The sequence below is a fragment of the Marmota flaviventris genome, chromosome 14 (genome assembly GCF_047511675.1).
Source record: "Marmota flaviventris isolate mMarFla1 chromosome 14, mMarFla1.hap1, whole genome shotgun sequence".
NCBI lineage: Eukaryota > Metazoa > Chordata > Mammalia > Rodentia > Sciuridae > Marmota > Marmota flaviventris.
In genome coordinates this window covers 7,784,485-7,928,663 of record NC_092511.1, presented here as the reverse complement: position 1 = coordinate 7,928,663, position 144,179 = coordinate 7,784,485, and the positions used below count along the sequence as shown (strand labels likewise).

General features: G+C 49.2%; 1 protein-coding gene across 8 annotated transcripts; it reads right to left on the bottom strand.

Moving 5' to 3' along the window:
- Positions 1 to 71,911: 71,911 nt before the first annotated feature.
- On the bottom strand, positions 71,912 to 130,986 carry Lpin1 (lipin 1). Of its 8 annotated transcripts, none has more exons than XM_071601350.1 (21): positions 130,926 to 130,986; positions 119,819 to 120,019; positions 119,101 to 119,196; positions 117,651 to 117,958; positions 116,067 to 116,192; positions 113,957 to 114,064; positions 110,247 to 110,376; positions 107,840 to 108,143; positions 106,994 to 107,087; positions 106,231 to 106,421; positions 104,228 to 104,321; positions 103,310 to 103,379; positions 99,780 to 99,872; positions 96,298 to 96,377; positions 91,387 to 91,513; positions 89,865 to 90,013; positions 89,348 to 89,434; positions 82,925 to 83,077; positions 77,831 to 77,945; positions 76,981 to 77,084; positions 71,912 to 74,400 (listed from the first exon to the last, which is right to left on the bottom strand). In XM_071601350.1, the coding sequence occupies exons 2-21, from the start codon at positions 120,008 to 120,010 to the stop codon at positions 74,241 to 74,243; spliced, it is 2,781 nt and encodes a 926-aa protein (XP_071457451.1). In that variant the 5' UTR covers positions 120,011 to 120,019; positions 130,926 to 130,986; the 3' UTR covers positions 71,912 to 74,240. The 8 variants fall into 8 exon arrangements, 7 of the variants coding, with proteins under 7 accessions (XP_071457451.1, XP_027793587.2, XP_071457449.1 ...); XM_027937786.2 differs by lacking the exon at positions 130,926 to 130,986 and adding an exon at positions 130,159 to 130,880; XM_071601348.1 differs by lacking the exon at positions 130,926 to 130,986 and adding an exon at positions 130,497 to 130,880.
- Between the last annotated feature and the right edge of the window lie 13,193 nt (positions 130,987 to 144,179).

The following is a 144,179-nucleotide window of genomic DNA, read 5'->3' as shown; positions in this document are numbered from 1 at the left end:
ATTCCCGAGATACTCAAGTCATCTTTCCTATTTTAGGGGGTAAAGTACTTAGCATTTCTTTAGTAGTTGTAATCTCTTTAACAGTCATCCTTCCTTAGCCCCAGTTTTACTTGCACTTTTCTGGCCAAACTTGAAGTTTTAAAATCTTCCTGCTTAGATTTCTGTCCCTTATTATCACAGTAAACTTGACTAAACATGCCATCAATATCCACTTCACCACATGAATACTGTACTGTCTTACAATTTCCTCTGCCAGATTAATTGGTACTTCACCTCACAGAAAGTCTCAGGACTTGGGGAAAATGTAGAACATAATATGAATGGTCTCTAAACAATAGATTAGGTCTCTAATCCAATAGAGTCGTCCTCATCTGAAACCTTATGAGCCCAGTCTTTACTGTCCACAGTCCTATCTGCATTATGGTCCTGAGCTCCCACCAGAATGATCCATTAAGCTCTGATTACAACCTTCTAAAGTTTTTCCAGCTTTTATTCTGAAGTTTACAAATTTTCTCCTGCCAAAAAACAGCTCCAAAGATTTCTGAATAACATGATCAGGTTAATCACAGTAATGACCCCCCATTTCTCAGTATCAATTCCCATTTTAATCTGTTTTTTTGTTCCTATAACAAAAAGACCTGACAAGAACATTATAGAAAAGTTTTTTGTCTCAGTTTGAGGTCCCAGTTTATAGATCACCAACTCCATGGCTCTGGTCCCAAGGTAAGGGCCCATTGGGGGAAAACTGCTCATGACATAGCCATCAAGAAGCAGAGAAACTCCTCTCATCAGGGACAAAGTATAAACCCCAAAAGCCTGTACCCAATGGCCCACCTTCTTCTCCAGTCACACTCTGACTACAGTTACTGCTCAGTTAATCCACATCAGTGGATTAATCTGCTAATTAGGTTACAACTTTCACAATTAAATCATTTTACCTCTAAACATTTTTGCATTGTCTCATATGTGAGCTTTTGTAGGACACCTCATATCTAAACTATAATACCAAGAAATACAGGAACATAAGGGTCCAATTATTTGAAAAGAAATTAAAAATCTTCTAATCTCCCAATTCCCTATTTTCAAAGTACAGATCACCTGGTGGGGTGTGATTAGCCCTTTTTTTTTTTCTTTTGCAATAAAAAAATTCAATAGCAGAAATACATGAAGAACAACTATTAGTCTGAAATTTTCAGTTTTACATTATATGTGGATATGCAAACACAAGTGTGAGCACATGTGTGTATATGTGGCTTAAATGTGTGCATGTCCTGAGACATGGCTATGACAGAAGATACATTCCTTACTGTAGGTCAAGTTCAAAAATTCTAAAATCTATGTATCCAATTGATTCTTTTTGCAGACAGAGCTCTGAAGGATTAATGGTTCAAAACCTTGCAAAGATAGTAAGTAAAACTTTGCATCAGCCACCTGAGTTGGAATCTTGGCAATTAACTCAGTTCCTTTCAATCTCAGTGTCTAATTTGTAAAAGGAAGAAAATAATAGAGTCCCAAAGTTTGTTTCAAACATTTATAAATGAGTATATATAAAATGTTCAGCTCAGGGCTTGGCCCTGACTAAAACTTGCCTGCTTCAGGGTGTACCCATTTCCTCCAGGTGACATCAGTATGCCTCACTGTTTTCCATCTTCTCTTGCATCTCCAGTTAGCCAAGGACTAGGAAAAACCTCGGTGGCTGTAATAATCACCTTTTCCATTACAAATACCTGAGATAACTAACTTAAAAAGAGAAAAGGGATATTTTGGCTCACTGTTTTGGAGGGTTTGGTCCCTGTTGCTTTGGGCCTGTGGCAGCACATCATAGCAGGAGCACATGACAGAACTGCTCACCTTGTGGACAGAAGCAAAAGAGAAAGACACTGGAGTCCTGCAGTCCTCTTCAAGTGCGTAACCTAAAGATTTCCCACCAGGCCCCACCTCTTAAAGTTTCTGCCACCTTCCAATGGCACCAAGCCGAGGACAAGCCTCTGTCACATGGAGCTTTTAGGGACAATCCAGATGCAGACTATACCAGTGACCAACACTAAGCCTGGGGAAGAACAGCTTCTCATTCAGTCCACACACTGATCTCCAAAATGGACTTCAGACCCTGGGGGAGGAGGAGAGATGAAGAACAAAAAGGCCATGTTCCCCATCCTGTGCTACTTTCAAATAAAAATGCTAAGGAGATGCTTAGTGATGAGTCCCTCGTGACTCCTGGATCTTTCTTCTAAAATACTTGCTTCCTCCGAGATTTTTTTTTTTTAATTTCATGCCTAAATGAACAAACTGAGGCAGAACACAAATGCTGATGAATCTTAGAGCAATGAGGTTCAGGGGTGGCTAAAACATAGAAAATGTGGGATTATACAAGATATTAGATTGAAAGTATCATGTTCTTAAAGAGACGTATACAGCAAGCTAAGGGTGTGGAGCATTATGGCACAATGACACCACAGAGGCAAGAATGCCGAGTCCTTCACTATGTCACCTCAATCAACACTCAAGACAGGCAGGAGGTAAGTGTCTCTGGCTATCCTCGGTTTTCAAGTAGAAAAGCCAAGGACAAATAGTCTGAGAAACCCTTATTAAATGGGGAAGCTGGGACTCCCAACCCCAGCTCCAGGGTCGATATTCTTCTGGTACCAGCGCCTCATGGGGTCAGAGGGGACACGAGAAGCTATTATTAAACAGGACACTGACACGAAGACCAGCGTTCTCTCTCTTTCTGTGCACAGTGAAGAGTGGACCAGCACCAGGGAAACAAGTCAGGGGACCCGAGGGAGGCTGGTGGCCAAGACAACCGTTCAGGCAGACGGGAAGCAGCCAGGGAAATGGGCTCAGCGCTGCAGGCAGGTGAAGGCTTTGCACAAATCTAAGTGCGCAGCCGATACAAACTGGCCATCACTTCAATGTGAGGCCAGAGGGTCAAAGGCCAAGCATGGCTTTGGGGCTTCCAGCTTGGGCAATCACGAGGGAGAAAGAAAACTGCCTGCAACCCAGAGCGCAGCAGGAGCAGGTCTGGGGCCAGAGCAGGAGTCCTTGGGCCTCACTGCAGCCTGCAGGAGCAGCCCTGGAAGACCAAGAGAATTCCCATACAAAGAGGCACCGAGCAGTGTGCCAGGCTGTGAGCCTCACTATGGCACTCGAGTGACCGAGGGCAAGTGAGTGAGTGGACGTCAAACACTGCCCGACTTGTAGCGGGAAGTCAGTGGGGAGGCCTGAGCTCTTGGGATGATTATATAATCAAGGAAATAAACAGGCAGAGGCAGACAGCTCGCCCAGTCGCCTGCTACTCCCACCTTGGATTCCCCATATTTTAGGAGCTGCTTTCACCCTCTTAGGAAAAAAGAAATCCTAGAAGACTCCGGGGATTCCTCCCCAGTGGCTCCCAAGGTCAGCCCCGTAGCTTCATCCTCTGATCTTGCCTTGCTCTGCCGAGTAGCACAAGGGCCCAGTACTCGGGTTTGGAACTGACTCCTTTGGGGACTAAATGGCATGGCATTGCCTTCCAGAGGTCAACCTGTCTCCCTCCTGTCAGTGGGAAGGCCATGAGCTCCGGGACCCCCATCAGGACCGGCTGAAGCAAAGGGTCAGAGGTGGAGAATACCCGTGGGTTGAGAACCCTCTGCCAAGTCCTCTTTCCACGTGTCTCATCATCTCCACAGGCACCTCAAGATGGACAGGAAGTTAAGAATCCAAGGCCAAGGCTGATTCAACTGTTCTTGCCACTCAAGAAGCAGGTGAGTCGTTTTGCTGGGTTCTAACCCAGGTCCTCTGACTGCAAAACCCCTCCCTCTGGGTCACTTCTTGGGGCCACCATCACATGGCTGGTCTGTCTGCAGTGTCAAAACCAGGCTCAAGAGTCTGATTAACTAACTCATCCTAAAATGCTATGTCTGCAATTCCAGGCCTTCCCACCCACTAACGAGGAGAAAGCTGAGGATCCTAAGCGTCCTCCAGCTTCAATGTTGAATGGCAGAGCTAGGGAGCACTGTCGCTTATACGGAGGTCCTCCCACCAGGGCCTAAGGTTCTCCATATGCCAGGCACTGCAGTGACGTAAGTGAAAATAGCTTCCAAATTTAAATAAAATGAGGACATAGAGCAGTATGTAAAGAAATGTAACCACCAAGAGTCAACAATCCATCTAGATAAAAATAACTTTAAATATTGACTACACTTAACATAGCTTGACCCCAGCAGGGACTTCCCTAAATCCTCCTTAGTGCCAGAGGCCCTCTGGCTATAGCCTCGCTCCAGGCCTTTCTCAGTTCTTAGCAGGCACTCCATTTCTGCACTCTTAAGTGCGAGCCAGCAGTCTGGGCTTCAGGGCTCCGGTGTGCTTGGTGTTTCTTCCTTGTTCTCTCAGGGGATGCTCCCATCTGCCCATTTCTTAAAGAGAGCAGTGGATTTTTCTGGCTGTGGACATTTCCAGAATTCCGACTCCAGCACTAGAAGATGCGCTTGCTTCAGGGAAGCCCTCCCTCCAGGACAACTGGAAAAGCCAGACGATTCTTCCAAGTGTTTGAAGGTGTTGAAAGGCAACCAAGGGACAGAAAGCCTAAAGAGAACAGAAGCCAGAGGGAGACTGACCTTCGGCGCCTTGGGTTCTTGACCAGAAGGCTAGACGTGAGCAGCTGTGAACCCGAACAGACTTGGCCAGGCTGGAGCAGAAAGGGCCCTGGAACGACTCAGGCTTTCCGTGGGAACCTCAGAGAGGTAACATCCTCGAAATAGGGTAGCCACACTCCAACACCCACCCACACCCCTGTTTCATCAAGACTAAAGGAGTTGGTCCAACAGCAAAATATAAAAATACAAAGTTTGCAATGCACTGCCTCAGCAGGAAGGGTTCATGCAGAAGTTAAAAGCCACATCCTAAAACTGAACAGGGAAAATTTAACAAATGCATTCTTAACTTTGTAAAAAGGGGTTAACTCCTAAAAACAGCAAAAGTGGCAAATTCTAGGAGCTATAAGATGAGCACATGAGGGTAGAACATAGAAGCTTTGAGAAACTCACAACCAACCAGGACTCCCGGTGACCCACTCGTTTCTGAGATTCACCAAGATACAGAGTCTCCGTCACAGGCCCTGCTCCCCACTTGCAGTAAGGGTGGAAAAATCATTGGTCTGACTTAAGATGGTTCCCCATTTTCAAAAGTCCTTCATAAAAAATGTGGGTCTCTTTTTAGTTTTGTGGCCTTTTCCTCATACCTTCAGGACAAGATGATTACGAGACAGACGCACTTTGGGAACCATCCATTCCTCCACAGATTCATCTCCCTTTCCTTCCTGTTACTCATGGCCACCAAAAACATCCCCAGGCCTCCCCTTCTAACATAGGACCCCAGTGACTGTTCCCACGGTTCTCAGAAAACTGGTCCAAATGGAAACGCCGTGTGAGGAGCTGGTGGCCCAGGGAAATATGGGCATAATTAGCAAGAGAGGACATCCAGTGCTCAGCCACTTCCGCACTGTCAGCAGCAGGAGCCGCTGGTGAAAAGCTGCTGCAGTGGCCGCCCCGCCACACACACACACACACCCGGCTGCTCTGACGTCAGCGGAGCTCTGGATGCACACAAGCTGGCAGGATTTGGCCTCTGTGGTTTCATAACAATGTGATTCTTCCCACTGGGGAGTACACAGCTCCGCGACTGGACCCCTGGACAGGAGGCTCTCTCCATCTGAAGACCCTCCGGCAGGCAGTCACAAGCAGGCTATGGCTCCAGCCAGTGCCCCGTCTCTCAGGTGGTTCTGTCTGAAGGAGCCCTAGGAGCCAGAAACCTGTGCTCAGGCTCAGCAGAGCCCACAAACCCTGGCACACATCTGGAGCAGGAAGCCATGATCAGGAGGAGGTCTCCAGGGAAAATCCAATTCCAGCTCTGACTGTGGGGCGCTAAGCCACCAGGGTCTCACCCCCAGGAAGCAGACCTTCCTGACAGTGAAGCAGCCAATTCTCGTTCTATTCATCACTGGGCTTGGGGTCAGCAGAGACGTCAGTGAAGTCAAGAAGCTGCCCACGGTGCAGCCAAAGACTCACTCAGGGACTTTGCAGAGAGGGGTCCCAGTCTCCCAGGTCCCTGAAGCCTCCAGTTTCCCTTCACACCGACCTCCTGGTCTGTTTACTTGTTTCTACTGCTGACCAGGTGGGGAGCCCTTGGAGGCCAGAGGAACATATTACCTCTGTATCTGCAGCACCCAGGGCCTTGGCTAGCATGCCACACGCAGGAAGGAGCAGAAAATCAAACACAAGAAATGCCATGACCGGGGCAAGGTCTCTGGCCTGGCAGTCCTCCATGCCACTCTCTTCCTCTCCAGAAGGTACAGTGCTTTCCTTACCAGAGGAAAGCCATGTCCCAAGGGTCTTGTGCATGGGTCTTCCTCTTCCCCGAGGCCCCCCAATGAAGACCTACAGATTATGGACCTGTAGAGTATGGAACTGCCTCTCTCCCCCACATCCCCAAACGGTGAGGGCCCTGAGGTGTCGCTCTTGATCTGAAAGGTGCCCAAATGTGCATGTCATTTTATAATGGAGACAGCTCCATTCTGGCCAAACCAGGCCCCTAAATCAAGGCAGCACATGCCATTTGAGTGCAGATATCTGGCTTCGGTGATCCCTCAGGAATTTTCTAGAAAGAGTCCTCCTATGCTAGGCTTGCACTAATGCTGTCTTTCGTTCTCTGTATTATGGTACTTTGATGTGGGGTCTTGCTGACCCTGGGGGGACTGTCCCACCCAGAGTTAGCCCATTTCTAGAGGCGGCAACAGCTCACCTGTGAGCACTTTCCACATGCAACCAACCAATCCAGAGCCCAGACCGAGCCACCTCCTCAACTAGACACCCATGCTCTGGGCCACTATCCACCTATCCTAAACACTCCAGGGCCAGGCCCAGACGATGAAGGCCAGCCCCTGTCCTGGGAGCCTGCTGATATTCTCTAAACCAGCCAGCCCTGAGACTAATTGCTCTGCCTCACCAGTTTCTTCCCACAGAAACCACAGTAAAGACTCCTGCCCCGAGTTCACCCTCCCTCGGACTCCAGTTCAACCTAATAATTTCTATTCCTGAAAATTCCTGTCTATTCGATTCCCACTTGCCTGAAGCTCATGTCTTATTTGTGATTTCCTCTCTAACCAAATAACCTCTCCCTGCCATGCCCTTCAGAGGCACCTCAGGGACACCTGCACCTGTCCTTCATAACGTTCACCTCTGATGGAACTTTGCATTTATATATGAGGATGTCCGCTTAATTTCTCTCCTTCCAATACACTGAAATTCCATCTGGGCCCTTTTCTCAACAGAATGCTGCTTAAATAATTTATTATACACATACTTGATGAAATCAGGGAAAAGTCATCCTAGAAAAAAGAAAGGAAAGGCTTCTTAGAAGGAAAATTACCTTGTATTGTTAAGAATGAAGAATAGAGGAAACAATACTGCTATGGTCTCTATTTGTGTGCCCCAAAATTTCATGTCAAAATCTAAGTCCCAAAGTGATGACGTTAGGAGCTGGGGCCTTTGGAAGGTGATTAGGTGGGAAAAATGGTGTCCTTTTATAGTTTCCTTGTAAAAGAAGCCATGGAGAAACCCCTGGTTCATTCATTCCATCATGTAATGATACAGAACAAAAATGTGCTGTCTATCACTCAGAAAGCAGGTCCTCATCAGATGCTGAATCTGCCTTTACCTTGGGATTTCCAGCCTCAAAAAAATGGGTAAGAAAAAAATCCTGTTACTTTAAGCTATTCAGCTTATGGTATTTTTTATAACCAAGTAGATTAAGACATACAACATGATCCCATTTTACAAATAAGTATTATACCTATGTACAGAAAATTCTGGAAGAATAGATGGCTACCTATTGTCAGTGTAAATGCTGGGATAGTGTAACTGGAAGAGGTCATGTTATCAACAAGCCTGTTGCAAAAGCAGTCGTAAAATTGATTTGGAGAAATAAGAGACCCAGAATAGCCAAAGTGATCCTTAGCAAGGAAAGTGAAGCAGCACAATGCCAGACCTTAAACTATACTACAGAGCTGCACTAACAGAAACAGCATGGTATTGGCACCAAAACAGACATGAAGAGCAACGGAACAGAAGACAGACAAACCCACATAACTACAGTTATCTCACACCTAACAAAGGTGCCAAAAACAGATTGGTGAAAAGATAGCCTCCCCAACAAATGGTGTTGGGAAAATTGGAAACCCATATGTATCAGAATGAAGTTTGACCCCTATCTCTCACCCTGCACAAAAATCCACTCAAAGAAGATCAAGGACTTCAGCACTAGAACAGAGACCCTGAGCCTAATAGAAGAAAAAGTAGGTCCAAATCCTCACCAGGTCAGTTTAGGAACTGACCTCCTCAACAAGACTCCTAAAGTGCAAGAAGTAAAATCAAGAATCAATAAATGAGATGGAATGAAACCAAAAAGCTTCACAGTAAGGGAAACAATAATGTGAAGAGAGACCCTACAGAATGGGAGAAAATCTTTACCACCCAAATGTAGCCCTAGTCTCCAGGATATAAAGAATTCAAAAAAATTAACACCAAAAAAAAAAAATGAATAACAATCACTGCATGGGCTAAGGATCTGAACAGACTTCACAGAAGAAAAAATACAATCATCAACAAATTTATGAAAAAAAATGTCCAACATTTCTAACAATTAGAGAAATGCAAATCAAAACTACTCTAAGATTTCATCTCACCCCAGTCTGAATGGCAGTTATCAAGAATATAATGAACAAATGTTGGCAAGGATGTGGGGGGAAAAGGCACACTCATACATTGCTGGTGGGAATGCAAATTGGGCAACCATTATGGAAAGTGGTATGGAGATTCCTCAGAAAACTTTTAATGGAACCACAATTTGACCCAGCTATCCCACTTCTTGATTTATACCCAAAGGACTTAAAATCAGCATATTATAGTGATGCAACCACATCACTGTTTATAAGCAGCTCAATTCACAATAGCTAAACTATGAAACCAAGTGCCCTTCATCAGATGAATGGATTTAAAAAGATGTAATATATATATTTGTATACCCACACACACACACAATAGAGTATTATTCAACCTTAAAGAAGAATGAGATTATGGCATTTGCCAGTAAATGGATGAAGCTGGAGAATATCACGCTAAGCAAAATAAGCCAATCCAAAAAAAAACAAAGGCTAATTGTTTTGTCTGATATGCGGATGCTAATTCACACTGGGGGATACCACCCCCCCAGGGAAGAATAGTTACTTTAGATTAGGTAGAGGAGAGTGAAGGGAGGGAGGGGATAGGGTATGGGGGTAGGAAGGAGAGTAGAATAAATCAGACATTACCCTATGTACACAGAACTTTACGACCAGTGGGATTCTACATCATGTATAACCAAAAGAATGAGAAATTATACTCCATTATATATGATGTATCAAAGTGCATTTTAAAATTTTTTAACTTTTTAAAAAAGAAAATACAATTAAACTTAAAAGAATCATGCAGAATGCAATGAAAAGCAGAGATCTGTTAGCTGAAGGAGACACCTGTACCTCTACACAGTGAAGTGGTCCCATCATTTAATAAGATCAGGAGAGGACTTTAATTTCTACCATTGAAAAGCAATGGGAGTTAACAATGGGAAGATTTGTAGATTTAAGGCTTCTCTTTTTAACTGAGCATCTACTGAATGCCAATACTGACTAGATAGATGTGTTCCAAGGTGCCTTCATATTAATAAACATACCCAGATTAAAGTGTTAAAAAAAAAAAACAGATGTTTTTTCTAACCGAGAGAGAAAAGCAGTAATAATTGTAGATGTCCAGAGCTGTGGCAAGGGCTTTGTTTTCCATCTTTGGTTCCTTGCAATGCAGTATTCATCCCATAGATGGGTGCCTGCCCCCCTCCGGCCGCCTCCATCAGGGACCTGGCCGGAAACACCGCAGCCCGCCCTAGCTCTGCTCCTTTCCTGCAAAGCCATCTTGTGGTGCTGGAGGTGACTTTTCCCACCAACAGCCACACCCAGCTTGGGCCTGCTGCTTCTGGTGGCATCTGCATCCATGGAGGCTCAAGGACACACAGGACTGCTCTACTGTCACACCCTGGGTCTCCCACGCCAGCTGGAGGGGAGCAGGGAGTCTGTTCCTCCCTTGCTTCACAGAAGCCCAGGAAGTGCAGCACCAGCTACTTACACTGGGGACAGGAGACTTTCCTCCCATGTGATTTCCCTCCCCACCTCCCCTGTGTTGCCTGCAGGATGTGGACAAGGAGATGCTGCAGGAAACTGCGCCCTGCATGGTGGCGCAGGAGAGGGGCTTTGATGATTTTATGGGTTATTTTGTCAAAAATCCCACCTTGGGCCTGCTGCTTCTGGTGGGACGCCAACACACAGCCCTTGCAGGAGTGACTAGGAGCTCCCCTCGGCCCCAGGGGAGCAGTTCAAGAACGTGGCTTGGTCTGCAAATGGTTCTGCTCCTTTCCAAAAATAGAGGCGACAGCCCAACCATAAAGAGGTTTAAGAGAGGCCCTGGGGCTGCCGGACTTCCCTCCTGCACCCAGCTCCTTGGGCAGCAATTACCAGTTTTAACTAGAAGAAATCCTCCTGACATTTCCCGGAACTTGACCGGGTACAGTGATCTGCCCCGGCAGTGGGTCACCCCTGCCCTTGCCTGAGGCCCCAAATAAGAAAAAGCTGGGTTGAGGCTCCAGTCTGGAAAAAGTGCTGCCAACCCCTGAAAACCCAAGATGCAGGGTTAGGCTCCTTCCAGGGGCTGCTTGTCCGCTCCTCAGCCACCTCTGCAAAGTTCCATCACGGCCTTGATGTCCGTGTGTGGACAGTTTCCAATCAGCAGCGCTACCGTCCAGGACACTGAAGCGCACACAGGATGCTAAATGCTTCATGTATCAACTGAATAAAATTTAGTCTTTACAAAGAAGCCCCTTTTACAGCTACAGAAACGGAGTTCCCAAGGGGTTAAGAGGGTGGCCCCAGTTAAAAGTGACAGAACTGGAGGACGCAGTCCATCTGTCCCACTTGGTTAAATTTACCTTAGTTTTCCCTTCACCGCAGATAATGCATTTATTTCTCTCTCCACATGGGGAAGGGTGCCTCATTGCTATTTCCACCCCTGCTTTAAGAGCAGGTGTAGGTGTGACCCCCAGCTTCAGTGGGGGGGGGTCACTTCCTACTTGCCTTTTAACTCAGTCGGCACAGACACTGGTTGTTCAAGATGCAGACAAGACTGACGGTCACAAACAGCAATGTGTATTCTGGCTTCCTTTAAAGACAAGACACCTGGTTGGGGAAGGCACCTTTGAAGGGCAGAGAATGAAGAGGTCAAGTAGCAGGGACAGCTCCCTGGAGAGGCTGGGTGGGTCCCACTCTCAGCTCCCAGAGGGGGCACCGGTGACGTTTTTTGTGCTCTTTATTTCCAAGAATTCTGTTTTGCAAACTAACATGGGAACAAGGTCACGCTGTCACCTCCTGAAATAGGTTTCTTCTTTTTTGACTTTATTGATCTTTTCAATGTCCTCCAGGGTTTAGTGAAATGCACACAGTATTGAAAATTGTGCGCCACTTTTTGACATAAATGAGGCATTGTTTTCATTAAGAACCTTTTATTCAGCACTTCCCATAAGCCAAGCACTGTGCTGGGTTCCAAGGATGAGAACAAAATACAAGTCAGGGACTTGTGGGAACCCAACAGCTAATGGGGAAGAAAGAAAGAGCAAGGACCCAAGAGACAGGGAGTCAGGGCTAAGCTGCCTGACCCCACAGGCCCCAGGGGCAGGAGTGCTGTCGGGGGCCACTGTCTCTAACCCGGCTTCACAGATATATGGAGCTCCTCTCTGTCTAGACCCCATACTTGACACATAAATTGGCTCACTGACACATAATGCTTAATAACTGGAAACCAGGAAAAAGCCAATGATTTAGACCAGTAAGTTATTTATGGTTCATCTATTCAAAAAGGGATGTTTTTCTATTAAGAATTAATGTTTATCCGATTCACAATAGCCAAACCATGGAACCAGCCCAGGTGTCCACTAAGAGATGGATGGATAAAGAAAAGATATAAACACAATGGAGTTTTCAGTCATGAAGAAAAATGAAATTATGTCCTTTGTAGGGAAATGGATGGAACTTGAGAACATTATGTTGAATGAAATAAGCCAAACTCAGAAGGTCAAGGGTTGTATGTTTTCTCTCGTGTGTGGAAGATAGAGTAAAAAAGAGCAGAACAGTGTAGAGAGGGTCTCCTAAAAATCAAAGGGAGATGGAAAGAGTAAGAGGAGGGGGAGGGGAGGAGGGAGAGGGCTGGGAATGATGTTGGCCCAGTTATACTGTGTGCATGTCCGTAACTGCTCTCTCACCCTGTGGCCCCACCCCAGCCGGCGGGGAGTGAGGAGTCTGTGTTCCTCCTCTGCTTTGCAGAAGGCCCGGGAAGTGCAGCACCAGCTACGTACACTGGGGACAGGAGATTTTCCTCCCCTTGTGATTTCCCCGTGTGAATTCCACCATTATGTACAACTATAATGTACCAATCAAAATATGGAAAAAAGAAGTGGTGCTATATGCATACATGCACACATAATTATATGTAATTATATATTAGGATAGCATAAAATATATTCTAATATGTATTTTTGATATAAAGTATATTTAATAAAATATATTTATAAAATATATAAAATATGGAAAAAAGAATTGGTGCTTATATATGCATGGATTATGTGCATATGTATGATATTGTAGTATATACATATATTATACATATGTAATGAACATTAGGAAAAAACATAATATTGATATGTGTATACATATATGTATATATACACACATACCTATATATGTGTATGTATATACACGCATGTGCATACACAAAGCATGTATGCACACACGTGCACACGTGTGTGCACATATGAGCATACATGTACACACACATGTGCACGCGCACACACACACACACCAGGAGAATAAGCTTGTGCTTTCAGGTTAAATGAAAAATTGAGATATTCTATGCTGAAAACAAGACTAGAAGGCGATAACCAGGTAAGTGCTGACTTTAAAAAAAGGTCCTTGGTTTGCAGGTGGCGGGTCACGGGTGCCAGTGGCTGTGGTGACGTGCTCCAGCTGTGGCTTTTCCAGCTGCAACACCTTGTTGCCGTCTCTGGAGGAGAATAAGGAGTAGGTGCGTACCCTCGGCCTTCCCAGCGTCACCGCAACAACTTCAAGGTGCCGCCCGCAGTTTGAATGAGGAAACAGGCAAGGTTATTTTTTATTTATATTTTTCAGAGTTTCTCTAGTGGTGCAAAAAACATGTTTGCAGAGCTCATCTCTCCAGGGAGCAGCCTTTGGCAAGCGAGGCCCTCAGCTGCGGCTCCTCCCCGAGCAATGGCGTAGGCCTTCTCCTGCACAGTGGACTCAGCCAATTAGTGTTTGGTTTCACGTTTTGTTCACCAAGTGTAATGCTAGGAGCCAGGATGAGCTGGAGAACCAAGTCCACTCCTGTAGGTACCAGGAGGATAGCAACCTTGGAATGACAGAGAAGACCCTATTTGAACAGAAACAGGGCCACCGTGCAGTCAATCATGCTGCAGCCTCTGGAACCCTGGGCAACCATCAGACATGCACAACAGAAAAAAAAATCTTTCTTGAGTTGTATAGATATTTTCATCATGAAAGTGGAATGCAGCACTGGCCTTTAGGAAGCACGGTGTCATTGGGTTTTGAGGTCATTTATTCTAATACTTGGTTTTCCCATCTACAAATGGGGGCGTTAGTCCCACTGGTAACCACTGCACAGTTGTGAGAAATGCACAAGATCACGTGTGAAGGAGAACAGCACCCAAGGGACAGCAGTTCTCGTCTGCCCCTGAGCTCACTCCACTGCCCTAGGAGGAGAAGGACGGTCCAGGGGAATGTCCACCACCAGGAAAGGGACTAGTGACGAAAGAGAAGCTCGTGGGCTCACAATAGCTTAACAATAGCAATGTTTCCCATCTACCAAGGCTCAAAACCACACATTTATGTCTTCGTCAAAACCTCCAACAGCTTTGCCCCCAGTACATAGTTATCCCACAGCAAGGAAAGCAGCGACACTATTTTAGAAAGTCAGACTTACTCTGCATCCAGACCAGCAGCCCAGACAACAGGACATGATCTCAGAGATGAGAAAACCCAGGATTTCCCGCTGCAATCAGGAGAGCCCCTTCGTGCTCTCAGCCTCCGCCAGGAGATAAACAGTCTAATTGGAAGAGGTGGCCAATGGCCAAGTGCCCGCCACACAGCACACACACAATATGCATCTCACCTGGATCCACAGTCCACACTCCAATTCCAGAAAACAGCAGTGCTAATTCCTTAAAGCACAAAGTGACAAACAGGTCTTGAGGCCAAGAGCTTCAGCCTATCCTGCAGCCAGGACTCTGCTGCAAGGGCTCTGCTCAGCAGCATTTCTGGCACCAAGAAGAGGAAACTCAGCTGGCGCCTTGGCAGAAGTGATGCAGACATTTCTGCCGCCAGACGCCATCAACAAGTGCCCTCCTGTGACCCAATGCCCACATCCCATGGATCCTCTCTCCTACTCTGCCCAGAGTTCAGGCAGCAGGTTGATATGCTCTTCATGATTTTTAAAACCCTTTCTGTATTTTTAGTCATTTTTATTCTATCCCAGAATCAGAAGGCCCTGGGGATCGTTTTCTTACAGTGATGAAGAACAAGCCAGCTGCGGGGGTTCAATGGATGTGTCAACGCAGCTGGACGGGTGCCCAGGTGTTTGGTCAAGCACCAGTCTAGATGTTTGTGTACAGGTATTCGTTTAGATGAGATTAACATTTAAATCAGGAGACTTTGAGTAAGCAGGTCACCCCTTTGCCTTTTTAGTGTGAACAGAACTCTCAATTCCATTTAGAACTCTTCCAATCAGACAGAGGTTTCCCAACGAGGGAAGGGACCCTGCCTCCAGACCCCAGCCAAGAACTCCTGCCCGGTTCCCAACTGCAGCGCCAGCCTGACCTGCGTCAGCAGATCTTGATCTCGATCTTGGACTTAACCGTTCCCACAATCCTGTCAGCCAATTTCTTACGATTAGATACATGATAGATGACAGAGACCTACCAGTTCCGTTTCTCAGAGCCTCAGAGAAGCACAGATTCTTCCTCTACAAGGGGGTCCATCTCCATAATTAACGCCTCCCGTAAAGACCCCAGGTAGGTCTGAGGCTGGGCCCACAGGGCTAAAATGCCCCCAGCTCCTCCCGCACCACCCCCCTCAGCAGTGGGGGGCTGAAGGCTGCAGCTTTATCCTCACAAGCAAGTTGGGAATGAGAGGCAAGGAATCCGCCCTGACAAGAGTCACGGGGCAGGCCAGACAGCCCAAGCTAAAGAATGGACTTTGCTGTCCCCTGTGGAACTGCGAGGCCACTCAGAAGATCTGTGCTGGATGCGAGTGAGGGTAAGGACCTAGACTGGGAGGGAGAATGGAGTGAGGGAGGGTGCCCCAGAGCAGCCGTCTCCAACAGGAAGGAGGCCAAAGCATCCTGCTCCGACTGGGACACAGATTCAGAACGTGTAGGACGGCACCCAGAAGTCGCCTTCAACTGCGCACCCCAGGTGGTTCTGGTACACGGCCTGTGACCCTCAGAGAGGCCATTTTGTGGGGAAGGCCGATAGCTAGTTAACGCACCCATTGGGGGAATGATCCCCTCACCCTGCTCCAGCCTGGAACCCACTGGAGAAGAGAACCCAGCGGGCACCCTAAGCCAGCTAGCCCAGGTCCATCTCTGACCCACCCAGCATTCAACGGAGGGGAAGGGGAAGGGGATGAGGACAGACAGGGTCTTTGTTACTCCTCCTCCCGGGGAGGGTTGGCTTAGCTTGGCACTTTGCAGAGGGCAGATCCAATTCCAGCCGGGGCCATTAGTCAAAGGTTAATTTGAGATGGAGCTAGCCTTGAGCCGATGTTCATTCCCTGTTCTCAGTCAGCAGAGCCCTGGTAAAGAAAATGCCACGTAGTCAACATGGCGAGTTCTACCTGGAGATTGGGCATATAGATTGCAAGTTGCTCCTTACTCCATCCAATGCTGTCACCTTCTCAGTGGCAGCAGGACTGACCCCTCCTTCTGTGGGCCTTCAGTGTCTGGCCCCGTCCTTCAATTTCATGTTAACGAGCCATCACCCCCTTCCCCTTCCTGACCCCCAGCCCTGCTGACTGCTCACAGCCTGCGCAGCCTCCTCTGTGAGGGGCATTGGCCCGGCATCTTAATTCCTCCTTCCTTTATCCTCCGTGGCCTGACCGGAGACTGAGCACTCCCCCCACCATCTTTCTCCATCAGTCATTTTAACTACTCCGCAGTTGATCGTAAGTGTCCTCCGTTCTGTTCATCATCGAGGTGCCCAGGGCTTCCTGTACAGCACATAAACCCCACCACACTGGAGAATGAGGGCATGTAAGCCTTCCAATTTCTAACCTTGATCTACAACAGGAAAGCTAAAAATCACAAAGGTCAGAGCTGGTGGGGGGAGACAGAGAACATGACAGAATGATTCTATGCAGCTTTATTTTTGCCAAGATAATAAGACAGTGCTTCTGTCTATCTGTCTGGGGGAAGAAAGGTCAGAGGGGCACGAGGGCAGGGAAGCCAGACCCCTACAAAGCTCTGCCCTTGATAGCAAGGAGTTGTCACCGGGTGTTACTAACACAAAATGACAAGGGGTCGGGGCTGTGTTGGGGGGGAGGAAATTAGCATCTTAGAGTTCCCTACCAGAGCCAAGCCAAACTCAGTTGTGCGTTCCGTGACACTCTTCCTGTCCTCAGCATCCTAGTGACTGTGTCCCCACTGTCACCAGATGTCTGAGAGGTAGAGCGGTGGGGGACTTGTGTGTGACACCACTGCTACAGAACCCAACATGAGGAGACACTTGGCCTTTGTTATAGTACAGACTAAACACCGCCTCTGGGGGACTGTGACATAAGTGCCCCCAGTGAATCCCACTCTGCAATGCAAACTCATGTGGTCCCCTCCCACACCATTGGCTCAAGGGTGGCCACATGTCCTCCTCTGGCCAACAGGACTCAGTAAACATGACAGTCGACTGCACAGGCTTGTTGGGGCTACTGCCTTGGAACACTGCTCCCATCTCGCCAGACCATGGACCATCCCCTGCAGAGGCCACACTCAGAACAACTCAGCCAGCAGCCACAATGAGAATGAGGTCACCCTGAGCCATCTCATGTCAGGAGAGCAGCCAAATGACATGAGTGGCCCTAAACCAGACTAGCTACCCCAGGCCAAATGACAGCATGTGAGCAAGTAAATGGTTCTTACTCAAAGCTACTAAGTTGAAAGGAACTGTTAGACAGTGGTAGATATTATATGGCACTTCTAATTGCAAAAGAATGTGAAATATCAGAAAATAATATGCTTTATAAAATCCAGCATTCATGCATGGTTTAAATCTCATCAAGAATTAGCAATATAGAATCTCCTAAATCTGGTTAAGTATCTGCCAAATACCCACAGCAAGCAAAAATAAAATGTTAAACTGTAACAAGTGACACCATCAATGCGGAGCAATGCCTGCTCTGGTGACTTCCATTAAACTTAGTATTGGAAATCCTTGGTGATCCACAAGGCCAGAAAATAAATAAAACACATAAGATAACATGTAGGTAAAGTGGGGGGAAAAAAACTATACCTGTCTTACAGATAATGTATGGTCTGTCCTCTACTCCCCAGAATATGCGAATGCTATTTTACATGGTAAAATGGACTTTGCCAATGTAATTATTTAAAGGATTTTGAGTTGGGGACATTATCCTCAACTCATGATTGAGATGGGGGCTATGTAGGTGGACCCAAGGTAACCAGAGGGATCCTAACAGAGGGAGGTAGATCAGCAAAGGAGGAAAAGATATGATGGGAGAAGCAAGATGCTAGAGTGGTGTGAGGAGGGTCATGAGCCAAGGAAAGCAGGAAGCTTCTAGAAGCTAGAAATAGTAAAAATATAGATTCTTCTCTAGAGCTCCAGGAAAAAAAAAAAAAAAAAAAAACAGCCTTGCCAACACTTTGACTTCAGCCTGGTGATGCCGATTTCATATCGTCTCTGACACTGTACGTCTCTGACACTGTAAGAGAATGAACTTGTGCTGCTTCAACCAAGCTTATAATTTGTTATAGTAACCATAGGAAACCAACACAGTGCCTGAATACGCATTCCAAAAAATAATTTAGATGCTAAGGCTCAATAGAATGATAAACAGGTGTGTTGGATACAAATCAAAGCATTTAAAAAAAATCAACAGCATCTGTCTGAGCCTTCAACAACCTAATAAACATAACTGAAGAGCTCATGTGTGTAAGTGCCTATTTCTCCCTCTAGACTGAGTCCTAGAAGGCCCAGTCAGCCTCTGATTCATCAGTCTCCCGACACACACCATACAAGACCCCAGCAATGATAAATGTCTGTTAAATATTAATGATTAAAAAAACAGCATCCTGAAATAAACTGTAGTGTTCAATAGGAACTATGGGAAGAGATAACAAAACCTGTTTACACTGGCATAAAACAATATACCATCTAACAAGTGACTTCAGGATTTATTAAATGAATTAAATCTCTAGCCACAGTGAAGTGACTTTTGCAGCCATGAAAAAGTGCAGAATAACCCAACAAAAGATGCACATGATCTTTATTAAGATAATTGTAAAATATATTGAAGGACATAAATGAGTGTCTTCATAAATGGAGAACTAGTCTGTGCTTGTTGTAAAAATCATTATCATAAAGGTGGCCTTTTCCCTAAATTCTCGTATAGTCACTGCATGAATCCCAACAAGGGGATTTGTCGTTAGTGGAAATTGATAAGCTGCTTCTAAATCCAAAAGGAAGAGGGAGCAGCAGAGGGTTAGATCAGCAGGCCTGAGCTGCTCAAACCCTGCGCATGCCCAGGAAAGCCTCGTCTTCAGGACTGGAACATCCTTGGAGATTCTTGCTGAGTCTGAGGAATATTCCTCCCAATAAGAGTGTTTTCGTATGTCTGAAGCCTCTGCCGCGCTGAATCCGTGGGTCTGACCAGGTGGGTTTATCTGGATACTGTGATTTATGGTGGATGCCATGATGCTTGCTTTTCTTGGCTCAGGGGAGTAGTATCCAGATTCTGAGGGGCTGAGGTCACCACCCAGGCACAGCATGACTATGGAAGTCACCCCAGACACCAGGTAGGTGAACCACGCATGTGACCACCACCGTTGCTGGGAATTAAATGTCCCTGCAATTCCATGGGAGGGGACATCTGGAAGCATCTTCCCGACTTCCCCTACACTTCTCCCCACACCCTCTCCTTTTGCCCATTTTGACCCGTATCCTTTCCCAACAGTAATTGTAACTGTGTGATAACTGCTTCGGGATCCTCCAAGTCCTTCTAGAAAACCATGAAGCCTGAGGGTGGTCTTGGGGACTCCTGACCCTAAGAGGAAAGCACTAGGAACACATGAGTGTTTCTTTTTAAGAAACACTTAAAGTTTCTTTTTAAGAAAATCAGCCAGGTAAAATAATGGGTCATTGCCCTTATCAGATTAAGGCTTATTATAAAACTAGAGGAAAATCAGGTGACCTTGGCACAGGTAGGTGGACAATGAACTGGAAGACAGACCCTGGCAGACTTCCCCCCACATCGAACGTGCCCGAGCCTCTGCTCCCCTTTCAGGTCGATCCTTCTTTTCAAAGCGCCAACCCTGCCGATGGTTCCAAGTTTTGATAATAGTTCCAAGTTTTATCCCCATGGCATTTGTTTTATATTTTTTTCCAGTTTCCCAGGAAAAAATAATTGCTTCCTACAAACATTCTCTCATCTCAGCTCTGGTCACAGTGAAGTGACTTTTACAGCTTCTTCTGTTTCTCCCTCTAGACTGAATCCTAGAAGGCCCAGTCAGCCTCTGATTCCCGTCTCCTGACACCACAGGAAGAAGACGTTAAATAAATGTCTGTTAAATATTAATGATGATTTAATTAAAAAAAAAAACAGAGCATCCTGAAATGAACAGTAGTGTTCACTAGGAACCATGGGAAAAGATAACAAAACCTGTTTACACTGGCATAAAAATATACCATCCAACAGGTGACTTCAGGATTTCTCTCTCGCTCTGTCAGACAGACACACACACACACACACAGATGAAGTTACGACCTGGCTAATAATTATAGCATAGGGTACATGCAGAGCTTGACAATTTGCTGTAATTGCTGGAAAAGTGTCTCAAAATGAATACATTTTTTTCAAAACCATGCTTAATAGAATTGGTGAACTAAAAACATGCCTTGAAAGTTAAGCTCCATGGAAATGGGTGGTTTCATCGAGTCACAGATTGATATAACACTTCCATTCATGTTGAAATGTATCCTCTGCCTCCAAAGAGTTCTCAGCTTGACTATTTTGAAGACCCCTGCTTCATATCTAAACACCTAAAACCCCACAAAGTCTTGTACCTTAATCATAAGAACATTCGTTTTAAAAAGATGAAAGGAGACTTTCCCCTTTGCAGTATTTATAAATAAAATATCTGCTAATCAAAGGATGAGTGGCAGTGCTATCAGAAAACTTGAAACCCTCAAATAACCTCCTGACTTCTGTCTCATCTCAAGAGTCCCCCCACCCCCGCACCATGCAACACAGAGGACACTAGGGACATGTTGCTCTGTATCACCTGAAACATGGCTGGTCCAGCTAAGGAGTTGGACTTTTATTTAATTTTAATTAATAATTAAATGTGAATAGGTACACAGAGAGTTCATATCAACCATATGAGACAAGATAGAAATATTTGATATCAGCAATCTCATGAAAGATCTACTGGCTAGAGCTAACTTACATTCTAGATTGCCCAAATTCAATAAATACCAGTGAGATTAACAAAAAATGGCCAATGTGTGGTTTATCAAAATATAAACTGTGATGTCGATGTTTGTAAAGATAGAAGGTGGCCCGTCTTCAATGAGACAGATGTACAAATAGTTAAAATAGTGGATCACTCTTACTGCAGGTATGAAAAAAAAAAAAAATCACATGAGAAACGAATCGTATCTAGTGGATCAAGGGAAACTTCAACAGAAATTATATTTAAGCCAATTCCTAGAGGAAAAACAAAATTATAGCCACGTGTAACAGATCATGGGGTCTGGTGAGGCCAAGGATGCAGAACATGAGAAGAGCACATGACGGTCAGCGGGAGGCCTGTGGACCATGTCCTGGAGCTTGGTCTGTCCTTGAGCGAAAGGGGGATTGTAGTGGGTTTCTAACAGAAAGGCACCGTGGCTGGCTGTGCGTTCTAGAAAGGTCACTCTGGCTGTCAAGGGAAAAAGGGAGAGTGTGGGAGTAGATTAGAGATAGGGAGGCCAGGGAGGAGACAGTGGCCATGCTGAGCAAGAGAGGAGACAGGCGAGGGGGAAGCCAGGATGCGAGAGCCGTTAGTGAAAATGGATTAGTATTTGTTTTTTTTTAAAAGGACTCTTTTGGGGAAATACAGCAGGTGGGAGACGTGTGGCTGTTCCGACATCCTCACACCATATGTTGCAAGAGAAGGTGTTGCTGCAGGTTTTCTGATGAGCTCACTAAAGCTCAGGAAACCACTCCAAAATGCCGGGCATGCAGCAACCTGCGAAGAGGGAGGGACACAGAACCACAGCAGACACCAGCTGGGGCAGAAAGCACGGAGCAGGGGCCCCTGGGCAGGAGGACCCACAGACACGCTCCCAAGGACACACAGAGCACCCTGGGAAGAGTCCAGTTCTGGGGTTACACAGGGCCCATCCAGGGGTCCAGCCAGAGCCAAGCCCTTGATCGAATCCCTGGACTCTTGAAACTGATCTCTTCCTCTGCAGAATGGGCCACTCCACTCCCCTCGCAAGGCTTCTCTGAGGATGAGCATCAACCCTAAGCCAGCGGAGGCCATTACCTTCCCCAGGCCCTCTCCCTCTGGGTGGCCAATACTCAAGTCCTGGGGGAAGAACTCATGGTACCTCGGTACAATCCACTCCCAGGTCACAGCTTTCTTTCATCCCCTGGCCACACCATCTTTGATAAGATCTAAGTGCCCTAGAGGTTTAGGAGAAGCCCGGGCACCCCTCAGTGGTGCCCCATGGAGGCGCAGAGCCCAGTTGTCCAGGAGTGAGCGGTGGGCCGCAGAGCTGGAGCACAGCCTCCCGTGACCCAGGCGAAGGAACAGCCCAGTGTCCCATCCACCTCCGCTCTAAGGCAGAGTGGTGTGGCGGAGGAGGAAGCCGATACAGACACTAATCCACCCCACAGTGCAGAGAAAGGGGGCCCAAGGTTGAGAACACTGCCGGAGTTGAGGGGCTACACAGGAGAGCTAAACAGAAACTAGCAGATTTTTTAGGTGGGAATTTTTAAGTTGATAAGCTCTTTCTTTTATAATAGCTTTAGAGCTATAGAATTATTGTAAATAGAGATATACACCATATGCCCAACACTCAATTTTCCCTAACTTTATAGGAAATATACAATACTTTATGAGACATTTTTCCCCTTAATTAAACAACCATGATACAGCATTCTTAGCTAAAGTTCATATTTTTTAAAAAAAATTGGTGCATTATAGATCCACTGATTTATATATATGGCTCTCTGATCATCAGGGAACAGTCACATGTAAGTTCCCTCTATTTCTTTTTTTTCTTTTTGGCACTAGGGATTGAAGCCAGGGCTACTTTCCCACTGAGCTACATTCCCAGCCCTTTTTATTTAATTTTGAGACAGGGTCTCACTTTGTTGCTGAGAGTCTTGCTGAATTGCTGAGGCTGGCCTCAAACTTACTATCCTCCTGCCTCAGCCCCCAAGTTGCTGGGAAGTTTCCTCTGTGGGTACTGCGAGGTGGCCACCATGTGGGAAGGACATCTTTAACAGCTCACTACCAAGAGTGAACTTTCAGATGCCTTCATTCCCCAGAGTCCTTAATGGCCTCTCCCTTTGGCCCCACTTGCATATCCACTTCTGTGTGAGGACCCATGTCAGCCTCAAGCAAGTGCCACTCTCGATTCCATCTGTCCCTAGGCCTCATTGAGCAGCCTTGTCTGGATACGTGGCCACAAGCCCAACGCCATTCTTACAGTAATTGAGGGGGTCTGTTCTCTGCTGGGGAAACTGAGCAAAAGAGCATATTGAAGATTTCACATTTTAAACTTTGCGAGATGGACTTTTGCTCACTCTCCATGTCTTATGTAAACTTAAGAAGGTCCTCTAGAACTTCTTGTTAAAAGGAATAAAAACAACCGTCATTTTTTTAAAAGCAGTTTCTATGTGGCTCTTTTTGTGTACCTGACCCTTACATCAATCCTGCATGGTAGGCTGTCATGGACCAAGTTGTGTCCCCCACAGTTCTAACCCCACATACATCAGAATGTGGTTGTACTTGGAGACAGATCCTTCAAAGAGGCGATCAAGTTAAAATGAGACCCATCAGGCAGACCCTTCCTACCTGACTGGTGTTCTTTGAAGGGACCAGGGAACGTGGAAGTACCAGCAGCGAAAGGGGGATTGTACCCGATGAAGGGGCAGCAAGAGGTCAGCCACCTACAAAGCAAGGAGAGGCGCCTCCGAGGAAACCAGCTCTGCCTGCACTTTGACCTCGGATTTCCAGCCTCTGAACTACGAGAAAATTATTTCTGTTGCCTAATCCACCTATTCTGTATGTTTTGTTATGGAGACTAGCCTTGGAAAACTAGCACCTAGTTCAATCTAAAAATTCCAGTTTTTCAAATGAGAAAACACCCTAACACTTACCCAAATCACACTTGAGCTTGAACATGGACTTTCTGCACAAACTCATGCTTGTAATATCACCCGGTACAGTTTTTCCCTTTTGGAAAGCAAGTTAGGCTTGAGGTGTATTTTATGAAGTTGTAATTTTTAAAACAAAGTTTGCATGAAGGTATTGATTGTGTCTGAAGTCATTTCCAATTCCACCTTCCATCTCAAAGCACCCTAATGCCTAGGCTAGATTGAAACTTGTTCCCAAGCACAACACCAGTCATGCCTCAAACCAAACCGTAGCTGGTAGAGGTAATGCTACTGCCTTCACTCTCCTATGACAAAGATAAAAAGGAAAGACTTGGAGCCCTTCTACCTACCATCCACAATCCACTACACTAATAACTAACTTGTTCCCATATGTTCAGAGAAATCTGGGGTTCTGAGTGGGGGTAGATACTAAAGGGGTTGGGATAAGGGTAGATGGAGTGCAAAGTTGGATCAGGCCACTTTTATTAATAGGCAACCATTGAACAGAGATCCTGGCTTTAATGCTATACCTCAAGGGATCAGAAAGGACAGAAGAGGGCTGTTGCCTGAAACATGGACCAAAAATGGCCTACACTAAGTGATGTTAAAATGCCATAACTACTTGGGTGTACTCTATAAGAGGATACCCAGAGACTCCCGAGTCTACTAATGGTAGAGTGGATTTATCACTGGACACACGCTGACCTGTGCCCAGAAGGGTCCAGAGAATATACCTTTCAGTCTGAGAAACGAGCTTGTGAGGGGAGCCCCACCACCACGCTTGAAGAGTTCTGTGGTTGCTCTTCTCTGTAGCTCAGAAATTATGGTAGGAATTATGGCCACTGTCTGAGATCTCTAAATGAAATCCAGAAAACTGGATTCCAGAGTGACAGAATCAAGTAGCAGGTGGCACCAGATCACCAAAGTCTTAATTGCCAAAGACTCAGGGAGACCTATGGTATTGGCTAATTGATCACTGTGTCATTCAACGAGAAATAGAAGGGCATTCTACTAAAGTCTCATCTGTGTAATTGGAAAAGTTCTAGTTGGAATGAGAAGTCTAATGTGAATCACCAAAAACAGAGCCCCAATCCCTCCATAAATTCCCAGACTTGAGCCAGTGTACAGACCGGGAACCCTCCCAATGGAGGGGAGGCCAGTTTCCCTGGGAAGGACCCTGCTACACTGACAAAAGTCCATACAGCTCATCTCTTCCAGGCTTCCCCAAAGGCACCTGCCCTTTCACCAGATTCTGTACAGGAGGAAACAAAATAACCTGATTGGGGGACCATTGGGCACCATCTGAACTGGCCCCAATCCCAAGAGACATAAAACTTCACTGTGGGCCAGAGAGAGTGGGAGCTTGTGGGGGTCAGCTGATCAGTGAGGCTTTCCTCGAGTCCACCACAGACGGGTCTGAGAGTCCCTGAGCCGTCTGTCACCACCTTCCCAAGTCCAGGAAGCAGACTCCTCTCGGGCCAATTTCAAACATTTCCTCCAACCTGCCTCTAAATCACTCCAAACTTTCTTTATTGCCATAAGATCTTCTGAGTCATTTTTAAGCTATAGAGAATCTGATTTCAAAAAGTTTTTTTTGAAAACCCTAGGCTAAAAACAATGGGTTATACAAAGTAGTTTAAAAGACCATGACATCGGAGACTCATTGGTGCAGTTTGGTAAACTCTGAGAGGGTGCCTGCTCCAAACTCACTGATCCAGGGAAGCCCATCATTTTCCAGGCATAAGGGGACCAATGTCCTTGTCAGGCAATTCCGGCTCTTCCAGGGCATCAGGAATCAGCAACTCCTGAGACAGAAATGATGTCCCCTTCCTCTCCATTCCAGAGTTCCCCCAGGGCCCCTCTTCTGAGCTCTGCTTTACTTGAAAGGACACAATTCTGTCATATGCTCGAGTCCATCTGGACCACCAGTGACCAGTCACCAGGATCACCCACCCATTGTGCAGCCACATTGTGTCACCAGGGTATCCACTCTTTAATGCATCTTGTGAACATGAGGATTTCTTGGGCCTGCATTTCCTGTCTATCACATTGCGATTCATGTTGGCTCCTCTCCTCTCCTTCGTTGCCAGTTACTCCTGTCAGCTATCACAGAATGCCAGAGGCTGGGTGAACCATACACAGAAGAAGTTCCTTTTGCTCACAGTCTGGAGGCTGGAAAGTCCAAGAAAGAGCTCTGACATGTGAGGGTTTCACACTGCGTTGTGACCTGGTGGAAGGGCATCAAGCTCACAACTGGACAGAGAAAGTCAGGCAAACGTGTCCCGCGGCACTAGGGTTGGCACCCAGGGCCTCACAAGTGCGAGGCAAGCTCTCCCCAGCCAAGGTACAAACTCATCCTTTTATCAGGGGTCTCCCAAGACAAGAGCCTCAATCCGCTCATGAGGGTGGGACCCTGGTGGCCTAATCACATCACCAATCACTTAAACTGTTGCCGTGATAATTAAATTTCAAGATGAGTTTGGAGGGAATTCCAGCCTCAGCAGCTCTGAATTGACTACAGCCTGCCGGGAAGCCAAGGCCCAAACCCCATCATGTCGCCCCGCACACCCTTGTTCCCAGTCTAGACCAGGCCCATGGGTGGGTGCTGGAGGGCGCAGAGCTCCCGAGGCCAGGGAGCTCCACGGGTCACACCGCCTCAGCTAAAGAGCCTGCACCACAGTGCTCCTCCCGGGGGAGCCCCAGAGAGCAGGAGGCAGTGTGTGGGGCAAGAGGACGACGCAGGCCAGGCCTCGGGTGTCATTCTTGGGACAAGGGTAAGGACCGGAGGGGCAGGCAGAGGCTCTCATTCCTAGAAACGCATCGAGGCTGCTTTGGGCCCCAGGGCCTCCCGGGGCCTTTCTGGTTCCATACCCCCAAGCCCCTTCTCAGTCCCAGGCCTCGGGAGGTCTTCATCTAATTCTCTTTCCAAAACCGGCACCACCCATGATGTGCCCTGAGAGGCCTCTTCCCCCACGGTCACCACCCCTACCCAGCTGCACACCCCAAAAGTTCTTCCCAGATCCGTGGCTCCCTGTTGCCTCTAAAGAGGTACCTGCAGGTCCCTGGCCTTTGAAGTGTCCTACAGCTGGTGTCAACAGAAGCAGGACATGGGCCCTGGACCCAAGAGTGAGGGGTCCCGTGGTTCTCACGGTGGCCACTGTCCAAGTCCCAGCTGCCCCTGCTGTGCAAGGCCACGCACACTCTTCCAACACCCGGCCCTTAGTTCTCCTTCCCAGGAGGGGTTTCCCAGCCCCCTTCAGCCCCGACTGGGAAGACCCCAGAGGGGACACACGGCAAGGTCGAGTGAGGGCGATCCCCAGTACACACCATGGCATCTGGCAGCCCAGGGGACTCCAGTGGCACAGGTGGGCCCAGGTGGAGACACAGACCACCACCAAGGCTCCTGGAAGTTCAAGACTCAGGCTTCTGGGAAAGTTCAGAGACTCAGCCATGGGACAAGAGGGCCTCGGCCAAAGGAACGGAGCAGAAGGTCACTGGGCAGATAACTCATCCCGCCGCTCACCTGGCAGACACGCCCTGAGCACTTCCCTACGCCAGGCTCGGCCTGAGGACCCAGAGGAAGACTGCGCTTAGTCCTTCACCTCCAGAGACGCTCACTCCCAAGAAGTCAGGTTATTGCAAAACAGAAATTGTAAAGTCAATGTCAGATTCCCCCTCCCCAACCCTAATCCCACCCCTCCCCTGTTAAAAGGCTGGCAAACAGGCATTCAGAAATCTGAGACCAAAACCCTCGAGCACAAGAAGCACGCTTTGCAGGCTGCACTGCCACAGCCACGGCTGATGAGCACAGTGGTCACAGAGTGACCTGTGACCCACGTCAGGCTGTGGGGGAGCCAAGGGAGCCTCAGGAAGCAGCAGAGGGATGCTCCAGATGGGCCAGCAGGTGTGCTGACTGGGGCTGGGTGGCTCCCCTCCATACCCTAGGCCTGGGGTCTGGGCACAGGGCAGGACTCCATCTGCAGATGGGGCCAGGGCCTGGCTATGACCAGAGCGTGGACAGGGCTAACTCAGACTCTGTGCTCCGAGGCCCAGGGAAACCCACAAGGAAGTCACTGACAATTCAGTCTCCAGTACCAGCCAGAGAATGGACCAGAAAAGAACAGGAGGGACCCCGGGTCCCACTGGGGGCAGCAGCAGCAAGGCCAGGAACATTATGTGGGGCTCCTTCCTCCAGAGGTGGACAAGAGTTGACCCCACAATCCACACTCCCCTCCCTCATGCTTCCTAGAAAGCCTCCTACCAAGGGATTCAGAGGGATCTCCAGGGAAAGCAGCCCCCTAAGCAGGGCCTGTGCCCTGGAGGGTGGTCCATCCTTCCCTAGGAGGAAAACCAGCCAGAGCCAATGAATGGCGGCAGCCTAGGGAGCGAGCTGGCCCTGGGTGGAGTCTGGTCTGGTCTACTCCGGCTTCTCAGCTGGGCACCAGGGCATATCATCCCTTCTGCCCTTCAGTAAGATGAACACAACAAGTTCTGCCCTGAGTTTTTGTAAGAATGAAGCAAGGTCATGTCCATGAAATGCTCGGCCCTGGGCCTGTCACCTTGTAATGACGATGGGAACATCCACTGCTGTGTGCCCAGATGTGTCCCGATTCACAGCAGCCCCATGAGAGAGATGACAGGATCCCATTTTTATGGGGAGAGAAAGGAAAGCACAGGTAGGTGAAGCACGCCGTCTCCATAGCCAAGGCCATGAAACACAGGACAGGACGCAGCTGGGATTTGAACCCAGGCAGCCCGACTCCCATATGTCTGCAGCCCATAGAGTAGCAGAAACAGTGGCGGTGCCTGTCATTTTGCCTACATGGAAAGTTGATTGTAAGGACCAGGAATGAAACATGGAAATCATTGTCACAGTTGACAGTACTTAATATATAATAAATTATTAGCAATATTATCATTCTAATTGAAACCAGTAAGAGGTATGTATATAACCAACCCTTTACAGGTTCTTGCATCAGTTATCTATTGCCATGATAATGCTGTGTAACAAATACCCACAAGTCTACAGTGGCGTGCAGCCAGAAATGTTTGCTCAGCTCATACTTCTGAGGGATCACAGGGTCCAGGTCACACCCATGTTGCCAGGCCTTTCCCGAGTGGAGTTGGTTAGCTGTTGGCCCATCCAGGATGGCCTCCATCGGCACATCCAAAGCAACTCAGCTCTGCTGGTCCTCCTAAGCAGACTAGCCTAGGCAGGTCCTCAGGGTGATGGTCGAGGGCAAGACAGCAAGCCCCACTGAGCAAGGACTCGAGTTTCTTTGGCCTCTTATTTGCTAACTTACAAAAGCCAACCACCTGACCAAGCCAAATGCCAGTGAGAAGATCCTGCACAGTTCCAGAGAACGGAGTGGGTAAGGGTGGGGTAGAGTGAAAACTCACCCCCCGTCACAAAAGCAAAAGCTCATCTGACCACCACGGGGCAATTGCCAGACCCGCACAGAACCCATCCAGGAGACCTTCCGTCACATTCATGCCAAAGTCCCTGCCCTCCCCGTGCTGCTCAGCACCATGAGTCCCTGTGAAGTCCACTGGAATGTGCCAGAAACCACGGCAGGCACTGGGAATAGGACCCCAAATGAGAAAGAGGCTCCTGCTGCAGAGAAGCAAATGTCCCAGGGCAAGGCACGTGCACAGCCCATAATGCAATTTCAGATGAAGAGACTCCTATGAAAAAAATTAGCCAGAATCGTTTCATAGAAATATGGGGGGCTGGGGATGTGGCTCAAGCGGTAGCGCACTCGCCTGGCATGCGTGCGGCCCGGGTTCGATCCTCAGCACCACATACAAACAAAGACATTGTGTCTGCCGAAAACTAAAAAATATTTAAAAATTCTTTAAAAAAAAAAAAAGAAATATGGGGGTGGTCTGTAAAGGACACTGACCTTCGAGATTCACGCCTGTATCCTCAGAACCCAACAGCAAACACGCTTCAATAGATGTTGAAAGAAGGCTGGCTGGATGGCTAGATGGATGGCCAGGGGTGGGTGTGTGTGTGTACACGGACAGACAAGTGGAAGAGGGTGATGGATGGACAGACAGATGGGCCTGGGACCTACCCGCTCTTCCTGCCATTGACTCCTCACCACACTTACTCTCTGTGGCCCATGGGAGTCAGCAAAGTCCCAGAAAGAAGACCCAGTTCCCTCGCCACATCTGGAGAGCCAGCCCCAAGACCCCAGCCCGGGCTCTCCTCCACAGCAGCAGCTGTGTGGCTGGTGAGGGACTGCCTGGCCTTTGAGCCCCCTGCTCAGTGTTGAGAAGATGTCCACAGAGCAGACGCTGCCCCTGTCCCTTTGGGGAAGTCCAGCCTTGCTTCTCACCCTTTCGAATACCTTTCGGTGTGGGGGTGGGAGAGGGGTGTGAAGGAGCCGAGCAGGATGCCGGATCTGGTCCTCCACCTCCCAGAGTCCCTGAGCTCCATCAGCAGATTCATCATTTTAACATTTGGGCTTCTTGCTATCATTTACGATAACTAGATGCTTCATGTGTGATTAACTTCACTGTAACTCACAGCACTTGTCTTATTTTCCCTCCCTTTATAACATTGGAGCCTGAGCCCAGGGCCTGGTGAATGCCAGGCCAATGCTCCACGGCCATCCTGCACTCCAGCCTGCAGTAGCTTCATCCCCTTTACTGAGAAGCTAAGGGACTGTGTATAGAAGGCAGAGCTGCCACTCGGAGCCTGGTGGGAAGGAAACCAAAAGCTCTCGTTTGTCCAACAGACATGGACTGAAACCCACATTCAACCCTCAGTTGGCCCTGGGGCCCGGACACGCCGAGGCAAAGGCGAGGGTAGAGGCCAGCAGCACCCTCAGACCACAACGCTCAGACAGGTTCGTGCAGGGCCGTGAGTAAAACCAGATACTTGTTGCTTGTATCTTCCTTTTATAAAATTCCTATAGAAGTGACCAAAAAAAAAAAAAAGCGGATTTCAAGCCTGAACAAAGTCATTAAGATGACCAACCTCCCCAATCATGGGCGCCTACAAATACAGAAATCCTAAACCACCCCTCCCCGAGAGCACACAGAGGCCCGTCAAACAAGGCTCCCGATGTAGAGCCAGGTGCTTCCCCAGGTTCGGCTCACCAGGGTCTCTTGGACAGTAGAAGGTAAAATTTGAGGCAGATGTGAGGTAGGAGGCAGCGAGCCGGAGGAAGGGTATTTGAGCCATTTTCTGGGGCAACTGTACTATGGGAAGTTATTTTTAATTCGTTCCATATGAATCGTGAAAAAACATGAAACATTCAGGGGGTTTATCATGCTAGATGAGATGAATACTGTGTGCTTATGCAATAAAAATGGAAAATATGTACTTAGTCCAAAAGCTTCATTTAAAAAAGTTAACATAAGGAAATGATTTCCTGAAGAGGCTTGCAGTCTGAGACGAAAGACCAACTCAGCCATCTTAAGGATCCAGATCAGATTTATCACTGTGCTTATCTCTCTTGACTAGAACAAGGCATAAGGCACAAGCATCCAAGCAGCAAGATTAAATTCTACAGAACCCAAGAATGTGCTTGACGGTGATGTGTCCCCAAATCTTGCTAGGTCCAGGTCCTACAGTTCCACCTGTCCTGCTTCCATGTACTAGCTGTGCGACCCTGGGCAAGCTGCTGAGTCTCTCTGAACTTCAGTGTTCCCATTACCATAATAACTAACCCCCAGAGTAGGTGAGAAGATCAAATGTAATAACAGAGCTTGTTTGGCAAACTACAACCTATTTGCAGATGCTAGTTCTGTTGCTTTCATAGACTGAAGAGCAGACACAAAATATGTGAGACCCACCAAGAGCTCAGCAATGTGCTAGACACTAAGAAACGAACAGGAAAAGCAGGAAATGTGGTCCCTGCCTCCAAGGTTTCAGACAAAGAAGAAACGAAGATAGAATGTTGCGAGATAACAAATGAGCAAGTTAGTATTTGTACGGGACCAGCTGCTAATAACCAGGAGATCCTCATGGGATTCAGGCACACCTATGTGGCGAATGGAAACTGATCAGGCAGGAAGAGCAGGTCCCCAGGAGATGGGAGCAGGTCCCCAGGAGACCACATCTCAGACACCAGTTTGGCAATGTCAACAAAAGCTTAACGGAGGTCTGGTCCTGGTCACCCCCCGTCACCACACATCTCTGCAAATATGGCCCTGGTTCAGGCAAGCCGAGAAATCAGATGTTAGGCTGGAGAAAGCCTGGTCTATAGATGGCCCTGGAGGTCACTGCCATAGGCCCAGGGTCATCATCTGCAGAAAGGCCACTAAAGGTCCTGGCTCCCTCATTCCCTCACCCAGGAGGACCTAAGAGGGGCCATGCAGTCGTGGAAAGAAGGGAGCTGAGCAACACCTCCAGGGAGAACAGCGGTGCAGCCATGGAGAAATGGACAGACCAGGGTGGACAGGAGACAGGGAGAAAACGCACCCCAGCAGCACCTCCTGTGCCCCGGCACTGCGGTATGTGCTCTGCGACACGTGGCCTCAGGGAACTCTCTCAACCCGAGTTGAAACTCACGTTCCCATTTCACAGATGAGAAACTGAGGCCCACAGCAGGTGCCAGGCTGGCACAAGATCCACACCAAGTATGTGGGGGTGGGGCGCAGATTCACCCTCCAGTCTTTCAGATCCCTGAGCCTACACTGGTTGTGGTATAAAGTGTGTGGAGCTGGAACAAGACCCTGAGCTGTGTCAGAGATGGCCCCAGGGCCACGGTGAGCACCCTCTGCTTCCCGCCTTCCCCCTGGCTGGGAGAGGAAGGGGCTTGTGGTGGAGACCGACTTGGCCCAGACCTTGGGCAGGTGCCCCGCCCCTTCTCTCCCAGAGTTGCTCATGGGGCTCCGCCGGTTGGTCCCTTTGCACTGTTTGTTGGACCCACAGCCCAGACCCATGGATGGCTCTGTACCGCCAAGTGTCTGGTGTGGCAGCCGCTGCTCAGACACCCTGGGAAAGACCAGTCCCCATCATAAAGGGACTGGAATTAGAGGAAGTGCAGGGGGCACAGTTGAGGGTATCGGTATGGGCTGAACTCTGTCCCCCAAATTCACCTTTTAGTCCCAGTGCTCTCATCTGGAAACAGTGATGAGTCACGGAGATGAGGTCCTACTGCAGGGGGGTGGGCCTTAATCCAATAGGACCAGTGTCGTCATAAAAAGGGACATTTTGAGAGAGACGGGCACACGGGGAGAAGCCATGTGAAGATAAAAACAGACGAGGACCATGTTCCCACAAGCCAAGGAACACGGAAGATTTCTAACAAACCAGCAGGAGAAGAGTCCTGGGGTCGATCCTCCCTCACAGCCTCCGATGGAACCGGCCCTGCCGGACCTGCGTCTTGGACTCGCAGCCTCCAGGATCCGGGACGATGCTGCTCTGCATTCGAGGCCTCCAGTCGGTGGTACTCTGCTCTGCAGCCCAGGCTCTCACCCAGGGCCTCCGAAATCCCCACAGCCTGCCCCAGGCCTCAAAGGGTGACAACACCGATTTCAGATGGAGGAGGGTGTGGAAGAAGCCGAGGCAGGAAGACCTTCCCAGTGCAGTGCCGGCTTCTGGGAGTAGTTGACTGCCGAGAGCAGGCCTGGCAGTGCGGGCCCTCCCCGAACTCGGTGGCAGGCACACCACTGATTTCTGCTATGATTAAAAGCAGCTTTCTGTCTTGAACAGGCCCATTTTTTAAAAAACTAAAAAGACCTCACTTACGCGTTGCTTTTGTTGGTGTTTGTACAAAATATTTTGTTTCCCTACGTAATCAGCATCACCTAAACAAGGCCTGTGTCGGAGATGCACAGGAGAGGCCGTGGCGGACCCGAGTCAAGGGAAGGCCTTTCTGCCAGGAGTCCTCACTGGCAAAGTGGCTCTTACCTTAGGGACATCCTTCCCAGGACCCTATGGGGAGAGAGCCCCCGTACCCCCAGCCCACAGGCCGGAGGACCTGAATAGGCTGCTCCTCTGCTCAGATGCAGGCCAAGCAAGACCTACTTGTACCTCACTCAGATTAACCAGATTTAAGGGGACGTCCACTGTGAAGGTCATCGGGGTGTGGGACAAGACGGGCTCCACACCCACATGGGGCTCCCTTGTGAGGGGGCGCTGGGCCTCCGGCCAGGCCAGGCAGGGTCAGCCTTCTGGGAACAGAACTCCCTTCCAGACACCCTGAGGAAGAATTCAGGATTCCCTGAGGATCCTCACCTGCTTCCTCCTCTCACGGACTGTGTGACACAGGACAGGCCCCCCCCCCAACTCTGTGGGCCTCAGTTACATCACACAATTCAGCTTAACTACTTCACTGGGATGAAGGCAGAGCACTGGGCAGATCAACTGAGAGTCCTCCCTGCTCCAAAATGTCCTGCTCATTTTGAAAGGCAAGCGTTGGGATTCATCATCAAAACGGCGTGAGTTTGGGAATCAATGGCGTAAACTCCCTTGAACCTCCTTCCCCCCCTTCTCCTTTGTTCCTTCCCTCCCTCTTTTGGCTGCAAAGCTAACTCTCCATCCAGGAAGTGGGAAGGACAGAAGGAAGTCCATCTTGCCCTGGCCCAAAGTTCTGGACAGAACCCTCCATGGCCTGGCCCTCTCCTTTCACCCTTGGAACCCTGAAGGGGCTCCGGCTGCCATTTTACACAGTCGTGAACTACAGGGCGACATTTCAGCCAACGGTGGCCTGCATAGGTGATATCAGCCTGTAGGTGACAACAGAGCTGGAAAGTCCCTGCCGCCTGGCAGGCCCACTGTGCCTTTCTATGTGTAGTATGTTCAGATGCACAAACACCACTGAGGACACCACTGTCTACTTTCAGTACAGCAGCATGTTGCCCAGGTCTGGGGCCCAGAAACAAGAGCTGCACCCATAGCCCTAGGTGTGTAGGTCTTCCATTAGGTTCGTGCAAAGACACTCTGCTGTTGGCACAATGACGAGATCACATTTCTCACAATGTGTCCCCATGGTCGAGTGGTGCATGGCTATATTTGGGAGGTGAAGCAATGGGAGCCCCGTATCTTGATCTCCAAGTATGCCCATCTTCTTCCCCAGACTGACACCTCGTCACAGTACCGAGCTAGTCCTCCAGGTCTCAAATCCACCCACTCTGCCTCCCAGGGCTCTGGCTCCAGCTCCACTCTGCTCCCCTTACTCCATTCTCTTACCCTTCAGCTCCCTCCTCCTCCTGCCCTACCCCTGTGGCCTCTACTCCCAACACCGGCCCTCCAGCCTCCCCCCCTCCACAAGTCCCCAGTGTCCTCGATATGGTTCCACCCAGTGGCCTTTCCCACTCAGCATATCCACACAGCCCACAAGTCCCCAACTGCAAAGTTACCTGGGGCCTTGGTCACCAGACGCCCCCCCACCCCGCCCTGCTTGCTCCTTGGTCACCAGACCCCCCCACCCCTCCCTGCTCGATCCTCCTCTGCCTCACCCACTCTGCAGTAGAATGTGAGGAGAGTGACATGAACTTCAGGGTCCTGGGTTCACCCCTGCTCAGTACTTCCAAGTTCCACCTGTGATTCTCTATGTGCCTGCACCTTCTGTCATTTCCCCATAACTGCTGCCCTTGGAAAGGCCACACTGTGGAGGCCACAAAGCCAACCCAGGAAGATGCACGTTATTTTGTGGATTCATCACAACATGCCTACAAGGGAAAATGAAAAATCAGGTCATCTTGCTGCCGTAAGACTGCTGATCCAAATGCAAAATTCAGGTGCCAGAGTCATCGTGCTTACAGATAGATGCCAAGAAAAAGGCTTAGCCCTAATTTGGGCTAAATCTTCCCCAGCTTAAAAGAAACAAAAAAAAAAGTTCCCTTTTTAAGGGTCTAGACTGTTCACAGTGTCTTACAGGGAAGGTTAATAATTTCAATGAGAGAACCCAGAGAAGGTTTAGGGTTAACACAAAGGTACGACATCTTGAAAAGAAGATTCTCGGTCCCAAGAGTCAAGGATGCTGAGGTCCACCTGCTGGCTCTGACAGTTCTGGAATTTAAAAATGCCCACTTTTCTTTCTCTCAAATCCTAAGGAAAAAAATTAAAATAACCAGGAACACTTTTTGAACTTAAAACTTATCATAGTCTGAAAAAAAAAAAAAAAAAAAAAACACCTAACCAGAAGGAAGAGAGGAGAAGACAGGTGGTGTTTATCGTATACCACAATTAAAAGACAGAGCATCACATCCGGAAAAGTTAACCTCAGATTAATAAAGGAGAAACACTCCCTCATGAAAACCCACTGTCCTGAATCTGACCTTGATCACACTCTGTCCACACAGGGAGAGTCAGGAAAGTCCCCTCTAGAATTGAAAGAGCTCAACCCACGTCCTCAGCTTCTGCCCCATGGTTCCTGCGGACAGGGCTGCTCGAGAGGTGACCACGCACTGCACACGCAGAGTCGGTGCCTCGTGCACAGCACCTGGAACTCATTCTGCCATCTGAGGCACACGGAGCTCCTGGCTGAGGCCACTGTGCATGCATTCCTCTGCAGTGCACTGAGAGGGGCCGTGTGGACGGTGGTATTGGACATGGAGTGGGTAAGGAGCAGTAGCCCTCCAGCCTCCGACAGTCACAGCCAGGACTGACTTTTCACGGCGTGATAAAGAAAACGTCCCGGTATCCACGTTTCTACCTGACAACAGAATCTGTCTTCTGCTCTGATGCCCTAGGAACGGAGTCTTCCCACCAGGGCATTCACAGCGCTGCTCCTCCGCACAGAGCAGGGGCACCAGCACAGAGTGGCAGAGGGAGCGGAGAACAGGGAGAAGCCACGCAGGACTCACAGGGACAGCAGGCGGCCAGGAAGCCTTCCCCGCGGTGCAGCGAAAACGACCACACCTGAGGAAAGTGGAGTGAGACAGCTGCCACCACACCCTGTGGCAGGAGGGGCACTCAGGACATGGCACAGGCCAGCCCTGCTCCCAGGTGACAGCATTGCCTTAGGAGGGGCTCCCAGGCCTGAGCGCTGCACAGCCATCTGTTGGGAGCAGATGCCTGGTTGCACCCAGCCCTGCAATGTGGGATCTGGGGGTCCCTGTCATTTCACCAACACAAAACTCGACTCTCCTGGCTTCTGACCACTGCGGCCAACCCCTCAGTCTCTTTCCTCCTCCTCCTTTTCACATCAGTCTTTGACCTTGAAGAGACCTCCAGGTCCTCCTAGACCCCTCCATTTTCCCATATCCTAAATTATGATTGTCCACAGAAACAGAATCAAGGTGGGAAAGAAAGGGGGAGGGAGAGATTAGAAGGAACTGGCTCCTACGGTTATGGATGATAACAAGTCCCAATATCTGCAGCCAACAGACTAGAGATGGTAAGTTCCAGTCCAAATCCTAAGGTCTGAGACCAGGCAAGCCTATGGTGGAAGTCCTAGTCCACGGGCAGGGGAAAACTGATGGACCAGTTCCCACCCCAGAAGGTGAGGTTCCCACTTACTCGGCCTTCTGTGTTCTTTCCAGGCCTTTAATCAGCTGGATGGTGACCCCCCCACATCAGGAGGGCCATCTGCTTTCCGTAGTCCACCAACCCAATGTTAATCTCACCCAGAAATACAGGCACTTCAGAGTAATATTTGACCAAATATCTGGGCACCCTGTGCCTAGTCAAGTTGACAGATAAAACCAAACTCCGCAGCCCCCACGGTTGACCATCAGAACCACAGTGACAGCTTCTGCCATCTCTGCCCAGAAAAGCCCTATATCTGCCCGTCTGTACCCAAGTAGGTAAGCAATTGTGAGGGAAAAAAAGACTCCTCAGATCTACAACTACAAATTCATCTCCCCATTGCCACCTAAATTCTCAATACCAAACTGCAAATCCATCGCTGACCTTACTCCCCCACCATGTCCCCATTATTCCACGTTTACCACTTTTCTCTAACCCCCAGTACACCCCCCTCATGACCATACTCCCTCATGCCTCCCTGAGAGGGGCATAAACCAAACATACCACACCCGTCATTCTCCCCAGTTCCTAACTCTTGCTCCCCCCTGCACTCCTGATATCCACTATTATCACTTTCCCTCCCTCCTCCTCACCCTCAAACCTCAACTATAGCATGCTCAATTCTTTCCTATCCTGTGACAGATAACTTAATGCCTATATCCAAAGGCAGGCTAGTCCCAATTCCCAGATCCTGGGAATATGTCATCTTTTGGGGCCGAAGGTCTTTGCAGATGTGATTAAGGATCTTGAGCTGCGGAGGTTTTGTTCTGTATGATGCAGGTGGTCCAGTGTGACCACAAGGATCCTCATGAGGAGGAGGCAGGAAGGTCAGAACCAGAGAAAACGTGAGCACGGTAGCAGAGGTGTCATGACCAGAAGATGCAAGGGAGACACCAGGAGCTGCGGAACACAGGCACCCCCAAACATGACCAAGGAAAGGAACTGGACTCTTCTGAGACCTCTGGGAGGAAGGCAGCCGCGCCAGCATCTCCATGTCTATAAGCAAATACACACGTGTTGTTTTGTACTAGGTTTGTGGTCATTTGCTCCATCAACCGTAGGAAACTCATATCTTAAAATTATCTCCTGTAACCCAAGTCCTTGAGCCTCCCATCCAATCCCCTTCTTATTCACATTTCTAAAATTACTCGTCTGAACTCATTTATATCTTTACCCTCCAGTTACCCAACCTAATGCTTCCTGTCCCCTCCCAAGGGACACAGCCCTTATAACTTATTGCTAATAACTTATTGCCAAATGCAATGGAAAGCCACTAGTCATGTCTTATTAAATGTGTTCAATGGGTTCCTTGACGGGGGGTTGGCTCCCACCCACAGACTCACATCTGAAATCTCCAGCTCCAGGTCAGACCGCTCCCCATAGCGCCAAACTATCATGGCCCTTTCCAGCTGCACATTTCCACAGAGGAACCCAATAGTCATTCAAAAACAAAACCTACTGCCACTGCTACCCTCACGGCCCCCCAGGAAAGACTTCTGCTTGTCCGTCTCACGTTGAATCACATCTAAGATGGGGCCACGTGTGTCAGACCCAGCTTCCTCCCTCTTCAGTGCCTTCCCTCCCCCAGTCCCTCTGTCTGTCCCATAAATTGCTGGTCTTACATCCCAACCCTCCCGTAAATCCATACTTCTCTCTCCATTCTCTGAGGCTGCTGTTTTGTTGGAAGTCACTATTTCTAGCCTGGAATTTCCTCTTAACTCATCCACTTGTATTGATCTGTCGCCTCCACAGAAACCAGGGTGATTCATCTCAACCACAAATCTCACCGCTTACTGCCTGGATTACACTTTCAGCAGCTCCCTGAATAGGACAGAGCCGTGTGGCTCGGAAGGCCCTTGGCATCTTGATGCCACCTGCCCCTCCAGCCCCTGCCCCGAGCTTGAGGTGGCAGAGCTGCACACACCACGCCATTCCTTCCTCCCGCGTCTTTGGCACTTGTTGGTCCCCGTCCCTCCAACCTTCTTCTCACAGGGACTTGTCCTTCAAGACTCAACCTGAGCCTCCATCACCTCCTACAGGAAACGTTCCTAGGTCCTCCTGCGCCTCACTTAGGTTGCTTCCTTCAGGCTCCCAGGATGGGTCTGCAGCCCCTAGAGCAGCGCTCGGTGCCGAGTAGGCAGCTCCCCTACCATCTGTGGAGTGGGTCAGTGAACGCACGATGTCATCACAGTAACAAGTGCAACAGGACGCTCTGGGAGAGTAGTGTAGCACCCCTTCACCTCCTGGAGCCGTGCTGATTTGGGGTGGCCTACAGGAAGGAGCAACATCATGTGCTAGGCAGATAAGCAGTCAGTTCTACCACCATGTCATTTACACAGTCACACAGAACCCCTTGCTTGCTTTAATACTCAGTTGTCACCAGCTTGAAATTCTTCATTTTTGAACATGGAAACAATGCTGTCATAGTCTACTTTCTGCTGCTATTACAAACTACCCAAGACCAGGTAATTTATAAAGAATAGAGATATATTTAGCTCACTAAATGCCAATGCCATGCTCTTGGACTTCTATCCCCTGGAAGTGAGAGCTAAATATGTCTATTCTTTAATAGCATGGCAGGGGCATGTTGACACACAGCAAGTGCTATAGTTCAGGTTTCCCTTTGACTCCGTTGCTCTGGGTCCAAGATGAGGTAGAACATCATGGGGGAAGAGCTCAGTGAAGGAAAGCTGCTGAGCTCCCAGTGGGGTCAGAAAGCAGGGGGGGGGGGGGGGGAAGAGGCCACAGGAATATGTACCCTTCTAGGACATGCCCCTAATGACCCACTCCCTCCAGCCGCACCCCACCGACCTCCAGTTACCGCCCAGTCATTCAAACTAGGATGGAGGGATTAGGTTACACACCTCACAGTCCAATCGCTTTACCTCTTAACATCCTTGCATTAGCACAGGAGCTTTGGGGTGGACACTTCACATCCAAACCATAACACGTTCAATGGCCTCACCTCCAGATACCATTCCCTGTGAACCTCCTATGCATGAACTTTAGGGACATATTCAAACCAAGACAGTGGTATTTGCACTTTGCACTGGGACCCACAACTTGGGAATTCAGCCTTGCAGATGGAACTAGCTGCTCCAAAGACAGAACATGCAACGAGCTCATTTGAAGACCTGAGAGTAGCTGCAATGAGTTTGAGCCACACTCAACCCAGTAAGAATGACTGTCTTTCTGCCCCCACGCATGTTGATCTACTTATAAATGTTTAGAGTTTGGGAGGAAAACACCAAATCCACATTTCCAAGCCTTTTTCCGCTCAGTACCCAAATGTGCCCGTTATGGAGCAAATCGAATCCATCTACTTCAGCTTCCTTTACACTTTGGTCATCAGAATGGCTCCTCCCTCCCCACAGGGCCACTTTATGTCCAAGAAGTTCTTTCAGCTCTCTCGAAGCTTTGGGGCTTAAAGAAGAGGGTTTTGCAAAACCTTGACTCAAGAAAACTGGTTTTAAACCTCAAAGATTCTGGTTATAATTTGCAATTCTAAATCCTGCTGTTCAAGGTGATGCTCCAGATTGGTTCAGTTCTGCAAGTCACCTCACTGTCCCTGTGGCAGGGACAGTCCCTTGAGGAGCGTCTTTTCCTCCCAAGGAGATGATAGTTCCTTGGCCATCCATTGAGAGCTGGAAGCTCTGAGGAAATCACATTCATCAGCTGCTTAAACAGGAAGTAAGCTGCTCACTCACTCCGCAGCACTGAGAATCACAAATCCGAAGGACTGGAAAGGATAACTGATCATCTGCAGTAATAACTACCATCTATACAGCACTTCACACTTGATAAATCACTTTCACGCTCATTTTCTTATCAAATCCCTGCAGCTATTTTGTAAGAGATGTGCTGTTAACATCGCTCTACAGTCTCTTGCTAAGGCAAAGGAGGCTCAGAGAGGCTATGTGCTCACACAGCTGACCATGGCAATGCCAGGACTCAGACTCATGCCCTGGACACCCCAGCCAGGGTGCCGATCCCATCCCCCCTCACCACGTCTCAGGGAGAAATGAGACTAACAGCATCCAAACCCTCACCAGTCCCGCTGCGGTCATGCACAGGAGGGGCGACAGAGCCACAGTGCTCACCTCCCAGTTGGTGTCCTTCCTGCTCCTCAGTGCCCTGTTCTCTATAGTGAAAGAGCAGGAGAGGGAAGCTTCTCTACTTGTGCTGTTCCTTCTTCCAACACTGCACCACCGGCTCAGCCTCCCACCAGAGCTGCTCACTTTTACCATTTGCTCATTCAGCTCCTCAGAGCAACCTGGAACTGACATTCTGCAGCCCCCTTTCCTAAAGGGAATCAGGCTCAGGGAAGAAAAATCCCAGCCCCCAGGACAAATGGTCAGTAGCTAACAGGACCAAACCTTAAACCCAAGTTTTCTGTCACCAAGTCTACAGAGCTTTCTCTGAAGTCACATTGATGGCATTTGGTTCCAATCCCATGAGGACAACCAGAGGCAGAAAACAGGGAAAGAAAAAATAGCTGTAAATGCCTGTGACTGGCCTACGTTACTGTGATTCGCCCAGCTTCATCTAGATTGTTGGGAACTGCAGGAAAATCTCATGCATGATGAGCAAGACATGGGAGGAGGCGCAGGGGCCGAGCTAGAGCAAAATCGGAGTAGTATGTGTTCCGAGGCATGTAGAAGGTACACCGCTTTATCTCCTTCAAGTATATGCAAACTAAGCTATAAATTAGTAGTAATCAGTACCCATGAGGTGAATTAATTAAAAAGTTATAATTCACAAGAGTCCTGCATTACTCGATAATGTATCAACAAAGCTTATGAGAATTAATTACTTGGCCCAGATGTTGGAGGAATGCTTAATTTCTGGAGCGGAGCTCTTGGTTTGTAATATCCACCAGTTTTATGCAGCATTAAAATAAAGCAGTACTATTGTGACTTTATTAAATTATTACTATAACATCAGCTACCATCAGCATGAGTGGATATTTGTTGCTTTGCTGTGGTGAGCATTTTATATTCCCCATTTCCTTCAGCCCTCACATTAACTATTTAACAGACATAATTATTATCATTTCACATGTGCTTTTTTTTTAAAAAAAATAGGCTTGGTGATTGAAATAGCCAAAGTCACAATTAAATATATAAACTTGTCTCTGTGGAATTCTGCAGTGAAGGCCCTGGTTTCAAACCAAACCCTTGATAGTTCAGATTTCCTCAAATTTGAGCTGAGAATTCATACCAGTGTAAATCATTTGGCTTTCCAGATACATGGTTTTGTATTTGCTTTAAAACTTGATACACTTGAATCTAAAATCTGCATGTACACAATCCATTCATCTATCTCTATGCTATATATTAATTAGTAACTTATCAATTCTACTTTAATCAAAACCAAAATAAAATCTTTCTACATGGTGTATGACTATAGAGCCAAATTCCAGTCATTGTTTTGAGGTTAAGGGAACAGAATGAGAAAAATACAAATTCCCTAAATCTCACTGTAGGCAACTTCAGAAAAAAAAGTAGTGAGAAAATTCAGACTTTTATAATTGAGATTTTCTGAGATATATTTAAACTTTTAATAGCATGGTTTTTCCCTATAATAAACATGTTTTTTTTTTCCTTTTGTAATAGGAAAGTGAACTTAATTATTAAAACTATGAAGATAGTTTGGCTGGGTATAGAATTTTTGAATCATAGCCCTTACTCTCCCAGGCTGTATAAACATTATTCTGTTGATTGCTTTTATTCAGTGTTGTAGGAAGATGTCTGAAGGATCCCTCCTATTTTTTTTTTGTTACTGTACTACCTTCCCCCCCCCCCCCGAGTATTTTAGAATTGTTTTTGCTGTTCTTGGAATTAAATATTTTCATCATAGTATGTCAAGATATTTGTTCATTGTGATATTTTTTCTGATAAGATTCATAATAGATTAATCATTTACTTGTTTCAGAAAAATTTTTTTCTGCACTCTTATGAATATTGTTGCTGATTTGTTCTTTAGATCCAGTAGTTGCTCATTTTCCAATCCATGTTTACATTATCTTTTCTGTTTATTTTTTCTGTCACGTTTTTCCCCCACACATATTTCACTTATTTATTCCTATACCATTTAGTTCTGTACAACTCTTAATTTATACTCAGCTATTATTTGTTCCCTTACAATTTCTGAAATCTGCTTCATCCCAATAAGACTAATGCCATTTCAATCAAAATGCAATGTAATATCTAAGACAAAAATATCTAAAGTCTATCTGTAAGAATGAATTTATTAGGAATTAGAAAATAGGGAGCATGATACAGTACAAATAAAAGATGGTCCATGCAATAAAAACCAATTAAAGTGAATTTTAAAACCCATTGTGTTTGGATAGTACTTTCCTAGCACAGTGAGAAAACATGTACTTCAAAATGCTGAACAGAGAAGAAAAGTGCCATTGATATGAAAGCCACCATCAGCATGGTGACCATGATTAACAAGACCACTGCCCACCATCACCACTGCCACCTGGGCACTAGTAGCAGCTATTCTTAGACATTCCAATTGCCACTAAACGCAAGGGCTCTCAAGGTGCCTTCATCATTTCACAGGTGAGGAAACAGTCTCAATGAGGCAAATTCTTTATAAAGGGTGATCATCAAGTAAAGGCAGAGCACCAGCTGAAGTCCAGTTCAGGCTGGCTCCAAGGCTGATGCCGAGTTCAGAGTGCCCCACTCGCTCCCCAATTCTTCCTGCTTGTTACCAGTCCAGTGTTGCCATGAACACCAAATATACCGTGTTAACAAGTAGAGGGCATGGTGGCACACACCTGTAATCCCAGGGACTTGGGAGGCTGAGGCAGGAGGATCGCAAGTTCAAACCTAGCCTCAGCAACTAAGCAAGGCCCTAAGCAACTTAGCAAGACTCTGTCTCAAAAAATTAAAAGGCCTAGGGATGTGGCGCAGTGGTTAAGCACCCCTGGGCTCAATCCCTGGTACAAAAAAAAAAAAAGAAAAATAGAGGGAGTTGAGCAGTCCCTGTCCCCGTGGTTTAATATGTACATCCTCTCCTGCGTGAGGCTGTCGTGTTATTTCAGTGGCTTCTGCCCTCCTTGAGACACATAAGACCAGATGGCATGATGAGAATCAGTCTGGCTTCTCAGCTCACTGTGGCCCTGGAAGGTGGCTCCAGGACCCTGGCCCTGCCTGAAAGTCCTCCCCACAGAACCCCAGGAAGGCGAAATGCCTCCTTGCAGAGCGTGGCTCATTTGAACAATGGCCGGCACCCCTGGCTCGCCCTGACGGCAAGGCTTCCTCGCAGTGCGCGAAGGCCCTCAGTAACTTGCCCCCCACTCAGCACTTTCTCCAGCTCTGGTCCTTTCAGCTGAGCCTGCAATGTGAAATGTGTAGTTTGTAAATTAATTCTGTGAAGATTCACTCTTGTCAGCTAACTTTTCTCACTGCAATAAGCCAAGAAGTCACTTACAAGCAACTGAATTTTCCACTTTCGTGTCCTCCAGAGTCTTTAAGATGGTGTTCCAAAACCCCTATTCAGCAAAACGTACTGGATATATACAGGGAATCTCAAAAACGTTCCTTTAACATTAATGAGAAAAGTTATAACCTCTGCGTGGCCCTGGATAGGAAAACGGGCTGGGCGTATCATCTGGGGTGAGGAAGGAGGCCCGGGAGGAGGAACCTGCAGCTAGAGCTCAGCTCCAAACAGTCCCTCATTTTCAGTCTCACTCTGGTACCCAGCCTCAGTTCAGCAGCCATCTGTGCCATTAGCAGTGTTGTGCCAGGCTCAGGGGGATTGTCACTAGAGGGAAGACCTTAGAAGAATAAGGCACAGTCTCTGTCCTCCCAGAGTTCACAGTTAAAGAAAAGGACACATGACCCAGCTTGGAGCAGGACAGACGTCGACGAGAGGGGAGGGTGTCCTGGGAGCTGCCCAGGCTGCAGATCTGACTGCATCCCGATTTGCTCCATAAATTCAGACGAGCCTTTTACACTCTCTAAGCTTCAACTTATTTAATTTAAAAAAAAAAAAAAGATAAGTAGAACCAGATTTTAACCAAGACTTGTTCAGACCTCTCGCCGAGTTAATAGCAAAATGTGCAGGAGAAATTCAAGAGTCCTTGCTGGGTAGTGTGGGGAGAGCTAGCAGGGTGGTGGCCTTGAGTGGTCCCCGAGGAGCAGCCACGGTGTTGAGAGGTGGGGGGTGAAGCACAGGAGACCCTTGCCCACCACTTCTGCTGCTGCAGCAGAGCAGGGGAAGGACAGTAGAGGGAAAGAGGCAGGAGGAGGGAAAAAGAGGAAAGAAAGAGGGGGAAGGAGAGAAGCGAAGCTATGGAATGCCCACCTGCCCTCCCCCAGATGAGGAGCAGACACAACGTGGCGTATGGCTACAGGGAGCAGCGGCCATACAGAAGGATGAGGTCCTGTCATCTGTAGCAAAAACAAACAGAAAATGGATGGAACTGGAGGTAGAGGTCATCACAGTAAGTAAAGTCAGTCTGACCCATAAAGACAAGTACTAGAAGTTCTCTCTCATAGGCAGAAGTTTAAAAAAATAGTAGAATAATAGTTACTAGAGATTGGGAATGGTGAGGGCGGGTGGGCAAGAGTGCTTGGATTTGCTGAGTGCATGCTGTGTGGGGAATATCACACCAAACTGCACAATATAGCTAATAGAAACATTTTAAAGGAAAAGGAGCAAAAATAACAGCACCTAATAATAACAACATCCACGTTAACAGAGCAGTCCAAGTAGGGGTCAACGTCTTGACCCCTTTGCAGACTGAGTTGGTGACACCCCTTCCCCTGCAGGAGCTGAGAAGCCAGGGCTGAGCTGAGGCCCAGTGGACAGTGAGCCTCACCTCACACCATAGGTGGCGAGCCCAGCCTGCTGCCCAGTGTCCAGGTGTCCCAGGGCCCCAACTTGTGACTTGGGGAGTCAGCTGGTACGTGGCTGCCTGCTCCCCAAAGCCATCAAGGGGAACCCTGCTTGCTCTTCCCCGACACCTGAGGGAGGTTCTCTCCTTGACCAGGTTCCTGCCAGGCTCCTGGGGCCGTCCTCCACTGGACTTCAGCCTTGGCCGAGAATCGAGCAAACACAAACTCGTTTCCAACTCCCCGGGCACATCCCTGGGAAGACTCCAGACCCTTGAAATAATCAAGGCCGAGGAAACCCAAGGCTCGCCCTCTGCTCCAGCTCCCCTGCAGACGGGCAGGGGCCCACCTTGGTACCGGCCAGCTCGAAAGCCAGCTGGGCTTCACGCGGACCAACCCGCTTCCTGCTTTTTGTAATTGTCACTTCCCTGACCCTGCTGGGCCTTGCTCTCCACCCCCACCTGCCCTTTCCTCCCTCGGCCTTTAAAGCGCCCAGTTACCTCTGCCGCTCAAAGGCCAGCTCAGGTCACACTGGGCCCCCTCCTGCAGTGCGTCATGACCGTTTAAATCTGTGCTCATCTTCCCTCAGGACCACGGCTTTCAGCGCTGGGTCCGGACTTCATAAGGAGCTGGGCCTGACGGGAACCCTTCAGAGGGCCGTGAGCTTCCTAAGGCCAGGCCAGGCCAATGGCTGGGGAGCAGCACCTGCGCAGCACTGCTTCAGAATCACTTAGGAGGCTGTCACCATCAGCGGCTCCCAGGTCTCAGAGGGACAGTGACAACCAGCTGAGGGACCACCAAGGGCACCGAGCTCCCCGTCGAACTGCCAGTCAGGCTTAGGAGACGGAGTCAGGGGTGCTCTGGGCAATGTTGGTCCCAACACTTCCTGAGAAGGACATTAAAAAGTATAACAAGTTTGTTGGCGACGTTTCTTTTTAATTAAGCAATAGATTTCCTCCAGTCGCCCTCCTCAAAGTCCTCCCAATTTTAGGAACCTGCATTCAGCACACCTGGGAGACAATGGATTAAGAAGTCCCCAGAGTCAGGTTTCTGATCAGGAGGCATTTTGAAGCCAAAGGATTGGTTTTTGTTTTGTTTTTTTTTAAAACAAAATCCCACCAACTTGTTGGTCCAGACAACTCAGAAGGCCACTTTCTTCATCACTTCAAGAATTATCCCACTTGCTCACAAAGTTTGAGTTCATAATTTACCCCGTGGTGTCCGTAAGATGGGCAGAAAAGCGCCACACCAAAGAGGGGAGCAGAGGGCTTATTTGTGAACTCTCTTAACCTTTAAATTTTTCCTCTTGTTTTCCAAATAACAATTATTGCCCCCCCCCCCCCCGACATTTGCCAAGAGTTATGCTGTGATCACAGCCAAGGTTAATTAAATTCTAGATCTGCGGAGGCACCCATTTCCTGAATTTCCAAACACACGTTTCGAAGAAATTTAGCAATTGCATAATTACCCACAATATATTTTATATAGCCGAAGCATGGGCTTCTTATTTAGGGAATAATGGCAAAGTTGTTTGGAGTGAATACTTCACTCCATTGTCACTAAGTAATTTGCACTTGGTTAGAAAACCAAGGCGGTCACTTGGAAATGTGTGCGTGGAAACCCGCCACACCTTGTTGCAGCATGTGCTTCTCATTATTGCACAAGGCCTTCAGAACAGAACCAAGGGAGCTGATGTCCCACGGGGTGGTGTGCGGGCTGCAAGCCTCATGTTCCAGAGCATGGTTCCTTTCATACAGGGGGCTGATTCACCTCACCTGGAAGGAGAGAAGGACCACCCAAGGCTTGACTGCACAGGTGATGGGCAAAACCCTGGCTCCCAGCAATTTTCTCCCAGAATGAATACAACCAATGGACGAATCTCCACAACAAGCGTCACCAAGCCGCAAGTCAACGGATACAATTCCTATTCTAGGAAAGTCATGAATTAATTCAGTTATGTTCAGTAAGCCCAAATGTTGCAGTCATTAGGGGATCTTAAGATCAATTGTTTTGCTTTGTCCCTGTGCAGCAGCCGTGGAAGCCTGGGCCATGGGATAGGCCACGTGTGGGGCATTAGCAGAGCCGCTCCCCCCAGGCGCAGCCAGGAGCCAGCAAAGAACCCCGGAGTGCCTGGAAGAGCCACAACTGAGACTCACTGGCAGAACTTCCCCAGTCCCCAGTTCCTCATACCCAGTGATCCCAGCATCCGCATTTGAAGTCCTAAAGGGAGCGGACCCCTCCTCTCTCTTCCTCTCCTTCCTTCCAAAATCAGACCCGCAGGCTTGTTTTACCCTGGGAATTCACGTGGATTCCACATCCACACCACCGTGTGTGTTCAGGCCCAAGCCGACTGCAGCCTTATCTGGTACTGTTGCCTCTCCACGAACCCGTCACCTCATGTCCCTGGAAAACTCGGGAACACACTCCTATTGTTCCAAAAAATTGTTTCTGAAATATTCACAAATTGCCCCAATAGATTCCCACTTTCTTACTTAGATCACTTTTCCTTGGATTAAATACCCGCTACCATTTACTTGGGAGCCTATTATGCAGCGGAATTATCTCGTCCCTACCCATAAGGGTTCTCTGAGAAAGGGACAACAGGACCTCCCTGAGAAGAAGCCCAGGGAGGATGAATGGTCTGTCAGAGCCACTAGCAGGTGACAGAGGATGAACCAGACTAGTTCCAAGTGGCTCCTAGGGCTCACTTTTCCTGCCACCAACGCCCTCTGGCCTGCAGCTGGGAAATCAAACCCAGACTCCGCCGATGCCAATGAGAACTCCAACACGGGGGCGACTCCACGAGAGCACGGGACGCGGGCTCTTCAGGGTCAAACTTCACCCAGGAACAGTTTCATTACTCCTCAGTAGCAGGGCAGCACCACTGGGCGCAGGGAGAGAAGAGCAATGGGCCCTGACCCACCACCAACCAGGCACAGAGACCCAGCCGTGGGCCACCGCCCTCACATCCACACACAGTCTACTGTGGTAGCCAGGCCTTAGGGGGGTCTGGGGGAGAACCAAACCAGGATGGTAAAAGGCACAGAGGAGGGCCACCCCCTCAGGGGGAAAGCCGGGAGGACAGGGCCAACCGTAAGGAGGAAAGCTGAGCGCACACCAGTGTTGTCAGCCTTCTCACTGCAGCTGACTAGAGGATCCGACCAGAACAATCCTAGGAGAGGAAAAGTCGAGGGCTCACCGTTTCAGGGGTCTTAGTCCACGGAAGGGCAGCTCCAGTCCTCAGGGCTCAAGGTGAGGCAGAACATCACGGCAGGAGGGAAGCGACTCACACGATGATCAGGAAACAGAGAGACTCGACGTTCCAGATACAAAATATATACCCCAAAGCCACGCCCCCAACGAACCAATTCCTCCAGCCACCCCCCACCTGCCTCCAATTACCACTCAGTGCATCCCATCAGGATTGACTCACTGTTCAGGTGAAGGCTAGAACCCAGTCATTCCTCCTCCAAACCTTCCTGCATCATCTTACACGTGAGCTTCGGGGCACGTGAACCCCGTGCTGCAGTCTGCCTGAGGGGCTCCCGGCAACACCCCAGGGCTCCAGAGGGGCTCTGCAGGTGTCATTTAAATCAGGACCCGTGAGGCAGATTACCAAGCTCAGCTGGAGGCAAAACCCTCACGTGGAGAATCAGTCCCCTGTCAAGGCTGATTCCAAAGACAGACACCTCTCCAGCGTGTTGTCTTCTAAGTGGCAAAGCCTGTGCATCTGATATTTTTTAAAGAAACGAATGAAGAATGATTTTTATGAGCATAAAATCAATGGATGTTTGAAATGAAAAAGAAAGGGAAATAGATTCAACAATGGAAGATTCTACATCTCTGTATGTCCAAAAGAATTCCCCAAACAAAATTAACAGGCAAATTGCAACCCAAAGAGGAAAACATTTACAACTTAAGTGGTAACATGTGTATAACATTAACACAGGTGAATTCATGCAAGTCCACCTTGAGTGCACTTCTTTAAAGAAAAGAGCAGTTACACAAGAAATACAAATAGTCGTGAGGAATTTGTTCACCCTTACTGGTAACCAGGAATGCAAATTAAATAATATGCCATTTTTTACCTAATTAACTTTTTTTTGGGGGGGAGGAGTCTCTACATAGTACCTCTGAGAGTCCATAAAGCAGGCTTCTTTCCTGAAGCTGTGGGAGGTTAAGTTTCAGGAAAACAATTAGCAAGACACAGACAAAGCGCAACTAATGTCATCTTCTTTCATCCCATAATTTACTGCTGGGAATCTGTCCCGGGAAAACCATCAGAAATGTGGGGGGAGGCTTTTATTCCAGAATGTTAAACATAGTATTATTTATAATAACCAAAAGAAAGAGAGAAAAAGAAAATTAGCCAACTTAACATCAAAAAATGGATAAATAAAAGGACCGGGTTAAGCAAAATAAAACAGGGAGATATGCATTTTCAAGAATTATTTGATGACACAGCAAAATGTTCATAATAAAATGTCAATCAAAAACAGAGGCTCTGAATATTACTCAAACATATTTTCCCAGTCACACAATGATTCACTAAAGTCTTATAAAACAGATAAAATATCAACAATGGTTATCTCTGGATGGTGACTTACTGGTAGGTTTTTTTCCCCTTTAATTTTTTTTTTTTTTTGTATTTCCCAATTTTTCCAAACACATACGTATGCATTTTTATAATTTAAAAAAAAATGATTTTCAAGAACAAAAACTGGTAGACTGAAAACTTTGCCACCAATGATTCCCCTGCCTGCATCTGTGCCCTTGAGCAGTGAGGTGCCACACTGACGCTGAGCTCAGCCACAGGGCTCGTTTGGGCTGGTGGGATGCTAGCAGCTGGGATGTGACAGACTTGAAGGCACATACACACAGTAGCTTGTCTTAATGTGCTGCTCTTTGAAGCCCCTAAGGACGCTCACCAGAAGAGCTTGGCTTGATCTCTTGGCTGATAAAGGACAGGTGGCACAGGGCAAGGGCCCTCCTTGACCTTAACCTGCTAGCAGGACTGCCAGCCAGCACCTGCCCACAGATGCTCACCAAAGCCCAGCTATGAGCAGCAAGAAAACCACCCAGCTGTGCCCAACCAGCCGCAAACCCATGGGATCATAAAATGTTGTTTTAACCCACTAAGTTCTGGGGCATGTTGGTATATAATGGCATATTCTCTGGCAGAATAGTGGACTCTTCTACCGGATCCACCCTTCAGCCAGGCTGTGAGTCCATTGTGTTATCTACGGAATGACAATGACACCACATACTTCATGAGCAGGTGTGAGAACCAAATGAGTTGGACGTGGAGGCAGCTGATGAGAGTGAGCCTAGACAGACGAATAAGTGGGATGACTCTGAGCTACCATTAGGGTTAGTAGTTGCTGGGAAGAAAGAAGCATCTGAGAATCAATACTACACGCAGAGATCAATAAGGTCCCATCCATCCCTATCACTGGGAGTGGTTAAAATCATTTCAGTATTCAAAGGATTTGATTATCCTGAGCAGTGGTTAAAGAATGAAGCCATGTGCCAGAATTTGCCCCCCCTCTTCAAAATTCATATGCTGCAATCCAAGTCCCTGGGAGGGCCTTTGGGAGGTAATTTGGTCATGGGGTGGAGCAATGAGCGGGTCTCTGACCCCAGGACCTCTCTCTTCAGGCTCTGGGAGTTGGGGACAGGGTGAGCAGAGGGCGTGTCTTTCGAAGGCACTGGGCAATGGCCACAGGCTGGCCACGGCCAACCCTGAATGTCCTGCCTTGGCCAGAAAGGGGCCTGGAGAAGAAGCAGACACAAAGCAACTGGGAAAGGCCTGGAAAGCGCAGGAGTCCGCCCAGCGAATTGGTGCCCAGCACCGCAGTTCACAAGAGGCCAAGAAGAAGAAAAGAAAAAGAAAAAGGAGCTCTCCAGTCCCAGCCAGGAGCAGCCATCCTTCGGCAGAGTGACCTTCCAGGAATCTGCTGACAGACCCAAAATGTTCTGTGTGACTTTGTGCTGGGACCTGGGTGAAGGACGCCTCCCAGAGAAGGGAGGTAGGGGCTGAATGGGAGGATGCAGGCCCAGGTTCCTGGCAGGGGCTGTTGACCGCCACCTGCTGGTGGTGAGAGGAACCACACTCCTCCCCTGACCCAAGGAAGTCAAAGGCTGTCTCAGTGAGTGGTCTGCAGGGTGGGGTGGAAAACGAATCTCTCACCTGCGATGAGCCAGACCCCCCCCCCAGCCCCGGTGGACTGGCCATCTTCTCGGAATGTGGCATTCCTGCTAGGCAAGAATTCCTTCGCCTCTTTTACAGATGGAAAGCTGAGGTTCAGGAAGATGATTCATTTCACCAGGAGCAAGGATGGATGAATTCTTTGTTATTGAATAATCATTCCTTGTTCTGAACCCACAGGGGCTGGACTAGTTCCTGGGACATAAATGCTTTCTGAATGAATGGCTGAATAAGGCTCGAGTGACTTGTCTTTTGTCATATGTCTAGGAACCCAGCAGAACAGAAAAAAGTGAGTGCAAAGATGAGAATGGTCGCTCTGGTCTCAGGTGGCTCCCAGGACTTGCCCAGTGCACGACCCCCTCCTCCTCCCTTTTCATCCTGCAACACGATGAACATTTCAAAGCCCAGGCGAGGGCTTGCTCCTCTCCATCTTCTACCCAGCACTCAGCCACATAAGCAAGAAAGAAGAGATCAAGCTGCATAGGCAAGCTCCAGACTTCAAAGACACTCAAACCAGTCCCAGGGTGGCAGGTGACAGGCCACCACAAAAGGTTCTGAAGAACCCTTGCTATTGTGGTACTTCACTCCAGCCACCCTGTTGTTTCCTGGCCCAGGGCAGGACCTTGTCCTCCCAAATGTCCAATAATATGCAGGCACAACAAGCCTTGCAGCTGAACTCTGCCCACACCTCATCCATCCCCTCCCTGCCCACCCCACACCCTTCTGCAATCACAGAAGCACACCTGTGTCTCCGTACTGCCACACAGGCGAAAACTGCCACAGTCGTTGGCTATGACAGCAAACCCCAACTTCCCTGAACACTAGCATCTGGTACGTTTCGAGTCTTTGCAATACTTTTATTCCTGCACGGCCCAGCTGTGAGCTGGTCGAGGGACACAAAGTCTGCAGACCCCTGGGCTGTGCCTGTCCCATCCTGGGTCCACCCCAGGAAACCAGTACTGCCCTCTCTTGACTGTCAGGCAGCTCCTCAAGCCTTGGGAATAAAGTCCTAATTGAAGTTGCTAATAAGCATGAGCCAGTTTTAACCAGAGAAGCAGGATGATCATATTTTACCAGAACTAAGTTTTGGGCTAGCCGACCCCTGGTCTGTCTTCCTGGACAGCGTCGTCGCGGAGCCCGATACCACATCGCATCAGGAACACGGAGGCAAGGGAGGTCGCTGAGCTATGGATCCTATGAAGAACCATGGCACCGTCAGGCCAGGGACCTTCTCTCCGCAAAGTTCCCTGCAGTGACGAGGTGTTTGCATGTGTATTTCTCATGTACTTATTCGTTAACAAAACCACATGGATGATGGACCTGTGTTCCCGGTACTGCCCCAGTAGATCCAAGTGGACAAAATCTCTTGGCCACATGCAGCTTCTACACCAGGGGAGCAAATGAAAGAACAAAGTAAATTACGGCCAGTGCCCAGCTGACGGTGGACCACCCTGTTATTTCAGCTTTACGCTGAGCAAGAGCAAGGTGCACTGGGTAGAAACCATATTTCAAACTCTGAATTTTGATCTCTTGCCAGGCTAATGATGTGCGGTTAGGTAAGTCCCCTCTTGAGATACTGGGCAGTGGCAGCAGTCGCAAGTCCCAGTCAGCCCTGTGACCACTAGGGGACACCGCCGAGACCCTCCAGCGCGTGATGCTAAGCTGTGACGTTTGGTAGGTTAGGGGTATGAACTTCTGATATTTCCACCTGCATAATCCCACGGTCATCGAGGAGCATCTGTGTTGCCCTGTGAGGTGGCAAGTCCTGTGGAGAAGAAACCAGAAAGTGGGCCACGGAGAGAGCCTGCAGGTGGCCCGGGGTAGGGGTCTGGGAACACAATCGTGATGGAACGCAGTCCTGGCCCCCTCAGGGAGCTACTGGACAGAGGCACAGTCACCCCACTTATGAGACGGCCCGGAGGTGGGTGCTTCCGAGAGGGGCTCCCTGTTCCTCCTGGGTGTGTAAAGGGGGCTTCCCAGAGGGCATGGTCCTTGAGTCATGATGGCCGGGTCATTTTAGCCTCAGTGGAAGGCACAGGGCCCAAGCAGCCGTGAGTGTTGGGGTGCTGAGGACCTCCTGTGCTAGGCTGCTAGGGCCCCTGTGCCGACCCCACCGCGCGATTTCTCCCAGTTCACGTCCAACATCGGGCATCAGCAGACGCGGTTTCTTCTGAGGCCCTTCTCCTCGGCTTTAGGTGGCCGCCTTCTCGCTGTGTCCTCATATGGTCTTTCCTCTGTGTGGGACTTGTCTATACCCGAGTTTCCTCTCCTGATGAGGACACCGGTCAGGTTGGATCAGGGCTCACTCTCAGGGCCTCCTTTTAGCCTTTTGAAAGGTCCTGTTATGTCTGAATCCCCCAGACATTCCTGATATTCAGAGGTAGAACGACTGGATTGTGAGGGCTGGAACCTATCAGTCCGTCCTAGGTTGAATGATGGTGGCAACTGCAGGCGGGTGGGGCATGGCTGGCAGAGGGTCACTGGGGTGTGCCCTGGAGGGTGCGTCTTCCCTGGGGCCCTTTCTAGCCCCCACCCTCTGCTTCCTGACTCTGCCCTGAGCTCCCTGAGCAGCTTCCTCTGCTGGGTCCTGCCCCCAGATGTTGTGCCTCACCTGGGGCCGGAGCAATGGGGCCAGCCCTCTGTGGACCTCAGAAACCATGAGCCCCCAATGAACTCTTCCTCCCCTGAGTGGTTCTTGTCAGGTGTTTTGGTCACAGTGACAGAAAGCTGACTAAATGGGCCCTATCTCCCAATGCACTCACATTCCAAGGTACTGGGACTTAGAGCCTCAATCTGTATTTTGAGGGGACACAATCCAGCCCCTAACTAGCCCCCAGAGACCGTTGCCTGCCCTCCCTCACCACCCTCACACTGGCCTTCTCTGGCTCTCATGGCCTGTCCAGCTGCCAGGTCCTCTCCTGGGTGTCCCTCTGCCTGGAAAACCGGTTCCCCAGCTCTTTCCATGGAAGATTCCATTCCCGTCCTCTGAGCCGCCTTAGACACAAACCACCCATCAGCTGTCTGAAGGCCACCCCCCAGGCCTGCGGGAACCCCCCAGGCCCGCGCTGTTCCCCGATCCCGGAGCACTCTCCTGCTGCTGCAGTCCGTGTCTGCACTTCCAACCCCAAGGAGAGCACCAAGATGTCAGCCTTTCCCTCTGCCTCTGAGGCACAGGGTGACAGATGCAGGAGCCACTGAGAGAGGCCTGCAAGGTGGCAGCAGCGCATCTCAACACTCACGCGGGGTCTTCCAAGGCAAACGCAAGGCCAGGCCCTGAGCAGCTCCAACCAATCAGAGCAGGCTGCACCGAGAGGTTCCAGGGGCTTCCATCCTGGGATGGCCCAGAAGCCCAGCTCCAACCCTCTCCACCCACCATTCAGGTAAGGTCTCTCTCTCTGCTGGTGACCCCTCCCCATCCCACCAAAGGGCGAGGGTTTTCTGACTTGCTTGATTTTGTTATTTTTTCCCTAACACCCTCCAGTAACCCGGATGACCCATAAGGCCCCAGGCCTGCTATTCAACCCCAATTCCCCGTTCTGGCCTCGCCTCCCACGTTGGCTCCCTGATGGGCACTCCAGGCCACAAACTCCAAGACGTGCACGCCACCCCTGCAGGCTCCTGCTTAGACGTGTTTCTTTATCTGTCTGGGCTTCTCCACTTCCTCCTCCTGCTTCCCCTCGAGCCCCTCTCACCAGCCCTCCTGGAGAGGTCCCAGTTCACCCACCTGCTGGCGGCGCCACCCTAACAGGAAGGCTGACATGTGAGCAGGTGCCATCTGTCATGCGTCATCATGTGTAAGGGTCACGGCCAGGGTCAGGTCAGCCGAGGTGGGTGTCATAGGAAGAAGCACGATGTGTGGGCTGGGGAGATGGTGGGGGAAAGCAGAGAACACTGGATCTGGAGTCCAAACCCACCTCTGCCGCTTCTGACCAAGGCAGGCTGGAGCAGGCCACTTCCCCTGGTCCCTAAAGCAAGCTCGTGGCCCTATGTCAGAGCTTTGTGGGACAGTCCAGTGGCTCACATGCGAACAGTGCTGGGCACACAGTTCTCAGAGTTTGACGTTCTCTCCCCTTCCTGGCCCTGACCTCCCCAGGTCCTGCCCTGACCTCCCCAGGTCCCCACCCTGACCTCCCCAGGTCCTGCCCTGACCTCCCCAGGTCCCCCCCTGACCTCCCCAGGTCCCTGCTCTGACCTCCCCAGCTCCCCACTCTGACCTCCCCAGGTCCCCGCCCTGACCTCCCCTTCCTGGCCCTGACCTCCCCAGGTCCCTGCCCTGACCTCCCCAGGTCCCCCCCTGACCTCCCCAGGTCCCCCCTGACCTCCCCAGGTCCCTGCCCTGACCTCCCCAGGTCCCCACTCTGACCTCCCCAGGTCCCCGCCCTGACCTCCCCTTCCTGGCCCTGACCTCCCCAGGTCCTGCCCTGACCTCCCCAGGTCCCCGCCCTGACCTCCCCAGCTCCCTGCCCTGACCTCCCCAGGTCCCCCCCTGACCTCCCCAGGTCCCCGCCCTGACCTCCCCAGGTCCCCCCCTGACCTCCCCAGGTCCCCCCCTGACTTCCCCAGGTCCCTGCCCTGACCTCCCCAGGTCCCCCCCCCCTGATCTCCCCAGGTCCCCGCCCTGACCTCCCCTTCCTGGCCCTGACCTCCCCAGGTCCCTGCCCTGACCTCTCCAGGTCCCCGCCCTGACCTCCCCAGGTCCCCGCCCTGACCTCCCCTTCCTGGCCCTGACCTCCCCAGGTCCCTGCTCTGACCTCCCCAGGTCCCCCCCTGACCTCCCCAGGTCCCCCCCTGACCTCCCCAGGTCCCTGCTCTGACCTCCCCAGGTCCCCCCCTGACCTCCCCAGGTCTCTGCCAGGAGCTGGGCTGCTCCCTGCTGCTCTCCCTTCCCTTCCCCTGATCCCACCTGGAAAGCCTCAGGCTGGTTCCACTTGAGACTTGCCGACCGCCTCAGCCCGTCCCCTGCCTGGGTCCTGCTCTGAAGCCCTCGAAACTCTCAGGATGGGCTTTGGAGTGACGGGACCCACCCCTCCCTCCCCACACCCGTGCACCCTTCATCTGTTAGAAATTATGAGGAAAGAAGGACTTTGCTCCCGCCCTGCCCTCACTCAGCTGACCATGTCACAAACCCCAGAGACACCTGGGCTCCAGTCCCAGCTCCCCTCAGAGGCTGGCCCGTCCCAGACACATCAAGAAAATGGGTGACCCAAGGGTGTTATCCGTCCACTCTCCAGGCTGGGGCTCGGCGGGCAAGGCTGGGTGTGAGCACCATTACAGCTACAGACCTGCGTCCACGGCGCCATCTGAAACAGGAAGGCCACTTCCTCCACTGTCCTTGGGTCTGTGAAAGAAGGCCACTTCCTCCACTGTCCTTGGGTCTGTGAAAGACCACCTGGCCGGTGTCGCCATCCTCGTCCTCTTGTATTCTGCCCGTCTAGGATGTGCTGGTGCACTGGTCTGTCTCTGCCGGTTGACTGGGATCTCTCGGGGCAGGGATGGAATCCTCTCTGCCTTCCCCTTTGGAAACACTGCCCTTGGTGCAGAGAAGTTGCTGTTGGAGTCTGAACTTCAGACTGCATGGCTTCAATTTAACCCAACTCATTCACCCACCATCTTGGGCCCATTTCTCCACCTGCAGATTGAGATCATATTTCCCCATGAGCCACATGGAGTGAAGCAGTGCTCCATCCTCCATGTCAGCCTCTGTCCCTCTTCCTTTCTGGAATCTCTCCCGGTTAGTGCCCACCTCCTGCCCAAGTCCCAGTGGGTGATATATGCCTTAAAGTCCTTCCATCCCAGGGAACATCTATATGCTGTGGTTTCATAGTGTGGACATGTAATAATACCAGTCCTCACCCAAAGCCTCACCCTGTGAGCATCCTTATTACCTAGCACTCACCTGGCAGGAACACCCACACCTGCAGATTGCAGGATGGGATTGCAGGATGAAGGAGGTAGAGTCCCACTTGGGGATGATGAACATTCAAACACTGTGACCCCTCAAGGGGAGCCGGGTCTTCTGGGTCACCCTCAAGTCAACCCCGAGAGAAACAGAGTGGAGAGCAGGCTTTGGTGTCATTCACCCATCCAGTCATCCGCAGGGAGCATTCACACGCAGACAGTGTGCCGTGCTGTGATGGGGGCGTTGGTTTACTCCCTTGAGCCTCAGTGTGCTCATCGGTAAAGCAGTGCAGTAATTCTGAGTATAAAGCATTCCTGTGAGGATTAATCTAAATAGATAAAATAGAATGATCAAAGACCCATTTTACAATGAGTATTATTGAGCTGCATGGTAAGTCCTCAATAAATGAAACTAAATTCACCCGTCACCATCTTCACCCTATCATTTATTTCTTGTGTCACTTTCGGGAAGATTCTCTCAGCCCTGATCTTTCATCTCTGGAAGTTGCAAACCTCTGCTGATAGCGGTCTGTCGAGTATGTGACACAGCCAGCGTGGAAGTGAGAACCCAGCATCATGGTGGTCCTGAGGCCTCCCCACACTAGGCGGGAGCTGGAGAGCAGGAGGCTTGCGTAATACGCCCTCCAGAACACAGGGGAGCCAAGAGCTGGCCAAAGGGGTTCTGGGATTCCCCAGGAGCCCATCGCAATTTTAGGAAATGACCCAACATGCTTCAAGCCACCATCGGCTGAAAGTCACCACAGCCACCAGGCCAGGCCACACTCTGGGGTCCAGGATCACCATGTTCCGACCCAGTTCAAAGCCAGTTCCAGAAATCAGAGCTCCGGCGGAGTGAGCTATGAACCTGTCAACAGGAGCTGGGATTGCCTCCCAGGGTAGCAACAGATCCCCCTTCTCGGGCCGAGGCACGGTTCCAGGAGAGCTGAGCACTCGGAGCAACTGGAGGCCAGCCGGGCCAGCGCACACTTGCCCAATTGTGTTGGGGACCAATGGAGAAACAGGATCTGCTCTGAGACACACAAAGCTGCCATCAGCCCCCTCTCCAGGGCTGGCCCCAGGAAGTCTTTCCAGGGGGCACTCAGGGACAGCCAGGGACTGGCTAACGCTGCAGGGACACGGGAACGTTGAAAACAGCAAGCGAATGGAAGGGCTGCCTCGAGAGGGACTTCCAAGGTTACTGTGTGCATCTCCTTTTGGGCACAGCCCTCTCACCCTTCGCCATCCCAGATGTCACTGATAGCAGCTGCAATCTGTCCACTTATTAGGAGCAGAGCTCACAGACTCTCAGGACCAGAAGGGACTCAACATTCTGTGTGGCCACTGCTTCCCAGCTCCGGGCTCTCTCAGAATGTCCTCCTTACCCTTTGCCTTGAACTCCTGATCCAAGAGATCTGGAGGGGACCTGGGAATCTGCATTCTAATGAGTTCCCAGTGATGATCAGAGTCCACTTGTGCTGGTGAAGACCAGGCCACTCTGTCAGCACAACATGGAGAACAGAAGCCCAGAGAGGGGAAGGACTCTCCCCAAGGGACTCAGGGCAGGGCTGAGCCCAGGCCCCAGGAAACCCCACTTCCTCTTGCTGTGACTCCTCCCTGGGTGATTCCATGTCTCTAAATGCTCCCACCGGGAGACACTGAGAGGAGCCATGTGAATAAGCAGAGAGATAAGAGGGATTGCAGGGGACCTGTTCCAATGTGGCTTCAAAAATGGTTCCCAAATATCTAAACAGAGCAAGTCAAGTATGCAGTGTTGTGGGGCTGGCCGGGGGCCTGGAGAAGGCCTGTGGCCATGACAGGAGGGATCAGCAAGGAGGAGCACAAGGAATCCCTGAGACTTGGCACATTACTGAGCAGAAGTTGGGACACAACTGAAGGGTGTGAGATTGTGAGGACGATGGCTTTGGGACACACCAGGAGAAGCAGGACAGGTGGGAGCGTGCCTGGAACCAGAGCCCTATCATGTGCTGGACATGTAGTAGATGCCCCATGAACCCGAGCTCAGGGCTTGCTGGATACCTCCTCCATTCACATCTCACCTGGGTGGAAACCACACCATCTCAGAGCGTGTTTGGCAGGAGAGAGGGGCCACCTGCTCACATGTGCTGGGCATCTCCTGGTCATCTCAGAAATGTGGACACCTGCTCTGAAGCCACAACACCTCCTGCAGCCATCACCCACCCCTTGTGGGGACCATGTCCTGTGAGAGGGAAGCAGTTGAGCACACCGGGCCTCTTCCTGTGTCCTGACAGCAGGTTAGATCTCACCATCACGGGGCTGATCTTCAGAGCCTGGCTCTGGTGCCAGGATTCAAGTTGCTGGTCAGTTGCACACATGGCCTTCGACCTCCTTCCTGAGGGCAGTTCTGAGAACTAAGTTATGACAAGCAGAAAGCATATTATGGTTCCTGACATAAAATAGATTCTCAATAAACCCTGACCAAATTTGTGGCCATTTCTCCTCCCTGACCACAGACAGGCCAGCTGCCACCTGGTGACTTTTTTTGATATGTTGAAGACAGTGGCACAGTAGAAAGGCCGCAGTGCCTTCTCCATCAGGTGGGAACCCCTGGAAATGTCTTCCTTCCTGCTGCCCAGAGCTGGAGGGGAAAGAACAATGGTCCTGCACCTTCACCCCTTCTCAGGGCAGGAGTCATTGAGGTGCGGTCCATCCTGCTGTTGTAAACCTAAAGGCCCATGTCTCCGCGGTGTTCAGAGCCGGCCCACCCTGAACGCCCATCCCAGTCTGCCCTCAGCTATGGTGAGGAGGAAGGAGCCTGCAGGGACACCGGGGACCCCGCTGTGTGTGAAAGCCGAAGATACTAACGACACTGAGGGACCCTGTCCGAGAACACGGAGGTAGATAATGGGATGCAGATCTGTCTTGAAACTTCCCTCCATCACGACATTAGGAAGGTGATGGACAGGTAGGGCGGGGAGCCTTGAACCTGGTAGACCAATGGGTGGACCGTGAGCTCTCAGACAGCTCTGGCAAGTTGTCTGGAGAAGAGACGTTTCAGAGCCACAGATGTGCCCTCGTCCCCAGCTGGAGAGAACAGGAAAGCACGAGGTCAAGTCTGGACATTAGCACAGTTTGAGGGTTCAGTTTAGCAACAGACACACGTGAATTGTTTTTTATGATTTTGTCTTTCCATAATTTGATTTTTATCTGTGTCTATTATATTCATTAAATAATAATAGCAAGTTCTCAGACGAACTTAGTAGGGGCTAGGTACTGTCTCAAGTATTTAAAATATTAACATATTTAATCTGCACCACAATCTGCAGGTATCATCTCCATTCTAAAGACAATGGTGAAGCAATTTATCAAGGACACATGTGATCAGCCTGGGCTGCCTGGCTCCTGAGTCACTGCTTCCAACCCCTCCCCCGACCCTCCCCTGAGCTACCCTCCCGGATCCTCCTGAGTCAAGACACACAAAATCATCATTACTGATTTATTTGTCTGTCTCTCTCCTCTCCCATCCCCACCACCAGTCTACAAGCTCCGTAACGTCTGTGATTTGTTCATCTGTGGTCATTGGCTGTGCAATTAGCTTAGCACAGTCCTGGGGTATCAGGCCTTTAGCGAAAGCCAAATAAAGAGAAGCACAAAGAAAGGGATTTGTGAGGAGCAAGTCCAAATGGTTGGGAGGAAAAACACAGAGGCAGGAGATCCAATATTGGTTGAATACATACTCTGTGTCAAGAAGTCTACATATGTTACCACTTTCAGTCTTTAGGATAGCTCGTGAAGAAATATTAGCGCTGTTTACAAATGAGGACTGAGACTCAGAGAGATTCAGTAACACCTCAGGTCATTCATTTATCCCAGTATTCACCAGTGTCAGAAAAAATGGCAAAAGATTTTGAAAAACCAGGAGAGTGGGTTTTCTTTCTAGAGCAATCCTTCTGGGCTATCAGCACTTTCTGAACATCTTTCTGTTGTTTTTCTACTCTTTGAGTTATAGAAAATGGACAGTCATGCAAATAATTCCTGTGCATGGAAATGCAGTGAATTTCAGTTCTTATAAGGATATTCCTTATTTTGGATATCCACTTTATTTGCACTTATTTGTAAATTCTTTTTTATTTCCTATTACCTACATTTGTATGTTGTTTGAATTTTCAATAGAATGTTTTTACATTTTACAGTTTCCTCGTTAATTAACGGGAAGCCATCTATGAGCGGTTGGAGCCATTAGTCAGGGAAGCCCAGACTTGGGAACTCCCAGGCAGAATCCACTGGTTGGAGAGCACCAAGGGGTGTCATTCAGACTCAATGCAATTGGTCTGGGGTGGGAATCAGGCATCCATAATGTTTAAAATCTACTCCCTGCCCAGTAAAGTCTAAAAGACAACCAAGGTTGAGCATCCTTGCTGACGGGACCCAGAAAGTGGCCTGATCCAAGGACTTCCCACCAGCCTCAGCCACTGCACCATTCTGCTGGGGCGGACAGCTGCTGTGCCCCATGCAGGACAAGTGGGGCCGCAGGCCCATAGAGAAGGGTCAGGTGAGGCTGTGTACCCTGCAGATCTCCCTCCCTTCATGGAAAACAGTGTGTTCCCAAAGGTTCCCAGCCAAACATGCCCTCCCACCCCCAGCTGTACTGCAGGAAAGACTAACAGCATTGACAGACGCTGCACTGTGGAAGGGGCTTTAGAGATTTATTTTTCTCATTTGACAAGAAGTCTGGAGGCCATAGAGAACAGAGTGGACCTCCACAGTGTGTCACCACAGAAGCCCTCTGTCTTCTGCTGGGCCGACATCAGTGAGAGGGCTCCGGGTTTCCCCTCAACGTCCCTTCTCCTCTTCTTACGTCGTGGAAGGATTCAGTCATCAACGTACCCTTCACCTACGCTTACCACTTTTGTGATAAAAACATTTAAAATATACTCTTTTAGCAAATATACAAAGCATTGGCACATTCCACAATGTATATTGAAGCATCCGGTTGTACACCATGAATATATATAATTCTTCATTTGACAATAAAAAGTAAATTAAATTCTTTTAATTAAAAGAACTAATAGGTGTATATAAATAACAGTTTTATTCATTGGACAGGTGTTAACCACACACACACACACACACACTCACACACACACACTCACACACACACACTCACACACACTCACACACTCACACACACACACACTCTCACACTTCCCCACACCCCCCAGGAAGAATACAAGAAGAAGTGGAATGGAGGTCTCCTCATTTCTCCGAGGCCAAATGAGGCTCCTCACCTACTTCTGCGTAGGTGCAAAGATGGACAGCAGGTGTCCACTCAGCCAGATGTGGGCCAAGAAGCTGAGGAGGGAGAGTCGAAGGCCGCCAGGCTCCACAGTGCTGTAGGAGCTGCACCTCAGGGGCTCCCAGAGGGGACGAGTCCTGCTCTTCAGTGGCTTTACATAGAGATGAGGCCCTGGTGTGCATCCAGGAGTGGCTCACCACACAGGGGAGCCCTTCCTCACCCTGAGTCTTGTGCCTCTGTGAAAAGGCAGCAATGGTCAGTCTGACAGGGAGGAAAGTGGGAAGGGGCCATGAGAGGTTGGCGCCATGTTGGAACTCTCCAGAGTAGACCTTCTCCAGCAACTTTTCCATCTGGGTCTGAGTCCCTCCTGTCCACCTTGTTTGGGACAATAAAGTATGTCCAGATTGGACAAGTCACCTGCTACTCACGGGCCGTCACGTGGATGTTCCTTGATGATCCATCAGCCAACCTCGGCTCAAGCTGATTCTGAATGTCCCCGTCCCCGCCTCTGACTGGCTCTTTTTCTGGTCCTGGATTCTGAAATTAGACCTCCTTGCACTCCCACAGCTGTGCTAGAAACCCAGATTCCTAGAGCTGCCTCTGTCCCCGTCCTTCAGGCCCCAGCCCCCTCCACCCATCTCTAACACACCACCCAACCAAGCTGATCTCCTCCTTCGCCTTTCAGTAGCTGTCAAGTGCGTGCATGAGTAAAAGGGGTGGCTCGGGGACAGTTGGGCCAGTCACAGATGCCCGCCCCGTAGACAGGGCAGGGTGCCGAAGGCGCCACCAGTGACTCCTCTGTTTCCCCTGGCTGTCTCCCACCGCCCCCCCGCCCGCCCCCTCATTACTGCCTTCGTCTTCATCCCTGTATTTTGGTGGCTTCATTTTTACAGTTGTCTCTAGTTTTTCCAAATCCAAAGGAGATATTCACATGGTTGGAGAAGTCAGAGTATTTCCAGAAAACCTGAGTAAAACCCACGCAGCTGGCCCCACCCGCCCCTCCACATGCACCCCTGCGCTCCCCAGAGAGCCCGTTCACCCTCTAGCCATGCCCCCTGGTGTTTATGGTTCAAAATAATATAAACATACTACAATATTTTTATCAGCCAAATTCAGTCATTCCTCATTATCTTATGACAAATGAAGTTTTATCTTTCACATACGCTCTTTCCCATGCTGGAGCCTCCTAGAATAGCAATCTACTCATTTGTATTTCTATCATTTTGGATTTTCCTATGGTTAAAAATGTTGCTTTTTTATTGCTCATTATTTTTTCAAGCTATTACTAATTCCTCCCCTGACACCACCCCCAAAAATGGCCTGGGAGAAAAGGTCTCAAGGCATTTTCCACATCGTTAAGTAAGTTTTATCTGCTTTTTGCCCCTGGAAATCTTCCCACCACAGGCCAGCTCTGACCCTGGCGGCCTACTTCGAAGTCCTCTCGCCTTTCTCCTTGGTTGGAGACCTCATTTCCCAGACCCCAGATGGATTGTTCTCTTGGTTGGTTTGTTTTTATTGTTATCCTTTTCTCATTTCATGAACACAATATGCTTCCCTTTTGAAGACAATAGTTGCAGTGTCTGAAATTTTCTGCTGATTCCTCAACAATCTTGAGGAGGAGGAGGAGGAGGAGGAGGAGGAGGAGGAGGAGGAGGAGGAGGAGGAGGAGGAGGAGGAGAGGAAGGAGGAGGATGACGATGGTAATGGTGATAGTGATGATAATCCCATCTAGCTGGCCGGTGTGGTTCTCTATTGGAGACTTCCCCAAACATCTGGGAAGGTTTCCTGTGTTTGTACATGAAAATACATGCACTAAACATTGTGTGTGTAGATGTGGGTGTGGGTGTGCGGGTGTGGGTGGGGGGGTTGGGGATGAGGGGGTATGGGGGGGTTGTGGGGATTTGGGGGTGTGGATGTGGGGGGAGGGATGCTGTGGGGGGTGTGGGAGTGCTGGGGATGCAGACGGTGGACATGGTACATGGGTGTGTGTGCATATGTGGTATGTGTATGGGTGCATCTGTTACCTGTGTCTGTGTGGGTGTGTCTATGTGTGTCTATGGGGGATGTGGGAAGTGGAAGTTTATGAATAGTCTGTGTGTGTGTGTGTGTATGTGTCTGTGTGTGTGGGCGTGTGGTGTGGGTGGAGAGTACACATCTGTGCATGTGTCTGTGGATTCACATCTTGTGTGTCTCAGTGGGGACAGGGTTGAGGTGTATGAGTGTGTGTCTATATATTTATATATTTTGTGTGCATGTTATATGGGGTATGCATGTGTGTCCTGGGATGGGGGAGGGGGGTATATGGTTTGCTTGTGGGGCAGAGGGTATGCGTGTGTGCAGGACCTGTTGGTGGTGGCTTTTCGGCAGCAGTCCCCATGTTCCCCAGGCTCTAGCACCTACAGGTCTCCCCTCCAGCGGGCCCTGCAGGGAAGAGGCCCTGGACTCCTGAGGTCGTGGTGGTAGTGGGGAGCCTGAGGGCCGGCCTTCTGTACTTGGACAAAGGAAGTGGACGTTGAAGGTTCAATAAGCAGGGTCCCTGTACCCAGCTTTGGGTCTCGGGCCTCACTGCCCCAGGTCTCTCCCTCCCACTCAAGGACACAGCAGAGGCCTGTCCCGCATCTCTCAGTTTTGCCCTCTCTGCTCCCCATTCCCAGCCGTACAGACACAGCATGCTGCAGTAAGTCCCCTGGGTGAAACCTGCCTCGGCCCACATGGCTCTGTGCCACCACAGGTCCCTTTGCTTCCCAGGACAGCCACACCCCTTCCAGGCGATGCCCACCTACGCCTGCTCCCCCCACATCTCGTACCCACTCCGGGCACACTCTCAGGCCCCGCCCCCTGCCCTGCTTCAGAGGACAACGGGCCACCCCGACCGCACCGCCCAGGCTCAGGTCTCCAAACTCCCCATCACTGCCCCTGCTTACACAGGACCCCCAAACCATTCTCCCTGCCACCAGGATGCCAAACGCCTGGGACTCTGCACGGAATGCAAGTGTCTTCCTTTGTGTTCTCCCTCGACTGATCGTACCACGCCAGAGCGCGGAGCGGCCCCGCAGAGCGAACGCGCCAGTCCTGGCCCACACGGCGTTCCTCCTGCTCACGCTCTGCTGTGTCCCACCGGCCGTTTGGTGGCTCCCTGGCTAGGAGCGGCGCGGCCACAGGGACTCCAGCTCCCCGTGCTCCATTCCCCTCCCAGGCCAACTCCTGGGGGGACCAAGGGCCAGCTCCGCTTGGTGAGAGGAGCGGGGTCTGGTTTGCATTTGTTCCTGGTCAAAACAGGAAATGTTTACCCCATTTTTTTGAAAAGCAAATATTTCAAACAGCTTTTTTAAAAAGCAAATTCAGTGTGGTGCCCATGACCATCAGCCCCGGGTGACACTGTGGAGCTGCTTCAGCCTTTCTCACAGCCTGACCCTGCTCTGTGTCCTCTCCTTGTCATCAGCTCAGCCTGGACGGATGTTAGGGCCTCTCTGGTACGTGGACTTAGGCTGGGCACCTGTGGCCCTCACCCCAATACTTCCCACTTCACCTGGGTGGCCACACGCATGTGTCACTCTTGGTGGATGCACACTGACTACTGGAATCAGTGGGACGACCTGACACGGTGCTGAATTTGGAGACGGAGCTCTCTCAGCCTTTTACTTGGAAGATCTCGGGCAAACCTCTCTGGATTCACGTTCTCCTAGACTTCTCAAGAAAATGGAGAGAATGACTGTGAAAAAGGACTTGGAGACAGAAATGACAGTTGTGCCTCATTTTTAGTTTCCAAAGCACCAAGCACTCTGAATGGGCCAGTTTGGAAGAGGCCACTGGGATGCCAGTGGGGACAGTTTCCTAGGGGACTTCCACCTACAGGTGAAGCGCATCAAGTAGTATGAGTGCTCCAAAAAGCCATGGCATCCCCACAGGCACAGCAAGATGCTCCCCAGGACACAGAGGACAACGTGGGGTTGATGTCTGCCCTTCTCACAGTTCACACTACGGCACTCAGAACTGACACCCCCAAGGGCCGGTGTCTGGATTCCAGTCAGTAGACACCAGCTGATGGCTTCCCTCTGCTGAAAACAGGTGCTGACAGGTGCTGCTTCTGCAGAAGGAAGAAAGGCCTCCCCGAACCAGAGTCTTACCTCCTTCCTCCCAGCAGATGCCAAGGGTATCTCAGGACTGCTGAGGGTCTGGAGCTTTCTGATCAGCCTGGGGCCACGGGGGTCAGGAAACGTGTGTGTAGGGGGAGACAGAGGCCACCACAGGTCATTCATCTCAAGGTGCCATGCCAAGATCCCTCCCCCATCCTTTCACCAGGGACTTGGTGCATAGGGACAGATCTTAAGGATCAGCTATCCATCCCCATCCTGCAACAGAAGGTGCCCATGGGAATGAGAGGTAACCAGGCCAGCTTCCCCAGTCCCCAGAGAAAGCCTCCCCCATCCCAGGGCTCCCAAATCCATGCAAAGTTTCTCACATGATCATCTGTCATCTGGATCCCAAAGGGAGCACTAAAGAGAAGTTTTAAAACAGCTTCACCTCTCTAAAAATGGTCCCTCCACTGACGACAGGTGTCAGCCGCTGTGCAAGGGTATGAGCAACCCCCTGAAGGAAATCCCCCCTCAGGGCTGCTCCTTGCCCCTGTTGAAAGGGGGGCTCTGTCCCAGATGGGGGCACAAAGTCTCGGCCCACAGAATCAGAGTGCAGGACTGGGGGTGCAAAACTGCCTCATTCCCAGGTACCAGCACCCTAGTTAGGTACGAGTATTAAGAAAGCCCCTCACCTTCATGAAGTCAGAGGGGAGTAATTCTCCAACTTTGAGAGTGAAAGTAGAGAATTAAAAATCCCCAACGTGGCTTCAGGCCTAAGCTACCTCCAGTGCAATTTGCCAGGGAGTCAGGACATTAAGGCCTAAGCCAACATGGGGGTCCTGTTTGGCTCAGTGGATAACCCATTCATCAGCTCCACAGGAGAGGAATATGCCTCCACACCCAGCCCCTAAGTGAGTTGATGGTTTAAGTAGGCTCAGTGACCACAGAGGTCCAAACAAAGGTTCTAAAGAGAAAAGTGGGACAATCCCTGGGTGCCATAGTCCCTAGCTGAACCAAAAAGTCCCTATATCCGAGTATGAGATGATGGATTTAAGGGGGACCCATCCCTGGTGTAAAAATCTGCACCAGTTCACTAACAGTCAATGTGGATGTAAACAGGGAATAAGAACTCTGCATCACTGCATCTTACAGAAGTCAGTGTTCATGGTGACTTCAGTGACGGTCCATCATGCTCAAAAGCTGAAAGGATCTGGTTGTCAAATCAAACATAACACACAAATGCATCAGACATAAACCCAAATCCATGCTTGTTTCACCAGTTTCAATGCATCCATTTCCCACCACATAACATTAATGTTGGAATTCTGTCCGTGCTCTAGTTTTATCTGCACTTAATTTTAAATGCACTTTGGCTTTGCAATTGCAAAAGAGCCATTGTTTTATGTTTGTGAATATTTAAAAAATAATTTAACATTGTAACCTTTTGAGTTAAAAAGGCTACGTGTATTTGTCCACTTAACACATACTGGCTAATCCTAAGAAATTCATCTAGTTGGGTCCTACCTGATTTCTGGAGAAGGTCCAGATGGAAAACATTTTTGTATACAAGAAATTCCCCCTATTATCGTCCTTTGTGTGCTGCCCAAAAGCAAGAACCCGAGAGCAAGAACCCAGACTCTTGTTCAGAACTAAGTCTTTCAATACCCCAGAGGTTAACTGTCTCAATTAACAAGCACTGTGTATCTTTTAGGATAACCCCTGAAACATGAATCAAAAAGACAAAGGACAAAAGCGAAACTACCAAACCACTCTGGAAGGAAAAATATGAAGTTCCCAAATGAATGTGTTGCTTGAAAATATAAACCATTTCTTCTCAGTTTGGCTCTGTCGACCATCTCGGAAAAGGATGTTTTTACAATCAGGGCAGAAATATGACTGGCCGCTCCTACATTTACATTTCTTTGTTGCAAAATGAATGTGACTTGTTCGGGTTCCAGCAGCAGAGAAAGCAGCAGAAGTGGTGGTTACTTTCCAAAGTGAAACTTAAAACCACAGTCTCCGGTGCACAAAAGGCAGAGTGAGTCACAGGAAGGGGCCACTTGCTTGCAAAACTCATTAAAAGCAATGCAGGCTGAATGGGCTTCCTGCGCCGATGAAAAGATCCTGGCATCAGGACAGGCACCTCCAGGTTCCAACAATTTGGGGGAGGAAGGGAGCCATTAGGAACCCGGGCACAGCCTGCCAGGCTCCTTCCCATGCACCCCCACCCTGCCCCAGGCTGCCCAGCCTGTGGTCCCCTCCCAACCCTGATGGCTCACATCAGAGATCTCAGGAAGGGTGCTTAGATGTGTCACAGGGTCAGGACGACACCTTCTGACTCAAGCAGGCACCCACACTTGGTTTTCAAGCTCCTTCTCAGGAGGTTAGCTGAGGCAAGTTCATCTTTCTAGGGATGCCCCTTTCCTTTCTGGGCAGGTCTGTGTGAGCTCTGGGCGGTTATCTCTCCCTGATCTGACCAGAGGAAAGTCAGGAGAAAGGCAGAGGACCCTGCTCTGCAGCATCAAAGGAACCAAGCACCGGGATTCCCTGAAGGGGACTTCTTTAAACAGATTGCAGGGCCCAAGCCGCTGGTTTGATTCAGTAAGTCTAGAGTAAGGGCCCAAGAATTTGTTTTTGTAGCGAATGAGCTCCCTGTGGCTGCAGCTGCAGGCCAGAGATGACACTTAGAGAACAATAATCCTAAAAGGACACCAGACCTGAACAGGCAGCCACAGCCTGCTCCCTCTGTGAAATCAGTCAGTGATGCTGGGCCTCAGGCTGTGCCAACTGGATATACTCTGGTACCAAAACAGTCCCCACAAGGCACTCCCCCGTCTCCCTCCAGGTCCAGTCCACTCCTGGCTGATCTCCAAGTCCAAGCACTACAGGAAGGGGGGCCTTTGGCGAAGTGGGAGATGCTTTTTTAAAAATGTGCTGCCAAAACAAAACCAATTGTGCCCCCAGGTGGCCACTTGGGCCCATTGACTTCCAAGGACGTCTTCTGTTTGGCCATACCCTGGGCTTCCTTGGGTACCAAGCCCCCTGCCTGGCTTGCAACAGAAGTGACTCCAATCACCACCTTTGATGCTGGAGTTGAAAGGAGGTTAAGAAGAGTAAAGTCAGAAACTCCAGTGGCCTTTTAACCACCTTCTCTAAGTTTAAGGAGAAGTTGAGAATGAGCACTGCTCACTGCTCTCACAGACAAAATACACATGTTCAAAGGGAGGCAGACGAGGGAGATGGACAGTGATGTCCAGACAGCTGGCTAGACAGTACTCCTGCAGGAGGAGGGCACTTAGATTCTAGGAGCTTGTTTTTATCCTTTTCAAATGCACCCTCCTTGTGTTCCTCCAAGATGATTAACCTGTTCCTGGCTTGAGCCAGGGTGGCATGCATTACCTGCTTGGAAAGGGCACTCTGTGACCCAAGGTTGATGGCTGCAACCCACCATCTCCACTCCTCAGCCCCAGATGCAAGGGCAGTGCTGCTGTGCCGGTGTTGAAAACATTCTATTAAGCATCTCAAATGGTCAGATCACACCTGAGACACGGGGCACCAACCTACTGGACTAGTTTCCCTGGATACCTGTGGGAGCCGGTGCAGAACGACAGTCACAGCTTAAGCTAACGGTTAGGTTACAGGTGAAAGAGCCTGCTGACTGGATCCGAGCTGGAGTGAATCTGTGACAAAGCTCTCGACACTGTGTGAGGCTCGCTTTGCCACATGAGACGCACAGCCTTAGTACTACAGATGCCAGGGACAAATCATGTGGATCCGGGCAGTGTGAGGAACTCAGCCTAGGTTCTCCTGCAGCTCTGTTTCCACATTTAGGTACCAAGAATCTTCCACTTACTTCAAAATGTTAAGGTTAACTTAGGTAATCACCAGGAGTCTCCAGCCGTGTTGACTAAGAATTAAGCAGTTCTTAGCCTAAATAATTTAATAGGTCAGAGACTGTGATTCATTCATTTAAATGATAAATGAACTTGCAGTACACCACAAAGAAGTCAAAAGTGCACAGGAGGGCAGCCTGTGAGGCCAAGGACCCCGCGTGTAAACACTGAGGGGAAGCCCTGGGAAGCACTTGGGGATCAGCATCTTACTGAGACTCCTGGCTCCTAAGTCGCCCTATCAAAACAGGGAGGAGCCCCAAGGTACAAGCCACCCCTTCTCTTTCTTCATCCCTCTTGTCCCTCTGAAGAAGGGACACTGAACCATCAGAAAAGATGTTTATTCTAAGGGTGAGCAGGCCACCACCTTCAGGATTATGTTCAAGTAGAGAATAAAATACTGTGCTTGATAACACATCAGAAAAATAGCAACCTAATGACTTACCAAAATCTATTTAAAATTCACTTGCCTGATTTTCAGAGAAGTCTTTTATCCACCTCATCATTTATTACAATATTTTTTAGCTTTGCATCCAGCACAACATAATGAAGTATTACAGTGATTTTCATCATTGCACCAGCATATACAAACACACATCAAATATTGTCAATAAAATAAAGTGGTGATCCGAACCTCAGAACAAAAGGGGAATTCTTTTTGAAGGTGCAACCATTTCTCTCTCATGTTCCAGATATATACATTCTTCTTCATCATGTGTGACAGACATTTGGAGAACTCTCACAATGGAGTGATTCACTTCCATGGACCCATTTGAAACGTGTGGTCCAAATACAGCTGACTAGCATATGACCTTGGGGTCACCAGGTCACAGCATACACGCAGATCAATAATCCACCTATTCCTGGGTGCAGCCACATATAAACCTCGTTTTCAGAAGCTGTAAGACAGGTGCTAATCTTACAGCCCACCCAGGGCTCATGTGTGAGTGAGTGTGACTCAATGGAAGGTGTGCTCTGTTTCGGGGGGGGTTTTATGGAAAGGTACATCAAATTAGTGTCCTAAGTTGCGTGCTCTCAGGCTCCACTTGGAGAGCAGCCTACAGAGCAGGTGAAGAGTGAGTTGCAACCATTCCCCCCGCCAAGGCTCCCTTGGGGCGCAAGGCAGAAAGCATGGGACCTCCACAGGCTAGTGAGCAGTGAAAATTCACTCACACACCCTGGTGGCAGAAGATTCATGTGCCTTGTAAAGGTCAGCAGAGAACAAACAGGAGTTCGTTAAGGCAGGAATATTTTTAATTAATTTTAACACCTCCCAAAGGGAATTTGCACATGCATGTCTACACGTCTCTAGGAAGTCTGCAATCTGCCAGACTCTGGGTGTCCCCACGAACAGCTCAGTGGAGCCACCCATCCTTAACAGCCCACCAACCACAACAAAGGCAATGAGGCCGGGTTTTCTTTCACAGAAAGAGTAACATTTCCTTCAGCCGCTCCATGCTTTGCGCCTACAATTCTAACAATGAAATTTAATTGGAAAGCATTTCAGTCTTCACAGTAAAACACTCCTTAAAAAAATACTTCAAAAATGTAAAGCAAAATATTTTACCAAAATAATTCTTTCATTTTTCACATTGTTCCTTCCATCAGCTAGGTTAATAAACAGAACCACCTTCTACTGGCTTCAAGAATGTCACTCAAATTATTACTTTTAACCTTACCCTTAATTTGAGTGGAAAAAGCTAAGAAAAATAAATTATTCATAATTCCAAAAGAAGGTGGGTCATGAGATACACAGAATAAGGCCCTTCAGATGTCTAGCACACTCGTTTTTTAATGTATTAATAACAGTTGTAATTGAAAGACTATGGCTAGGGTGCTTACAACAGTGACCCAATCAGAGTGAAGCAATAAATAATATCTATAAAGAATAGAATTCAACTGCTTGAAACTATTTTCTTAAAACCAACCAGTTTCTTTTGAGAGCTCCCAACAAAAATCAACATCATCACCCTTCAGCATAAGCCCCGGTCAAGGCCACATGATCAGCGCCACCTCGCTGAGTGAAAGGGTGACAATGGGATGTTGAACTGATTTGAAATGTGCCTTAAAAGTCACGATCATTTTCCTTGAAGGCATAGCAGTTACTGAGAGCTGGACACAGCGCATTCCAAGTAAAATGTCTGCCATGGATGCATTAAGGCAAAAATGTCCCAGCCTTGAGCCACAAAGAATCGGGGGATATGCAGGCTGCCTCTAACCAAAGGAACTAAGAACATGTCACCTAAAAATGAGGCTAGTCAGCAAACACTGCCAGGGAACAACCACGGGGCCAAGACTAAGGCTTGCTCAAGGCTCCAACCCCATGAGGGTCAGGTTGCCATCAGGGACCTCGGGTTCAGGTCACTTGACCCTTCACTGCCCTGTCCGCCCTCTGCAGAAGGCAACACAAATGTCGCTGCCATGGGAGTGTGCCCCCTCAGGACCCCAGCCATGCACATCTGGCAATCCTCAGCTGAACCTCGTCAGGGGGCAAGCCTCTGCTTGGGCATCGGAGCCCCATATTGCACATTAACCAGAACTGACCCTGGAGCAGGCTGGGGCTCAGCGCTGCTGTGGGCAGCAGCCACACTGAGGATGCCTGGCACCCAGGAACACCCCACTCCTGGCCAGAAGGTCCACCCTCCGTGGTGTACTTAGAAACGTCACCCCATGGCAGGGGGAAGGGGGAGAAATGCTCCTCAATTCTAAGAAAATGAGCACACATGGGCTCCCAGTGCCGGCTCCAGGGTCCCCACAACCCTTTCTTTAGTGGTGACAGGCTCCCGCACCACTGCAGGAGGCTGTGTGGCATGTACTATGCTGAAGCAGAATGAATGTCCTGGTTCTCAAAAGGTGGCGGCGGCTCTCTCCAGAAGGTAAAGTTACTGAAAGTGTCCGCGCAGGGGAAGTCCGAAGAATGGCTTCTCTTCAGCAATGGGAAGACGTGGTCAACCACCTCACACAGCCTCACATACCTGCAAGGAAAATGGACACTGAGTTGCACCAGCACCCAGGGCTGCCCTCGCAGTAGGCAAGACCCACAACCCCAGCCAGTGGCCACCTGCCCAAGGTGACTGAAGTCGCTCTAGGACACTCCTTACTAATGAGGAATCAAGAGGTGAGAACAAGAGTCATAAAGGAGTCCTGAGGGCTTTACGGGAGGGGTCACACAAAGGACAATAGGAGGAAATCAGCATGGCCACCACACAGCTGCCTGGCACAGAGGCCACCTTGACACAGGGGACACAAACCCAGGCAAAGCACCTCCCAGGAGAACACAATAAGAGACTGCTTCACTATAGGATGAAAAGACAAGCAGCCCTGGCGACAGGAGTCATGCCCTGACCGTCGCCCTGCCACTTTCCAGCTCTGTGATCTTGGGAAAAGGGCTGAATCTCTCTACGCCACAATTTCCATCCCTGTAAAGTGGCGGAAATGAAAACTGCCACAGTGTTACTATCAGAATTAAATGAAATAGTATCTGTAGCAATAGAACTGCGTATAGTGGGTACTCAATAAATTTATTCAGCAAATCATTAATATGTCTCAGGGAAAAAACTCTGGCTGGCATGAGGGTCAAGGTGTTTGGGAGCTGCTCCTGCCTTACTTGCTGAGGGACCAGGGTAAGCATCTTGCCCTCTCTGAGCCTCAGGCCTTTCATCTTCAGAGTGTGTGGAGCTGGACTAGAACAGGTTTCTCAATGCTCCCTACAACCTTCTCTCACTCTATTTTCTCTGCATTCCCAAGAGGATGCTGCACATTAGCTTTTGTGCCTGCACTACAAAAAGAAAGTTGCATTCTGAATCTGCCTTTTCAGACCTCCAGGCACCTCCACCTGACTCGGACACGCCTGGCTCTCTCCCTTGCATCCCCAGGCTCCTCCCTGACAATCCCTGGGCCTCTTTCCAGTTCCAATTTGCTTTTTGAAAACCTAAAGGGGCTTTTGAAATCCAAACTCCAGGAATTAGTATGTTCTGAGGCATACAATAACTTATTAAATAAGGACGAGTGTGTGTGTTTAATAGGGGGCGGCCTCTGAAGGCCTCATGAGGAACACTGTACTGGCACAAATGGGAAAATCTCTCTTAATATAAAACCAAGAATTATGTCTTTACTGGGGATTAAAACAAAATTTCTAAAGACCTCCCAGCTCTAAGACCTATTAATCTGAGCCTTATGGCTATAGGAGGAGCCTCCCGGCTGCAGCAGTTCTCTGCCAGGCTGCAGTAGGCACCAGAACCAAGCCCACGTGCTCTGGTGACAAGGCAAGACCCAGTGGGTGCCTCGGCCCTCCACGACTGGGCTCCCTGCAGCAGGCGGGCATGACATGCCCCGCCACTCACAAACGCAAATGGAGGAAAGCACCGAGCTACTTTATGGCCCATCCCTGAGGACATTCCAGATAACTGGCCAGGTACACCGCGTGGCTTAGAAAGTTCAGTGCCTGAGCAATGTGGGAGTAGTCCCCTCACGGAGTAGTCCCATCATGGTGCAGGTGTTAGGGGAGAGCATCATTTGGCAAGATGGGAGTCGGCTCCATGCGTAAGTCCACCCTGAGGCCCAGCAACAGGCAAAAGCAAGGGGCTACAGCAATCTAACCCGAGTCTCAGGAGGCAAGCAGAGTGACGCTGGAGGCTTTGGGCAAGCGGTCTTAGAAACTGGAATCCCTAGCCACGGAAAGCTCTTTGTAACCCTAAACAAAAATCCATAGATCGTCTCTAGGCCAGGGACCCTTTCACATGGGCACATGCTGCACTGGCATTAGGGAGAAGAGGAATGAAAACATTGTCGGGGCAGCAGTTTAGAACAAGGGGACACAACGATTCATCAGAGGTTCCCAAATTTCTATATTATGAGTTCAGGGAAATAGACCCACCAAGATCCTAATTAATAATAAACAGAGCATCAGGGTTCAGGGGTGCACGCCTGGGATCCCAGCTATGCTACTTGAGAGGCTGATTGCAAATTTGAGCTCAGTCTGGGGAATTTAGTGAGACCCTGTCTAAAATAAAAGGGCTGGGATCTGGCTCAGTGGCAGAGCACTTGCCTAGCATGTTCAAGGGCCTGGGTTCCATCCCCAGTACTGCGAAAAACAAAAATAGCCATTGGGGTTAGCCCTCTGACTTGAAAAACCTGAGTTTTAACCAAAACATACAAGAGAATTTCTTAACAACTACAAGGGACAGGGAGCTTCAACACTTGAGGAGATATCCAGCTTCCCATATTTCTGCTTGGTTACATTTCTAATCCACATTCTAGGCTTCCGAGCCTAACTCGGCAAATCTAAACAAGGATATTTTGAATTCATTCAATTCCTTTTGGTAGCAGAATCTAAAGTCTAGTTCAAGTTTTACACCTAGAGGGGAATCTGATTTGATTCTAGCTGCTTAAAAATTAAATTTTGGACAAAAAATATAGGAATTAAACCACATGCTTTAGAGTAGTTAAAGATTAAAAACACAGGTAGCAAGGGCTTTAAGAGTCCACTGTAAATGGCAGAGCGCCATCTCAAGACACAGCTGCAACCCCAGGTGGCACACGCCTGCCATACTCACGAGGAGATGTTGGTCTTGGCATGCTCCTGTACCAGCTCTCCTTTAGGGTTGACAGTGAAGATTCTGTTCAAGGACACCCCCACTTGCTTGTAGGAATACACGTCCTGTGTGGAGAAAGGTGATTTAAACAAGTTCACTGTAAAAAAAAGTGTGTGATCTCTGTTTTAAAGTAAGAGCATCAAATTCGCACCAACAAGAGCAGGAAGTGGGGAACCAGCCAGCTTTCCTCCCCCGGCCTCGGGCCCCTCTGTGTTCAGGAACCCAGTTAAAGAGCAAGCAAACTCCTGCGTCTCCTGCAATCCTGACATTCTTTGGGGTTACTCTGTCCCACTTTCCTGTTTCATGAAAACCTGTCATGATGTTTAAGAGTACAAGAATTTTCTGGTTGAGCAATAAGTACTGTACCCACTGTATTCTCCAGAATTCTGAACCTTCCACTAAACTTGGGCCACACACACACAACCTCAAAGCATTTCCTCTTCCTGTAAGATTATATGTTCCACACTCTTAAAACACTACACCCCTAAGACTCAATATGTGGACTTCCCCACCCTCTGGAAGAAAGGATCTAATGCTATTAAATGTCCTTGCTTTACTCATTAAGAAGTGATATGGAATTTCAAGTTTATAGGCCCACACCTCAAGGTCAAACCCACCAGCCAGCCTTCAGAGAAAGCTGGAAGCCATGTGACATAATTTCAAATCTCTTTGCCTTGAGATGCAGTCATTTGCCAGGCTATGTGTCACAGGATGAGGACTGGCTTTACATGAGGTTCGGGCCACAGCTCTCCGGTGACTGTTGTTGGGGGAGCAATGTCCAGGGCTCTTAGGGACTCAACCTAGTACTCACAGCCGGCCGGTTTCCAAATGCAGCATAAAAGGGTTCCGTATTTGGGAAAAACAGGTTTTTGATGTCAGTTAAACACTGGACTTTAAACTTTTCTGGCTTCTTTTCAATCACTTCTCTGTTAAAACAAACCAGTAAATAACAGATCAGCAGGAGAATAAGTTCAGTAACTCTAAACTACTTATAGGCCTCAACACTGTGAAGTCAGTGAAGCCAGCCTAGGAGAGTGTCAGGGGTGGCCTGCCAGCCTCTCCACAGGGACGGCGCCAGGAGGAAGAAAGACTTCCAGCAACCAGCTAAGGAGCAGGGGCTCCAGGGCCTACTGAGGGGAGTATCTCCACACCTACTCATGAAACAGGTACAGCCTCGAACACAGAACCTGAGGAAAATTCTGAGCAACCGGTAAACCAATCTAGCCCATGAATAAGGGCAAAGCTTCCAAAAACATATATGTGTGTAAACCAGCAATATCCAAAAGCCAGGCTCATGTCAGGAATGCAAGAGTGACATAATATCTAGAATTGATTAGTATAACACAACACATTGTCAGATTAAGGGGAAAAAAATCTCTGATATAAAAAGGGCAATTATACAATTCAATATCAAATCAGGATGAAAATCCTTAAACCAGGATGAGAAGGGGATACTCAGACCTCCTGACAGTAAAATACCGGGGTCTCCAGCACCACGGCAGTTCAGTGTACACTCAGTCCCACCCAGAGCAATGACATGAAAAGATAAATATAGGCTGTAAAGATTAGAAAGGATGTGAGAGAAACAACTATTCGTATTCACAAAAAGCTGCCACCTACATTTTTTAAAAACCCAGATGAGTTATCAGAATTCAGGAAGGTTAATAAGTCAAAGGAAAAAAAAATCAATGCATTTCCATGTATCAGAAACAGAGAATATAATTGTGTAAACAGTATTTAAAATAGATTTTAAAATATCAAATGTCTAGAAACCTAACAATCATGACAGACCTTTCTAGCTAAAGTTATTAAACTACTGAAATACATTAAGAGAAGGCCTACATAAATGAAGAAATAAATTATATTCTTGAATTAGAAGATTCAATATTATACTAAGATATTAATTCTCCCTAAATTGACCTACAGAGTCATTGCAATTTTAATCCAAATTATGAAAGATTTCTGTATGTTTTTATATAACTGCATTCCAAAAGCCACACAGCAGAACGAAGCCAGGGCACCCCTGCTGGTGGGAGGGTGAAGGCTTTCGAAGCTCTGGGGCCTGACACCCTGCAGTACCTGGTCCATATGTTCCTCTGCCAAGGGAAAAACAGAGCCCAGAAACAATCGCACATTCACAGACGCTTGGCTGATGACCACAAAAGCATCCCAAAACAGGATGAAAGGGCAGTGTGTTCTTAATATAAGGTGCCAGGACAAATGAATACCCACAGAAGAAAAACAAAATGACTCTGGGTCTCTGCACCAGGCTATCTACATAAATCAGTCCCAGTTAGTGTAGACCTAACGAGAAAGTCACCGCCAATCGATAAAATTCAGAAGACCATGCTCACAGGTCAGGGAGGACTTTGTTAAGACACAAACGCCTAAACCTCAGAGCCAACATATGCTCAGCTCTAAGTAATAAGAACTTATACTCATTAGAAGCAATAAACTGAAAAAAAAAAAAAAGAGAGAGATTTGCAGCACTCACAGAATGCACATTGCGCTCTCCCAAAGCAAAAAGAAGTTGCAGGGAAGCCTTGGATAGGCACTTCATTGAAGAGGTCCCCAAGGACCAGTAAGTCTAAAAAGAGGTATTTATACCCCCTGGCAAGAATGTTAAAGCCTCTCCTCGACCCAGCACACGTGCCCTAGGGACACACACAGGAACACTGCTGCCTGGGCTGGGGTTGTGGCTCAGTGGTAGAGCACCTGCCTAGTAAGCATGAGGCACTGGTTCAATTTCCAGCCCCACATAAAAAAAACAAATAAGCAAAATAAAGGTATTGTGTCCATCTACAACTAAAAATATTTTAAAAAAAAATAAATAAATAAAATACTGCATCAACTGCAAAAAGCTAGAGATGACTCCAGCATCCACCGGCAGCAGAATGAATAAATAGGTGTGAGGGCCACGCAACCAGAAACCACTGAAGTAATGAGCAAACTGCAGCTCCACTCGCAATCCTAGAGACTCTCAACAAGAGCTGAAGATGTGAAAAAATATATGTTCCAAGAAAACACCTGATTTCATTGACATAAAACTCACAAACATGCACAAGTAAATACTTTGCTTAGGGTCACAAATATCGGTGAGAAGATTAGCAAGACCATAAGGAATGACTAACAGAACTCAGGGACAGCGGGCACTACTGAGGGGCAGTGGGGTCCAGCACTGAGACTTGCACATGGTGGCACACCTCTGCTCTTTAAGTGGATGCCAGGTGCCCTGTGTCCACCATCTGATTATGCTTTATACCTTGCAGATATCCTAGAAATCTCCTCTTATACCTACTGAAAAATGTAATTTAGGTGACAATGACAATGGCAATGATAACCACAGGCACAGACTAAATATGTGAAGCCCCCAGGATGGTCCTGGCTCTGTGCTGACTCCCAGGCCATAGGTCCTCCTGGGCACTGAGTAAGGGTCTTGTACTCCACAGCCTGGGACCCTGGTGTACGGATGCATGAGTGGCTGTCCACACTTCAGGACCCTTGTGGGTGAACACATGAGTAACTTCACGCTCACACACACAGACTCACAGGGGGTGGGAGGAATGGGACAGTTCAATGTGAATGGGTATTTGGTGCTCAGCAGGGAGATACCATGGCCCCAGGCCACCCATGGCTTGACAGTGCTGGATACCTAGAGAGCCCTGGTATGACCACAGTGGCCAGTCCACACTGCTCCTAGGTATATCCCGTCTCTGATGATCTGAATTTGCAAACAGTCATGGGTCACTTACCTCAAGAGAGGTAAATTACTCTGAATCACAAGTGTCACCTGTCCAAGTCTCACAACTCAGAAACCTCAAGGGAAATCAAAGCTATTTATGGAAGTAGGGCCTCTTTCCCAGAGACAGAGAGCAGCCTCTACTGCTGCCTAACTCCAGAAGTTCAACTCTGCCCCATAATCCAGAGTTGCAGGAACCAGCCAGGGTTAATCTGTAAGCCCCTGCCTCTGAGCCCAACTTCTCAGCAGGTCACCACCCGGAGCCTGGAGCTGCACTGGGGACGGTGCACTGCACTGATGGGGGTTTATGACAACCATCTGCACAGTTCTGTCTCCACCATAGGGCACGGGCCTCAACTCCAGTTTTGATCTTAATGTGAACAAATGGATGGGAGCGTGGAACAAACCAAAAGGGTAGGTGTGTGGAAGAGATCCCCCCAACTTGTTTCTCAGTGTTTCCTAGAATCACAGCATGGAGCTGGAAAGGCCTCCTGGGAGCATCTAAGCTAACCTTCTCATTCGGCAGTTGAAGACACAGCCTATGGAAGGCGGGGTGCCTCTGGCCACACCAGGTTGCCTGGAGGCTCTGTCCCCACTAGCAGCTCCTTCTGCCCTGCCCTGGTAAGAGCCTGCTCCTGAGACTGCAATGCATGCAGGTCCCCGTGCCCCCCACAGCCTCGTCCACTTCTTTTCCTTCATCCAGTTTAAAGCTAAACAGTGCCATCAGGATGGAACCCAGCTAAACCAAACCCTGCTAACGAAGGTCGTCTGTGCTCACAGCAGACTCACCCATCAATTCTAGGAAATCTACAGGGCAGCTGACCATGAAATGGCTTTGGCTACACTGCAGGACTGGGTGTTGGCTATCTGCTACAGGGGCACTTCCATCTCCCAGAACACCATGCAAACTGTGATTTTTGAGAGTTTTTAAAATAACTCCTTACAGGCAAAAATACATCTTAAACAAAGATATGTAAATAAGAACATGAGAAGGATTACTTTAAAGTTAACAGCAGGATGTCAGGGTGATAATGTCCACTCTCCACTCTGCCCAGCATAGACTTAGTGCTCAGCACATGCTAATGACAGCCAGCTTCAAGCTGTCAATGTAGCTCAGTGACAAATTCCATTAAACTTCTGGATTGCATTGAAGCTATACTGTTGTGATAATTCATAAGACTTGAAACACATGGTTTCATGTGTTTTGCCTGAATTTTCTCCCAAGAATGAGCAAGCTTTAATTCGAGATATTTTAAAAGCAAACCTATGATGGAAAAGATGTCTATAGAGAAATACTCAAGAGTCAGCTTGGCATTTTCGGTCCATACAGATTTGTCCATTGTTCAATGGTTAGCAGCAGCACATACAGCTAATCTGCTCCTCTAACTGGAGCAGAACCATGCCAAAGCCTTTCACTGATCTTCAAGAGCAAGGATATAACACTATGAGTTAGCCTTTAGCAGGGACCAACAATCTGACCCACGTGGAATGCAATAGATTATGCTTCAAGGGAAGCTGGGGAAACCACAATGGGTACCCCCATGAAAAGGAGTGCAATATCCCCACCCCTTCCACAGCAAGAGGTGACCAGCTGCCTTGAATATGGCCAGAAGGGGAAGAGAGGAGGACAATCAGAATCGATCTCCAAGAGGGTAACTATAAGAAGCAGTATGTCTAGAATTCTAAGAGGGATCAGCAAGTGTGCTGAGGGTCCAAAGGCCAGGTGGATGGGGCAGCTGGGAGAGGGACCACTTCACCCCAGCAGGGTTCCCAGTGAGAGGAGATGCAAGTTGATTCCCCAAGGGTCCCCATGAAGACCCAGCCTGACCACTGAGGAAGAAAGGGAGAGGGAGAGCTACCCAAAACAGAACAGCACGGGGGACAGGACTGCACAGCAGAGAGGGTTCAGTATGGCTTGAGATTTAGAAATGAGACAGAGGGCTGGGAGACAGGTCATGAAGAGCCACCCAGAGCCAAGCTAATAACTGGACTTCACCACAGAGCCAATGGTAAGCCAAGGTGTTGCACGCCCATGATCTCCTTGGTGCCCCTGTGAAGCACAGGCATTGCTTGGAGAAGAACGTGTAAGAGATGATCTATTCTTGCAGAGAGGGAGTGGGGCTGGCCCACAGATCTCAGTATGGGAGCAGAGTGCCAGGGTGGTACCTGTGCAAGGCAGAGAAGAGGCTGCTGGGGCTGAGCAGCAGCGGCCCCTGCGGCAGCACCGTGCCCCTCTCGTTGACCCAGTGCAGGTAGCCCCGTGTCATGTCTGCCATCCCGATGGCACGTGCAGAACAGTAGAGAAACTTATATCCATTTCTGAAAGAGAAAAAGCACCCACATTTAATGGCAATCAGAGACGAAAGTTTCTGGCATTCCCAAACCCTCTCTGTTTCATGAAGAATGCCTTTGTTGCAAGTTCCCCACATAAGAAAGTCCACATTCTATAAAATCCTATTTTCAATTGAGAAATAAACCTAATTGCCTTTCTCTAATTTACTAAGCACATTCACATTCCTGATTAAATTTAATTCACTCAAAAAACATGCTTAGGTGGGTATTCCCCCCTGGTTTACTGCCATAGAGATGGAGGTTCAGAGGATCAAGTTGGCCAGAGTTTCTGCACGGTGTCCTGTACACCCCTGTCCCTGCTCTAGCTAGGGCCACCCATCCACTGTGCCAGGTCCAGGGCAGCCGCATGGCCCTGCTTGGGCACACAGCTCTTCCCCTGCCCACCCTCAAATGCCCCTCTCCACTGGCTAATTCCCACCAGCATGTGATACTCTCATCCCCACAAACAGACCAAGCAGAAAACACCACACACAAATCCTGTGTCCTTGTGCTCTCTCCAGCTAAGATCCCACTTCTCTTCCCCTCTGTGGCAGAATTCTTTCCAAAAGCTGTGCCGAGGCCCTGAGCCACCTCTTCACTCCATTCCTCTCCACCCCTGCTCTGGAGCAGGCTCTCCTTCCCCTCCCTGCTGGCCTTGCACAGGTCAGCTACGAGGCCATTTTGCTAAACTCAGGCAGTGGTTCTCAATTCTATGTGAAGAGACTTCCTAGGAGCCTCTGCCAGGTGCTCAGTCCACCGTCTAGCACAGCACCTTTGCCACTTGGCTCCCTGGACTCCACCTGCAGGTGTCTGAGATGCTAATTTTATTCAAAACTTGATTTTCAGAGTCTAGCCCACTGCCAGCTGCTGTCACTACTCAGGCACTCTGCTTCAAAGGCTGTTACCAAACCAAACTGGAAATCAGCTTGGGGACGTGCTAATGGGGAAAATACTTATTGGTGGCAACAAGAATTTCCCTTCCAGAGCCTTTCCCAGCCTCAAGGAAAGCTATCTGAAATCCCAGCAATGCCCCCCATCAACGCTCTGGTGGCACAAGTCTGTCTGGATGACATTCTTCGGGGTAAGACCCCTTACTCAGAAGGGCAACCATGTCAGGATGCACCCCTCAGGCCACCCGGCCCAGGTCTCTACACAATCCGAGGCTCTTGCCACCATCCTTTCAACCACCCTCTCTGAACCTCCAGTGCCAGCTCTGCCAGCTAGGGGCACCATGGGGCTTGGCGTGGCCCTGCCCCACAGGAGCAGAGACTGTCGGGGGTGGGGGACCAAAATTAGAGAAAAGGGACAGGTGACAAAGCAGAGGAGGGCCCAGGGTAGGAATTCCTCTGATATTCTCAGTGACTGGAACAGGACTTGGGGAAATACCAGAGCAAAGTAAGGAAAAGTGATCCAAGTCCAAGTGGCTTTCTCCTTCTGTCCCTGTCTCCGTATCCTGAACCAGAGAGATTTCAACGGTCTCTGGGACTACACCAGACCACCAGGAGTGCTTACTAAGACCAGCCTCCAGACTGCAGCCCACAACACTGACATCTTGAGGTCACCGGAGGCCCATGCAATGCTGCAGCAGGGGTACTCAGCAGCACCCCTGGGCTCCACCCACCAGCACACCCCACCAAGACAATCAAAACTGTCACCACACACTGCTACATGTCCCACAGGGGACAAAGACATTCTTGGTAGAGGATGACTATTGTAGGGGAAAAGGGACCCTGGGGCGTCATTTGCAATCTGAAGAGGAAGGACAGCCCCCCACACCCGGTCCCTTAAGGAAGGCTCTGGATCAAACCCGCTGGCCTTAGCCTGCTCTACTGAACCCTGTGATCTGCTCCCCACCTCCTTCCCTGTTTCCCTTTTCAGCCACCCTTCCTGGGCACCATGAGGCCACTGGGCAACAGCTCATCTGCCACCTCTACTCTTGTTCCTACATCCACTTACAATGACCTGTCATCTCCTTCGAAACCCTGCTGCCACCTTCTCACTGAAACCTCCTGTGACACCTTTAGTGTCCCCTTTACCGTGTCCTTCAAAGACAGCATCCCAGTGTCCTGATCACTCACCACCTTTCCACAAGGAGCTCCACAGGCTTCCTCCTCCCTCATCACAAGCTCCTCAAAGGAGAGGTGGTCAGTATCCCTGCAGCCCCAGAATAGCCCCCAGTACACAGCAGGTGCACAAATCAGAGCCCAGGGAGACGGCCCCCAGCGCACAGCAGGTGTACAGTCTAGCTAGGTGCCTCCCAGTTCTGGCCGAGGTGGGCTGAGAAAGTCCCCCAGCTGCAGCCCACATGCACCCACTTCAGCAGCAGAACACAGCATGGATGGCGATGGCCTAAGGGGTCATCTGGCCTAACCTCGTTTTAGAGAGGAGGAAACCAAAGCTCAGAATGGGACATATGCCTCAGGTAAGTCACGGTTGTCGCTGCTGGAATCCAGCCCTGCTGATTGCAGACAGACCTTTATTCCCCACCAGCCTCTCTTCCTGGCAGAGGGTGACCCTGCAGTAAACCAAGAGCTGAGGCGAAAGAAGTGACTGCTGTGGGCAGGAGACGGGAAACCCCAATGAGTCTGCTCACGGTTAGTCCCTCCTTTGACATGCTGGCCTGAGGTGGCATGTTCCTTAAGCCACAGATAAACGAATTTATTTATGGAATCACAAGAATTCATTCTTGCTGAGTCATAGTGCCACTGACTCCAGGTAACGTGAATATAAAAATACACATCAACTAAGGTAGAAAATTAGAGCAATCATTCTTCAAAATTAGATTCCCAAAAACCTATTCGCTCAATGATCTCAATATTTTAGGAAATAGTCCTTCTTTATGCTCCTTCTAATTACTGAATGTATTTGAATCTGAGGGAGCTTCATTTACCTTCCATTTATATTTGCTATAGTTCTCTTTCAACACTAACTAAGCAAGGTTTATACCCTTCCTATGAATGAGATGATAATCAGACTCACAGATAATTCCTCAGGGCTACCCATATTTAAACAAGTAATTAAATTCAGCAAAAAATAAATAAATAAAGTTGTCCTTATTTTCTGTGATTTCTAGGCAAGTAGCTCACTGCAAGACTGGTTTATTCATTAGGCAAATACTGCAGAATAAAATTTAAGTGGTACCCAAATTCAATGGCAGCAATGTCAGAAAAGAGATTAATGAGTCCAAAACTCCTACACTAAACGGCACCTTTCTCCTGGTGCTCCAGCATGCTGAACATTTCTCTAAGTATTTCTCTGGGTAATCACAATAAAATCTCAAAAGAATAGCCTGGACTAACTGGAAGGGCACACTAGGAGCCCTGGTCAGCTTGGTCCTGCCTCTGCTCCCAGCTGTGGCTGTCTGAAACGTGCACGGGGCCTGGCTTGTGAGACTGCCTGGACGGGAACCCACTTTAGCTGACGGTCAGCTCCAGGTGCCTTACACTGTGACCAGCCTGGTGCCCCACAATGGGGACTGTAGCCAACAATCTAGGCCCACGCCCCTGGACACCAGGGAAGAGCTGCAAAGCCAGGGAAGGCAGGAGCTGACAGCTGGCCAGGGTCACGGGTTCTGGCCTGGACACATATCATGAAGACTGTGGCATGTGAGACAGACAGTAAAGGCTGGAAAAATGTTGAAAGGCAAAAATCAGAGGTAAAGACACATTAAGCAAAAGCTACTGCAAGAGCAAAGGCAAGAAGACAGAAAAGGAGCAGAGTCGGGAACACAGCAGATCAGAGCACGAAGGTCCAAGAGCAGCAGGAAAGGAGGAGTGAGCATGAGGCTGGGACACTGCTGGGAAGCATGAGCCCGAGCACTTCCTCTGGTAGGTGCTGGTGTGGCGCCCCTGAGACCCATACACTGCCCCGGGAGCCCCAATCAGCACTGCAAATCCCACAGCCTGACTGTCCTCGGGCACCACAGACAGACATACCAAACTCAATGAGCAAACTGACATCAGACCACACGTCATATGACACTCCAGCCACTCGACCAAAAAGACGACTAAGAAGAATTCTGCAGCATCCTCAGATTCCCAACAGAGTTTATTCTTTCTAAACTCTCAAAGAAAAGAACAAGTGTCTTTGGGAAGCCACGAGACTTTATTTTTTAAGATATTGCTTCAGGAAAATCCAAGAGAGACATAAATCAAGACCAAAAGGGGTGGGGAGGTAGAAAGAAATGTGGCCCTTTTTTAATGTCACTAAAAAGACAGAAATAGATTTATGCTCTAATACTCAAAATGAATCAGGCTATGAAGAACTCAACATCCTGACCCAGGAAGGCATCTTCCTTAAACCAAAAATAAATGCAACTCTAAGTGTCACACTAGTCACAGCAGCCGAGGGGCAGATCAATCCTCCTGAGTGAAAAGCCAGCCATGAAGGGCTGTGGGGAAGGGGTGCACACAATGTCTATAAGAGTACAGGCTGGGGGCCTTCACAGAAGGCAACCCCCCAGCAGTAGTGATCAGCTCTGCAAAGATGCACGTCAACCACCTGCAGTTCAGGGGAAGAACACCACGTCTAGGACTCTCACAGGACTTGCTAAGTGCACGCCTTCTTTATTCATTCACACACAATTATAAACAGAATACCAGAATATGTAAATACTTGTGGCATCACTGTTGGAAATAGTAAAAAAAGACTATCTACATGTTCATCAACAGAGTTATGAGTTAAATAAAGCAGGGTATACCCGTAAGAGAATTTTGTGAAGCAGCTAAAAAGAATAAGGTAATCTTCATCATGAGGACATATGAGGGGAGAATGGATGTTTTTCTTTCTTTTTTTTTTTTTTTTTTAGTAAGTACAACAGCAAGATAGAACAGGTTGTCCACAGTATTTCTGGGAACAATTCACTAGGGGGTAGGGTAGGGAGGAGGCAGCCATAACCTTTACCTTGGAACTTTTAAATTTCTGTAATCTGGATCTTTAAAGATCTTTTTAAAGAAGCATGCTTTACTCTTGTAAATTTTTAAAGATGAAATCTAGAAAGGGTTAAACCACTGGGCTGAACATCTAAGAAGAAACCTGAATCCTGCAATCCACCAGATCCTCCATTGCAGGATCATAAGGTCCTGGAGTAAGTGACTGACTGGTGCATGATGACCCCAACCATCTGCCACAGGACCACAGGACCGAGCACTCACAGGCACTCCATGAATGTTGCATAAATGGAAGAATATGGGGCGGGGAAGACTATTTATTTGTCTGTGTGCAAAATTCCAGAAAGAGCTCTGTCCCACTAAACAACTCCCCACACCTCACCACCACCCATGTGGACCAGGGGTAAGCACATCAGGTTGGGAACACCGAACCTGAGATGCCCATCCGGACACTAAATATGTGAAGTCCTCGTCTTGCTCACCCATGGAAGACAGGGCTCTCCTGACTCAGACACACCTCCAGCTCTCACTGGAGGGAGAACAGAAGACACTGGAGGGAGAGGTCCCACTCATGTTAGAGACTCTAGTCCACAGAAAGCTAGAGAAGGTGTAACTATGTGGATCAGAGGCGAAGTCCCAGCAAGCCAGGATGGCAGGTGGAGAATCACTGAAGGGCTCCAACCCCTGGAGGCAAGCAGAGCAGAAGCTGTGGCCTTGGAGCCAGGCAACCAGGGTTTGAATGAGTCCTGACCATTAGCACCTATTTGGACAAATCATTTGAACTTTTCAAGTTAATTCCCCTTATACTCACACAGAAATGATATTACTTGCTTTTCAGAATTACTATAAGATCAAGGGAAGAAACACACGTGCCTCACACGATGGCAGTTTGAAAACCAGTCACCACTTGACATTCCAGGTGTAGGCCCCAGCAGTGAGCATTGCCATCCCACTCACTGCGCACTCCACAGACCAGATGGACACGGAGCGCACTGCAAGCTGACTTTCAGGACCAGCACCTATCTAAAATTTGCATGGAGTCTGCAACTTTTTAGCCCAGAGGTGATCGCTTGGCACACATCGCTTGGTTACTTTTGACTTTCCCTGGTTGAATCGAACCCCAGTCCCTCAGCTAACACTGCCACCTTCTTCTTTCTCTTTAGCAATTTTTGACTCACCTACACTTTCCTTCTTGCTTCGTGGTCCTGACCCAAGTATGGAACTGTCAGGACTCTCTGTGCAACTTAGGATTCTCCACCCCCACTCTCCACTCCCACTGCCCCTTCTCAGGTTAGGTCCCCCATCTGCATAAGTCACCCCATGCCTGGCAGCAGTGCCAAGAAATGGGAGACGAGCACTCTGTACTTACTGGCTCACTTTATGGTACAACTTCGCAATGCCCTGGTGGGTCCAATCCTTCCCGAGGGTGGGCAAAATGTGGCCAAGGGTATCTGATCTAAATAAAGACAAAGATAAGAAAAATAACAAGGTAACTACAAAGGGATTTTAAAAACCTATTCAAATTCAACACACCATTCATACCTCATTAGAAAATATGAACAAGACCCAGGACACTGTGGATACAAAGCCCAAGACTCAAGTCATCAAGTAGACTGGTCAGAACGGGGCGCCTTCAGTCTGACCACAGGCCAAGAGCTGGGCTTGTTAATTCAAGTGAAGAGGCTCTGACCATTCCACAGAGGCCTTCTCCAAAATCATCCAGGTCAGCAACCAAGGCAGAAAGACGGCACCCCAGGGAAAACCATCCCCAGGCCCTGCAGACAGCTGCTGAGGCCCAGGAGCTGAACTCTGGAGTCCCACCAGGCTCCCGAGGAAGAGCATGAAGTCCATCTGGAGACCAGGCTCCCACAATGAAGTTGTCTTACCTCGTGATGGTGCCGTCAATATCAGAAATGACGACTTTATCATCCCAGTTCCACAGATAGATGGTGCCTTCACAGCGACAGGTGCCTTGATACTGTGTGGTGACACTGAAAACCACATCATTGGGGCCATTCTTCAACTTCAAGCTTTTCTGAAAAATATGAATAACTGCGTCTGCTTCAGAGAAGGCCCAGGGTGAGGGACATGGGCCTCTGTCTATGAGAAGGAAGCCAAAGTTCCAAAAGCAATCACAGCCCTGGGCCACCGTGAAGTTCCTCTCCTGCTGCTTGTTCTTGGTCTTTCTGGGAGTGGACAGGAACCTGAATCTCAGCTCCCAGGCCACACCCAGCACAGCATCACCCACTTCCCATAAGTATCCTTCTTCCAAGGGTACTTCTGACATGATCCAGTGTTTCTGGACAGGGCTACATGACAGGCCATGAGCCTTGGCAAGATAAACTGTAGTTACAGAAGAGACATGTGAAGGTCCTGATATGGAGACACAAATCTAAACCAAATGTGAAAATGTTCCCTAAATGACCATGTTTTTAATGCTTATTTAAAATGTGTTTTTCATGGTTATTTTACTGACACAAATTAGAAAAAAGAAGGCTCAGTTATCAGTCATTATCAGCCACAGAATATAGTGGTGACCTAAAGAAATCATACTGAATTCAGAAAGCAAAATTACTTTTTGGGAGTTCTGAGTCTCTTTGCTGGGATGCTCTGGTGCATGCTAGCTGACTGCACAGACCCACAGGGCGGACTTCAGGTGTCTCCCAGATTGCTGGCAGGAGCCTATGTCACACAGTAACTTGCAGGCCACAGGACCTCATCCATGGCTAACATGGGTACCAGGGCCTGAACTTTTCCCATTAAATACCATAACTAAGACTGCTCCCCTCTAAGTCAAATGCAAAAGACTCTATTTGCAAAATAGCAGGGATATTTGCTCTCTGAATGGTCATGGTTTGAAACAGGATACAAGGACAGAAGGGGCCTGATTAAAGCTGGGCTACACACACACACACACACACACACACACACACACACTTTCTCACAACTCTATAACCAGATGATGCCCTTGCTACCTCATGTTCTCCCCATCCCATCGCCTCTCCTAGATTTCCACCAATTTAAGAGATGCATTTGTGTTAACAAACATCTCTCTTAAGCACCCTGAGAGATTTTCAGAAGTCTATTAGTCACTGATGTCTTGGGATAAGGGAGCTCAGTCAGGGTGCCTTCTGCTGGGTCAGAAAAAAGGGGAACTTGAGGGAAGTCATGAGGGGGCCCACCTCAACAGGTGTCGGCGGAGTCTGGGTGGAAATACGCGGTATCCAAATGAGGGGTGTGATGCTGCCAGAGGGTAGCAGGTGCACTGGGGCAGGAAGGGTGCCACAATGTACAAGTGGGAACCTGAAAGTGGGAGGAGTATCCGAGCCTTCATGCAACCCCAGAGTCTGTACAACCATGGCCCCCGAGGACTTGGAGACACAGCCACCCTGAGTCCGGGAGACTCACCAGCTGCTCCGACGTGAGCCGGAGAGTCTTTTTGTAGCTGACGTTAGACAAAAGAGGGAGGTGGCTCGCACTGGAAGGCTTGGCAGCTGCATGCTCTTCGTCACTGGAGGATGATTCGTGCTTTATTCTGGAACACAGTGATGTAATCACAAATTAGAAAATGCATCTGGGCAGCCATTAAAAATGCATTAGCCTAAGTCCATGACTCAGTCAATTGGGTCTCTCCGGAGAACTGTCTCCTGGGTGGTCACTTACCATATGGCATTAAATTTATCAATGAACCCTCGCTGCACCCCCCATTCATGCAGCTCCTGCATTATTCATGCGGGGGCCACACTGCTTATTCACTTGCCTACTTTCTAGCCGCCACCACTCCCTCTCCACCAGCACAGGTTCACTCCTGATCAGTAGGGTCAAATCCCTCCCGACCTAGGGACGCTGACACTCTTTTGCCTCTCTTCTCCTCCTATCTGAGGGGCAGGCCAAGCCCTAAGAGTCCAAATCACTACAAGTTCAACCTCATCTGTTCTCTGTATCTACCTCTCCAAATATGAGTCTACACAATTAGGGCACTTCCAGGACCTCTAAACAGAGGCCAGTGTAACAAGGAAGGCAGGCCAGTTCTCCCCCTGCAGGACCCCATCAGTCACCACACAAGCTACCAGAATCCACAGCCAACGCCCCAACTTTTCCACACACTCCTGTTGAGGGTGGGGGAGGGGGTCAGAGGAGCAGGGAAGAAATCAGTTTATAGAAAGCAGATCAGTAATTTGCTGTTCCCTAAATTAAAATCCTGCCACGGCATCATCTCCAACCCAGTAATATCAGCTCTGCCTCCAAGGACCGCGATCTTTAAAAGCATCTTGGTGCCACGTGAAGTGCTTAATAAATGCCTTAGACAGAATGTCAAAGGCTGAGCACTCCCAGCAGGCCCATCTGACCTCTCACACACCTATACGCAAGACTCCAACACACAGAGCTCAACCCAATCTCCAAAGTAAGCGCCGACTTCTCTGTGCCAATGTCCCGTGGCCTACCGCCTCCCGTCCTCCCTGCATGCTCATTTGGGAGGCAGTACTGGAGACCCGATGCTGCTCTCCACCAGGAGATGTGAAGGACACTGCCACACAGCACCCTCTCAGTGGGCAGACCGGGCTCTGCAGTCCCGAGTGAGCTGCCCCTCCCCAGGCACAGACTCAGGAGAGGGTCTGTGGGCTTGTGGCCATGACCTGACTCACCCACCCACACTTCTCCACACTACTGAGCACTGACAATGCAGCAAGCGACCTGGCCCCTGCGCTCCTAGTCTGCGTCCATCCCAGCCGGGGCTGGAAATGTAGACTTGATGTCTCTGAGACAAAGTCCCAAAGAGTAATTCCTGATCAAAGGAGACAGAGAACACAGGCCAGCGCCCTGCCTGATCCATGGCAGCTTGGCCACTTGTGGGTGGTGAGGGGAGATGGCGCAGTGTTCAGAATCGGAGGGACCCAGGTCTCGAGCCCGAGTCTGAGGCTCAGCACCTGGACAGGTTACTTCTTTGCTTTCTGGTCTTTCTTCCCCTTAGCCTGCCATGCGGAGACTACCGCCTCCCACCTCCCCAAAACTCTAGAGCACAGGCAGGGAACCGCCTGGAGAATCAGCCCCAGGAAAGGCCTCAGCAGGGGAGGATTTCTCTCCAGGCCTCAGCCAGCTCATCTGTTAAAGGACACCCTTCACCAAAGTCCCTTCCCTTCTAACATCTATGGATCCTGTGGACAAACCGGCTCTGTCCAGCCAATAACCTGGAGGCTTTCCAGCGAGGTAGACTCAGTCCTGGAGTCAGCCAGGCCTGACAGACGTCCTCGTCAGCAGCAGGAGGACAAGGCTATGGGCCCTTACTGACAAGGAAAATGTTTATGTTCCAACCAAACAGTTTGGACTGAAATGAGATCCAAATGTGAATGGAAGCTCGTGGTGAAAACAGATTGATGTGTGCCTCTGCCGGGAGGAGGAAGCCGCAAGGGGAAGAGCTGTGATTTCCATCTGCTGCTTTAAAAAAAAGCCACGAATTCACGCAGCATACCATGTTTGAAGGAACACGGAAAGGAAAACACAGACACGAAGCCTAACGGGAGTTGTACAGTTGGCTGCCGGCACTGCCAGCCCAGGGCGAGGAGACGGTGGTTTACAGCTGCTGGCTTCCGGCCCTCGCCACCCTTTGCCACCCTGCAAGGAACAAAATGCCTCCCATTCAGAGTCCCCACACCCCTCCGGCAACGGCTCATTAAATGTCGCTTGCGCTTATGGAGCCTGCAAGCAGCAGCACAATACAACAGGCTCCCACCACTTGGAAATCTGTGTTCGGAAGAGAGGCTGGGAACGGCCTCAGAGTCAGCCCTCGTCACAGCATACGTTTTTCAAATGGTGTTTTAATTATTTGTATGGTGACAAGCTGTTTGCTCAATTATGGGACTTTGGGGACTGTTCTGTCACTCAAGTCTGTCAATTAGGAAATCATTCCAACGCCTTTTTTTAAGTTATCTGCGTGAATCTAATAAGAAGACTAAAAGTCTAAGATGCCAGTATAAAGTAAAAGATTCATATTTCTCAAGAGAACTTTAGCCTTACTTCTTCTGAAATCTCAATTCATTGCACAAGAGTTAAAACTTTTCAGGTTTGATAAAGAAATGTTTGACTAACTCAGAACGATGAAAGGCCCAACTGCGTCTACATAAAGGGAACAGCATTTCTCGTCAACAGATAAGTGTGACTGCGTCAGACAGTGAGGAGAGCCGTCACAGCTCAAGGAACAACAAGCTGATGACAACTGACAACCCAACTGGGAAGAGCTACTGAAGTGTCCTGATGGCCCGCCACCCTCTGCCTGCCCAGTGTCCTCCTGGGGTGGTCCACACCACAGCCAGAAAGGGCAAAAACTGCAGTGGTGACAACAGCTGGGGCCTCTGCCAGTGGCTGTCCCCACCGGTCCCTTCTAACTCACCTCAGGATGGGTCTGGCTCACGGATGGCACCACAAGAGAGTGGAAACTGCATGGCTCTAGACAGATACACACCCCCCAGGTGACCACCCGCTGGACCAGGGGCTTGTGCATTCTGGTCACCTTGTCACGAAGCTATCATGAGTGAGCATTAGTGAGTAGGAAGAAGGCAGGTGCTGGGGTCATGAGCGCTGAGTGGGGGGCCTGGAGGGAGAAGCAGGTACTGGGCCCACTCTTACCCACTCCACAAATGGAGATGCTGAGAGGTGGGTATTCATGTGGCAGAAGACCGCTCAGAGGCTGACAACGCCCTGCTTCAAATCCTACTCTGGTAGCTTGGTATTTAGAAACCGTTAGAGGGACAGAGGGGGCTCCTGAGAATTCCAGGAAAACAGGGCATTTCCAGTGCAGCAAACCCTCTGGTTCAAGTGCTTACATCATGCAGCTTAGTACCCTTGCTCGTGTCCTCTCTTTGAAGGCCACCACCCGCTGCGCCGTCTCCTCCCAGCCCATGTGGGCATCAACCCCCAATGGCACCTTTGCTCAGATACATGAAGTACTCTGCCTGAGGCCACGCGTGAATCAGGATTCCTAACCAGATCCACCTGACTCCAGAGGCTGCTGTTCCTGCTGGTCTCCCACAAGAGGAGCCACTTGCTGAAGATCTCCTGGCTTCTCTCCCGGTACTGGACACACCCCTTCTAAGGACAGCCATGCTCTGCTGGGGCTCCGACCTGAACACACCTGCCTTCACCCTTCCAAGCTCGCTCTGAGCCAAACTCAAAGTTCTTGGAAAGCAACCAAATCATTGTGCCTGAGAGCCTGTCCCCAGGGAAAGAGCCAGAGACAGAAGGTGAAGGGAGCAAACAGCAGCCCCCACACCCCAAGCCTAACACTAGGGTCTGGCTGAGTCACAGGGAGGCACAGAGCAGCAGAGTCCAGGTGGAAACGTACCACCGCTTGGGGTGCCACCAAAAAAAAAAAAAAAAAAAAACAGCAGTTTCCCTTCAAGAACATCCCAGCCAGATGAGTCTGGTTCCTGGACAGTCACATCCAAAAACAGTTGTCCCGGTCCTGAGTACTCTGCCAACCTTATCCTTCTCCACAGAGAACAAGGAAATTAGCACATTCCCTGCTTGTCACCAACATGGCTTCCCACTTCCAGCAAATAATTCCAGAAAGAGAATTCTCTGTTTAAGACACTGACAAGAGGTCAGGACAGAGGACAGAAATCTAAGCCTGCTTCTCCCCTAAACCGACCGACACACAGGGAAATCCCATCAGTGCAGCAGCATCCACAACAGGCCTACTCCAGGCAGGCACTGGCTGGCCTCCAAGGATCGTACCCACAGCTCATCTCTACCCACAGAACAAGAAATGCAGTCTGGGTTTCTCACACACAGAAAGGCTGCAAGGTGAAGTTAACAGGGATACTACCAGTGTGGACCCCCTAGTATCAGCATGTCAATGTGGTCTGCCTCAAATTCCTACAGAGCTTAAGCTGAACACAAAACATCACTAACTGTGACCAGCATTGTTAAAACCTAATCTCTCCTATGTAAGTTAATAGGAATCAGCACATATTTAAACTGTACAGAAAGGGAAATCCTTCAAAAGGGAACTTATTTTCCCATCACCGTGAATGCTCACCCACCATCACCATCACCACATCACCATAGTGATGTTGGAGGACCACCACATGCAGGGCCATGAGCAATGCTCTAGTTTTGTTGTCTCATCTCAGGGTCACGTTGACCTTGCAAAGACTAACGGGAAAACCAATCTACATAATTGTCACTGAGGGCATCACAGAACTGGGCTAAGACCCAGGTGCAAGGCTTGAGCCGCTGTGAAGCCTTCAGCATCCATGCACATGTGCATAGCCCTGGGTATGGAAAGAAGTGGCCACACCCCAACAGGGCACCCGCCTGTACCTGGTGGCCATGCTCAGCTGTGACGGCTGCTCTCCAGTGCTGTGGCCCTTTCCAGCCAAGCACTGCTCGGGCTTACTCTCCTGGAGAAGAAGAAAAGAAAATCAAGAAAAACCTCTTGCACTAAAGCTCACATTCTGCCATGGGCTCCCGAAGGACAGGCAGACCCCCAAGATGGCCCTTCCCAGGGGCACACACCCAGGGATGGCCCAGGAGGCTCTGGGTGTATTCATTTGGGCAGGTCCCAGTTACTCCCTTGTATGATTAAGCTGAGAAATATTTTTGACAGAAATGAGTGTTATCCATAAGTGTTCATGGCACGAAACCAAACTCCATCATTGCCGCAGCGTATGCAAACGCTTTTATCAAGGGCTGCTTGGATTCCTGTGGGCTTTCAAAATATTTGGTTTAAATTGCCAATAGAAATGCTGGAAAACGTTTTCACACCATATTTTGCTTGGGGAAAATGTTGAAGCATCTTTCTCTCTTTCAATACTACAGTCTTAATAGGAAATGTTCCTGGGGTATATTGGGGAGAGCCTTAGATCTCTAAGAAAACTCCAGGCCCCAGGCTTTTTCGCTCACTTCTTTTGGAGCAAGCCATGGAACTTCTCAGAGCCTCATTTCCCCATCTGTGAAACGGGTGAGATCACTGAGGCCCAGCACTGCAGTGAAGACTGAGAGAGGTGCTGTATACACAGCATCAACCCTGATGATGGGCAGACACCAGCCCCGGAGACTTCCCACCAAGTCAGACGGGGCCAGACAGACATGCCAGGGGACACAGTGAGACCTCTTTATCAGTGGTCCTCTGGCTAGGAGGCAAGTTAATACTTCCACTGCAGCACTTTAATAAAGAAAGGAACAACACAAACCCCATCACCAGATACCCTTCCCCACATACAATGCATATAAACTTGTTTTAAATACTTGTTAATTTTTCTATGAATACACAAAAAACTGATATAATATACCCAGTTATTTTTTAAGGAAACTTTGCCACTACAACTAACAATTTTTATTTAGTTTACTTATGTTAAATAAGCATATTTCTGCTTTTTTTAAAGAAATGTTTAATCCAATAAATGCTCCTTATTTCATACTAGCATTCCCTCAATTACCATCAGTAGAAACAGATAAAATAAAGAGGTCTTTAAAATATTCTTCTATCTTAAATTCTAGAATATTCTGCCCAGGACTGCAGATGTAGTTCAAAAAAATATTTGCTTGACATGCATAAAGCCTTAGGTTAGATCCCCAGCACCATGAAAAATAAGTAAATAAATAAAATAGAACATTCTACCCTCTAGTAAGAAAACTGGAAAGCCCTTCACACTTCTGATTCCCCATGGGAAAGCATGTATTTGCTCTAGCTTGTTTGTAGCCCTCAGAAGTAAAGGGACTCACATTAAAACTCAGATGTACTAACAGAAAATGTCAAAGAGCACCTCAATCTGGATAAAACTCTTCAATAGAACTTTTGCCTTTGAACAAATGGTACATTGAGTCCGATGGGTTTTCTTTCACTAGTTAAATAATATCATGATCACTACACGCTGCATTCCAAAGGTGATCATCATTCCCTCAACAATTACTACCAAAGCCCCAGTCCAATGTGGGCTCCAGGACTACACCCCAGAGTCAAAGTTATGCATGGCCTCTCCCTTCATGGAGCTTAGGGTCTACCAGGAAAAAGACATGCTATTCAACAGTCAGACTACTAAGTATATAATTATAAACTCTGATGCAATTTATGAAGGAAAATCTCATAGGCAAGACTGCGAGGACAGAGAATGGTAGAACACATTAATCTGCCAAGGGGAACTTGATCAGCTGGTTAAATGATGGCAAGGGAGTGTTGAGGGTCCTATATTCTCTGGGCAGAGAAAATAACATGTGCAGAAGCCCTGGGGTAGACCATTTACTTTTAGCAGTTCTATTAAAGCACAGAAGGCAGGAGGAGAATGGCAAAGATAAGGCTGATGAGCGAGACAGAAGAAGTGAAGTATGTGGGTCTGGAAACCTCAGTCTATAAGCAGGGAGCAACATCAACTGGACCAGTATCCTAACTAGAACAATCCAGCTACAGGACAGAGAACCAAGAAGTGAGGGCGGGAACAGCTACACAGACTATTTGAGAGATGACAGCAGTTGAGACTCATGGGGTGGAGCTGCAGAGAAATGGATAAACAGGAGAGGCATTTATGATGGTAAGCCAAAGGGATCCAAAGGGGAGCGAGAGAAAGGAAGCACCTGGCCCATGAACAAACAGTGACACCATTTTCTATCTGTGGCTCCAACGAAGGAAGAGCTCTCTAGCGTACTAGGAATTCCATTTTAGAAATGAGTCTAAATGCCTTGAAGCTCCCCCGTGGAGGTGTCTGTCTGGTTGGTCACTCATAAACAATCCAGGAGGGACAAGGCACGCCTGGCTGGGAGATGAAGATGGGTCTCCAGATGCAGGGAAAAGGGCCAGGGAAAGCAGGGGCTATAAGCAGAGGAGAGGCCGGGGGACTATTCTTGAGGACCTTCAGAGAGGGCCAGCCAGGGGGGAAGCCACTGGATCGGGAGGAAAGCCAGGCCACTCAGCCAGAGCCAGCGCATAAGTGCCCACAAGGCAGCTAGGAGCTGGATGCAAAGGATGGCAGACGTGGAGGGAAACCAGAGTTGCGTCACCTAGACAGCCACCTCAGGGGACAGATGGAGAGAACCAGGTCACTGTTCTGAGAGCACAAGAGGAAGGAAGGTACAGAAGTTTCTTAATCAAATTCTCACATTGAAACCCTTTTTACAGATTGGACATGAGGTTTCTGTGAAAGAACAGACTCCCAAGATGACCAGACGGGGCCTGAACAACTGGAAAGAGGAATGTACTACTTACTGATGGAGGAAAGACCACAGGTGGATCAGACAGAGGGGAGTCAAAAACTCCACATTGAACCTGTTAAATCTGGGGCATCCATAAGACATACCTGAGTGTAGAAGTAACACGGGCAGCTGGTGTGCAAATGTGGAGCTCGAGGAAAGAGTCCCACTGGAGACGAGTCTGCACAGGCCAGCGGGGAGACGGCATGTAAAATGAAACCGCCTTGGGGCTGGGGATGCGGCTCAGTGGCAGAGCTCCTGCCTGGCATGGGCAAGGCTCTTGGTTCAGTCCTAGCACCACAAAAAGAGCCAACCGGAAGAAATCAGCAAGGCAACGGATCTCTCTGGAGAGCAGGTGCAGAGACAAGGGCTGAGGTACACCATGCCCCCAGCAGGGAGCGACCTGACCAGGCTCCTACCTGACAGGTGACAGATGCAGATGGGAACCGCCTCTGCTCATTCCTCACCCTCCATCCCACCCTCCCTACACCCCGAATGGCAGAGGCAGCTTGTGAGAACTCAGAGTGGCAGCTTATGCATGAGGACCTGATGTAAGCACATGGAGACAAGCTTCACACAAAACCAAAACCTGCAAAGGCCGTTTTGCTTTCTGTGCTTACCTCTTTGATCGTGGTGTTTCTTCCCCTCCAAGAAAACCACCATCTTCCTCCCTTTTTGGGCATCTTATCCCTCATGATAGATTCCACAGTGGCCTGTTTTAAATGGATGGTGACATAAATAATGGAACCAAAAAAAGATCAACTTAGCAATTTCAAACCAAAAGAAACAGACATGCAAATTAAAGAAAGATTAAAAAAAAAAAAGTCAGAGAGAGAACAACATACTAATTGTGAATTAAAACTTTTAGAGAAGCAAAACCTAATGGTGTCCAAAATTACATGAAGGTAACTTAAGCATGAAGACTTAAGAGGATGTTAAAGAAAAAACAAACAACAAATAAAATACAACACAACAACAACAAAAAAGAAAGCATTAAAAAATCATTAGTGATTAGTAAGACCAGAAGTTTTCAAACTAAAGTGGCTAATTGATTAAGATACTGTTACGTTCAATATGATGATTACAAAATAAAACATGAAATGATTAATATGGTACAGGATAAAATGATCTTAAACAAAAGGAAAAATTCCCACGACTTTTTAGTACAGGTCAGTTTCCAAATTTTGACAAACTGAACTTAGATGCAAATGATTTAAAATCTCAAGTACTACAAAGAAAATTCACACTGACACCCTAAACACATGGAAGTTTGATGGGGAAGATTAAATATGAATTAAAAATCTTCTAAGTATTTCCAAAGAACAGTATCTTAAGGCTAATTCCAAGACCCAAGTAAATGTTATCTCCCTTCCCTTCCTCAGTTTACAGAATTTTGAAGTAGCTGAGACCTTAGCTAGGAACATGGAAAGATGATCTGAGGTCCTTCAGCCCAGCAGGAAGCAGCCAAGTGGAAAGGGAATAATCCACAGGGTTGGCCTGAAGTCTGCTACTTTTCACTGTCTAAAAGATCCTGATCTGACCCCAAAGAAGCCCTGATATACCAAGATGTAAGTCATACATACATCAGTCATGAAAATGATAATGCATAAAGACATCAATACCCTTTCCCCCCAAACTCACCTATAAATATAACAAACCTCCAACTGAGGGAAAAAAAAAAAAAGGAAAAAGAAACTAACAGTGTGATGCTTCAGATGCAGACACACTGATTCTAAACTTCATTTGAAAACAAACAAAAATATCCAAGAAAACACTTATAAGTAGAAAAACAAGGCACAGCCCTCCAGGTTATTAAAATGTATTTGAAAGCTACAGTAATTTAAAAATGCAGTGTTGATCCATAAGTAAATACATCACTGGAACAGGAAACCTAAAATTTAGAGTTAGCAATAAATTTAAGTGCATAGAGAAACTGAATGTGATGGAGTTGTGACTGCCAATCAGAGGGGAAGGTTATTTAATAAATGATATCAAAATAATTCAGCTGCCTTGTCAGACCCTGGGAGCTTGATTTCAGAGAAGAAATCAAGTCTCAAACCAGCCTCCCCTTTCTTTCCTGGCAAAGAATCCAAAACTCGATACTCAAGAACCAGGCTGCCATGAAGCGCTGGGGAGGCGGAGACGATGGCAGCCACCCCAGGTCCCACAGGCGAGTTCCGGAGGATGGACCCTGACCGGCTGTGCCTTTCCAGTCACTCCACCACCTGCAACACTGGCCTTGGGGGTGCTGGAGCCTGGGCCAGTGAGACACGAGGAAGCCGCCCACCCTCCCCGCTGTGGATGCTGCTGTGTAAGGAAAGTACACAGCAATCATCCCGTGACAGCAAAGGAAAAGCCAGGCACATCAGAGAAGAAATCAAGTCCCAAAGCAGAACATCTAAGACTCTCATTATGATAAGAATTATTATCATTATAAACCCACATGATTTAGGCCACTTTTAATCACTGTGCTTTCTACAGTGAGAAGTATCCTGATCCAGTAACCACTTGGGAAAAAAACTGGTTTGGTTCCCAAAACCTCCCTCATTCCTCTCAAAATAAAATATAGATGGGTCAAAGATTTAAAATAAAGTACTAGAAGAAAATACAGAACCATATGTCACTAGTTTTGGAAATGGGGAAGGCAGACCATTCCAACTGATTCAAATCCCAGCAGCCATCAAAGATAAACTTTACAAGTCAAAAAAACTACTGCCTAAACCTGTTCAGTGTTCGTATCACATATCACAGGACTAATTTAAGTTTTACAGCCATGTGTATTTATTTTCCTGTAAATTAAATTAATTAACTATATTTCTATTGCATTGGTCTTTTTTTCTTAAAAATTTGCAAAACTTGAGAAATTTAACATAAAAATTTATCCCAGGCCATGGATACCTTGAGAAATCTGGCAAGGACAACATAAAAACCACTCTGTTGATCATGCCTCAGAGTCCACAAACACACACACACATGTGCACAAATACACCACCACACACACGTACATAAACACATGTGCATGCACATGCGTACACACATATGCACACACGTGCAAGTGTGCACGTATACACAGGTATTGCATACATGCACACATATGCATGTACATATGCATGCACACCACCATGCACACACCCCCATACACGCATTCATGTACATGTGTGTGCACTCACATGCACACGTGTGCGCCATGCATAAATACACACACAGTATGCACATGTACATACCACTATGCACACTCAGGAGTTCACATACACACATGTATAAGCATATATACAGGTATACATATAAGCCTATGCACACACATACATGTGTATGCTCGCGCATGCATACACATGCACACATACAAGTACACATATGTGCATGTACAGATGTACATACCTGCACACATGCATGCACATATACATGCATGCATGTACACATGCATGCACACATGCACACATAGAGAGATGTGCATATACACACACGCACACACATTGAAGGAGCAGTACAGACTCAACAGTAGGATTTGACCTCCAGGACCTCCAGCATTAGAACTTTTAGACTACAACACCTCGGCCCCATCGAGCACTTGCTAAGTGTACCGAGGATACGAACAGGTCTAAGATGGCATCTTACAGCAAAAACAAAGTATAATTCAGTAGGCAGACGTAATGTTGAGAAAATTCACAACTTCAGGCCAAGTGTCCAGTGGGCTTCCCGGGGCAGGCTGAGCACACCGTGGGCTCACAGGTGGGATCTGCCCTCCTAACTGGACCCTTCCCTGCAGGACTCACCTACTGTCACATGCAGGCTGCGAGCTGCCAGATCCTGGGGGGCTCTGGCCCTGAAGACCTGGGTCTGATACTGTGCCTCCCTGCACTAGCCCCTGCCTACTGCCACCCACCCTCACACGGCTCTGCCCGCTGACCACCATATGCTCCTTCCTACCCCATCATCCTCGTCTGCACTGCCACAGTGGGAGGTCTGCCGTGTAAAGAGCGGGAAGGTGTTCAGGGTGCAAAAGGGACACCTGGCCTGCTCCCAGACTTCAGGAGAGCACAACATAACTATCAGTGAGGGTCTAAAATAAATGTTCCATTTCAACCCCAACCCCACCCCCACAACACAGCCATCACTTAGTGCCCCATTTCTTTGTCGGGTTACAGCTCACCTTTGGCAAAGGTTTCTGGAAGGCCTGCATTGCCAGCAGTAGAGGTGCTGCCGTCGTCCAATTATAATATCTAACAAAACAATGAGAAAGTTGTCACTAGACCATTGCCCAAACCTAAAGTCTTTTTTTTCTTTGGTACTGGGGATTAAACCCAAGCGCACTTCACCACTGAGCTACATCTGTAGCCCTTCTTATTTTTTGAGACAGGATCTCACTAAGTTGCTCAGGCTGTCCTTAAACTTACAATCCTCCTGCCTCAGCCTCCCAAATTGCTGGGATTATAGGCAGATACCACCACACCCAGCTATCATCATGCCAAGTGATGATAACTTTCCATGGAAAGTTCTGGAATGCCAGTGAGCCCTCAAGGAGCTCAATACTGCTGCTCCCTTCCTGTCCTCTCCATAGACCCCAGCCACACTGGCCAGCAAGGGGCCCAGCTGCAATCATGGCAGCAGGATAAAAGCTAGACCTGATGTCAATGACACTGCCAAGTCCCAATGAGTGACTGCACCAAGCACCAAATGTTGGGGGAGGGGAACCAGGTAGTCTACATTAATCAATAAAATGTCCACAATTTCTGCTCAGAGAAGTCCACAGAGACACCTGCGCCTCCCTTGACTTTGCATAATGGCACTTTTGAAAGGTGGGCTACTCAAGGTCCCAGGCTACAGATTAAACTCCACAGCTTTACACCATCAATTATAAAATCCAGTGCAGATGAATACTGAAACCCACAGGCCAATCATCACCTCGACCTATCAGCTACACAGGAACACAGAGTCTGGCCATCAGTGAGGACACACAGGACACCTGACAACACCTGTGTTTCATCTGCTTTAAAGCTTAACATCCAGGTGTCTGCACTGGCGGGAACCACGGGGCCCGTGTCAAGCTGCTGCCAAGACAGGTACTCACTTATTCCCGATCTTCACCACAAGATTGGGGTCGTCGATGATAGCAGGGTTGTCCACAAACTGCTGATAGGACACGGCTTGCTCCAAAAATGCATCTATAATGGCATTTGTAAGGAATAAACAAGAAATACAAAGGGAATTGGGCCCTCACTCATTCACAAGCATTTCCAAGAGCAGAAGTCTCCACTGTGCACACAGCCTGTAGAACGGAAAAGGCACCCGTGGTGCTTGTTTGGGGCAGTGTCTGCACTGACATGAAGGAGGCTGCAGTCGAGCCTGCAGTTGTGGAAGACGTGTGTCCTCCCGCACACATGGGAGTGGTGCGTGTGCTTGCACAGAGGGGCATCCACACAGGCAATCTGATGGCTCTGCAGGGCTGGGAAGCCAGGCTTCAGCTTAGTCACCCCTGTTGGTGACTAATGGGGCAACTGACTCCTCTCCCCAGGCCTCAGCCCCTCCTTTGCAGCACAGTAATGAGGACAGCTTCCTGGGGGCTCATGAGGAAGGACAAGGTCATGCGAGAAAAGCAGAGTCATCGATATGGGCAGCTGTGGTGCTGGAGCTGTCGTCTGTGGGAAGAGGGGTGATGGTGTGAGACCCAGTGCTAACCGTGCCCAGCCTCAGGGGAGAGGCAGCACCACTGTGCCCAGGGCAGCAGGACCAGGAGGACATTCAGTGAGGGGCTGTGGCCTGAAACCCTGGCTTCCACTCAACTTTCAGTTCAGCTGGACAGTCCCTTGGGCCTTGACCAGGGGTCTGACCATCTCCCTGGCCCTGACCCATGCCCACACCTTCAAGACCCAGCAGACATTGAGAATCACCTCTGTCCATGGGCTAGCTTGGTCACGAACAGCAACCCAGGTTGGCCAGAACACATACCCTCAGAATCCTGAGACCACGGGGTCTCTCCTCAGAGCTCCTGACCTCCTCTGCACAGACAAGACATTCTTGAGCTCCCACCCATGAGCCAGCTCAGGTGACCCACCTGTCCCACTGCTGCTGTCCCCTCCCCCACCAGCTGCATGTGTACTGAGGAGGGGGTGCCAGCAGGACACTGGCCACCTCATGCCTCTAACTGGTCCCAGGAGTGTGCTTGTCCCATTGTGACCTCAGGAACACACTGGGGTTGGCTATTAAATGTGTGGTCTTAGGAAGACGCCACGGAGCAGCAGAATCAAGCCCACCATGAAGGACCAGCTGGTACAGGGGCCAGAACAGAATCCCCAATCTTTATGTGAGAAGAAATTTTTAAAGTCTAGAAGGGATTTTAGGATGAAGATGGGTCCAGGATGGTTTCCCTGGGCAGGAGAGAAAAGTGGCGTGGCTCTTGCACGGCAGGGCCTCCGCCCCATGCTCTGCTAGAAACAGCGGCCACGGGACAGAAGAGAGACCCGTGGTGGGGTGGAGGGGCAGTGCTGGCAGCTGGGTCACTAGACTCTAGTAAGAGTCATCAGCCAACAACTGACGGCAGGAGCGGAGTCAGGGGGCGGGGGGGGGGGGGGGTGGTTCCTGGGTGTCCCACCATGTAACTGTCACTAGGAAATCACTTTTTGGAATACATCAGATGCTATGAATTGACCGCCCAAGCCCGCCCTAATGGCGCCCTTCACCCCGCTGGGAAGCATCTCCACTCTTCCTCAGACAGACTCACCCCTGAGCCCTTCTGCACACCTTCTGCACACCTTCCCCTGCGCCTGCTCTGAGAAGACCGCCGTTTCCCCAGACAGCGGGCCCCTGGAAGACAGCTTCGCAGGGCTGTCCAAGGCACAGGGGACACCAGAGGTGCTCAACAAACATATATGATGACTGACCCCCAGAGCCTGTTGTTGCCCAGAGCCATGTGTAACCAACAGCACCCCAGGGTCAGCTGATGGCCAGCCAGGAACTCTGGGCAGAGCAACAGTGAGTGACTCGGCCAATCCGACCACAGCCAGAGGCCAGCTGCCTCTGACATGACCCATCACAGCAGCCCACACCTGGGCCTTCTAACCACGGCCACAGTACCTTTCGTGATTTCCCGGTGGTCACTGAGGCCCCCACAGAGGGAGATGGCAATGGATGGCAGGTCTCTCAGGCCGTCCGAGGTGCTCTCCATGCCACTGTCAGCGCCCGAGCTGCCCACAGACTGCGGGGACTGGTTGGCTGACCGGGCTCCGTTGTCGCTGGTGTGTTTGGCGAGCGCAGGAGGGTCTCCGCTGGAAGAAGGAAAGCTGCAACTGCCGAGGGTTCCCCTCCTGGGTCCCCCCGCAGCACCACATGACCCCTCAGGACAGGCTTGTCACTACAGCACCCAAAGGTAAATGAACTGCCTTGAAGAGAAAGCACCCGTTTGCCACCTGTTACATTCTCCCTGTAGCCCTCCCAACCCTGGGAGGGCACGGTTCTCGACTCTTGCCCTCCCAGACACGGCCCTCCCTACAGCCCAGGAGAGCTCACACTGGGTCCCCAGGACCACCAGAAAATCTCCCCGGGGAGGGGAAAACAGAGCTGCCAGCTGCTCTTACTTGGGTTGTGGCCACTGGATGCTGAGACCCAGCTAGCCCCGGACTTCACTGTGCCACCTATTCCCAGCCCCCAGCCTCTCACCCTCATGTCCCCAGAAGGTGGGGGTGCCGCAGGCCCACACAAGTCGGGCAGGCCAGGCTGCCGCGGCTCCCACCGCTGTGCTCGCCCACTTTCCAATCAGGCACCGTCAGCACAAGCGGGACCCACACGAACTAATGCTCAAGTTATAGAAAACGAAAGGAGGAATTAAAGGAAATTTTACTTTTTGGGAAAATACAGGGCTGCCACCTCAGGATCCATGTCTGTGAGGTCGTCCAAGTAGACGCCATCAGCACCGAGGTGTCTGCTTCGTTTATCTGAAGGAACAAATGGAAGCAGTTGGAAAAGTGCTCTCCAGAAACCACCTTGCGGAACACACCTCCAGGAACAGCATTTGAGCACAACGTGTGGATGTGTCCCTAAGTACCCAAGAACTAGGGTAAGAGGTGCAGTAGGCAGCCTCGCTGCAGGGCCAGCTGCCCGGGGCTGCACCAAGGCTCCAGCTCGCCCCACTGTGCGGTCCTGATGGAGCCCCATGGCTGCACTCAGCCCCAGCCCCGCATCCAGAGAGGGCCGAGTTGTCCTGAGCCCTGGAGGCACTGGAGCCATCACACGATCATCACTGCTATTAATGACCAACACTTTCATAAAGCACTACCCGTTAACACCCCGAGACACAGCACCCTAACTTGGGGCACAGACAATCGCTGTGCACAATGACTTCAGACTTCCTCTCCACAGAAACTGCACAGAACTGCCTGGGTGGCGATGAGGCTCGACATCATCGCCACTAACAGGCAACCAGGGGAGCACCTCAGATTCCCAGATAGGAATGCTCAGTTAGTAGAGTCTACACAACTACTCTGAAATCTGTGGTCCCCAGAACTCCCAGGTATTGAGGATGAGGGACACTCAACCTGCAGACTCGGCAAAAAAGCACAGATTAGATGCTAAGAACGTCATGGTTCATGTCTGCCTCGAGGCATTCTGAAGTGAACTCTGGGAGGAAGGAATTCAAGTGCCCAGTGGATGCGAGTCTGTGGGAATGAGCTGGGCGCAGGCCTCACACCTCTTTTCCTGGAAGGAGAGTCCGTCTTGCTTGCAGTGGGCACTGCACTGGCAGCCGGGGCCTTGAGTTCTTCCGCCATAGGCAATGGCGGGGCTGCTGCTCCCAAGGCCTCTAGGTCTTCTTCACTGACAAACTGCATCTCTGTCGGAGGCTTATTCTGGTCTGAAAGAGGCCCTCTGGCCAAAGTTGGTGATTGGTCACTAAAAGTATCTGAAGATTCGCTGTGAATGGTCTGAAAGTGAGTTTTATCACAAATTTTTCTACTGCACAGTGGGCTGGACTCTTTCATCTTGTGTGGAGATGACTAGACCAAAACAGAGAGAGAGAAGGGAGAGATTTGAGAACAGGTCCAAGCATGAGCAAAGAGAAAAATTGAGTTCCCAAAGGGGAACAAGCCTTCTGTGGCAGAGACTTAAACCTCGGGATTCACCCAGGGATTTCCACACCTGCCCAGAGGCCTAGAAACCAAGAATACAAGTTCCAAAGCAAATGAACTTGCATATACAACATCAACTGCCAAAAAGTAGTAAATGAGATCAGTAATGGCCAAGGAGTAGAAGCAACCCAAGGTCCCTCATCCTCAATACCTGGGAATTCTGGGGACCTCAGCAAAATGAGAAGCAGACTCACACAATGGGATATTTTGCAGTGATGAGAATAATGCATTACAACTACTCAGAATGATAAGGATGCATCTTACAAAACTAATCTCTGCTACTGCAAGACAGAATGCTCATCTTTGTGGGATGGAGGGGTCAGCATGGCCCTCCATGCTGCTGGCCTGGTCCTGCCTCTCCCTCTGAGAGCAGGGCGCCTAGATGAGCTCACACTGTGAAGACTCCCTGAGCTCCCACTTGTGATCTGTGTATTTCTCTATGCCTGTGTTACATTTCATTACTAAGTTCACTCCTAGATCACAAGTGAATAAGTGAAGATTTGGGGGTTGCTTGTTCAAATGGGAGGGGAAATCTCATTTCTGATTCTACTGCACTAGAGATTACCTGCTGTGGAAAAACAGGACTCAAACAAAAACCAAAATGCCATTTTCAGGCTAGGAAGGGAAGGGAATGCAGTTACTCTGCATCTGATCTGCAATGTCTACTACAGACAAAGCCACAGATCTGTGGTTACAACTGTAGAAGTGACAGGTCTGCACGTTCACACTCTGCCTCAAGCAACTACAGACAGACATGAATTTGTAAAGCTCGCTGGCTGGGTCACCACTACAGCTCATGGGCAGAGAATCAGCATTTATATAAAAGTTAAGCACAAACAAGAAAGGGATGGATCCACAGCTTTAGCCTTAACAGACTTGCTCTCCAAAAAGCTGCCCACCTGACACTGCAAGGAATGCCTCCAATCTGACTCATTCCTTCCTTCACAAATGGTCACTGTGGTACAGGAGGCTATGACCTCTTCCAATGACCTCAAGTTTTTGGTTTTTTGGGGGTTTTTCTAAGCTGGCAATATGATAGAATTCGAAATATTTATAATACATTGGAATACAAGAAAAAATTTCCTCAAAGAAAAGACTGTGTCCATTTCATACTTTTAGAAACCCATCTGTTGCCACTCCTGTGTACTTGAGATCAACCAACTACATTGTGCAGCTAGGGAATCAGGATAGGTATGTGGCACAAACAAGGAGGAAGAAAGCAAATATTCAAAGGGCTTCTGCAAGCCACACACTCTGCACATAGTATCTCTTCTAATCTATGGTCTTCTCTCATCTTACAGGTAACAACACGAGGCTACCTTTCTAGAGAGTGGTAGAGTGCGGAGTGAGCTGGCCTCCCAGGCCCTCCGCCCCATGCATTCAGCTGCTTCTCTGCTTGCTGTTCAAAGAGTCAGATTCAGAGCTCTATCAACAACGAGGGTCCAAAAATATTTACCACTTGACAAATCAAAGTCTGAGAATTTCCTGGTTTATAAGGCTCACAACCTAGTGTCCTATTCCACATCTGCCTGAGGGACACAGGAACACATGGATCCTGGCCCTCATAGCTCACTCAGCCCTTGATTCAAAGGGCTCAGCCTCAAGTGTCTCTTCCTGTGGTGCTTCTCCCATCACCACTGACCTCGCGGAAGTAACGCTGGGTGGGACTTTCTGTTTATGGCTTCTAGACATTGCGGTTTCTGTATAGGTTTTTTTGTTTGTTTTATAATTTGATTTTAGTTGTACTATAAATTGAAGACCCTAAGAGAGATCCTGAATGTTTAAAATATATAAATGTAAGACCCTTTTATAATGTTGGTAAAGCACAAAAAAGCAATTCTGCTGTTCAATGTGGTTTTATTGACTAATATCTCCTATGGTTACGCTGTGCTGTGATGTGACATTAATTCCTCATCATTCAAACTTAGGTAGAAATCCTCAGTGTGGGGCGGGATAGAGGGGAAGACTCACCTTTGCTGCCTGTGGCAGCTCTCCCCAGAGCCAGAGCATTTCTAGGTTGCTCTTCAGTGCTGACCTGTCCGTCGACTTACTGACCAGCTCGGAATCACTTTTAGGCGTTGAGGGTCGGGAACCTGAAGGACTTAAAAAAAAATAAACCCATAATTTAGATAAGGAAAAAAAATTTCCATTGCTTTTTGTCCAGGTCTGTGGTTCAAAAAGCCCAGAAAATGCACCCAACACTGTCATTCTCTATGGAGCATAGCCTCATGACAATTCCTGATTTAGCCACCAGGGGTCCCGCATCTGTCTCCAGGTGTGAGTGGTCCCAGGGGGCAAGTCTTAGGACCCTGCTGCCAAGCAAGGTAGACAATGAGAAATGGCAGTAACGAGAAAAGGAACATTGAGAAAGAGAGAAGCAAAGGTAAAGGAAACTAGTTCATTCCTCCACCAAGACCACCATCCTTTCACACCCTGTCCTGGGCTCGCCTCCCTGACTCCTTCCAAATCAAGTGTCCCAACTCCCAGACAGCTGCAGAGGATCCTGGCCAGCTCTGACATTACACGGAACGAATATTGAAAATATTTACAAATCTGCATTAGTTCTGAAAACTAGAGAAACTGTATCATGTAGCAATTTCCACAGAGAAACTCTATAACAAGGCAGGAGCATCATCTCCCAAGCTCTCTTCCAGGGATACTCCCAATTTGCCAAGGCTCCTTCTGCACTGATCTCACACCACTTCACTCAGGCCAGCCTCTAAGTAAGTGGCTGCAACAAGCTGTTCCCTCCAGGTTTTCTATAGTTTTACTCCTAACACCTGAACAAAGTTTTACTTCTGTCCAACCAAACTGGATAAAAGAATCAAATATGTTCAAGATTCCCATAGCACACTAAATGACACAGAGACAAGAAGAAAATACCATTTACTTAATTCTTGAATTATTCCCCTATATCAATTTCCTCCAAGGGAAGATGGCAGAGTCTTTAAATAAAGCAGGAAACAAAGAGACCACAACTTCCCCTCACATCTCCTTTCACAGACCTTATCTAGCCTCCTCAGCAACCTCTCATTGATGCGCACGGTCTCCTTTATCTGTCTGAGTTAGAGTTCAACCCAGCTGAACATAAACACTTTCCTGTCAGTAAAGGAGAGCTAATGACGGTATGTAACTTGTGGCCAACAGAGGTGTTCCCTGTGGCTAACCGGATGTCCTTTAGTCAACTCATTTGCAGCCAACACACTGAATGCACTCTTCCCACTGAGGTGCAGATAGGCTGGAACCTCCCACCTTGGTGCTGGCTGACCACTGAGTTTTCCAGGTGGCACGAGCTACGGGGCAGCCCCCACATTGCAGTTCATCTTTCTATGGGGAGGAGGCTCCTAATAAACCACACTACAAGGCTTACACCATGAGACAGTGGAAGTGTATGTGTGTGTGTGTGTGCGCACACACGCACACGCACGCACGCGCGTGCGCGCACACACACGCACAAACACACACACACAGTTATACTCTTAAGAAAGCTGTCCATGAGGAGGAATACTGGGTCCCGCACCCGCCTGCCTGGGTGGGGAGGGCTCGCTGCCCCTCAGCATCCTGCTTCCTCTCCCTCTATAACTGTGCTTTCCTCTCCTGGCACTCATGTGTCCGCAATCACATGTTCACACCACTGAAACAAAAAAGGGAGGGCTGTGGCCCCTGAGTCCACTTCCCTGGGGCCCTCACGGAAGTCCACCCTGACCAGCTTCCTATTTAAAATCTCCTCCCTTCTACATTACACGCGAAATCTACTTACATTTTGTTCTCAGTTCTTGGGAACAGCAGTGGTCTGACCCACAGCACTGAGGTTGCTCTAGAGCAGGGCTCAGCTAACTGCTCCGGTCAAGGGCCCAGTGCAAAAGGCTGTGGGTCACATGGTCTGCTGCAACTGCTCGATTCTGGATTCTGCCACTGCAGCACAAAAGCAGCCCAGCCCATATGCAAAGGGACTCGCTATGCTCCACAGAACTCCACAGAAGCACAGGGCAGACAGGACTGGGCCCTGGGCTGACATTTGCCAACCTCTGCTCTAGAAGAATGAAGACGCTAAACATGGTGCCAGTGGCCCACCCCAGCTCTGTGGCCACTCACACTCCAGTCCTTCATGAAAGCTACATGTGGAGGGAGCCCATGGAGGCACTGAGGTGTATGAGTCCTGTGAAGGTCATAAGCTGGAGGCACCTCCTTCAGGACAAATATGACATGACCATAAACACTGCCCTGCTCCAACAGACGCTGCACACACACACACACACACACACACACACACTCACACACACAGAGCCCTGCTCCAACAAATGCTGCACACACACACACACACACACACACACACACAGAGCCCTGCTCCAACAGATGCTGCACACACACACACACAGCCCTGCTCCAACAGATGCTGCACACACAGAGCCCTGCTCCAACAGATGCTGCACACACACACCCACACACACAGAGCCCTGCTCCAACAGATGCTGCATACACACACACACACACACACACACACACAGAGCCCTGCTCCAACAGACGCTGCACACACACATACACACACAGAGCCCTGCTCCACAGACGCTGCACACACACACACACAGCCCTGCTCCAAAAGACGCTGCACACACACACACACACACACACACACTCCACAACCAGCAGAGGGCACTGAGGCCCATGGAAGAGGAGCTGGGGGGAGACAGGCTGAGGCTGAGTGTGATTCATCAGAATTGTGATTCTAGAATGGCCCCTTATCAAACATCACACTTAAAGTAAAGGGTTATTCAAAAAAGTAAGCCTACAAGGTCGCTGGCTAGCTGGCTAATTTGCAAAAACAAGGCGCTCATCAGCCTGCACACTTCTCAGGACTTCGCCAGCCCCAGGTGGGCTGTCAGCTGTAACTATCCATGACCTGACCTCATTTTAAAATCGCCTTTCTTCTTCACAACAGCCTCTCAATAAAGTGCACCCTGAGGCTTGGCTCCTTAATCAAAAAGAAAAAAGGTTTCTCCTTGTAGAAATTCCCCATGGCTTCATTTGCTGAAGTTCCTATTCGAGTCGTGCAAGTCCAAGTCGGTAAGTCAAAGTATGGACATTGCTGAGGAGCCGAGAGCAGAAATCCCAGACAACAGCATCAGTGACGGTGCAAATGAGGTCCTGAAATCCATGCTGTGCTCTTCTTCTAAATCCTGCTCTAGAAATGCTGTGGAAAATTCTGAACCCATTATTCAGATAGCCTGATAGGCTACTGAAATATTTATAATAAATGATGACTTATACTAAAGTAACATCCTAAAAAGAGCTTGTAGGCTTATTTGTTGAACAACCCTAGACATAAAACAAAAGATCACATTCCCAATCTATATCTCATTACTCTAGTGTTCAAAGCACTCCACAGAATTAGGAAGAGTGATATGTCAACCATCATTTCCAGAGAGTCAAATTTAGGACTTTAAAAAATATATATCTAATAATCTACAAACGTTTCAGGTGAAAGAAAAATAATCTATATGTATTTTCTTCAGAGGTGAGTTGGTTAGTAAAATAGATTTGTGTAGATCAAAACCTCCACTCCCTATCATTGACAGGCATATTCTTCATCAGTCATTTGGTTAATTGGAATAGACAGACTCAGGAGTTAGATCAACATTTCCACTGCTGAAAGCGCCCAGTCAGGAGCGCAGCACATCTACCTTTCTGAAGCATGGAAGTGGGAAGGCTGCGGAGGGCAGGAACTAGACAGGCCACCCTCGGCTGCAGCTGCAAGATGAGGGGGAGTCCTTTTGCCATCTACCGGGCTGCTGGACACACCACATGATACACATTGAAAGAAAGAAAAAAATCAGAGGTCAATTAAGTGAAACTTCTTGTAAACTTTTTAGCTACTCTCAACAGTAATGTCCATAAAAAAATGAAAACATTCAGGCTTCTGACAGCAGAGCTCTCTGGGCCAAGATCATGAAGAATTCAACTTAACTTTCCTGTTTTTCCACAAAAACAGGAAGGAAAACCCTATTTCAATTTCCATTTCATCCATGTGCCCACAAAAGATGGCCTGTCTCTGACTGTAGCTTAGTGCTTAATCAGACCACACACCCAAAGTCCTGAGCATCTATGCTGTCAATTATCTCTGCATATGGAAATATATCTACTTAGCCTAACTTGTAATTCCATTTAACAGTGGTCACTGTCGAATCATTATTCTAGATTATTCTAAATTCATAACGCAAAATACTAGACACAGAAAAACTTACTCGTGGCTGTGTTTAAAACATTTATTTTATATTCTTAAGACTAATGTATAGATGTTTCAACCTACTAGTGTTTCTAAATACTGTGCACTGTTTCCTCCCATAGAGGTTATCCCCGCAGATCCAGGGAAAGGACACACGGGGCTCTGGAATGGCCCTGAGTCTATACTGTTCAGTACAATGAGCCACTGGTCACATGTAGCCCTTGAGCACTTCAAATGTGGCCAGTCCAAATTGAGATGAGCTGTACATGGAATATGCAAAAGAATTTTAAAGCAGCATGAACACAGAACATGAACTATCTCATTGATTTTATCTTTAAATTGACTACTTGTGGAAATAATATTTCAGATATACTGGGTCAAATGAAATCTACCCTTAAAATTAATTTCACTCTTTGTACTTTTTAAACATGGCTACCAAAAAAATTAAAATTACATATGTAGCTAAGCACTGTATTTCCATCAGACAGGGCTGGTCACCATACATCAGAGCCCCAGGCTCACCCTGGGACCAACATTCGCTGCCAGCCCTGGCTGGGCACAGGCACAGGACACACCCACCCAGCGCCCACCCCCCAACATCAGCACATGCTGCTGCCTCTCTCTTGAGATCACCCTGAGCCAACTGGACCCAGGAGAGTGCTCTGATGAGACCAGCCTCGGGTTGGAGCCCTCTACAGCACACAGAGATGCAGGAGCTCGTCCAGCTCCATTTCAGGCCACTCCAGAGGAACCACCCAAGGACGTGACTGTCTGTAGACCAGTATTTTTCTCACTTTTTTCTCTCATTAACACCACACCCCTGAGCATTTCAAGAAATTAGTAGTCTGACCCCACTCCCATGGCATTCTAATGCCATACCCTGTCAGAGATGGCAAGGCTTTATATCATCTAGGATCTGTTTGCCACCCAAGAACCAGTTTTTGCCACAACAGGAGTGATAGGAGTGATACTGCCCCTTTTGAGAACACACAATTTAGATCCATTCCCTTCCCCAGAGGGAAAAACCAGGCAAAAGTGCTCCTGTGTTCTCCAAGGCTTCCCTGATTTAAAGTCTGTGGAGTCTTCGGGAAGGCGATCTGCACACCTAGCAGCCAAGTTCACCTGGGAGCTCCTAGGCAGCTCCATGTGTTCAGGGAAATACACACTCTTGAATCGAGCAGCATGGGTTAGGTGTGGGATAAGCCGTCACTGTAGCAGCCCTGAGGGACCTCAGCACCTGGAGCCTCTCTTGTCTGAACCTGACTTCACCAAGGACCATGACGGCCTCTGCCACCCTGCCTCCTGCTAACAATCAGCACTTCATAACTAGCCAGCGTTTCTCCTCCAGCATCACCGGCAGACAGCTAACTCAGCAAATGAATTCAGTGTGTGATCTGCGCCCGTCCTGGTTTTACTCAGTACCTGCTACTCTACATTGAGGTTTTCTGGTCCTAGTTGTTTTCTTTGGTATTTATATTCCATTATTTTCTTTGACATGCTTCCGGTAACTGGCTCCTAACTCTTTGGACAGGGACGAGTGAACCATGACCCACACATAGGCAACTCACCTGGGGTTGGGGGACCACTCTCGATCTGAATTGGGGTATGATGCTGACTGGGGATAAGGCAAGACTGAGGGGAGGTTTTCCTTGGGAACTTCATCTTGGAATGGCGATATGTCACTAGGAAGAGTTCTGGAGGAAAAAAGGTTAGAGTCAAAGAACTTCCAGGGACATATTCATAATAAAGTCAAGTTCTAAGTTCTTTCTGTAAGTATTTCATCAACCAGCGTGAAAGCTTAGGCAGTGGAGACGAGAAAAATATAGAGATGAGCAAAAAAAATGTGTTTGTGTGTCAGGCTGAGTCACAAATTTAAAAATGCTTTGTTTAAGCATTTGGACTCAGTCATAGGGCACGTCACCCTGCTTTCCTGTCCCACTGCAGCATCTTACTGTCACCCTCTGCATTACACCTCACAAATGTATGAGAGGCAGATCTGGCCCAAAACCAGACCCAGGGGTTACAAAACCCTTGCTATATGCAGGTGGAACTGCCTTGTAACTACAGGGCCAGGCCTGAACCATGTTCTGTCAGCCAGAATAAATAAATGACATCAACCAAATGTATCTTTTCATCACCAAGCGAGGGCCACACTGCCCAGTCTCTGATACATGAGCATGCTCACAGCAAGATGTGATTCACTCCTGCAGAGGCCATCTGCCTGCACCCACGACGGGGCCTGCAATGCCTGCAGCCAAGTTCCAGAGCTCAACATCACCCAGAGGTGCAAGAACAAGCCCAGCCCCCACTTCTGCACCCACAGCAGCCTGGAGGCCACTGGAGTGAGGAAGAGCATCGCTGCCCACCCACCTTCATCTTTAGCCAGAAAAAAAAAATCCTATCCTGAACAAGGAAGCAGGGACATTCCTGTTGTTCCTTATCCCCTGTTTACGTTAACAAGATGTAAAAACAATTATCAAAAAGAACACTAAATTATATGTAAAATAGAAACAGCAAGTATTCTTTAAAAATGAGTTTTGTCTTCCTAACTGGCATTTTTCACCAAAATAGCAATATATAAAAACAGAATTTCACTACACTCTTAGAAAGAAAAAAAAATAGGGGGAAAAATATCCATTAAACTTTGGGCCTAGCCTAAATTAAGAAGGACACAGTGGGGATGCAGACGAAAGTGAGCATGCACTAGTCATTTCACCCTCAGCCTGTCACATGTCAGCAACCTACAAATAGCCAACAGCCACGCGCAGAGCTGGTGCTCAAAATAGAGCCCAGAGCTCCTGGGTGCGCTTCTTAGGCTGCTAAGGCCCTGGGTTCACCCCCAGCAACAAAAACTAATTAACAAGGTCTGAGGAAATGACTTTGTTCACCCACTGCTCATCGACTGCGTCCTGCTTCCTGGTTCTACTCTGAGCTGAACTCGGCGGCCACAGAGCTGGCCCTCTCCTGCACTCTCCCAGTGAGAAGCTACATGGAATCTCAACTCCACTCAAGACACTCGATTCCAAAATCCAGACTAAAGGGCCTAAAAGTAAGAAATTCTGAGGAGTAAAAAAAAAAAAAAGAGCTTATAAAAACCATCTTAAAAGCTACTTCCTCCAACCCCATGTGCCCCGCCCTCCCTGGGCCTTCACCTGCTGCCGTCCAGCGGCCCTGAGTCCTCATCCGAGCTCATCTCTATGGGAAACATGTCTTCGTCCTCAGACGTGTTCGTGTTGTCGTCCCTCTTCAGGCTGTCCAGTTGGGACTTCCTCCTCCTTTTCCGCCTCTTCTTTACCAAGGAGCCACTGGATGAGGTCTCGCTGGGTGGCACAACCTGGGGAGGCGTGCAAGGGTCCAGGCTCCTCACCCTGTCTGCCGAGTTCCTTTTCAGCTGGGACTCCATTCTCGAAGCTCCTTCTGACAAGATAGGGGAGGTGGCCAGGTACATGGGGATCACTTCCTGGGGAAAGGACGCATTTTCAAGAGTCTGATTAATTTGGGCTCAAGGAGCAATAGCCAGGTCAGCAATTTACCAAATGCCATCTGTATTCACATAATTAGAACCCAGTGAATCAAGAATCAGTGATTTCAAGCCTCCACAATTCTTCCTCACCTGAAATACCCAGAGCAGAGAGAAAAAGGAAGGGCTCTAGGTCACCACTTGGTGCTAGAAGGCGACTCAGCTCTGCACTTTGTCGTGGGTGTCAATGTGGGTGGGGGAGACAGGCAGAGCGAATGTGTGTGTACCTTTTAAATATTTTTTCTTTTTGTTTCTATTTGTTCTTTTTTCAACTTTTTTATTTCTTTTTATTTTTGTGTGTGAGCCAGCACTGTCCATGATCAGTGGTGCAGGACGCAGCGCATCTTCCAGCAGCCTCCCAGATGCCCAGTGAGGTGGAGGGGAGCAGGCCACTGCAGGGTGCAGCCTCTGTGGCTCCCCAGCCCACAACACTTCTTGCAGCCTAATAGGTGTGAACAGGCTGAAAAGGCAAGTGGCTGCTTAAGTATGAAGAGGTCCCATCAGGACACCCTTAGGAACCATCAGGCATCCTCAGGCCTTCGCATTCACAGAGACAGAGCAGACAGCTGGGGTCCCTGACAGCCACAGGGCCATGACAGGACAGGCCTTCCCGCTTCGGACCTCACAGGAACACCAGCGCTCTAGGCGTTCACTTAGGCCTGGGGCTACAGGGAGCCATTCCTTCCCACCATGCTCTCTGCTGGTAAGAGGATCTAGTTCACAAGAATCTCAAGGAGGAATCACTACTCAGATCCCTCCGGTGAGCAAAAGAGTTCAAGGGGAAGCAGGTACAGCTCTGTGGCAGAGCTAGCCTAGCATGAGCAGTGCCTGTGTTCAAACCCTGGTCCCTCCAAAAACATTTAAAAATTAAAAAGTAGTTTGGTTTGTCTTGGAAGGAAACAGCAGTAAATCTTTGCAGCCTTGGATTTGGCAAAGGAGTCCTAGCTAGATAGAACACCAAACAATGAACAACAAAATAAAAACTAGAATAATTAAAGTTAAACAAAATCCTTTTAAAGAGAAAGAAAAAACAGGCAAAGCTCAAAATGTGGAAGTGACTCTGACCACACAGCCTTCCTCACCTGATCATTATCAGTCTCTTGAACAAAAAATGCTTCTCCATTATCACCCAACTTCATATGCAAATCCACAGATTCACCGTTGATTTCTATGTCAACCTGAGGGAAAGGCATGGTTAGGAACACAGGAGCTCCACCAGGACACCTCAGGGAGCAGCCACACCCCCACACACTTCAACCCCAGTGCCCTGAGCACTGGGGTTCTGGGCTAAGAGGCCCTTGACCATGAGGAATGAGACCCAGAATGGAAGAGCTCCTCAGAGCCCACCTGGGGTCCAGCCTCTCCTTTTCTAACGTAGGGGCTGAACCCAGGGTCTCACAGCTGGTTAGTGATAAGAGTTCAACTTCAGACTAGGTCAACACCTCCCCAGCCAAGCACTGGTCCTGGGAGAGAGCAAATGCGAGGAGGAATCCAGTGCCAGCCTGGGAGCCTTCTGGCTGAGGCCTCGGCAGAAGAGAGCAGAGGCAGGCCAGCGCTGCCCCATGGTCCCCCTGAGCCACAGAACCCGGGCCTTGATAAACAGCTGTGCCTCTATCTTTCAGAGTAACTGACAGTCACAGCCACTGGAGCAGTTTGAATTAGTGACTGTCAACTCAGGGAACTGCCATTCCCAAGGGACAACTAAAAGCCAGGTCTCAGAGCTCGGGGTGTGCAACAACACAGAAGCAGGATGCAGTCCTTAAGGAAGCCAAGCACTGGCTGACGGGGCCCCAGTCTCACCACTTTCTCCCGGGAACGCAGAACCCCCATCTTCCCGAAGCGGACATGGAAAGGGGAGCACTGCAGGCTCCCATTGGGCTGCCGGATGACAATGATATCGATGCATCCCGACAGAGTAGCAGGGTTCAACCCCTTGTAGAGCTCCTTCACAGTGACAAACACCTGGCCGGCCAGCTGCCCAACGTAGTTCATGGTCTGGGCCTAAGGAGACAGCACAGATAGGACACACACAGTCAACCAGGGAAGCCACCAGAGCCGATCAAAGTGAACAACTCCCCATCCAACTCACACATTCCACTTTCACACTGCTCAGATTATTTTGTTTCTGGAATGTTCTCCACACACCCACCACCACCAGCAACATCCTCCACCCAGGCAGGGCCCAGCCCAGAGAGCCCAAGCCCCATGAAGACAAACTGCAGGTGTCACCAGGGTGTCTTCTCTGATCCCTGTGAGCCCTGTCTGCAGAGTCCTCATGGCTGCTGCCACCTGTGCCTGCTTGCCAAGGTGCACAGGTCTCACACGCTAAGTGTTCCTCAGGAAAGAGGCTCTATTCTAGACAGCTGGCACCCCGAATGTGCCAGCAGAGTGGGTGCCCAATAGCAGCAGCTGAGAGAAACTACTTCCACCTGAGGAGGGAAGCAACTGACTTCTCATTTCTAACAGTTCCCAGCCAGGTCCTTGCCTGCGGACTCTTTTCCCACCACTGGAGGGACACGCGCACTGTGCTGCCATCTGCCTGCCCACAGCCTCTCACCTGCCACTCTGCAAAGGTTCAGGGCATCTACTCACAAAAAAGATGCAGCCCTGGGGCACAGAGGTGCGGAAGGGTAGGGAGAGCAACTTCAAATGCTTGACAGCATAGCAGGATAACTAGAGTTCACACTAATTCAATGGAATTTTCCAAAATATTCAATCTTGAAAATTGAGTATCCCAAAATAGCTAGTAGAAAGGATTCTGACTCTTCCCAATGCAATGAAATGATATGTCTGAGATGACATATTTGCTGGTTACCTTAACCATTACACATCATTCATGCACTAATGTCACACTCTACCCCATAAATATTACAATTACTGTGTGTTAATTTAAAAATAAAAATACATTTTAAGACACAGTCCCTTGTTCCCTGAAGGGACTTGAAGACTTGGGATGGACAGAAAAGCACTACATAAGTAACTAAAAAAAGTCAGCATTGCTGTGTTTAAATGCAGGCTAGGGAAGGTGTGACCTAGGAAAGAGACCCAGAGCGGGTCCTGGGAAGCCCCAATTTATAGCCAGTCGGTTGGAAGAGCAGGAGGTCAGAAGAGCAGGAGGCTGCAGCTTGCAGGTGGCACTCAACATGGGTATAGTCTCATCGGTACAGTCTTGTAGGTGCAGTCTCGTGGGCCAAGCCCATCACCTGTGGGATGTGACACTAGCTCCAGGTGACACAGAACCTGCTGGTATCTGCCAAGAACTGGAGAAATGCTTGGTGTGGAAGAGACCACACTATTGGAGTCAAGAGTACTGGGTGAGAGCAAATAGTTTTCTTTTTATTCTTTATAAGCTATACTATTCTCACTGATCAAGCCGTGGCCTTCCAGTTTTTGGAAAAAAAAACCTTATATAAGCCTCACCTCTACCCTATGAACTAGGCATAAGTGTAGGCAGAAACATGCTCAGAGGTGGCAAGTCAGATGCCCTGCATGCATGAGTTCTGCCTTAGAACTGGCCAGGGACCTGGAAGTAACGAAGGAAGCCTGCAAGAAAAGAGCACAGGAAACCCTCTCTGGCTCCTTTGTGATTTTAGGGGAGGCTCCAGAATGATCCACTTCCTGCCACCACTGAGGAATCCAGCAGACCCCATATCCAGCACATTTGAGGGGCTCAGACCTGCCTTCCTCTCAAACAAGTAAATGCCAGAGCTGTTAATCTGTCCTGATACAAACATATGCCTTTTCTAAGTTTGCTAGTGGTGCAGGTTCACCTAACTTCATGCGAAGGCTAGGGGTCCTGAAAAGATGTGCAATATAAAACTCATTCTCTGTAACCCTGGCACTTCTTACAGCAAATCTCTCCATAAAAGAAATTATCACCCCAGAAGTTACACTGAGGTTTTGGTATGCTGCACTGTGCCGAGTGTGAGCAGCATGTGTGCAGTGTCAAAGGCATATGCACAGCTTCTGCCTTGCACATCTCATTCTCATGTGTCTCTCACAAGAATCTGCAGATACAGGCCTTTCAGAAGGGAGCTGGAGATAAGCCCCAGTGCAGCAAAGTCCGTATCCAAGACTACAGGGCTTGGAGTTCAGTGCGAGACTGGAAATGGGGTCTCTGGATTCTGAAGCGGGCCTTGGATGAGTTTTTTCAAGCCCCTCTCCCATCCCCCAGAGCTTCCTAATCTCTTCAACCTTGAATATATATGCAGACTATGCTTATCACTGAATGAAGGACTGCTGGTATTTTTCATGCATATGAAAGAAAAAGCTCCTAATGGGATGGTATTCGCACATCTCTGCAGCCCAGCTTCCCTCTGCATGAGGGCCTGGATGACCTGCAAGGTCCAATTTCAGCTCTAATCAGGCCAAGATAAAAGCTGCACTCCTTCACGCTTAGCAACCTAATAGGCATCTTTAATAATTTAAACTAATTGTTGCTCTGCTCTCCTGTCCTCCAGAACAAAGCATCCCTCCCCCTCAAGGTGATCTCCCAGAATCTGAAAAGTTTCAAACCAGAAGGATCCTGAGCACATTGCTGCTCCAAGGGCCTTATGTTAAGGAAATAAGCCATCCCCTGTGGCAGAAGGAGCCAAGACTGATTTTCTGCTTGCTCACCCACTGTGGGTGCCACTAGTTGAGGCTGGAGTACTTTCCTACTGCAAGCAGCCAGAAGACGCTGCCATCACAACTGCTGTTGGTCTTCGGAGGAAACCAGTAGCTCCGATACCTGCCACTCTCCCCTGTATGGATAACTTCTCTGCGAATCTGAAAATGCCTCCATGCGGAAGCAGAAATCTACTCAACAGTTAAACAAGCATTAAGGTTAATATAATAAATTTTATCTTATGTGTATTTCACGACAATTATTTTTAAGAGGGAGAACATCGTATTAACCAGAACTCATTCCAGGAAGATGAATACCATTTGATTAAAAAACTTCTTTGACATCAACTTGGGGTGGAGGGGTAATGCCTCCCCAGGAGGCACAAGATAGGTGGGGCCAGGGTAAACCCAGTCACACAGGCACCTGCTTGGCTGAGGGTACACAGGTGCTGGGGGCACCCAGGGCTCTCTTTTCTCCGTCCCTCTCCCAGGTTTTCTTCTGAATAAATAATAGGCAAATATTTAAAGATTACAAGAATAAACCAGCTGGGCGGAAATTCCCAAATTTCACTTCCTCCTGTTGCATTTAAAGTAAAAGGCTTAAGGAAGAAATTAATTCAATTTGCCTGAAGATAAGAAGCCAGACAAAAACCGGCCCAGATGGGCTGACTCCTGACATGCCATGATCTCAGATGATCTCATCAGTCGCTATTTGCGTTTCCTGGTGTTGGAAGACACCTGACCAGGCAGTAAGGTAGTATTTGTTTTGAAGAAGAAAGTACTTAAATAACCTCAAGGTAACAGAAGGTAAGAAAAAGCTTAGGAACCAAACAAAATCCTTACATTTCCTGTTCAACAGTGTAAGACACCTGCTACTCATCCCCCCTTACCACACGGCCTTAAAACCTACTGGTTTCAATCTCACAATGTGGCGCAAAGCTTGCAGGTTCCACAGTCCCTAGTTTAAAAGCTTTTGACAGAGAATCCAGTCAATTATCAGCAAAACTCCTAGGGCCAGACTGGGTTCTCAAAGCTGGACCAACGGCTTTCTGAGAAACTGTGAGGTTACGAAAACATGCAAGCTCTTGTTCTTGCTGAACATGCGTCTGTCTTCCAGTCTGGACCACTGGATATTCTTTCCTGGGTAAATTCTGCCTAGATAAATGGGGAGCTCAGTGGAGGGAGCTCCTGGGGGCATGAAGGGATCTCCTCCTTCAAGGCCCCCGCCCAGTATGGCAGGCAGCACCCTATAATTAATCTGCACAACTCCTGGCAACTACAGACACCCAAGGGCACCGACACCCCAACCCCACATGGTCCCAGAAGGGCAGCACTGCTGACACTGTCAAAATGGCACAGTGACCCGAGTCTTGAGGCTCCTCACCTAGCTGTTACATTAGAAGATTCTGCTTTAGTCCAAATTTGGAAGAATCCACCTCCAGGTTTCACAAATTGCCAAGAAACACTGCTTTCTTGGAACTTGAGTCAAAATTCAAAAGCTCTGCCACAGCTCTCATTGCCCCACAAGTTCTGCTAACCCCATCCACTTCTAGAAGATCAAGATCAGCTTAAGATGGCCTCATACCAGCCCTCTGGAAAAACAAGCAAAATATATAAAAAGTTCACAAGAAGAAATACATCTGGTCGATAATATATGAGAAGAAAATACCATTCACAGAGATATGTAAATCAAATGTGGCCTTTAGAGGGTCTAAAATCAAAGCACTTCCTAAGAACTGCTGGATTGGTGAGGTGGGAATTACAGACACCTACCCCTCATGGGGTCATCAATGGGGTCAACTCTGTTGCAACAGCTACCCTTTCATATACACATGCTAACAAACCCCAGCAATTCCACTGCTACTAACTCATTTACAGACATAGTAAGATCCTAGGTCAAAGACAGTAATTGCTGTCTCCTTATAATAGGGAAAATTAGGAATAACTTAAATATCTACACAACTCTGTATTAATAAATTACCAACCACACCATTGTTATGTTTAAATGTGGTGTCCCCCAAAAGCTCATGTGTAAGACAATGCAAAAGGTGCAGAGAAGGAAGGATTGGGTTATGAGAGCCTTACCCAATCAGTAAATTGATCACCTAATGGGATTAACTGAGTGGTAACTGAAGGCAGGTGGGGTATGGCTGGAGGAGGTGGGGCATTGGGGGCATGGCTTTGGGCTATATATTTTGCATCTGGTGAGTGGAGTCTCTCTCTCTCTCTCTCTGCTTCCTGATCGTCTGTGAGCTGCTTCCCTCTGCTTCCCACACTCTTCCACTATGTTCTGCCTCACCTCAAGCCCTGAGGAATGGAGCTAGCCTTGGACTAAGACCTCTGAAACCATGAGCCCTCAAATAAACTTTTCCTCCTCTACAATTGTTCTGGTCAGATCTTTTAGTCACAACAGCAAAAACGCTGACTGAAACAGAAACTGGTACCAGGAGTGGGGTCGTTGCTATGACTAACCTGACCATGTGGTTCAGAGGCTTCTGGAGCAGGTTGGAATTGGAATTTTTAAATGTTTAGCTAAAGCTGGAAATGCTTTAGACTGCTGTAAGCGGAGCTTAATGATTAATTCTGGTGGGAGTTCATCAAACCAAAATTCCAATGGGACTATGAACGGTGAAGGCTCAAGAGGAAAAGGAGGACACTGCTGGTTATGGAGTAGAGGCCATTCCTGTCATGTTCTGGCTGAGAAGTTGTCTGCATTTTGCCCATATCCTGGTACTTTCTGTGAAGCTGATTCTTAATCTGACAGAAGAAAGGTCTAGATAGCATAGCATTCAGGCCTTGGCGTGGATATTGCTGGCGGCTTTTAGCCAAATTTATTGTGATAATCAGAAGCAGACAGCAGAGTAGATTTGAAAAACTTGGACTAGAAAGGTGGGAGTAAAACTTGGGCTAAGATAGTTGAGTTGTTAAAAACATTACCACTGCTAAAGAAATGCTAAAGACTTCCTGGGAGACAATAAGAAAGTTGGCTGGAGGGCATCTCAGGAGCTGGCAAGACCTATTTCAGACTCAAAGAAGTAAAAGTAATTCTCTGGAGAAGAGACCAATGGGGCACCCTTCTTGCACCAGGAGCCCTAGGAAGTTTGTTCAAAGTGCTCAGCCACCCAGACACTCGGAGGCTGGTGCAAACAGGACCCCTGAAGGTTTGGCTACTGCTCAATATGATGGTGCTGATTCTGCAAGAATGCAGGATGCTGGAATTAGGGGATCACGGAGGCTTCCACTAAGATTTCAAAGGAAGGCCTGGGAGGCCAGGCAAAGTGCCACAGGGTTGGAGTCCCTGCAGACAGCCCCTGAGAAGGTGATGTGTGGAGATTTGAGGAGGAAGCTGAAGCTGCAGTGAAGACCCCCAAGATTAAAAAATACCAGTAACATGGGACATCATCCTAGGAAAGCTGCAGGAATTGAGCAGAGATAAGCCAACCGAAAAGCCATTTGGGCTGCAACCAACGTGGCCACAGGGGCAGAAGCCCTTTGGAGAGGACATCTTGCTATGTGCTCCAGATGACACACACAGAACTACAGGACTTGTTTGCCCAGCTGGATTTTGGTCTTCCTTTGGTCCCCTCCTGTTTTTCTATGGCCCTATTTTTGTGAATGAAATGTTTACTGGATACTTGTAAATTGCTTTTAATTTTATAGGAGCTTACAATGCAAGACTGCCTTGAGCCTCAGAGAAGACTCTGGACCTGAACTTTGAGCAATCTTGGAACTGCTGAGACTATGGGGACTCTTAGGAATGGGCTAAATGTATTTTTGCATTGTCAGATGAGTGTGAGTTTTGGAGGGCCAGGAGCAGAATGTTCTGATTTAGATGTGGTATCCCCCAAAAGCTCACATGTGAGACAATGCAAGAAGTTGTATAGAAAAAAATGACTGGGTTATGAGAGCCTTCACCTGATGAGATTGAGTGGTAACTGAAGGCAGATGGGGTGTGGCTGGAGGAGGTGAGTGGAGTCTCTTCTCTCTGCCATACTCTTCCGCCATGTTCTGCCTCACCTTGAGCCCTGAGGAATAGAGCTGGCCTTCTATGGACTAAGACCACTAAAACTGTGAGCCCTCAACTTTTCCTTCTCTACAATTGTTCTGGTCAGATCTTTCAGTCACAGCAGCAAAAAAGCCAAGTAAAACAACCATAGAATGGAATATTATGAGGACATTAAAAATGGGAAGAGAGAGGCATTGCTCCATAAATACTAAAAATGAAAAGCTATACACTGAATAGCAAAAGGTGCCAAACTATTCATAACATGAACCCATATTAAAATGAGTTAAATGATTAAAGCAAAGGACATTTACACATATTCTGACACACACCAAAAAACAATGGGATGAGTTAAATCCCAAACAAGATTCACAGGGCTCACCCCTGCGGCCAGTGCTGGTTTCTACTTCGGGTTTCTCACATATACACCTTGTACTTTAGCATCAAGCTTTAATGACCTCAGAGAAGAGGGGAGAGGGAGGTGAAGAACTCTGGCCCACTCAGTCTCAGAGTCTCCCTGTCACCAAAACCATGGAACAAAAAAAGGGTGCATGGAGGAGCCTGCTCTGACCCAAGGTCAGATGGGTGACCACTTGGCTCCTTCAGTGTGGAGATTTTGCAACACTTGCATGTCATAATTCCAGGAGACTCCTGTCCTCGGGCTCCTGCCAAGCAACACAAAGGGCTTGGACAGGGGATGGAGACATGTGAGGTACAGAGTGACCGCTGCACTTGGCCATTGATCACCAAACGGCCCAGGTTCAGACTCGGGTCCTTTGCTTTAATCATTCAACTCCTTATCAGGCACAGGACTTTGTTTTTCCTGGGCGGACGCAATGACAGTCTCTCCTCTCAAATCACGAGAGCCCTCTGTCCACATCTGTGCCTTGGTCAAAAGCAAGCTCTGCTTCTGTGGCCTCTACTCCACCTACCCAGCAGTAGCAAGGGTGAGTACCTCCTGGGTGTTCAAAAACCCTGCTGGCCCTGCCTGGAGGAGAGGCTGCAGTGCCCAGGAAGGCGCACAGGCCGCAGCACGAATCCCAGCTCCTCCTCCCACGGACCCCACCTCCCACTGACCCCATGGCCATGGGCAGCTTCCTAACCTGGTGGCATTGGTTTCACATCTATAAAATGGGTGATATCAACTGTAGCCACCACACTGGATTGCTGAGAAGTAGCTCATGTAAAATATTTTTCAAAGTACACCACATAAAAACCAGGTGACAACCTTGGTCATAAATGGCTCCAGATGAAAACTGGATCTGAGAGTATTGCAAATACTTAAGTTTAGCATATTCAAATTGTACCTTCCCAAAAAGACAGAGGCAAGGAATATTACTAATTAAAATTAAGGTGTCCTTAGGGCACATTTACATTTCACTACTGAACAGGCGTTCACCTCAGGCATCCTAATTTTAGAGATGAGACCATAAAGTCTGCAGTTTAAAAGAGAGCTGGCTCTCCACTCTGCAAGAACAACATACCAACATTTTACCAAAACACTTTCCGACTAGGACCCACAATAAGGAAAACACCCACATGGAAACCCCACCACTCCTCAGAGGGCCAAGAGACCAGGGGTGATAAGAACTGCCAGGCAGGCTCCCCAACCCTCCCTCTGGTGGCCAACACCCCACAAGCTCAACCTGGTCAGACCATAGCTCTGGGCCCTGTGCAAACCACACACGTGCATACACAAGTCACAACTACATGTTGTACAAAATAACACCCAACTTAGGATCAGTATATGGCACTCCCAATACATGCTGTTCAATTTTATTTCATTTTCTTAAAAAAATGTTGTCCACCTGCTAAACTGATTCTTCTCGCAGCCAATGGTACCTAACCCCAAGCTCACTACAGGCAGAAGCTCCTCACAATCCTCTAATTCTCCAGCCTGTCCAGCCCCAGCCCAGCCCTGCTGAGCTTCTGCTCAGTTGTCTGTTGAATAAAAGGTGCAGAGAACAGCGAGGGAGAAGAATCAGCGTGAGGAAGGGAAGGCCCAGAAAGAGAGGCAGCATCCACACCCCTGGCCCATCAGCCCCAGGACCAAGAGTCTCCAGTCTAGCTCCAAGGTGGGGTGGAATTCTCTCCAGATGGTGCCAGAGCTTAGAATGCAAACTTCAGAAACAGCCACCCAACAAGCACTGGGGCCTTCCAGAAATTAAGAACCTGTAAAACACTGAAAGGCTCGTTCAGGCTTTGGTGGACCTTCCCCATCCACAAAATCAAAATCAAAAACCATTCTGATTTTGAATGGGCTTGTTTTATAAGAAAATGAACTAGGGTTCCACAAAGTGTAAAAAGTATGGCTTCACCCTCTACAGGAAACCCCGTGGGCAGCTACCGGGTCCTCCTCACCACCACCTGTCCGAAGCTTCAAGTTCCCACCTGTGCTGTCTCGGAGAAGTCCAAGAGCACGCAGGTCAGACCACGAGCCTCAGTGTCCAGCTGCATCACCACCTTCTGGGAGTTTCCCAAAATGTTCCCCACACCACCCTCTCAGTGCACACCTGGGGTCTTCCGGGAACAGGGTGCCTGTCCCCTTAGCCACCCAAATCAGTCTCACTTTGGTACCTTCTAGGCTGGGAACCCAGAAGGAAGAAGACAGAGGAAAAGCAAACTCACAGTCCAAGAGGGAGGCAGGGAGGGTGGTCCCGTGGGGACTAGGGGCCAGCAGGAGGCAGCCCCACCCTCCAAAGAGCCCTCCTCACTGGCACCTCAAGTTCCTCCCTTAAGATAACAACAGCTCCAGTGATTCACATACCCCATATGATGTCCCCCATGGTTCCTGTACATCTCAAATTAATTTTTACAGCACCCTTCATTTCACAGATGACAAAGCTGAGGCTTGGAGAAGTGAAGTGGCTGCTCCACATCCTCCAGCAGTCAGTGAAGCCTACCAAGCCCCAGATCTCAGCACCGGCCTCTCAGGCCAGGGCAGCCCAAGCTGCTTCTCCTTGCTGTCCATCTCTGGGACATCCCTTTCCCTGGCCCAGGACACTGAGGACAGCTGGCCTGGCACCAAGCAGAGTCCACAGACTCCCTTCTGGCCAGGCCGAAGGGCCATCCCCACCCCACCCAGGGCAGACTCCCCCACAACAGGAATCCTTCCCAAACCCCCAGGACCTCTTCCATGTAGCAGGTCCAGCAGGTCTGCCCCTTGCAGCTGGCTCCCTTCCAACATGATGAGCCTGTTGATGGCTGTCCCCTGGGAGCACAGGACACACACAGCCAAGCCAGAACCAAGCTCAGGCCTCTCAGCACCAACAAAACACACAGCCACACACCAAACGCATGACAGTAAAACTAACATCAGCCCAACATGAAGAATTATCAAACTTTTGGACCTTTCAACATTTGGGTGGAAACAAAAAGGTGTTCAGGTGAAGATGCAGTTGTTCCTCGATTACTAGGCCTCCCTCAACCGCTTACTTTCATTCATAAAACCCAACTGGAAACTGAAGCCCAGAGTACGTTTCACGATCCTTACCATCAACCACCCCCAATTTAAAGTGGGTGTTCTGCTCACCTTTCCCAAAAGGCTCCTAGCCTGTGGCAACCGGCGGGTTCCAAAATCTCCCAACCAATACTGCCAGTTGTGTTAGCTCAAGTTTTCTGCCTGGTGGTCAACACCCGGGCTGACCTCGGCTTTCTCCGGCAACAACTGACCACACAGATTATCGGCCTAGATGCTCACTCCATGCCACTAAGTTACTCTCTAAACACTGCTTTTCACCCTATGTTTTCCTGGCCTTCTCCAAAACTGTTTTCGGGGCAACTGATGGAATGAATCGGCCTCGTGCCCAACAGGCGGCAGGAAAGGGGCAGGGAGGCCTGGCAGAAGAGGTCTGTAATCTGAGAACCGACCTGGGCTCGGCCGGCCCCGAAGCCCGGCCGCTGTGTGACCTTGGGCACGTAGGTCAACCTCCCTGAGCCTCAGTTTCCTCAGTCACAAAGCAGGAATCCTGACTCCCTCCAGAGAGTTCCATCGGGTCTCAGCCGGGCCGGGGCGCACGGCTCCGCAGCCGGAACGCACCCGCACTCCCCGCCGGCCTCGGCGCTGCAGTCCGGGGGCTCCGCGCGCGGGGGCGGCCTCCGGGTGCGCTCGGGAGGGAAGGCCCTAGGGATGCTCGCGCGGCCCGCCCGGCCTCCCGGGCCTTTTCTCCGCCCTCCTCCCCGAACCACGTCCAGGACCAGCGCCGCCGAGAGAGGGCTGCGTCCTCGGTCCCCAGACCCCCGCCAAGCGCGGCCCGCCCCGCCCCTGCAGCTGCGGCCCGGCACGCGGCCGAGACTCACCCTCCGGCGCGCGCCGCCGCCTTTGTATGCAAACACCAGCCCGCGGCGCGCTGTCAGCGCCGCGCGGCCGGGGGCGGGGCGAGGGCGGGGCACGCGGCCGGGGGCGGGGCTAGAGGGGCGGCGCGAGGGCGCCTCGGGAGGCCGACGGCCAGGCTGCTTTCAGGGCCCTCAGGCCCGCGTCCGGAGGAAGGCAGCACCCGACAGCCATCCTTGGCTGCCTGCTTTAGCCCTATGCCCCGTTTCTGATCCTTCTGACCAGAGCCAAAGCTCGACGGTCTAGACTGACGTAACAACTAGGCCTTGGAGTGGGATGGCTGTGCAGAATCTGCAAGGGAGGGCAGCCTGGGAATAGCCAGGGAAACCTACCCGGGCCTATCTCTGCCCTCCCCGCCTCCTCCTCAGGTTCCTGGGCACATCCTTGAGCCTTGTGACCCTCTCAGCCTGCCTTTCTTCAACCTTAAAGTGGCAGCTGCGTTGACCACCTTTCCTGCACTCGTAGCTGTGCCACAGTGGTCCTCTGCTAACCCAACAGTCAGCAGCCACCCGCCCCCTGCTCACACGCTCCCCAGGGGGCTGGACAGGGTCTGAATACAAGCAGGAAGTCAGACCATCAGCAGCCGCACATTTGGGCTGAGACCCCGGGGATGAGAAAGTCCAAGCACACCAAGATGGGGAGAGGGGCTGCCTGGGAGCTGCAGCAGGAGTCCAGAGGTGCTGGGGCAGCCTCTCAAGGGCGGTGGGGCCAGGTGACTAGGGTCTTGTAGGGCAGCCTGGAAGTTGTATATGGAAGAAAGACTACAGGAGTGGACACCAGCAGACAGGCTGCAGGAAACCAGGGGCCCGGATGCGGAGGGCTCTGCCCCTGAGAAATGGGTTGGGGTGATTCTGGAGGTGAAATGCGTAGACTTGAATGGAAGAGGCAGACCAAGCTGGCCTGAAGGAAAAGTTTGGAGGCAGCTGCATGGAGAATTTTGTCCAGGCAAGGAGGTATCCGTGCCCCTGATCACTGGGCGCTGGGCCACTCCCAGTGAGCCACAGGACTTTCTCTGCTGCCCTCAGACACTGAGGCTGCAGGGCCACAGAAAAAAGCACTCTGTGCCCTCACTGATCCCCGGCCTTCCAGGAAGTGGGTCCCGTTTCAGGTCACTTAAATGAAACATTGTTTGGAAAAAAAAAAAAAAATCTTGAGTTCCTTTCTATTTGATGAGTGGGGGGGGGGTCTAAAAACTTAAATTCCAGCCCCAAACCCTCATAATATAAACGATGAGCCTGGAGGTAAGAGCTGGGCTGCAGTCCCCACAGGTCAGCTCTGATGAGCAGGATAGGGCTGGATTCAGGAGTTAGATCCCGCCCTACCCAGACTCACAGGAGGACATTTTTGACAAACAGGCAATGAGAAGAAAACTCGCTAGAACCTAGATCACACTCAGGCTGTGAAATGAATAGGATTCTCCAAAGCTCCCGGCCCTTCCAATTCCTCACTGTCTGGAGTCCCCCTGGGAGGGCCCTCAGCTGTGTTGTGAGCAACCTGGCTGGTGACAGGGCTGTGACTCAGCCCTAGAGCTGAGGTGATCCCCTGGGCCAATCCCAGGACCTGATGTGGTCAGTCCAGGAAGAGGAGAAAGACCCACAGGCTGAGTAAACTGTCTTCAGGTGCCTGAGGAGGAAGGAGCTGCCTAGTAGTCTCTGGGCAAAGCAACACTGGTGTCCTGGGTTCTAGAGACTCATTTTCACAGTCTGGGAAATGGGGTGCAGCACTGGTCCACTTGGAGGATAAAAAGGTCATCACGTAAAACACTTGGCACAGTTGCTGGCGGCTTCTCAATCCTAAAATCCAGTACATTGAGGAGTGGCCACTCTCAGAAGGATCTGGTCACTGCCTAGCCCAGCAGTGACAACAGTGAGGGCCCAACCCAGCAGGCCACTGCCCCCCCCCTTAAGAGGGGTGCCTTGAGAGCATCAAGCATCCAAGCATCATCTCCCAAGGACAAAAGGGGTGTCCTGCTGAGAACACTTGCTGCAGGCTAAGCCAGGGAAACTATTGTTCCTAACCATCCCAGGAGCTGTTCTCTTCAGAGGACAAAGATATGAGCCTCTTTCTTCTAACTAGAAAGCCACACCCGCCCTCTTTCAGCTGGTGACAACAGCTGTAGTATTCTGGGAACTCTGAACTTTTCTAAATCAACCATTGCACAGTTAAAGGGCTCTACCACCTGACCCGGAATCCCTGGGCAGTGGGCACGAGGGTGAGCATCCCTCTTCCAAGGGCCACCATAGTTGGGCGAACAACTGCCTGTCTCCCCCCAACTCCAGCATTGGCAATTAGCTCTGTAAAGCCCCTGCAGAGGGATCTCAAAGAAAGGACACTGAATTCTGCTCCAAGAAATGTACCCGTGATGGGCCAGTCCATAGTTGAGGGCCCCCAAAGAGGGGACGTCATCACAGGCACTCCCTTGCTGGGGCCCTTAAGAACAAAGTGGGAACCAGGAGTGACCTGGTGCCATTTCACTGGGGCAGAGTTGGGGGTGGGTGCGAACAGAGCAGCTCTAAGAGGAAATCCGGAAATCCACCCAAGACAGGATATGACCCCATACGTGGCTGGCTGAAGAGGGTGGTTCCTGAGGGAGGAGGAGGAGAAGAGGGTGATCCAGGGAGAGGGAATGTCAGGAACACAGGCACTGAGGTCTGGACAGTCACTCTGGGGTGGTCCAAAGGCCCACCCCAGAAGCAGGGTGGGGCTCATAGATTAGAGCCAGCCATCTGGGAAGGCAAGAGAAGTCTCAGGGAGATAAAGGGAAAGGACGGACATCTGGCCATAGGTGGGGATCCTGGCAGGCAGGCCCCTGCAGTCCATCCTGAGACAGTAGGAACAAAAGGCCAATGCACCTGGGCCTCGGCCTGTGACATTAGAAGGTCCCACCTTGACTTCAAATGCCAGAAGCTCCTCCTTACCCACCCTGAGCGACACCAGGAGCATCCTTAGAATTGGGCACTCACTCCTCAGGGCAACATTCCTAAGCCCCCACAGGCGCCCAGTAAATCTCTGTCCTGTCTCCTTCCCAGGTGGAGGCCCCCATAAGGATTCTGCCTATTTATTCTTACTCATGTAACTCAATTTCACAAGGGACAATTCTCAATAGAAATTTCATTAGAGCAATTGTCATCCAAAGTTCCCACTGTTCAGCAATAATCCCGACAGCTGCATGGATTAAACAGCACATGTGCCCCCCTTGGCCACAAAATGGGCAGTCAGGACTCATAGGACCCACACACACTGCCGCAGAACGTCCAGAGGCTCAGAACAGAGACATGAGGGCTATCCCTGGCACCTCTGGTAACCCCTGCCCAGTGGGACACATGTCACACCATCCACACAGGAGAAGCCACTGCCAGGCTCACTCTCGCCTGTACTTGGTTCAGCACCGTGGGTCCTGTGCTGACCCTGAGGCTGCGTGAGAAAGCGGACCAGGCCCGCGGCCTGTCCTCAGTGGATGCACCGCCTGGGCAGTGCTCACACAGACCCAAGAGGTTCACACGGATGTGGGGCCTGACCTGCCCAGTCCCCAAGAAGGAGGATTCAGGGGAAATTGGTGGCCTGAAAGGCACAAATTTAGGTGAATCTAGGCCAGGTATCAAACAGCAGAATTAACAAAGGGTCAGCCACGTCATGGGCCAAACAGTCTTGGGTGGGCAAGGGCTGAAAGAAGGCCTGTGATGGTCCCTGGTGGGCAGGGGTGGGGACGGAGGGAGAGCATGGCAAGCCCCGGGGCTCTCTCTCCCTGTGAGCAAGAAAGAGGGGCTACGTGACCTTTCTTCTCTGGTCACATGGGCAAGATTCCTAACGAGCAGGACGGGAACACAGAGCGGGGGCGTGAGAGGAGAAAGGCACAAGGGGGGGCCGTGGAGAAGACCCTCAATAAGACCCGGACAAGACCATCCCATTGCTTAGAACAGTGGCTGCTAGTGCCAGCCCCAGGAGGTGCAGAATCACCCCTCTGCCCCCTGCATTCATCCTAAGTCGCTGCGACCTTGTTCAATAGGTGTGAGGGTCAGCCGGGGGCAGCTGGCCTCCAGTCTCACATTCCCCAGGGCCGAGGAGAAAGCAGCTCCACAGATGAGAGGTCAGAGGCAGAGAAGCTTAAGAGAAAACTGGGGCCGGAGAGGTGACCGGCAGCTATGAGCAGTGACGAGGGTGACGAGGGTGATGACCAGCACTTAGACACCCTTCCCCTAAGCCAGATGCCTTTCTAAGGTCGTCGCCTGGACATTAGTCCCTCACGAATAGCCCTCGGAGGTGTGTACTGCCATGAGTCCCATGTTATTGATAAAGACACTAAGGCAGAGAGGTGACCAAAGCCACCCGGCCAGTAGCAGAACCCAGGCCAGGAAGCCCACCCCGTGCCACACTTCTCCTGCTCTCAAAGGCTTCATAGGAGACATGGTGTCACCCCAGGCTTCTCCTCGTCCTCCTCGAGCCCCATCCCACGCGGCGGGTTGAGCTCAGCACTGCTTCTTTTCATGGCAGGACTGTGTGGGACTCTTGCCTGTGGTTTGGGTCAGCCCCGAGAGACCAGCCGGGTGTCCGTAGCCAAGACGTGCTCTCCACGGACCCCGTCCAGCCCAAGGAGGCCACAGGAAAGTGCTTTGGCTTATTTTCCTGAAGCTCGTGGGGACTCTGCCGTCTCCTGCCAGTGCCTGGCCTTGTTCTCGCCTGGCCTCCAGTGGCCTCCGATGACCATCAGGCAGCCTGGTGGGATGCGCAAGTCTGGGGCTCACAGGCCGCAGGTCAAGACCAGCGCAGCCCACGTGGGGCAGGTGCTGCCTAAGCCTCAGCCTCCTCAGCAGGGTTTGGGACCAAGTGACAAACAAGATAACGTCCCTGTCACTTCCCAGCTCGGCTCTCTCCACTCATGTTTACAGGCTTATCACCGACAATGGAGCTGTTGTATTTTTAGAACCGGTTTCCGCCGTTCATTCTGTTCTAGTTGCCAAATCACACTGTTGGTACCAGAGGTCACCTCACCTCAGCAGATGACAGAGGTACGACACAGCTGGGCTTGCTGTGCCCACCAACGAGGTTCCTACTGTGTCCCACTGAGCGGTGTGGTCTTCACTCCCGGCAGCTCACACTTCTTCTCATTCTCCGTAATGTCCTTGAGGGATGAAAGTGACCACGCTTGTCTTACAGTCTACCATGGTTCTCTCAGACAGTTGGTGGCACGGCTGGGGCAGGACTCTGGGGCCCTTGTTGGTCCGCCTGCCGGGAGACTGTCGCAGGGGCTCCCCTTGGGTAGCTGTGAAGGTCTTCCTGCTGTTGACCAGGCCTGTCTCCTCCCTGGCTCGAGGAAGATTTGTTCTCAAACTGAGAATTAGAAAATGGGGTGCAGCGCCTCTGAGGGCTCGCTAAAGAAGTCTGAAACCCGCTTAAGGACAGGCTTGGCTGGCTGTCTGGGCCACGTGGCCTGTCAGCCGCTGGTCAGAGAAGAGGGCAGCGGGCTCTTGACTCCCTTTCTCTGGTGGACAGTCAAGGATCTAGCTGGCTTTTCACTGGCGTTTGTGATTACTGACATCTCTGGGAAGATGACTTCAATTTTTTTGTGCCCCAAATTTAATCCTGTATCCAGGGGTAAGAGCAGGACGTTCTTACAGGCCACAAAACAAAGCAGCACCCAGTGGGAGTCCCCTGGGGGGCAGAAACTGTTCTCAGGCAGAACCACGTGACCCTCCCTGCCCTCACCAGCACTGTCTGCACTGAGCCCGAGTGGTCTAGAGTGGTCTAGCGTCCGTGGGCTCCCCCGGGCCTCTCCTGATTCTGTGAGCCCTGCATATCTCTCCCCATTCTGGGTATGTTTCAGGCAATTTTCTTATTCTTTCTTGGCCTAATCTGACAACTTCCGAGTCTTAATGGGGCAAGGTCCTGGTTAAATTTAGGTGTCAGCTTCACTGGGTCAAGAGACACCCAGATAGTTGGGAAAGCATTACTTCTGGGTGTGTCTAGGAGGATGTTTCTGGAAGAGGCTGGCATTGGGAATCAGTGGACTGAGCAAGGAAGAGCCACAGTCGTCAAAGTGGGCGGGCACCATCCCATCAGCTGGGGCCGGGAGAGCACAGAAGAGCAGAGGAAAGGTGGACACCGTCTCTCCTGGAAACGGGACACCCTTCCCTTGGCCTTGGACATCAGAACTGCAGGTTCTCCAGCCTTCACCTCAACGCGCCCTGCCGCTGGCTTCCCTGGGTCTCCACCTTTCAGGTGGGGTGTTGGGGAACTCCTCAGTCTCCATAACCCCCAGTCGGTTTCCATGGTAAATCTCTCCCCATCTCTGTCAGTGTCCTGTTGGTCCTATTTCTCTGGAGGACCCGGACTAGCCCAGGGAGCCCGCATTCCATGACATCAGCAGCGTGGCTGCAGGAATAATTGCTGTTTTAACCACCTTCTCCACCAAGTCTTTCCTTCCCAGCATCTCTGTTCATATCGAGTGACTTTTCTGCAAATTGTGGGTGATGGTCTCCTGTTTCTCTTCACAGCTGGTGTTTCTGTTTGGACAGCACCTTGTCAAGTGTGCCCTGTGGATGACTGCATTTCGTCATACTCCTTGAAATGTCACTGTTCCGAGATGCAACCAAGTTCCGGAGATCCCTCGGTCCTTCTGAGGCTGACGTCAGTCCTGGTTCCAGAGGGGTCCAGAGCTACCTGCTTGTGGGGGCTGACTGGCCACTTACCTCTCCTGAAGCAGCCCCCTTCCTGCCCCTCCCTGCTCTGCATTGCGGGTGGGACGGGGCGTGTCTTCCCACTCCACCTGGGGGTACCTAGTTTCAGTTACCCTAGGCCACCTAAAAGTTTACCTCAAAGTTTCGCAACTTAAAACAATGAAGTTATTATCCCACGGTTTCTTGGGTCAGGAACCCAGGAACAGCCCTCCTGGGTGGCTGTCACACCCGGTCTCTTGAGGTTGCCATCAAGGTGGTGCCAGAGCTGAGTCAGCCGGAGGACTTGCTTCCAAGACGGCTGATCCTAGGGGCCAGCTCCATGCCACGTGGACCTCTCCACGGGGCTACTTCTGGCTTCCCAAGACAGGGCACAGTGGAAGCCACAGGGCCCTTCACCACCGTCCCTGCCGCCATGCTCCCTCATTTGGAAGCAAGTTAGCAAGTCCAGCACACTAGGGAAGGTGGATCAGTCTCCTCCTTTTAAAAGGAAGAGGATCAAAGGATTCTTGGGTTCTTGGAACACAAACTCTTCCCCCACTGGTGTGGTTCCTGCCTACAGGAAACTGCACCTAGCCAGGGACGTGGCTGTGCATCACAGAGGAGGTGCATGCCCTCACCTCTACGCAAATATCACCTCGCTCCCCCTTCTGATCCGCTCTGTGGTGGCTTCCTCCTGTTCCTGTGGAGGCCAGCACTCGGCCAAGGACTCACACCCCTTGCAGCTTCCTGAACTCTGCCTGCAGGTCCAGCTGCCTTGGCCTTGAACTCCAACCTGTCTCTGGAACTCAGCAAGCCCTCAGGGCACTGTGTGGCTGCCTCTCCTTGCTGAGCAGGTGCCCTGGTAAGTCTCCCCTGGTTTGCTTCTCCTCTCCCAGGAATCACTGGCCTGCACCACCTGTTGTCCCACGTCCACCAACTGTTGTTTCAGATATTTGTCCAGTTGCCTGTCAAAGGCAAGAGGGCAAATGTCCCTGCTCTCCCAACAGGGCCAGAGTGGCAATCCCCAGCAGCTGCATGACTCCACGCTAAGCGAGGCCATGGCTATTCAGTACACTGCAGGACCCAAGTGACTTTTAGGAACCACGCTGTCACCTGGGAAATTATGACTTTGGTACATGCTTCAGATTTGCATGTCTGCATTTGGCTTGGTGGAATTCGGGCTCTTCCCAGCCTTCCCACGACCTTATCCTGAGCAGCACCTCCTTTGCCAGACCCAAGGATGTTGTTCCAACCATTTGGCAGGATGTAAGTATCCAGCCACAGCAGAGCAGGGGCCTGCTGGATCACAGAGTTAGCCAAGGGAAGGGTAAACCTGGGAGAAGAGATGAAGTGCAGGGATGGGGCCACATGGGGGACTTGGGACAGTGACTACAGGTGCTATTTCTAAATTTCTAATATTTCAGTCATTGGCAAATCCAAACCAGAATGTGCCCCAGAAGAAAACATATTTGGAATTGCTTTGAGCTTCTACTGAGAAATGCATCTGCTGTGGACTCAATGTCTGTTCCCCCCAAATCCATGTTGAAGCCTGAAGTCCCAGCGTGATGGCATCAGGAGGCAGGGCCTGGTGCCATTAGGGTTAGATGAGGTCACGAGGAGGGAGCCCCCGTGGTGGGGTGAGTGCTCTTATAAGGGCAGAGCTCTCTGCCAGGAAGACGCCGCGAGGAGGCAGGTCTACATCCAGGAAGGCCCCGCCAGCAGGCTCCCACACTGGCAGCCTCAGCTTACACTTGCAGCCCCCAGATCTGCGAGAGACCAATTTCTCTCATGAAGCCACCAGTCTGCGGTATTTGTTCTAACAACCTGAACTGAGTCAGCTTCCTAGACCTGAAGAGACCTGAAGAGACCCTTGTGGCCCAAAGGACATCCGGCAGCTGCAAATCCAATCAACCTGTGCTGAAGGCAGGCTGCTGCTCAGTTCCTCCTGTGGACTCGCCAAGACGCTGCAAAACCCAAACACAAAGCTCAGGCATCAATCAGGGAGCAATCCAGCCACTGGCCCCAGTGAGGGAAGCTGGCTTCCGAAGAAAATCAGGTTTTGCAAAGACGACATTGTGCCACCTGTTCGCAGGTGCTAGGACATCTGAGCCAGCCCCAGGGTACTTGTTCAGCTACCAGACGGTTCAGCAGAGGGACCTTTGCACAGTTAAGATCTACAATGCCGCATGATGTAGTCGTTTGTCAGCTCTACAGCAGTAAGGAGTGCAAAAGGGACTGGATATGCCCCCAAATGATAATATCCTTCACCATGAAGAACTGAGTACTGCTGGCTCACACCCATCCTTAGGGACATCTGCTTGGTGTCTGGAGCTCTCCACAGCTGACTGAAACCAGGGTCAGGGGAGGGTGATTGCACTGTAAGGACATGCCTTCAACGCCCCCCGCCCACACACACACACACCACTGCTTCTTCCCCATTCTGCAGGGTCACACATGTACAAACTGGGTAGAATATCAAGGGTGGCATAATAGAAAGAACAAAGGATTTGAAATCAGGACAAATGGCTTTATGACCCTGCCCTGTCACTTCACCAGCTGTGTGACTTTGTTCAAGATATTTAACCACTCTGAACTTCAGTTTGATCTTTAAATGGCAATTTCCAGCTGGACGCAGTGGTGCACACCTGTAATCCCAGCCTCTCAGAAGGCTGGGACAGGAGGATTGCAAGTTCAAAGCCAGCCTCAGCAACTTAGCAAGATCCTGCCTCAAAATAAAAAGGGCTGGGGATGTGGCTCTGTGGTTAAGTGCCCCTGGGTTTAATCCCTGGTACCAAAACAACAAACAAATAAGAGGAAACTTCCTAGATGCCCTCCATTTGCACTTTTCATAAAGTGGAACTGGTAGAGCTTATCCTTCCCACAAGGAAGGCCAACAAGCTGTGCTTCCTCCTCTCGTAAGAAAAGAAGCGCAGGGAGAGTCATGCTGCTGGACCATTGCAGTGTGTGCACAGGAGGTTGTGTGAACCAACCTCTGTGTGTGTGCGTGTTCACAATCATACATACTGCTACAGTAAAGCCAGATGATCTGAGTAGCTTCACAGAATCTGCAAGGAGAAGGGGGCGGGAACCCCAGGGAGCGTGCTCGGGGAACACTGAGGGCTGCAGACTGAAGGGAGGTGGGGTGCGTGTTTAGGGAAGGGCAGTGAAACTGTTAAGGATGAGCACTGTCACCAGCCACTGTCCTGATCCCTGACCCTCTGCTTTCCTTTAAAACACATGTTGAAATATTGGTTCAGAGGCTCACAAGTTGGAATTGCCGTCTGTACACACACGCAGACGCGCACACACACACAACTCGCTCACATAAATGGACACTTAGAATTCTGGTTATTGTCTTTAGGACAATACATTTCAAAATCCAATGCATAAGGCGAACAATGACTGGCTCTTCTATGTATTTTCAGCTAAAGGTTTATATTCACTCTCAGATTATAAGACATTTCACTACAGAGTGGAATTTAGCACAAATCACATCCATCTCAAGACCCTGTATTAGTCTACTTTCTGTTGCAATAACAAAATACCCAAGAAAGATTTGATGAGAACATTGTAAAGAAAGGAGCTTAATTTACTCACAGTTTTGGAGGCTGAAAGTTCAAGATGGAGCAATTGGTCATTCAGTCTCTGACCTGGGCCCCTTTTCTGTGGCACCACATGGTGGAGAAGCAGAAAGGGAAACAGCCACATGCAGACACGGGTAGCCTTGCTGCAGGACAACCCACTCCTGCAAGAACTACTCTGTCCAAGACACCAGCATTGACCTCTTCCAAGGACATGTCCCCAGTGACCTGATTACCTCCCACTAGGTCCCACCTGCCACACAGATATACTGGGAGCCAAGATTCTAGTATATGATCTTTTGGGGTACAGATACCTACCATTTCCACACTGCAGCAGACCCCAACCAGAAGGACTGTTATTTCGACATTGCCATTATCGGTGGCCACCTGGCCTGACATCAACCTATAAAGAGAGCTTATGCTTATTAATTGAACCCTGCTATGGATTGGCATTTCAGAATCCTTCACAGACATTATCTAATCCTTTTTGATTTCTCAGTGATCTCATTAATTAACACTCTTATTATTTCTATTTACTAATGAAGAAATACATGTCAGAGTGGTGAGGCAGAATGTCCAATGTCACACAGGCAGCCAGGAATAAATTCCAGGATTTAGTCCGTCTGATAGTCCCTTACTTCAAGGATATGTTAGTCTATATTAGAGGGTTCTTAACTAGGAGTCCAGGGGCTCAGTAGATAGAAAACAGAAGTCTATGAACTTGAATGTGGGGAAATGATGTTTTAATTTCACTAACTTCTAGCTGGAATTTAGTAGTATTTCTTTCGATTATGAACATAGGCAATAAGCAGCAATAGTATTACCTGAATATGTGACCAGCATCACCACCACCAGCAAAAATCACAGATACTTTTATGCCACATCAAAGCTGTTACAAATATCGCAAAATATCACATGCAGGTAGTTAAATTATACTCCATGTATGTATATCAAAATACATTCTGTTGTCATGTATGACTAAAAAGAACAAATAAAAAAATTTTAAGGCTGGGGATGTGGCTCAAGTGGTAGCGTGCTTGCCTGGCATGCGCAGGGCGCTGGGTTCGATCCTCAGCACCACATAAAAATAAAATAAAGATGTTGTGTCCACCGAAAACTAAAAAATAAATATTAAAAAATTCTCTCTCTCTCTCTCTTTAAAAAAAAATATGGTAGTTATGAAATCCGCTGCTAAGGGACAGAACTGAGGAAGTCAGACCTCTGGGAACCAGCGAGTCTGCCTTCTAGAGCGTCTATCAGGACCACAGAGAGCTCCCGCTCCCTGCTCTCCCACGTCGTCAGGTAACTGCAACAAGAGCCACAGCGGGCAGACACAAGGGACAGAACAGTAACGTGCAGAGAGACGAGGAACAGTGAAAGGGCAAGGCCACAGCGAGGGTCGTGCACACATTTCTGTGACACACCAAACTCCACCCTAAAACACAGGGTGTTTCCATGGGGATCTGAAAGCTGTGGTTCACTGAGGATGACCACTGCAGCCATGAACCTGAAACCAACCCAACTCCTGCCTGACGTCATTCAGCCCCACACTAAAGGCCCACCAGAAGGCAGCACAGGGCCACTTCCAGAGACAAAAACTACCTGTGTCCTACAGTTCTGCTCACCACGTCCAGCTTTCAAGAAAACGTCACAGGGCAAATGAAAGGTTGAGAATAGCACACTTCCAGGAGGCAGCAGTGATAAGAACCGGATTAAGATATGACTTGGTGGGAGCTATCTGACATGGATATTTTTAAAACTAGGATTAATAGACTGAGTCCCCTAGTGCATTAGGTTTACATTGCTCCAGACCAGATCACATATATAATATGCAAGGTCATAAAAACACCTTCAACAGAGACAAGGAAAGTGTAAGAGTCAGATTAACATGTTAGAAATGAAGAGCACGCCAGCAAAGAGAAACAAGATTTTCCATGGACTCATCGGTAGTCCCAGCATAATGAGGAAAGAATTAGTGAAGCTGCAGGCAACAGAAACTACTCAAACCAAAACAGAATGATTCGAAAATAAAGAAAGAATAGGTCATCTAAGAGCTGTGGGCCAATATTAAATGGTATATATATATATATATATATATATATATATATATATATATATATATATAAATAAATCTGAGAAGGAGGAGAGAGATAAGGAAGGACAGAAGAAATATTAAAATAAATAATGGCCTAAAATTTTCCAGTATTAATGACAGACACCAAACCACATATCCAAGAAGCTGAGAATTCAAAAACAACCAAGCTGGATAAATATCAACACAGAAAGAGAGAGGGAGAATGCAATATCATATTCCAGCTACTCAAAATAGAAGAAGCTGGGCACAGGAGTCCACGCCTGTAATCCCAGTGACTCGGGAGGCTGAGGCAGGAGGATCACAAGTTCAGAGCCAGCCTCAGTAACTTAGCAAGGCCCTGAGCAACTTAGCAAGACCCTATCTCAAAATAAAATATAAAAGGGGGCTGGGGATGTGGCTCAGTGGTAAAGCACCCCTGGGCTCAATCCCTGGTACCAAAAAAAAAAAGAGGAAAGAGAAAATCTTGAAGGCTGCCAGACAAAGCAAATTACGATGAGAAACAAGATACAAATCATCATCAGAAATTTTGTAAGAATGCTAGCAAATATTATAGACTTGCAGGTCACATCTGTGCAAATACGTATCTTTATGCCATTATGGCACAGAAACAGCCATAGATGATGTATAAACAAATGGACTTGACTTCATTCCAATAAAACTTTATTGATAAAACAGGTGGCAGACCAGATTTTGGCCCCTCTGCCATAGTTTTTCGATCATCTGTCTAAAGCAAAAGTAACAGCACTGCTTTGTCTGGCAAGGGATCATGTGAAAGAAAAAAGCAGGAATGATGGGAGGAAAGACTTGGGAACATATTGCTGTAAGGTACTCATCCTAAACATAAAGTGCTATAGCCATGCCTTTAGGTAAATTGTAAATACAGTTGTAAGT

What these genes read in the sequence shown, in the direction of transcription:
- Lpin1 (XM_071601346.1), bottom strand. Translation starts at nt 129,083, where the DNA reads ATGCAGCTGGACACTGAGGCTCGTGGTCTGACCTGCGTGCTCTTGGAC. An exon ending in CTCTCCTTCCAGGAAAAGAG is followed by an intron (nt 107,088 to 107,839) that starts GTGTGAGGCCTG and finishes TTGTTCCTTCAG; the next exon opens with ATAAACGAAGCAGACACCTC. An exon ending in CCACCGGGAAATCACGAAAG is followed by an intron (nt 104,322 to 106,230) that starts GTACTGTGGCCG and finishes ATGCCATTATAG; the next exon opens with ATGCATTTTTGGAGCAAGCC.